Raw genomic sequence first — 133,786 nt, 5'->3', positions numbered from 1 at the left:
TTTTAGACGTGAATTGTATAAATTAGCATTTCTCAGTGGATTAAGCAGCAGGAATTGTGTAAAATTAAATGGCAATGAATTGCATTAAAGTCCCCCGTTTTCTGGCACAAACAGCGCCTCGAGCCGTGCCCAGGCGGCTCATGTGTAGCAGCTCCCGAGCTGCCACCGCCATGGCTCCAGACAGGAGTGCCACTAACCTGTGGTGCATCTGCACCTCAGAGACACAGACCTGGGGACACACACGCATGGTGCCCAAGCTGTGAGCACGGGTACTCTGGACAGACTGAACCCCTGGCTCAGGCGATGGACTGGGGCTGCAGGACATGGGTCCATAGAGCCTGGTGGCCCAAATGAGCAAGGCTAGGCTCTGACGAGCAGCTCGCAGGTATGGGATTGGCAATGGATGCTCCAGACTCTCCTGGGTACCAACACCGCCAGCCCCAAACCACCCACCATTACCACAGCGATGCCACCTTCCAGCGGGGATGATGCTGTGTTGGGACCCGTACTGCGCCGCCTGGACACAGACCCCCTCTGTGCTCCATCCAGGGCAGGTCCTGCAATACCTGAAGACTAATGAGCAGATGAGAGGTCCCTGGTGAGCCCCCAACACTCCGGAGCATGCTCAGCCCCCCACAGGGGGAGAGGGGAAACAGGGTGGGGGCTGAAGAGGCATCAGGCAGGTGAGGATCAATGAGTCCAGCTCTTTTACTCAACGTCAAAATGGGCTGAAAATGTGACATTTATTAAGCACCGTTCTGGTGGAAAGGTCAGAGAGAGTCCCCGCGTCGGGACCAGTGTTAGTCGCAAGGGGGGACAGTGGCAGAGCCTTACTGAGAAGAGGCAGGAGTGACAGCCTGCTGCCCCCTTCCCACACCGCAGCCAGGACCATCTTGGGGTGCAGCTGAGGATGCTCCCCCTGTTTAGCCATAGGGGCTTCCCCATCCGGGGTCTGCATGGGGTGCTGCCCATGTCCGGGGCAGGCGGGAAGCCCTGCCTGGAAAGCTGGGGCCGGTGCCAGCTGCGAGACGCACTGCCAGCTCTCAGCAACCTCCCTCTCCCCTCAGCCTTCAGCCCTGGCAGGACTGGCTTCGGCAGCCGCACATCAGAAACAAAAGGCTTTTGACAAGGGGACGCGGTTTTGAGAAAGGCACCAGGCTCCCGCCCGGCCACGAGCGGAACCTCCTGCCGCAGCCGCTGCCGGAGAGCAGGCGGGATATTGCTGCTAGCCGGGGGGGAACACCTCTACGCACCCCCAGACCCCTGCACACCCCAGCTGCCCGCCCCCCCGAAGTACCGCTGAGAGGGCTCTCCCTTCCCACGGTGTCTCCTGATGTGGCTAGCACCGGCCCCGGGCTGTGGCCACACTGAGTGTCCGGCTTGGGGACGAGGACGGGCACAAACCACCTGCGGTAGCTGAGCCCCAGCCGCGCGGGGCCGCTTCCCAACCGCCTGCTTAATGGCACGTAAAGAGCGCTATTGATTTCCCGCACCGGCGCCGCACGCTCCGCACCCTCGCACCGCAGCTGCTCTCGCTCAGCTCTCAGGGCTCGCTCTCACCGCCCTCAGCGAGGCACCAGGCAGTGTGCCGGCGGGCGCTGGGCAGCAGCAGGGGCAGCCCAGCCCTGCCACCCCGTGCAGGGGTCTGAAGGGGCTCCAGCATGGCTCTCCGGCAGCTGACGCAGGGGGGGACATCTTTCAGCGGAGCTGCAGGGGAGCCTTGCTGCGGCTCGGGGCTGTCCCTGCCGCCTGGGGAGATTTACAGCCCAGCCAGGCCTTATTACACGGAAGATGCTTATGCTGGGCATTCCCCCCCCAATAGTTTCTTAACTTGCTATCCCATAAAGAATGTAGATTTGTGACGTTGAATAGGGGAAGATCATTTACCACTCGTAGCTCTTATTTAAAGGATCCGTACGAGTTATTTATTGTGTAAGCATAGACTGCAAGCTCTAGCGCAAGGGGACATGCTCCAGCCTCTGTGCTGCTCCTGCTCCTGAACAGGAATCCAGCCGGTAGTGGCCCCACGGCTTGGCTACCCTCGTGCTATAATACTTCCAGCCTCTGAATGAAGTCCACCTTGTGCCCAAAGGGAAGGAAAGATTCCAGCACTCCTGCAAGCACGGCTGCAGGAAAAGCTCCTTCCATTCTCCGGCATCCCTGGGGATGCAACCTCTCCTCCAGGGGCTGCAGCAATGGGCTGAGCATCCTGAGACCCCAGGCCATTTACCCCACTGGGATGTACTGCAGTCTGGGAGCCCTCCATCACTGCTGGGACATGCTGTTACTCACATATCCACCCACGGCAGTGGGTCTACAAGAGATTTCTGAACATAAAGGCACATATGGGGACCCAGGACTGGGATTAATGAAGCCTGGAGCTCCCTGCCACACACCGGCTGGGTGCAGGGCAGCCTGGGTGTCGCTTCACTTGGGACACAGCTGGGAGGCACAGGAGTACCCAAGCCCACACATCACAGCTGGGACTCACCCCGCCTGCCAAGCAGCTCACGCTGTGTTTCAGTCATTCCCAGGAGGCACAAGAGACCAAGCCGGCTCAGGGAACAAGAGTAGGAGGCTCCAGCTGCAAACGGTGTGATGCCGCGACAGGTTCCACTGGAAAGGCTTTGGGACATGGAATGTGGCAGAGGGAAGTCACATCTTCCTTCATCCTTCCACAGGTCCATGCCCTGCAGCCTTTCGTGCCCCGGGTTCACCCCTTTGCTTCAGGCAAGCGAGAGGTGACAGGGATGCCCCTTTCTGCTGACAGCCCTTGGTGTCTCAAAGGCTGGGTTGGGGGGCTGAGCAGGGGACAGGGAGGTGAAGGCTATGGGAGCCCTGGGCTTCCCTTCTTTGGGCCATGAGCCATGGATCAGCTGGTACTAACTGTCCTTATGCCTAAAACATGCTTTAGTGCAGGGTGCTGGCACACCAGAGCTCAGACCTGTGCGCAGCTGAGGCAGGCAGGCCAGCTGGTCCTGCATGGTCACCTGCTGAGGAACCAGGTCCTGGTGACTGTCCCAATGGTCACCCTCTGCTGCCACACAGCACAGCGCACACCACACACCGTGTCCACGCTGTGGGAAGCTTGTACCCAGCCCCCCGAGCCTGATCTCTGCCCTGCCAGCCTCACAAACACAGCTCAGCACTCACCAAATCCCATTGCCACGCCGTGCCGCTGCCTGGCACAAGGCTGAGCTCGCTGCTTCCCCCGCAAGGCAAAGCAAGCAGGATTCCCCAGGAGAACGCCAGGGCTGGAGCCAGCGTGGCCGAGCCACGTGCAGGACTGTCCAGCACCAGAGCTCCCTGCTCCCAGCCCTGATGAACCACACTTCTCCCTGGTGAACTCCAGCAGCTGGCACAGAGCAGGCACACAGCCCAGAAAAGCCCTGCGTGGAGCAGGGCTGTCCCCTCGCTGCTTCCCAATCCACTGCAGTGCCCCATGCCACCACCTCGCACAGGGCAGTCCCCCCGAAACGGTGCTTTCCCAGGGACAGCATCACCCTGTGCAGTGAGCAGGCATTGTACAACACCGATGGGCACGAAGTGAAACAAAACACGCTGCTTCAGCCATTTCCAGCCCCACGGAGCCTTCTCTTCCCCCACATCATCCCGCACAGCCCATGGCATCACATCCCCTTCCCCGGCACAAAGCAGGCTCCGGTTGGCAGCACTGCTCCTGGGAGCACAGCAAGCCAGCTGAGCAGTAGCCCCTGGCAGCCGTAGGAGAGAGGCGGCTCATTTCCAGAGTCATTACAGTCTGAAAAGGGTCCCATCAGGTATTCCGCCCGTTCAGCACATTTATTTCCCTAAACCACAGCGGGGATTTGTGATTCCAGGCTCAATATTAGTGGGATCTGCACGTTGGCAGTGCCCAGCCAGGAGCTGTCTGCCTGGGCAGGCAGGGCACTGCTGGGACAAGGCCCTGCCAGCAAGACTTGGACTGTGGGTGGGCAGCCCCAGGCAGCCCCTCACTCACCCGCGCTCTTGTGCCTCTGGAGTGGGTCCGCTCAGCATGTGTATGTACACGTGTGCAATTCTGGCAGCCTCCAGATTCACACCCATCCCAGCACCAGCCCTCTCCAATGCAGGAAAGCTCCCTGATGTGCAATGGGATGTCACCTGAGCCCCCCAGCCACTCTCCCTGTGCAAGGCATCTTGCAACAGAGCACCTCAGCCCAGAGGGAAGCACAGGCTGGAGCAGAGCGCTACATCACAGCTTTCCCACTGCAGCTTTCCCACTGAATACCCACCCTGGGGACTGCTGAGCCCCGCTGCCCCCCGCTGAACCTCCTGCCTGACAGCCCTCTGGCACAGACCTGCTGACAGCCCAGTTCTGTGGCACAGAGCCCCTACCAAGAGCTCCCACGGAGCAGCCTTTCCCTCTCTCCATGTGAAACTTGGAGGGAAACTCAGAGAGATGCAAACTTGAGCAGCCTTGCTCCAGCGAGGCGCATCCGGGTGCATGCCCCCTGCACCGGCAGGGACCCCAGTGAAGCTGAGCCAGTTGTGCACTCACCACAGTGAAATCACGCGATGAGCAGTTCTCGCCACTGAAGTTGCAGCTCTTGAGCATATCGTCGAGCTGGTGGCCAGTGCGGTTGACAATGTCAGCCATGTCGGGGTCAGGGTAGAGCAGGTCTGTGGCCTTGTGGCCATCCCGGTCCTTGGGGGGCAGCCCGGTCATGTTGGCCAAGTGGAAGATGTCAGCATCGGTGAGCGCTGAGTGCCGGTAGCGATTGATGTTGCAGATGGTGATGGCCGGGAAGACCATCTCACGCGTGGCCTCCTCATCCAGGGCCATGACGTGGGGGTGCTCCAGGTAGAGCAGCGCTGACTTGGTCGCCTGGTAGAGGAAGAAGGCGAGCGAGGCGAGGAAGGCGAGCGCCCAGAGGGTCTGGCGCACGCCCAGCCGCCCTGACCGGCAGATGTGTCCCAGGCCGTGCAGCGTGCTGGTGCTGGCGAAGGCGGCCAGGTCCCGAGAGCGGGGCCGGGCAGGCTCCTCGATCAGGCTCTCCTTATCCCCTTCTTCTTTCTCCTTCTGCTTCTCATCCTCCTCGGCAAATTTGATTTTACACACGATCTCAATCGGCATCTGCCCCTCGCTGCCGGCGTGCCCAGCCAGCGAGCTGCCCCCCGGCACGGGCACTGTCCGAGAGCCCGGCCAGGCGCTGGGAGGGGGCTCGGGTCCCCCCCAAGCCCCGGCACGGCGCCGGGAGGGCCGAGCCGTCTCGGGAGGGAAGCGCAGCCCCTCTCAGCAGCTCTGAGCCGCCGCTTCCCTCTTGTCTCACTAGTCGATCGTCTCCTTGTGCCTTCGCTTATCAGCACAAATACAGCTGTCAAAAACCCCTCTCTCTCCTCTCCCTCGCTCTGTCTCTCTGCCTCTCTCCTTCGCTCCTCTCTGGTTAAGACCCCAGCAGATACAGGCAGCATTTAGGCATCATGTGCTAATAAAATCCAGGGAATACTTAATAATTCAAGACATGTCAACATTATTTCATCGTCAAATAAAGAGCGAGCAGCAGAGAAAAGAGGCAGTGTGAGGGGCCCGGCGCCTCCGGGGCAGGGAGCCGCGCTGCACCCTCTCCCCAGCCCCAGCTATGAAGTGCGGCCGGAGCCACTTGTTTGAATGGCTCGGGAGCTGCTGGAGCCGTGCCGTGCCGTGCTGACCCGTGCGAAGCCGAGCCGAACCGAGCCGCGTCGTGCGGAATCGAGCCGTGCCGCGCCGCTTTGTGCGATGCCGAGCCGTGCCGCGTCGTGCGATGCCGAGCCGTGCCGAGCCGTGCCGAGCCGAGGCGGGCGGGGCACGGAGCCTGCCCCCTCCGCCGCCGCCAACGCTGCTCTTGCCGCCTCTCCCCGCTGTGCCCCGCCGGCCCGAGCGCCCCGGGGCAGAGCGCGGCGCGGCTCGGCAGGGGCGGGCAGCCTGCGGGCACCTCGCCCGGCGGCCCCCTCCTGCTCTCCCGCCTGCGGACTCCTCCTGCCTCAGCGGCTCCCTGGCCGTTAACCGCCTCCCTGCCACGGCCCGCCGCGCCCCGAGCCGGGGAGCGCCGGGACCCGTCGGTCCTGGTCCCGGCCCCGCCGAGAACCGGCCGCCAAGCCACCGCCTGAGCGAGGCTGGAGACGGGGCGCCGGGGGTGCACCCCCACCCACACTGCGTGCTCCCCGGTGTCCCAGAGCCACGAGGGTGGCAGCACCAGCGCGCACACCCCGTGACCACCGCTCCCCTCCCCGCTGCGCTTGCTGTGCTCCCGGGCTGGGTTCCCCCAGCTCCATTCCTGCCCCCCGGCCCCCGTGTGCCGCACGCTGAGCTCCGCGGTTCCCCAGGGCAGACCGCAGGAAACGGGGTCACTTCAGGCAGTGACCGGCTCTGGAAGAAAGGCTGAGCCGGGGTCCCCCTCACCTCCTCCTGCCCTGCTGAGACCCTGCCCCTCCTCGGGTTTTGCTCTGCTCTCTCCAGGCACACTCGCCTCCATCTGTCCCTGTGCGTAGCCTCACTCAGGACCCAGGGTGTCCTTCTGCACCTTCCTGCCTACAGAAATGAGGCTCTGCCTGCATCGTTCAGTGGGGTCAGAGCAGTGAAGAGGTTAAGGGGTTCACCCTGTGGTACCAACTACAGAGCCACTCGGTGCCTGGATTAGGTGGCTCCACACGCACACTTTCTGCCAGCAAGTCGTGATCTCTCCAAGCTTCCTGCCTCAGTTTCCCCAGCTGATGACAGAGGATTAGCTCTGCTAGAAGAGTTGAGCCGGACCCCTCACCCACAAGCCAAGCAACCCTCTGCAACATTGCCTAGTGACCCAGTGGTGGGGGAAACATCAGCTCCCCACCTCCGGAACAAGCCCAGCACTGGGTACCCTCCCCCAGAAGGCATGGCTCTGCTGGGGAGGAGCATGCCTGGCTGGGAAGCTGGGGTCCCTGGAGGACAATGACGAGACAGCCCCTCATGAGCTCAGCCACAGGCCTCGCCTCTCCCTGGGGACTGCGCCGCAGGTCAGTGTGACCTTCACTGTGCTGCCGATGCCAACGGCAGAGCTTTCCCCAGTCGTCCGGCAAGCACACACACATCTTCAATCTTCCCATCGATCTGTGCATGGCACACATGTTCCTGCCTTTGTGCAGGTCAATACAGCATGATAGGCTGCCTCCGGCAGTGAGCACGCACAGCTCCAGCCGCCCGCTTCGCCCTGCCCGGCGGATGCAGTGTGCACGTGCCAGCCCCGCATCCCCAGCTCGGAGAGGCATGGAGGGGAGTGGGCTGGGCGGGTGCCCAAACACCACCACCACCACCACGGGTGGCCACGGACACACAGACACAAGTCATGAGCTGCTTCCGCATGGCTTAGCCCCCAGGGATGCTTGGTGCTCCAAGGACTGGACAGCAAGGGACTGATCCTGTGACAAAGATGGTCCTTGGTACAAGGCAATGGGTGTTTGGTTTGCAGTGCCTGGTGCAGAGTCCCTCCCTGCATCTCTCCGTGCTGTGGTGGTGAGGGGTGCAAGGGCATGGGGGATCTGACATGCAGGTCCACCCTGTAAACGCAGATCCTGAGGCACAGGGCAAGATGATCTGTGTGAGTGTGAGGTTGGCAGGAGCTATGGCATGGACATGGCATGGGAGCAGGACTGTGTGTCTCCCAGCTGCCTACACAGCCCTTGCCCCCACATCACAGGGACCACAGACCCCACCTCTCTCTGGACATCTTCTGCTCCATTAGCAACTGCCACCTTGGCTGGGGACACCTCTCAGCATCGTCCCCTCCTGTGTGACCAAAAAGATATGTCTTCTCCTGCCCTTCTTCCTCTGCTGTGCCCTGCTTCTGCCTGGCCATCTTCTTTCAGGATGACCCAAGGCACAGCACTGGGCTGGGATCAAGCTGCCCAAGTGAGTGGTACCCAAGGGAAAAGCCCCAGCCCCACCTGTGGTTGCAGGCCTCCTGCATGCCAAAGAATGGGGAAGGCTTCACTACCAGGGAGCACCGGGGGAGGGGGTGTGCTGGGAGAGACACTGGGCTGGAGAGGCAGGGAGCAGAGCAGTAGCATGGCTGGAAGGGGAGGCAGCAGGGCTCAAGGACCACTTTATCCTGGGAGCAGCCAAGGCAACCAGCACAGCACCAGTTGGGAATGGCCACTCAGCAGCATGTCTACAGCCCACAGTTCTGCATTGGAGCCTCCCACCTGTAGCTGAATACTGCACGCCTGTGCATGGGGGGTATAAGGCCACAAGGAGAGACTCTGTGGCATGCAGTGGGGCTGCATGTGGGTGCTGACTTCACTACCTACTCTGCAAGTGAGCTGACAAAACAGGGAAACCAACCAAGGGCTCGCAATTGGATCAGGAGAGGGGGGTCCCTCTGCTTGCTCCCAAGCCCCCCATCCCAAGAGACTGCTGAGCAGCAGGGGCTTGGCGCAGAGCCCACACACTACACTCAGATGATGGGGGGAAGCTGTAAGTGCTGGGGAAGACAGGACTGGAATATGAAATGATGTTGACAAATCGGAGAAATGGCCTGAAAACAATCAGATACAATTCAAAAGGACAAGTGCCAAGAGCTGAGCTGGGGCGGGAAGCAAATCTGCCCAGAGAGTGGAGGGCAAGCAGCCAGAGGGCAGGGCTGCCAAGCAGGCAGGCGGCAGGGCAGAGCCCTCATCGGCAGTGGGCAGCACCATTGGCATGTCCGAGTTTAGCACCGACACCAGATGGATAAACAAGGCATGCAGAGGGTCAGACCCCACCAGGAAGGACATGCCGCACAGGTGCCATTATTTGTGCATGCAGAAGCTGAATTTCCAGATGCCCAGCAGCCAGGCAGCTGGCTTGGAAAAGCAGGTGGGAGCTAGGGAAAATCAAGGGAAGCCTCCTTCGTTTGGGATATGGGATCCGCCAGTTTAATATATAGGATATCTAGCTGCCCTGCTCGATGGATAACTAGATAGATATCTAGATGCCCTGCACTAAGCTCGATGGAAAGCAGGACATTGCTCAGGGCTGTGTGAGAAGGAGCGTTATTTGCAAGGACTCTGAAACACTGCTGTTGGCGAGGCCTCGGTGGGAGCTCTGTGCCTGGTCCTGGACCACATGTCAGGAAAAATCCAAACTAATTGGAAAGAGTAGAGAGGATGGCAATAACGGAGAACAGTGCTGGAGACTGGCTGGAGGCACTGGGAGCTTGGGCGAGAGCAGAGGAGGCCAAGAGGCTGCATCTGTAGACAAAATTACAGAGCACAGAGGAGGGGCTTTCTGGAGCATCAGGTCCCTGACACACTGTGGAAGGCAGAGGGAGTTAGGTGGGGTCTCTCCATGGGAGAAACTGGCCCACAGCCTGGAGGGGTGCCTGGTGGGACTTATCCTGCTGTGGTGCACCCCAGCACCCTCATGATAATTCATCCCCTCAAGACTTAGATGCTGTCATTTCTATTCTTAGGCTGATCCAGACGAGGGTTTGGTTGGGCTTTCCCTATCTTGCCATGAGTCAATGGATCAACTCCTTGCTGCACCAGCACTCAGCCAGCCTCCTGCCATGCTCTGGCACTGGTGCTGTGCTGCTGCGGTGAGCTCACCCTCCCAGCCACCCTGCGGGGCTGTGGCTCTTCACTGGGGGAACAGGGGATCGACCCCAGGGGCCAAAGGGTGCCATGGCTGGGCAGTGCGGGAGGGTGGGGGACACAGGTGGTGGGACAGTTACAGCCACAGGCTGCCCAAGGGGAGGCCCCCAGGAGGCAGCACCCACTTGATGCTGTGCTTGTCCGAGCTGGGCGGGACATGGGTCCTGCTTTCTGCGTACTTCTGCCGCCAGCTCAAGCCCATGAGCCGGCTGCCGCATCTTCCTTGCCAGCTCCACACACTTCAGAGCCAGTGCTGGCCGCAGCCCCGTGCCTGGAGGGAAGTGGATCTAGGGCGATCATTAATTTTGATCTAATTGAAGGAAATGTTGACTGCGGAGCCCAGCTGGCCGCAGCACTCAGCTCTGCCTCACACCAGTTGGATCCTCCGAGACCCTTTGAAACACGTCGGCTTAACAAGCACAGCCTTTCCAGCACAGCATGCTGATGGTGCTCACCCAGCAGGTCAGGGTCCACGGTGATGGCAGTGAACACCTCATCTGTGGGGAGATCTGGGATGACAAGACGTCCACTCTAATTACAGGAGAACAGGGCTGGCAATGGTGTGAAAAGCATGCTGGGCGTCACCATCCACCGTGGAGCTGGCTGTGGGGTGGCCACGGGAGCAGTAATGCTGCCTGCACCCCACTCGCCGAAACCTCTGGCTGTCTTGTGCCCATGATGAGCGGCAGGGCTGGGAATGGTGGGAGGGAGTCATACGCACCAGAGCAGGGAGCAGAGACATCACTGTGAAAACTGTGACCAGCCACGCAGTGCTGGGATGGGGAGGAAGGCAGCTCTGCCATCGGAGACCAGCCTTTCTGGCGGCCCTGGTCCTGTGGGCAGGCTATGTCTGAGCTGGGCTCTCTCATGTGCAGGGACCTGATGCTCAGTTCAGCCCACAGTGACAGATTACACGTCCGCCAGGGCTGGCAGATGCATTGGTGGTGTAGCACCCCATTAACGCACTGATCCCATTTACATAAACTATCCCCATTAAAAACAATACCTTATTAAATGCTTTACCCCAATTAAGTGCAACACCTTAATTAATGCAACACCCCAATTAAGGACAACACTCCCGTTCAATTTACTCCTTCATTAAGCGCAAAACCTCAATTACAAAGTCTCTTTTGTAAGCTGCGTGCACAAGCTCACACAAGATAGCCTGGACACCTTTCGCTGTTGCCAGAAAAACAACACTGGGTTTATGTGGCTTTTGAGGTCCTGCCTCCAAGGTTTTAAGGAGTGGGTTGCAGTAGGGTCTGGGTGTAGAACTCCACCATGGCAGTGAGGACAATGCCTGCCCATGTCAGAGCCAGGTTAAATCCCATAGACTCTTGATGGGATAATGGGTTCAAAAGTGAGCCCGGTTCATAGGAGAGGAGGGTCTGTGCTGGGCCCAGGCTGATTCCATGGTATTTAACCCTGGGGAGCAGGTTGCCCTTTTGAGGTGAGCAGCTGTGCCCCCATCCCAGGCAGCCCCTGTCCCCATGCACAGGGAGTGCCAGCAGGCAGTGGCTGCTGTGGGCTGCCCAGCCATGCACGGCAGCCCCTGCTTGCTTCTGGTCTTCATCTGACTTGCCATGGACCTGCTGCAAGAGGAGCAGCAGTGACCAGCATCCGTGATCCATGTCCTGCTCTGACCCTGACAGTACAAACCACCCCCAAACTGAGCCAGCCACTTGATCACATCAGTCAAGCATCCTCACGGAGACAAATCACAGCTATAAGCCTCCCGAATCCATAGAGAAGATCTCCCTTCCCAGCACGATGGGCACAGGTGTTCAGCATCCCCAGGAGGATGCTCAGCCCAGCACCCGTCTCCAGGCTCTGTCCGGGGGTGCCCGCTGGCTCGTGGACAGCAGGAGGTCAGGCTTGGCTAATGCTGCCCTCCAGGCCTGAGCGGGAGCAGTGGAGGAAATGGCCTCACTGCCCTCAGAGCATCCCCCGTGGCTGGAGAGGCCATCGCAGACGTGACCAGAAAGGGGTTGCGAGGAGCAGCAGGAGCCTTGCTCCTGAGCACTGGGTGCTGGGGTGAGCGTGGTCCCTCCTGCTCTTGGGAAGGGGAAGACATCCTGGGAACCACCGCTGCAGTGCACAGAGATACTCATTTGGTTTTATAGGCTCTTATTTCTGCAGCTGCTTGATCCCCCTTGGTCTTTGCCATCTTGAGGAGGGAGCCGGGCAGGCTTGCACGTGGCTGCACTGAGCAGCTCGGCAGCAGGGCACGTGCGTGGGGTGCTGCTGGGCTTGCATCACAAGTGAAAGCACCAGCATGGCAGGGAAACTTTGCTCAGCACCCTGCTGGGACAGTCCCCAGCACTATCCTTGCACAGCCCCTCTGCCCATCTCCACCACTTGTCACCTGCCTAGTGGTTTATAAAACTTTAAAGCTAATGGTGTAATAAACTCCAATAATGATATTGCAGCTGTACCGGGTCACCCTGGGAGGAATACATTATGGGAGCTGCAGCAGTCAGGCAGGGAGGTCAGCAATGGGGCTGCGAGATGCTCCAGCCAGCACTGTGGGAGATGGTCAAGCCTCTCTTGGCCCTGCTGTGAACAGGACACTCCCCCGTTTCTCTCCTTCCCAAGTGTCAATGAAGCAAAAAGTGACTGGAGGGCAGGCAGCCCACCTTGGCCATTGTCCCCCTTATCATAAACCAGGCCAAGAGACCACCAGGGAAAAAGGAGTTGGTGCAAGCAGCCAAGGGACTCACCCTAAGGCAGCCCACCTGCAGTTTTTGACTCATGGGCAGGGGATGCTCAGATGGAAGAACTGAGATGGGTCTGGGGGACCACCCTGCTTCCAGCAGTGGGAGGACCCCACAGCACTGGGGTCCCTGCTGGGGTGAGCCCCAGCCACAGTGTGTGGTCCCTGAACACCAGCTGGACATCCCTGTCCTGTCCTGCCCTGACAGTGCCAGCCCCAGTGCACACCACAGGGCTGGCATGCATGCATGCACAGCTGCATGCCTGAGCAGGGGTGTTGCTGAACACAGCTGTACAGGCACAGCTCGCACAGCTGGGAGGGAATCTCATAGCCAAGGGGACATGTCCAGAGCTGTGCCATGCCAATGGGGCAGGGTGCGGATGGATGCAGCTGGTGTGCCAGGAGGATGAGAGCCCCATCCCACTCTGAACAGCTCTGTTTCTGTGTCAGTGAGCAGGTCTCTCTAGCACTGTCATGGGAGCAGAAGGGTGATCAGTGCCAAGGGCCCAGCACAGCAGTGACAGGGATCCCATCACCAGGCTCTCTAGGCACCTCTGGAGAGGTGCAATCTGGAAGTAGCCTGGGTGCAGGGCACAGGTAATGCTGGCACTCCAGCATCACTTGCACAGGCAGCTCCCACCCACTGCTGCTCTGCCGTCTCAGCCCTGGCCCAGAGGGATGTGAGGGGCTGGATGGGAGCATGCCCAGCCAGCGAAGCATGTGGATCTGTTCTTCATGCTCCGAGACACATCACCCAGCTGTTCCCTATGCTGGGGTGTGCCTGCAGGCCCTGTCCTGCCCTATCCCCTGCAGCCACCAGCACCCAGGCATTGCCCTGCAGCTCCTCCCGGCCCTGGCCCCCTCCTGTTGCCCCATCAACAGCACTTTGCCCATGAGGCTCCTGCCTCCCGATTGCCTTTCCTAAAACCAACAGAGCCATAAACCGCCAGCAGAGCTGCCTCAGCTGAGGTTTTAAATGCGCCCAAGTCAGGAGATGGGAAGTTATGGTTCCCCGAGCAGCCGTAGCTCAGCTGCATGGTGCCCATGATGGCCCTGTGCACGCAGAGCCGCAGCGCCGCGGGCAAAGGGGCAGAGTTAGCGTTACCATGGGAACCATCGCTCCCCATTTCCTGACATCTGTGTGATCAAACCTCAACACCACAGCCCCACCAAAGGCAAGTGCAGCAGGGGCACCCTGCGTGCACTCACCAGGCTTCTGGGTGAAGGGGCTGGGGGACAAGGCAGGACTGTGCCTCAGTGGCTGGCAGAGAAGCGGAGGCCAGACTGGATCTGCAGAGGGGAGCAGGAATTCAGAGGAGGCTGCAGGGAGTCTTGATGCAAGTTCCACAGGCCAGGTCCTGGGGCTGGGATCCAGCCTGGCATCAGGCCATGGGGCTGTGTGCACCGTGGGCACAATGCACAGCTGGCTGCCAAGCACACCGTATCAGTCAGCCCCAGCATGGGCCACCAGCGCTGATGGCATGGAGGGTACCACCTGCTGCAGAGTACATGGGTAATGTGCTGCTTGTGCCATGTCAGGCACTCAGTAACTGGGCACCTTCAGAAACCCATGTGCTGCCAGCTCCAGGCATGCTGCTGGCACCAAGTGTGAAGCACACTGCAAACAACAAACACCTTGCTGGGCTTCATCCTGATCATGCCTATGAATATGGAAAGCATCTGATTGATGAGCATCCTGAAAGCATCAACCCCAAATGTGACCTTCAGGCACCAAGTGTCAGCTCCCTTCAAACAGGAAGCTCATGCCAAGCACTGAGGGCACTGCCAGTGCCGTGTGTGCCACAGGCAGTGAAAACTGTGCTTTGAACATGGGATGTACAGCAGGCTGTGAATGCTGGGTGTGGTGCAGAGTGAGACTCGCAGGGAAAACACTGACTGACAACACTGCTAATGTGAGAGCCGGTGCTAGCAGTGCGCACAGAGCACGGTGCCGCTCCAAAGAGGGCTGGGATCTGGCACCAAGCACAAGCTAACTAGCAGAAACACCACTAATGCTGTGCAGCAAGATCTGTAAATAGCAAAAGCATCAGGAAGCTTGTACCGACTACACCATGGGCTGCGATTGCAAAGCACACACCAAGCAAGTAACGTGCCCGGTGCTGGGGGCACGCAGCAAGCACACACACCTGCAGGAGCAAGCAGAGAGCATGTGGGCAGCAGGAGCTGAGCCCACTGCGAGCACTGCACACAGCACTGGCACTGAGCACCGACCACAGTGCCAGAAGTCTGCTGTGAACACTGATCACGCCATGGGAGCCAAAACACCGGGCACACGGCAGAGAGCAGGCTGGTATGAACACTGACTGTGCTGCAAATGCCAAATCTAACAGGTACTGAGCACACCTTGAATGTGAAACACTGCCTGGAGAGATTGTTCAGCACTTGGCAAACATGAAACCACAGATGACACCAAGGGCTGAAGGTGCTGGAGACATCAGCAGTGGCAAGTCCCACAGCCCAAGCATACCCGTGTGTACTGAGCACTGCTGACACTGAGTGGGAGCACTGTGCAAATAACAACGATGCCACAGGTATTAAGTGCTGAGCACTCTGCAATTATCAAGCAAACCGTGGGCATCAAGTGCTGCACACACCACGACGGCAAACGCACTGCAGGCACTAATTTGACAAATGCACTCCTGATAACGAGCACATGGCTGGTGCTGAGCACACTGAAAAGAGTGTGGAGTATAGGTACAAAGGGCTCTAGGACATTGCATACACAAAACCTGGAGCAGGCACTGGGGGTGCTGCATCCATCAGCCTGGGCATTGTGTGCATTGCAAACACCCAACATAGCATGGGCGCTGAGTGCCAAGCAACTGCTCCTCTGACTCCTTGTTGTGTGCTGCGCTATAGATACAAAACGTGCCAAGGCAGCACCCTCTCAATGCATTGCAAACACCAAACAGACACAGACACCGGGACCCCCTGTCCTGACAACTGAGAGATGGGCACACTGCAACCTCTTCCAATGCTATCCTCAAAGCACAGCTCCCTCCAGGCAGCCCTGGGGTACTCTGCTAACACCTGGCCCAGTGGCGGCACCAAACACTGGCACACCACACGTCACAAACCTGCCCCGGGTGTGCCACAGCATCTGAGAGCTCTGCCAGGGGTGTGAAGGCAGCCCTGCCCGCAGGCTGCCAGCCCCACTGTTCCCCCACCCCAGGGTGCGTGGGGTCCTGCCTGTCTCTTAGGGAGAGACAGCCATGCCCAGAAAGGCCAGTGGTGCGGTGCGTGCCGGTGTGCTCAGGGCCTGTTATTTCATTTTCACTTGTCCCATCCCATTAGCACAGCTGTCTGCCACCAGAGAAGGGAAAATTGATGCTAAACGGGATATCAATTTATCATGGAGTGTGTCACCCGCCGCACGGCTCTGCCAGCCGAGCAGCAGAGACACGCTGCACCAGCCAAGCAGCACCTGTAATTAACAGCTCGTCAGCCTCCCCCACGCACTGCAGCCTGGGCACCAGCTGGCTGGGGGGGAGCAGGGAATCCCAGCTGCAGTGACGCTCTCTGTCCCCAGCCAGGACCCCAGTGTCCCTCCTTGGGGACCGCATATATCCCACTTCCAACCCACTGCCGGGGATGGAGGCAGCTGGTGGGGTGAATGTGGATGCGTCAGAGCGGACAGCCCATAGGAAGCTTGGAGAGAGATTTGTCCCCTGTCCTCATCTGTGTCTCCCCCCATCCTGATCTCTCACTGCTGAGATGTCCCAACACAAGGCAAAGCTGTATCTCAAGGGGTGACGGTGCCCGGTGAGAAACGAGCTGGGAGCCTGGCTGCCGGGCATGAGTTATGGCTGCTGCCTGCTCTCAGTGAGACATCAATCCCAGCAGGTGGCAAGGATAGAAATGTAGCGTTCAGTGTGCTGGGAAGAGGCTGCAGGATGCGCCATCAGTCCTAGGTGGGATGTCATCATGGGCAAGGAGCAGGCACAGGTGGAGGACAGCCACTTGGGGACACCCCTGCCTGTGTCCCCATGTCCAGCCCCATGTCCCCAGGCCCAGAGTGAATGCAAGCTGTAGTGCCTGGCCTGCACTGGCACATTCCTGCCCACAGCAGGAGAGATGTGTCAGATGTGGCTTCTCACAGCCCTGGGGATGCCCGTGGCTGTTTTCTGGAATAGGTGGGAGAAGGAAAGGGAGAAAGTGCTCTGGCAGGAGCAGGACCAAACCCTCACCCTGCCACGGCCAGCCACTGGCACCCCATTGCCTGCAACCTGGCATGCCTGGGCTGTGTGTCAGGGGCTCGGTGGGCGGCTGGCAGGAGGGAATGGGCAAGCAGGGCATCCAGCAGAGCCAGAGCTGTTTGTTGCTTTGATGTTAAACACCCGGAGATGAAATGTGTACCCCGGGGCTGGGTCCCTTGCAGCCAGCCGGCCGGCCAGCCTCTGGCTGCGGAGCCGTGCCAGCGCTGGGGCCGATAATTGGATGCATGTTTCTTCCAATGAGTTTGTATCATTTTTATGTAAATTTGACATTTTCCTGATGTTCTGTAATGTGCACAAAGCAAGTGCTGCTCCTGCCGTCGGCAAAGCCTATTTCCTTCCTGTCTGAAGTGCTGTGTTGATTTAAGGGCCTGCTAATACTCACAGCCAGGCTCCCCCCGTGTACATGCACGTGCCCACATGTGGCTCGCCAGCTCCGATCCCTCTCCATCAGCTCCTGGGTGCCCAAACCCATGTCCAACCGAGGTCTGGGCCATCCTGCACCAGTGCAGCACGGAGTTGGGCTTCCTGAGACAGTAAAACACCTTCCTCCACCTCACGTGCCAGTAAATCCCTGCTGGCACCACCAATGCCGCTCAGATGTTTGGCTTATCCTGGTGGAGGTGAAGAGGTGCCTCTGTACCCAGCAGCTCCCACAGGGCTCTTTCATCTCCTAGAGGAAGGCAGGAGGAGATCGGAGCCCAAAAGCCAGAGGGAGAGGAAAGCAGACTGCAGCCACGAGGCACCTTTCTGGCAGTGTGGAAAGGTGCTGCTCATTAACCACAGGCCCAGCGGCTGCAGGGGACTGTGCAGGGGGAGCTTTGCACTCTGCTGCTCTGGGAGCTGGCAGAAGGGGCTGAATGGATCTGCCAAGGCATCCTGGACCACTCCTGGGTAGGGATCCACATGTCCTGGCCGCAGCACAGCCTACCCATGGGCAGCAGCGGCACTTGGGGGGCCCTTCCCTGGGACAAGGGCACCCTGATCCCATGTCCTTTGGCTTCTTGCACCACACAATTTTCTTGGGCTCCGTCTGTGGCACAGGCAAGCGGGTTTCAAAGGCAGCGCTGCTATTTAAAGCGCTTATTGTTCGTGTCCTTGACACCAGCAGCTACATCCTGCTGTCGTTCGATGCAAGCGCATCCTGGCCCGGGCAGCCAGAGGAAGGCAGCTAATGAAGAGCAAGTGCAAAGACGCCTCTTCTTTGTCCTTATCACAAAGCAGCTTCCCAAACAGTCCCCCTCCACCCTGCGCTGGGTGACTATTTATAGCTCCCCTTCCCCAGGGCACGCCGGGAATTTCCTGCAGACAGCAATGCCCTGGGATCCCTCCAATGGGCTGCAGGGATGAAGGCTCTCCAGCCCGCAGCACTGGGAGCTGCTCGCCAAGATGCTCCATCCCTGCGTGCTCCCGGTGCAGGAGCAGCTCTGAGGGCAGCCAGGTCAGCCAGGGCCAGGGAGAGGGTGGGCTCCTCCTGGGTCAGCTCCCTGCCCAGCCCAGGAAGCCGGTGGCCCTGGGGAATCTTCTCCATCTGGGCAGCACCGCTGCTTCTCTCCTCTTCCTCCCCACGGGCAGGCACACATCTGCTGCCATTGCTCCCCTGCTCACCTCACTCACAAGGCTGCACAGTGGAAGGCTGGGCGCCCCAGATGAGCCCCCTGTGCCCTGATCACAGCGGGCATCTGCTGCACGCCTGAGCCAGGCACTGCTCTCTCTCTAGCGAGAGGCTTTGACAGGAAATTAAAGATTAATGTTCCCTGCGGCACCCACTGTGTCGGGGGCGTGCCTGGCAGAGAGACCCAGGCCGGGGGTCTGGGGTAGGGGTGCACGGGGCATATGGGCAGGGAGCAGGGGGCTGTGTGTGAGGCAGAGGGAAGGGATGTGGGGAGCCCCGAGCCACCGTCACTGCACCAGGCACCCAGAGGCAGGCAGGCAGGGAAATGCCACCCCACGGGTAGGGCAGCGCCGGCGCCGAAGGGTCTGGAGAGGGGGCTGCGGAGGGTCTCAGCCCCTTCCCTGCCTCCGCCGGCATGTGGGTGTCCTGGCCGGGGAGCCACCATCCGCTCGCGGGGGTCACCCCGCGGCAGGGCAGGGGACACCATGGCCAGCTGACCGGCCGGCTGGCACCGCACGCAGAGCCGTGCAGCTGAGCAGGCAGCGTGATGCCAGCAGCGCTTCCTCCCTCCCCGCAGGAGGGGATTAAGCTCATCCCGGCTCTGGCTGGCAGCAGCCATGCCAGCACGGCTGCACCCGCGGCTGCAGCTGCTGCCTCGGCTCCCGGCGCAGCTGGGCGCTCCATGCCTGCTGTACCTACCTCCCGCTCCAGGGGCACCCACACAGCTCTTCCATGGCACAGGGCTGTGCCAGACCCCCTTGTGCCTTGCACACGCTGAGCCCCATGAAGGCGGTGGGACCCGCTGCCCCACTGCCTGCCCTGGGTACGCACCCACAGTCACCGTGGGTCTCTCCCGGGAAGCACCGTGTGCCTTGGTCTGCAGGGCTGTGGTTTTGTGAAATATGGCCCTTATAAATCCCGCTGGGTGCGAGCCATAATTCTCAATATATTTTCAAATATAGTTCAATTATTTTTCCCATATATCATGGGGAAATTGCATTGGCGAGTGGCGGCGCTAAGCAGGGAGCGCGTGGCAGGGCGGCGTTAATAGGATTGTGCATGGTATTATGCATGAGGTCGTTCAGGACACAGTGGGGAACCTCGCGTGCTCCGGAGAGATGGGAAGAAATAAATCAGGCTATTAGCCCAGCACCTTGCTCAGGTCTGCAGGGGATTAATCTCTGCAGCGTGCAGGGATCCCAGCTGTGTTGCCTCCCCAGGCTCCTCCCAGGAGCTCTGTCCCGCTCCCTGCACACGTCTGCCCAAAGCACTGCAGAGCAGAGGCAGTGCTGAACAAGCCAGGGTCACCAAAGCGGCTGTGACACATCACCAGGTAGTGGGCATCCCATGACTGTGCTCAGGGTAGGCTGCAAGTCCATTGGCAAGGCTGCTGGGACACCTTGGAAAGCCCTGAGACTCGAGACCTTCTCTGGAAAAGCCTCATTCTCGGCTTGAGCTTGAAGCCCCTGTTGCATCCTTGTGTGGGGTCCCAGCTGCTTTGTGTCCACGCCACACTGCAGGTGGACAGCACGGGGTGCCCTTGCCGGCTCTTGCTGTGAGGCAGGTGCTTAGCCGGCTGTACCTGGAGAGCAGCCGCAGCCTTCAGGACAGGCACATAAAATGAGCTGGGACAGTCACATTTCCTTTGGTTTGCCATGAATATTTATGCAATTTAAGTAGAGCTGCTAGAGCCAGGCTGCTGAGCCAGAGGGGAGGTGGCAGCCTGGCCCCCTGGCTCTCCCCAGGTCTCATGAGACCTCCCTGGGGCTCAGCCCTCCTGCTGCACAAACCTCCACACTGCAGGCAGTGAGATGGGAAGAGAGGGTCCTGGGAGCAATGACGTTGGGGTTGGATGCAAGGCAGGACAGAGAGTCTGAGATGGGGCTGGGCACTGTTGTGCTGGGTTTGCAGTGGGAACATCTGCAACAGCCATAAACCATGCAAATAGCACCAAAATTCGGTCCCAGATGCTGGTTCATGGACTGCTGGCTGTGCTGGAGGCTTCCTGCACACTGCTTGTCCACCTGGGAGAGCCCAGCAGCCTCGGCACTGACAGCACTGGTGCCAGCAGAGACAGAGCCCATATTGCAAGCAGCAGGGCTTGGTTGTACTTGTCCAGCGTAGCTCTATCTGGAGGCAATTGGAATTACTCCAGGACCCACTGCAATGGACCCGAACACCCAGGGCTGCCCCATCACCAGGAGCAGGCAGGATGCTTGCTCCCCTCACACAAAGCTTGGCCCGTAAAGATGTTCCTGGTGCTTGGCAGATGCTTCTTTCCCCTGGCTGGGTCGCTGGGGGCTGCCTGGCCCTGCAGCAGGTGACCCACAGCAGGCAGGGAGGTGATGGACCTACTGCATGAAAGCATGGGTGCTTCCCAGCAGCAATGGAGCTGGTGGTGCCAGAACAAGCAGCGAGTGCAGGTGAGGTTTACAGTAAAGGGAAAAACAAATTATTAATCATGAGAGCAGCCCCAGCCAGGCTGTCAGGGCCGCATGAGCTCATGAATATTCAGCATCGGGCTGAGCACTAAATCTCATTTAAATGTCAGGGACCATTAGGCAGACAGGGAGGGGGATGGCAGCTCCCCGCTCCGTGCCAAGCCCCACACCAGCCGGACGGGCCAGGACCTGGGTGCTGACACCCCCTTGGCAATGATGGGCAGGGGTCACACTGGTGCTCTGTGTGTCCCCAGACCAGTGCCTGGGTGCTCCCTGGGGGTATCTGAGACCCCCTGGCACCTCTGCCAACCCTGAACATCTTCTGGTTACTGGTGGGTGCTAAAACCCACATATGTCCAGATACCACCAGCCATGTGCCCTCTCCCCCTGGCCAGGAGAACAAATCCTTCTGGATCATCCATCCAGGCAGGTTCAGCTTGGGAGGACACCGTCCCAGGGACCCCAGGATCCCAGCCAAGCCTCCTTATTCCTCAAGGCACACACAGCAGCATACACGTCCTGCCTTGGGCGCAGAGCTGGTGGGTGCCAGAGGAGTGCCCAGGATGACTGAGGCCACGGTGGGGAGGTGTGGGCAGCACACCCAGGGCTCCACATGCTTGGCATCCTCCTTCAGAGACCACTGTGAGGCTCATTCCCTGGCAGTGACTGGGCACAATCCCTTCGCATGCCAAGCACCCTCTCCTCTTAAGCCACCTGCCCGCACCCACCATCCATGCTCAGGGTGGTGGCTCCCAGCAGGGCCTGCAGTGGTGGCAATGGCAGGCAGCAGGAGGGAGCGAGGCTTGCCTGGGCACTGCCTTCCTGTGCTGGCACTAACACTCTCCAGCTCAGCAGGGGCCTGGCAATTACATGGATACGTTTAAGCTCTTAATCCTACTGAAGATTATTCCAAGGTCGGGGCTCGATGCAGGTCCCCACACGCTGCCAGGCTGCGACGCATCCTTGCTGCCATCTGCCGGGACAGGCATCTGAGGGGATGCCAGCACCCTGAAGCACAGCAGTACCAACCCTGGCTTTCCCACCTCCCAGGCCCATCAGCTCCCATTGTTGCCCCACACTGCACCATGGGAAGCATGGTGGGTGGCATGACTGAGAGCTTTGAAGAGGAGATCAGTCCAACATGGCATGGGGAACATTTTGGACTTGCCATGGATGTGGCTGGGGGTCCAAGGCTCCTGTGTGCCCGCCCAGGAGGGCAGGCACCGAAGCTCAGAGCTGCAGAGGACTGTCCTAGCCTGGGTCTTAGCAGCCCTGGTGACCAAAGAGATGGTTCACAAGCTCTCAAATCTTTTATAGTCACCAGCACTGGCAGGTGATAGTCTAAGAGCAACAAGTGGCTCAAAGATGGTGCAATGCAACCCAGTGGCAGGTCTGAAACCTGATAAAGAGCAGGACCATTAGCCACAATGGCTTATCCCCTGGGCCATGCTGGGGTCTCCCCCTGGCACCTCCAGACAATCATGGAGATGCTTTAATGCCATTTCCCCTGCTTAAGGCTGGTTGTGTGGTGGTAACTAAAAGGAGGGAAAGGTGCCGAAGAGAAGGAAGAACCTGGGGTTCCTGCTCCTCATCAGAAATGGCACCCGCTCACCAGCATGGCTGTAGTCCTGTCCTGCTTGCTGCCGACAGCTGCTGGAGCCCAGCAGGACCTGGCATTTCCTCCCTGGGAAGATGTGTAAATACTGCAATCCATCACTGCCCTGTCTCCTGAGGCAGGCCAGCCGGGCTGGGGGGACAGGGCTCTGCAGGGAGGTCTCGTGTTACCAGCCGGGGGCAGCAGGACGTCTTGGGGCTGGTCCTAGGGGACGGTGAGAGGATGATGCATGCTTCACCCTTGGTGCTGTGTGTGACCATGCTGCACCATCTGACCCCAGGACCAGCACCTGGCTCACCTTGCTGGGCAGGGGCAGAGCCCAGGGCAGCACCACACCTGCTTTTCACTGCTAGAGTTCCTACATCCCACAATCCCCTTAGAAAGATGATTCTTGCAGCCTGGCACATGCTCCCTCCTGCTGCAGGTTGTGCTGGGGACCAGCACTGTGTTTTCCTGCTTTCCTATCACCCAGCTTTCCAGCAGCACAGCCATCCTGCACACCAGCATGCAGACACCTCAGCCTCCACACACCATCACAATAGCTTCCTGTACACCCCTCTTCTCACAGCCCCCAAACCCCATGGCGCTGCCCACACCCCAAACCGCTGCATCTCCTCCTGCTGCTGGTTGGGAAGATAAAAAAAAACCCTAATGATTATTAGGAAGAGCTAAAGTGGAATTGCAAATGTTATTTCTCCAGTAGATGGATGATAGCGGGGTGGATGATAGATAGCTGAATGGATGGATCTCTCTCCCTCCAAGCTGTAACCCCCTTGCAATCGCTCCCTCCGGAGCACTGCTGTCACCTTGTCTCTGCTCAGAAGGGCTTTTACTGGCTCACTGGGGGATGCACGAGAACGGGTTATTAATACATGGAGAGGGGGATGGAATCCATTTGACTTGAAAATAGCTGAGAAACTGAACTGCACTTTTAAAATCTGCTTTTAATCAGAAGGAAAAGAAGAGAAGTTTGAACAATTAGGGAGTAATGAAGAGCTCTGGAAAAAAAAAAAAAGGCTCTCTGAAGATTAGCTAAGATTTTTACAGCACTTGGAGAATTTAAAGAGCTATGCTGGTATTGAGCAAAATGATACAAATACTCCCAGTGAAAATCACAGCCCGTGGGACCGACAGCGAGTGCCGTAGCCTGGGTGTCCACAGGCAGGCACAGCGCTGGCTTGCTGCGTGCAGGGATGCTGTGCTACCTGTGTGCCAGGGCAGGCAAGGAGCTGGCAGCAGCAGGGCTCCCCCCTGCCCACAAGAGGTAACGGGAGCGTGACCAGGAGGGACCCTCAGCTCAGCCATGGATGGAGAGCCACGGTGGAGATTCACACTGGGAGTGCAGTGGCCATGGTGAGACTGGACCCATCCCAGACACTCCAAGCACTCAGCAGGGGGAGCAGGGGTGATCCCCCATGGATTTGGGTTTTGAGGGCCAGGGATGCCCAGTGGATGGGCATGGGCAAGGACCGCTGACAACACATTCCCAGAGGAGAGCTTGTGGAAAAGCATCCCTCAGGTACTCCCATGACGCACACATGGGGCAGGCAGCCCCGAAGCCTGAGCTGATCCCAGCCCCTGCCACGCGGGGAAGCCCACAAGTCATCCTGTCTGTCCCTGGCGTGCTGGTGACTGCTCCCCACTGGTACCTGCCAAGGGCCCATCACAGGGAGGTGAGCGCGGGGGCTGCACAGCCGCACACAGCAGCAGCTGGGTAATTTTCATGCTAAGTGAAAAGTAAAGTGCACAGACTCTTTATTAGAGCGAGCACGGTGCGGGGAACAATGAAGGCAGTGATGATCGTTAACTTTCTAATCGGAGGAGAAAAGTCCTCAATGCAATTTTTATGGTAATAACATCGACACTAAAGATAATTGCTCCCCGCGTCGCGTTTAGAGCCAGGAAACTGTTTGGGAAAAAAAACATTAATTTGCAGGAACTGAGCCAAAGTTTCCTTAAGGCAGCTGTTCCCTGTGCCACCCTACCCCCAGCCCATGCTGGCACTGCCCTGTGGCCGACCCTCTGCCCGTGCCCCCCTGCACACACCAGCACCCCTTGTCCTCGCACTGGCCAGGCTGGGTTTACACCACACTGGTGCTGGCCGGTGGCACAGGGCTCTCCCAGCATCAGCGGGAGATGCTGGAGGAGGTGCAGCCCACCTCTGCGGTGCTGGAAGAGGGCCAGGGAGATTTTGGGTGACATGATGGAGCAGCGCTTGTGCTGCAGCAAAGGGGACGGGCAGGGCTGCCCCACGTGCCAGGACGCTGCTGGCAGGGAGAGATGGGAGCTTGTGCTGCCTGGGGAATAATAAGTGCAGGAGGAATTACAGCCAGGTGACATTTTAACGAGGTGACTTCCTGTGTGGCATTAATATTCCAGGGGCTGCAATTCCCTGGTGGGCGTTTGAGAGATGGGGGAAAAAAAAATAATGAAAAAAATCCCATCCCAGTAAAATCAAATAAATAAATCTCTGCCTGAGCGTGGCGTCTCCCCCACCCCCGGCACGGGGCGGGTGGCACACTGTGTGATTTCCCCTGTGATCCCCTGCCGCTGAGCGAGCAATCGGCTCATCGCTGAGCGTGGCGGCAGGATGATTTATCCCAGCTCCTGGCGCCCCAGCTGGGGCAGGAGTGCGGGCTGGGGATGATGCATTGGGCAGGAGCAGAGGTGGCGGTGGGGGAGAGGCGGGAGAGCAGGGCGCGCACACAGGCCACCACTCAACCCTAAATTAATATTGGACAAATCAAATCTACTTAGGTGAGCCATGGGCCGTGCGAGAGGGATTTATGTGGGCCTGGGGCTGTCAGCTGCACATGTAGCCTATGTTTGCCACTGCCCACTGGGGCCCCGGCACTCACAGCATCATTATTCCCCCCTCCCTGGGAGCGGGAATACAGGCAGCATGTCCAAGTGGCATGACAGCAGATAAATGCCCTGGCCTCTAAGTCCTGGGTTATTAGGCTGACAGGAGTGACGAGCCCTTTGCCTGTCCCAGCTCTGAGCCCTCTGGCAATGCTTTTAGACAGGGCATGTCACTGGACACAGCAGGAGGTGGTACCCAATTCCCAGGATGGCCCTGGGTTCCAGGTGTTCCATGCCAGGGAAAAGCAGCCAGTTAGTTCCAGCATGACTGGGACTGCTCCCCCCTATGAGGGGATGGAGCAGTTCCCCATGGGTTGGGGGCAATTATAAACCTGTGGGCTGAGTTGCTGCACTGGGAGCTGGTGCTGGTGTGAGGGGTGCACAGAGTTGTTCTTTGCAGGGTCATTTCAGTCCCAGCTCCATCACCAGCCCGCAGATTCATGGGCCCCGGGAGGTGACAGGAAACCTGATAGGTTTTAAGACAGCAACATGCCCTGAATCTGCAAGATGCCTGAGCAGGCAAGCCAGGGAATCCAAAATGTTTACAGCCTAGGGGGACACGGTGACTGTGGAGCAGGGAAGGCAGGCTAGGCTGCCTGGGATGAGCTGGCCACACAGGGGAGAGACTGCTGGCATCCCTGGCACCAGCATCTCCCCAGCAACACTGCAGAACTGGCAGGGGGGACTGAGGGCAGCCCAGTGCCCTCATGCTGAACCTGCTCCTGTGGCAAAGCCCTGGCATGGGGGGTTCCCAGGGCTGCAGAAGTCTCTTGCAGTGATGCCAGAGAGGGACCTTTGGTGCTTTCTGCCACGGTGCCCCTCACTCCTGCCCATGGGTAAGGATCAGCCTTTACTTGTTTCTTCTTGCTGATTCCTTCCTTTGGCACAGCAGGTTCCCCATGCCCACGGGCCCAGGCAGGGACACTGGGGCTGCCCTCAGCCAGCCCTTGCCTGGATGGTGCTACTGCAGAGACACACCACTGGGTTCTGTGCTGGAGACAAGCCCCACATCTGGCTGCAGCCTCAAGCTGGGTGTCTCAAAGGACCTACATCACGCCCCTGTCTTGAGGGACCTACAGCACCTGGTTCGTGGCAGGGCAGGCAGCCTTTCTAACTTGTCTGGAACAGTTTTGGAACTGTTTCCAACAGTTTGCTTCTGCTGTGGATGGGGCAGCCATGGGGCTGGAGCTGGGTTGGACAGAGCTGCCAGGAACCATGTGCAGCTCTTGGGGACGAAGCTGTGCTGCCTGCCCTGCCTGTTTCCCCCCCAACTCCCCCTCTGCCAATGGCAGAGCCTTCCACCTGCCCTAAGTGTGCCAGAAAACAGCCAAGGGCCACAGGAGGGAAGTGAGATATGGGAGGCATAGCCTGTCCACAGGGATGACACGCATGCCTACACCCAGCAGTTCATACAGTATAAAACAGAGACCTCGGAGGTCTCAGAGGACTTTAAGAAATGTCTACAAGCTGCCTGGCCCAGCAGAGACCAGCTGTGAGAGGTGACAGTTATAAGGAGAAGGAAGTTTCCAGTCCCTACCTGCCCCCGTGCTTGGCCAGATTCATGGCCACATGCATCCCAGCGTGTCCCTCAGAGTGGGATGCAGCAGGGTGGACGGAGGGCTGTGCCACAGCTTCATCCCCAAGAACATGCACATGGTTCCTGGCAGCTCTGTCCAACCCAGCTCCCTGTGTCTGCCCCATCCACAGCAGAAGCAAACTGCCCCAGCCCTGACAATACATGATCCACAGGAAGGTGGGGTGACCAGCTTGTAGGCTCTGTGTTATGGCTCCAGCTCTCAGCAGAAGCGTATGCTCTCGTAAAGCATCTATGTTTGGATGCAGAGATTTCCAGGGATCGGAGGACGCTGCACTGATAATTAAACATCTGCTCTGCATGTGTCTGTCTTGCTGCCGCGACGTGGCTCAGCCCTCGCTCTCCCGTCTGTCCTCTGACAAGCACTCCAGACCGCGATGGCTTCACATCCCCTGCTCACCGCTCTGCCCCAGCCCAGAGGAACAGCATCCCAGGCCGTGGGTGCTGGGAGAAAGAGGGCAGGTCTGATCACCCTTCGGACCAAACAGCAGCTTCTCCGACAGCACCTGCAGCCTTGATGGGGCTGCAAAGCCAACAGCCTCCGCTGTGGCTCATACCAGACCAAATGGTTTTGCTGAGCCCCAACAACAAACAGTTGTGCATTGCCAGCCAGTGCTTGCCCGTGCATTGTCCCCTGGGCTGAGCAGGCAGCTGCCACCGCCATTCCACAACCAGGAGAGCATCAAAACAACCTCCAAATTGATCTGTGAGACTCTTCTGCAAGCCCCAGTCACGTCCTGCTAGGAACAAGTGTCCGCTCTAGTTACTGTCTCCTAGGAGAGCACCAAAGGTTTCAGGCTGTCACAGGAGGAGCAGACCCAAACATGACATCTCCATGGAGCCCGGGGAATGGCAGGCAGGGCCACAGCACTGCCAAGATTATGGCACAAGGGCCTGGATCGATGGGACCTGGCTGGGACCTGTAATGACTCCAGCAGGTTGTACAGGGCTGGGCTGGCGGGGGGATGACCGGGGACAGGGGTGCATCCCTTCAGGTCCCTTCCCCAGCTGTGGCTCCCCCAGCCAATGGGGAGCTGGGGATGGGCACAAGGGGGGGGGCTCTGCGGGGTGCACTGCAGAGCCCCAGGTGCAGCACCCCAGCATGGCCCAGCCGTCCAGCCCCCTTCACCAGCGCCGTCTTCAGTACCAGCAGGGCAGCACCATCCCTTGTCCTCTGTCTGCTCCCTGCTCTCCTCCTGCCTCCTCCTGGCCCCCGCGCTGTTTGTCACACCTGTCACCATGGCAAGGGAGAGATTAGCCACAGACCCTCCACTCCCGCCCCGAGCCACTGATTCATATTCATGAGACTTCAAAGCATCTTGCCTGGCTCTCCTGCACCAAACCTAATCCTCTGCTGCAGCACCCTGCCAACAGCCCCCACTCAGCGCGGGGCGGCAGCTGGCAGCCCCAGAGCCCTCCTGCCTGGGCCATCAGCAGCCACACACCCATTTGCTCCCGCTCCCGCATGTAAAGTCTAGCCCACAACCATGGGGGGATGCTCTGCACCATGTGGGGTACTGCCACAGAAGCCACAAGTAAGGGGTTAGCAGCACAGAGGCAATGGCTTTTGTGTCTTCACCTGCCTAATCCCAACAGCCCTCCAGAGGAGAGGGCTGTGCCTGCAGCACCTTGCCTGGACGGCCAGCCCAGCAGCATTGCTGTATGGATCGCAGTGATGCTACCAACATCCCCTTGTATGGGCTAAACAGTGCCAGGGCATCACAGAGCCCTGCATCCCCAGCACAGTCAGCAGCCAGCAGGCATCAGGCAGGGGCTAGTCAGGAGTTGCTGTGTGTGCAGGGAATGGCCTCGCCAGGCAGCATGCCTGCTACTGGTAGGGATGGATCCTGCAGCATAGCACCAGCAGCAAAGGGGCAGGGAGTACTCTGGAGGCCATGGAATTTGGGGGCACAGGCAGGACCAAAGTGAATACCTACCCCCCATGTTGCCCCTGTGGAGTAGCGGGGCACCCAGGAGTGCCCTCCCATCACCCCATTGCGGCACGAGTCCAGGCAGGGCTGCAGACCCCCACAGGCACTAGTGTAAGCTGGGCCACCTCCACATCCAGCCCATCTGCTCTGTGGCAGGATCACATCATGGTCAAACACAGCCAGCCCTGCACTGGGAGCCAGCAGCATCATGCCACCCGCTGGTGCTGGTGCTGGCTCAGCACACAGGTCCTGGCAGCGGGTGGGCAGGCGGGTGGCAGGTCCCCCATGGAGCCATCTCCTCCAGATGGCGAAGACCATTAGAGCCGCTCTCGCGTGCATGGAGCCATAAAGTTTATGGACCTCATCATTTCGCTGTAATGGAAATAGTTAAATCTGTCTCTGTTTAAGCAAACTCTGCCCTCTCGGGAGCATTTGACGAGGGCAGGGGGAGACTCCTGTGGGCAGTGGGCGTCTCTGCTCGCCATCTGCCACGGCAGCAGCTGAGGCACCCAGCCCTGGCACTGCTAGGAGGTCCCCATCATGCCAGGATGTGGACAGGCAGGTGACACCAGCGTGGGGGCTCTCCCTGCACTGCCAGCTCTGGTGCCTGCAGGGAAGGTGAGAGCCACATCTGGGGCTACCAGGCAGGATTTGGGACTATGCAGACTCCCTGCCAGCAGGAGCCGAGAGGTGATGTGCAGGCGGGTGGGTTGAAAGTGCAGGCAGGACAATGCCCACCTGCTTCAGGCAGGCGACCCTCACCTATGCAGGAGTGAGACTGGGATTCCAAAACTGCTGACCTGCCCTGCACAGGCATGTGCTTTGGCCCAGCAGTCCCAGGTAGGACCCAGCCTGGACCCTGCCAGAGCCCACTGCATGGGACAGAAGAGGACATGATGCCATCAAAGACAGTTTTCATCCTTCACCAGGCATTCCCCAGGGACTGGGCAGGGGAATATGATTCCAGCACAACCCAGGGTGCCCCCAGCTCTTGAAGCAGGACCACAACAGGGAACAGGGTGAAAGCAGCACCCCTCTGTCCCTCACAGCATCCTCAGCCCTGGCCTGGGGTCAGGAGGTTGGACCCATGGCTGGGAACCTGCCAGTGTGTTTATTATGGTGGGCCAGGTCTGCCCCACGGTCACATGAGGCGGGTGGGGGTGCTGGCCCCAACACAGTAGGGCAGCATTGCATGTGTGGGGTCTCACTCAGCACCTCCCTCCAGCCCCACATCTCTCCTGGGATAGGGTGAGACCCAGGGCTACCCCAGCCACAGGAGCAGATCTTCCCACCCATACTTAGCCATGGTGGCAGTGGTAGCTACCCCCTCCCCAGCATGCAAAGCATGATTAATTACAGAGTAAGTCATTAATATTCACAGCTAATTAAAGATCCTTATCATGAATAATGGAGCTCACTCTCCAAATCATAGGACAAGGATGGAGGAGGGGGAAAAAAAGCCCTGTGGGGAGATGGGCCTGCAGAGGGGCAAAGCCCTGTGGCAAGGGTACAAGGGGAAGTGGTGGTACCCTCCTTGTAGGGTACCTGGGCCTGGCAGTGCCCTGGTTGAGGATGCAGTGATGGGTAGAAGCTGGGGCAAGCAAGGGATCCAGGCACCCTGTAGCAGGGGCTGGAATCACCGGGGGCTCCAGACATTCCTGCCCATGGATCTCTAGCCTGCCACCCCGGTGTGTTGGAGACTCCTTCATCTTGCACAACTCCCCATGGAGCAGGGACCACTGTCCTCACCTGGTGACGCATAGCCCCCAGATCAGCTAATGCCCCCAAGATGGGGCTACCTGGTTCCTGGGGAGCAAGGGGAAGGAGTGGGGAGGGGGACGACCGGCATTTTGCCTGAGCTCCTGTTATACAAATGAAAGGTTTTTAGTGGGAAAGACTCCGGGAGAGTAATACATCTCCTATATTGATCGCAGGCCAGGGACCAAGGCACGGCTTAAACAGTAATTGATTTCTAGCCGCCGAGATGTGTTGGGGAGCATTGATTTAACAGCACTGCAGACACACTGCTACTAATCTGATTAAAGTATTTAGCAGAAATGTTATTCTTTAAAAAAACAGAAACCAACAGAGGGAGGTGTGGGTGCTGCTGGGGGCCAGGGGACGAGGCAGGGCTATGGAGCAGGGTCAGCCTAGCACCCCACCGGCAGGGGCCTGGGACAGCTCTGCACCCACAGCGGACACATCTCCATCCAGCTGTGCTCGCAGCCGTTCCTGCCAGAGATGCCAAAGACACGTGTGAGCCCAGCAGGACGCAGGCGAAGCAGGACCAAGGACACGTGCTGGGAGGACGAGTGACACGTGGAGCCAGCCAGCAGCCCTGCTGGGTGCTCTGGGCAGAGAGCAGGTGGAAGAGTGGAGATGGAGGTGGTCCTGGTTGAAGGCACACTCATTGCTGAGCACGCCTGTTGCCCTCACTGGTGCCACAGCAGCCAGGGAGCACCAAGCCAAGCACCAAGCTCCTTCAACCTCACAGGGCAGTGAGAGGATGCTGCACCAGGGCACTGTGCACACTACTGGTCCTCTGGCCACACAGTGTCTCCGTGCCTCATGCCCTGCTGCGGAGCCTTCACATGCTGTCCCCTCCTATCCCACTACTAAGAGCGGAGATGGATGCTGTGCTGGTGGTGATGGGACTCCACCATGTTATTCCCAGCCCCAGCAGAGAGGCACCTCCTGAGCAGGTGGAGGGGTTCCTGCAGCTCCCCATCACACACATCAGCCCAGTTAATTAACAGGCGATATCAAACAAATAAATTATTCCTGCTTCCTATTGATTCTAATTTACTGGCCCCTGGAGAGCCTGAGCTCATTTATCCCACCTGTCACCCTTGCTTAGCAGCTGCACTAACATCTACCCTACTCCCTTCACCTCTCCCACTCCTCTGTCTTTGGAGCAGGGCTGGGCACAGCCATGGAGCTGATACTGCCCCATGCTGCTGCCTGTCATCACCTGGGATGCAGCTGCAGCCCTGACTGCTTCTTCTCCTGGTGATGACAGATACCCCAGTGGTGGCAGCACAGAGAGGGAGACCGGCTGCCCATCCTCTTGGCACCCCTTGCTCCTTGGGGATCAGCTTCATCCAGGGGTGCCCTAGCTCCTGCCAGCCCTTTCCCCTCCCCAGTGCCACCAGAAAGGGTGGTGGTGCCAGTTATGGCTGCCCAAGCCCAGCCCCAATCTCTCTGCAGGCCCAGCCCAGGCCATGTCCAGCAGGACAACAGGCAGATTTACCCGCTGTCCCGGAGAGAGGCCACTGCTGCCCACACTCCAGCCTTTGACGTCTGCCTCCTCTGCAGGAGGCTGATCAAAGCTGGAGCCCCTCCCAGCTCCCTCCCCTATGGATGCTGGATCAATAAATCAATCCCAGCTCAGCTGCTGACTGTACAGCCTTTTGCTCCCAAGCAGGCCTGGCTGGGAGATCCCAAGGAATCACTGGGCCTCAGCATCCATCCCTCTCTGCTCTGGGGGCTAACTGGCCACCAATGCTACACTGGTCTACTAAGACATCACCTGTGCCATCCCAGGCTGCTGGGCATGATGGTGGCAGCTGCCAGCCCTTAGCAGCCAGGACTGCCATCTGCCTGGGTCCAGGCAGTGCCCAGTGATGGGTCCTGGTTCTCCCCTGGACCACAGTGCTGCCTGCACAGGGCTGGGCTTTGCCTGGCAGGACAAGCAGCAGTGTGTGTGACCTCCTCAGGGCACAGGGATGTTGGCTGTCTCAGCTGGAGGATGCTCCGGGCAGAAGCCTGCCGGCACAGAGACAGCTATGAGCTGGACACAGCCAGAGCAGCCCTGTCCTCACCTCGTCTGGTGAACAACCAGCCCATGCCCTACCAGGGCAGCTGGAGGCTGACCAGGGCTGTGGGATTGGGTCAGGAGTGCAGCCTGCGGCCTCCCTGCTGCTCCAGGCATTGGTGCTTTCCAGAACTGACTGAGCTGGATTTCCTCGGGTAGGACAGATCAAATATAACCTGGCCAGAGGCCAGAAGCAGGCTACTTGCCACGTGCCCATGGTCTGAGCCTGCCTGGAGCATTAGGTGCCCAGACGGGGGTCAGCCAGGATCTGGCTTGGGGAAGGACATACAGAGCACTGAAGTGACTCCTGGGGACTCTGCCCCCAAGTCCTCGGTGTTTTCTGTCTTTCCCCAAGCCCTTGGATGTCCCTCATGCTGCTCTTCCCTAGCAGAAAGTGGAGCAATGACAGCTTCACAGCTGTGCCAAGGGGTGGATGAGGAGGAGCTGCGGATGCTGCTGCGAGCCTTGCTGTCAAGGTGGCTGTGGCCAGGGGGGCTGGCAAGTGACTCACCCGGTGATTCATCCCAGGAGGCTGCAGGAGCAGCCAGGGCAGCTTCAGCTGGGCTGGGATGCCTCACCCATCTCCAGCCCTCGGCTGAACTGGTGCCCCTGCTCCCACCAAGGCACTCCTCATAGATGCCGCTGCCACCACTGACCCACCACTGCCCTGCGGAGGCCATGGGGTGCCCGGTGGGGTGGGAGGCTGAAGCTCCCACACTCTTGGCACGGTCCCCCGGTGGGGCGTGAGTAGGAGGAGCGGCTGACAGAGCCGCAGCCGGGAGATAAGCTCCCCTCTCATCCTCATCGCGTGTGACGGGAGGGAGATTTATGGCTCTGAGATGCGATTTGTGCACGGCTCCAGCACAAGGTATTGATCACTCCTGGTTGCTCCTGCTGCTCCCTCACCTCCCAGCCCCTCCTGCCTGGTGAGGCCAGGAAGCTGGCCTTGCCAGTTAACTCTTCCAGACCTGGGGACCCCCAGGGCCGAGCACCCCTTCTGTGCTGTAGCAGTCGGGGCAACAAGGAGCTCCCTAGGTCCAGGCTGGCTGGGATGTCAGGGCCCCTTGCTGGGGACAATAGCAAGGTTTTCCCAGCTGGGGCTCAGAGCAGAGCAGGCAGGGATACTTTGGCAGTGCAGAGCACCCCTTGGCAAGGAGAGGGGCCAAGGGCACAAGAGGGGACTGTAGGAGCCAAGGGGACAGGGATGTTAGGCAGTGATAAGGGGACAGAGCGGCGGGGATAGGCATGGCGCCAGGGATTAGCACTGAGTGTAGGAGAATAGCTGGTGGTGACAAAAGGACAGTGCTCAGGGGACAGGGTGTGATGAATGGCCACGGGCAGTGCCAAGGGCACATGGACGGCAGCGTGCACCGAGCAGTCCCAGGGACTGCTGCAGGGCTGATGCCCAGGGGATGGGGACGGGGACAGCCGATGGGGACGGGGATGGGACTGTGGGCGGCTCTGCAGCAGCAGCAGGAAACGATGTGTGAAATGAAGAGTTCCTGCCCAGTGCCCAGAGGGAGCGTGCAGCATACTGAGCAGGGCTGGGGCCGGGGAGGGGGCTGCAGGGGGGCGCACGGCCGAGGGGGTCCCCAGCACCGCATGGGGACCCTTGCTGGGCGCGCCTCCGCAGCATGGGGCTGTGTGTCTTCTGCAGGGAGGCGGGAGGCGGCGCTGGGCATTGGAGCGGTGGGTGGCTGCCGTGGGGCTAGAGGCTGTGGGGGCACATTCCTGCTAGATCGAGCCCTCTCTGCCTCCCTCTCCGAGATGCCCCAGCCCCGTGCACCCGCCACCCCCTCCCTGCTCGCTGGCTGGTCCCCCGCTGCTCCGCAGAGATAATTAGATCCGCTATTTCGGCAGGTTCCGCATCCCTGCCAGGCGGATCCGCAATCAGCCTTAAGAGGGCCCGGGGCTCCCACACCTGCGCACCCCCTCCCCTCCACCGCATCACCCCCGTGCCGGGGCACCTTGCCTGACCCTGCTGCCTCTGGCTGCCTCAGGTCCCTGCCTGCCCGTGTCCTGCAACCTCCACCCCTGGAGACAATCCTGGGTGCCCACAAGAGGGGCTGCACACTCCTCTCCTGTGCCGCTCGTGTCTCCACCGCAAGCTCCAGGGTCACAGCCTCATACCAGCTCCTGTAGAGGGCTCAGCTCCGTCCCCAAAGCAACCTGGCTGCATGTGGACCTGTGCAGGGGGTGGCACCGACTCCAAGTGCAAGCAGGAGCGGCTCCTCACGAGCTGCCCTGCATCCCCAGCTCCCATCCATCCCTGGTTCCAACGTTACCGTCTCCCCGCGGCAGCCGGGGAAGGTTTAAATAATTCACGGAGGTGAGCTGGAGCACAGATGCTCCCGCAGGCAGCAGCGGCTGGGCGGCAGAGATAGCGGTACCGTCCCCACCGGCTGCCCAGGGCCTGCTGGCACCTACCAGCTGAGAAGGAAAGGCTGGGACTCAGCTTTCACTGAGGAAAAGCACTGAGAGCACCATCCTGACATGGATCAGCAGAAGTGGGAAGTGAGCAGTGTTCCTGGGGAGCCCCACACCGGGGGAGCCCCACACACTCCCCCCACCATCGCCTCTGCCCCATATCTCCTGTGCAGGATTCAGATAGATTCCTGAGAAAACCTGTAGTTAAACTGGCAGCTCCAGCTGTAAATTCAGATCAGTAATTTAAGGGGATAAAACTATTAATAGAACGCAAAAACATCCACTGATGTCTGAGGCACAAACCTGGGAGTGAAGGTGAGGGTGCCTGGATGACTTGCACAGCCACCTCCTGGTCCTGCTCAAAGCCCTGGCACTACCGGTGCTGGCATGGTGGGAAGAATGGCAAGAATTGCTGTAACTAATTGCTAGCTGTTCCAGGAGAGGGGAGATCAGCATCCTTCAGGAATGGGGTTCTGATGGACTCCAAGATTGCTATTACCTGCCAGCTCTGCTATTGCACACTCCATCACTCAGCATGGCTGTGGCCACCATGCTAGCCCCTCGGCTTGGAAAACCACTGAAAACAGGTATCATTACACTGATAATGCTTACTAGGGGTGTTTCCACTGCAGTCCCACTACCTGTGCTGCTAGATATGCATTGCACTGATGCTGTTCAATGCTGCCCACGTTATCCTCAAAGTCCCATGTCACTACAGAGCTGGCCTTCCTAACCCACAGGTGATGCTCTCAGGAGCAGCCACACTGTGATACTGAGATCCCATTGCAACCCAGCTCATTTCGGGAGGATTAGTCTGTGATCCCCTACTGCCCAGCCCCAAGAAGGGCAGCTCTAGGAAGGAAGGAAGGTGAATTTCAGGGAGATTAACCCAGCAGGATGGGAAATGGAGGTATATCTGCTCATCCAAATGGAAGGAACATCTGCCTCGTGGGGGAGTGGATAAAAATAGGCTGACATTTACCTGCCAGCCCTGAGCAGGGCAGGTGGAGGGCATCACAGCCAGGCCATTTCCACAGAGGGGTACAGGCTTCCACTCAAGTGGCAGGCATTTATTGCCTGCTGTCCTGCTCAGGCTATAGGGGCAGCATTCAGGAGCGTGGCTATGTGCCTGCAGGGCAGTGTCCTGGGGCAGCCCCAGTGATGGGGTGTCCCACTGAGGCAGGGCCATGTGCAGGGCACACACAGGCTTCAATGCTGGAGCAGTAGCGCAGCCAAGCATGCCTGCTGGGGCTGTGGCATGCTCAGAGCTCCCTGTGGATGGAGGTGGGCAGCAAGGTGGCTGACAGTGAGGTGTGCAGCTGAGTCATGGGCTGTGGTTTAGCTCAGGGCAGGGCTGGTGCCTGAGATCAGAGCCTGCTGAGGAATTCACTCCTCCCAGGAGGATGGTAGTGAAGCGAAAAGGCAGGGCTGGGAGCGTCGGTAGAAGTTCCCTGAGAAATGCCCAAGGAAGGTGAAGGAAACCTGCCTGGGCACCCTCTCCTGCAACCAGTGGAAAAAGGCCTCTTAGCCTGTCCAAATCCCTGTAGCCTGGGCTGCCAGGAAGGGCTGGCAGTCCAATCTGCCCTGCTCGGGAGCCAGGTGATGCCACAGTGGCTGCTCCCACCTCTCCACCCGCCCTGTCTTCCCATACACCACAGACTAGAACTGAGCATCCTTCTGCAATTGCATTAACATTTCCCATCAGTGCTGGCAGCTCCTCCTGAGGATGACACTTCAATCTTCACAGCCATCTCTGAGCAGCACAGACCAGCCACCTCACAGCCACAGAGGGCAGGATGCCTCCTCTGGCATCACTGCCGTGGTATCCCACCACAGAGCCGACATTGATGGTTACGTGCCCAAGGGCTCAGGGTGCCTGCCTAACCTGAGACACAAGCAGCCTGCCCCACAGCCAGTCACCCATGTCCCCAGGGCTGCAGTAGACCTGAGAGCCGCTGGCACTCCTGACCCTTGGCCACAGCAGCACCCAGCCCTTTCCTGGCCCAGCACCAGCCCCGCCCCAGCAAGCCCAAGCCCTGGCAGCCAAAAAGTCAGCGCATGGCTGTGGATGGGAAGGGTTAACAGCTGTGAGAGCAGAGCCTCCCCTTCCTCCCCCTGCTGCTGTGTTTTACAGGCTGGAGCTATTACCAGGAAATGTTTCCATCAGCACCATTGATCCCCTTGTTTACAGCCCTGTAATCCTCAGCTTTTGACTCGGGAGCAAAGATGAGGAGGTGGCTTTCTCCTGGGCATCACCTCTGCCCTGCCTGCATCCCTGAGCAATGCCTGCCTGGTTCCAGTGCTGGGGTGACATGCACCAAACCCTGCGGCGCCTGGCTGGGAACTGGGGTCTCTGCAGCCCATGGGGAGACTCTGGAGGGTGGCATGGGGGAAGGTGTCTGTGGCAGTGGCCACAGCCCTGCTCGAGCTGGGCTGTGCAGGGAGCCACTGGTTCCCCTTGTCTCCCGGTCCCAGCACACGGCCGTGCATCCACCAGCTGCCTGACACCTGGTCACAGGGCCCCATGCGGCAGCCCTGCTTTGTTCTCATTAGTGCCATGAGCGGAGCCGTCACGCTAAATTAGGGACCCTCCCGACACCGACACGCAGCACTGCATCTGCCATGCCAGCAGTGGCTGACGGCTGGGAGAACCTAGCACAGCGGCAGCGCGCACCCTCAGAGGCTGCAGGCAAGGCAGGGCTGGGGTACCAGCTCCTGATGTGGGGCACTGGGCTTGCACAGCCCTCCCTACCCCTGCACCTGTGTGTCAGCTCTCCCCACCCCAGCAGGGCTTGAGTGGTGCCCTAGACCCCGATGTCGGGGTTGTGGCTCTCCCTCACCCTTGACGGATCTGGGATGAGGCTCTCCATCACCTTTGACAGAGCTGGAATCCTGCAAACCTGTGCTGATCGTCTCTCAGATGCTTGCAGGGTTTCCATCACTGAGACTTTCATGAGCTTTTGTAATCCTTCTGGCTCTGAGGACACTAGAGCTTTGCCACCTCCCAGTGTTCCCAGGCATATCCCTGGATTGTGCCTCCCTCTGCTCACTTGCTACTTCCTGGATGCAGCACATCCCCTGGCCCCTGCTCTCCTAGGATGCATATGCTTTGCTCCCATCCAAAGCTCTCAGGGAAGGGGTTTACCTTCCTTCCCTTGGGGGCCTACAGGAGGGGTAAGGAATCAGGCTTTCCAGTCGGGCTGGAGCAAGGTCATAGTCTGCCTCTGCTGGGGCTGATCCAGGCTCGGCAAGTTCCAGGGTTGGGCTTCCCATTCCACCCATTCTCTGTGCCTCTCAAGCCCGGCTTCGCAGCACAAACCCTGCCAAAACATCACCAGTTCAGTTCATTCCCCTGCTCTGCTCAGGGCTCTGCCCCAGCCCCAACAAACCCCATGTCAAACCAGTTAGCCTCACAGCTGTCAAAAACAGTCCCCTGGCAGCTTTCCCCTTCCCTGATCCCCAGTCACCAGGGGCTAGGATCTTTTTGTCAGCACCCCAGCAGTGCCCCATTCTGCAAGTGCCAGCAGATGGGTCGTGCCCAGCCCTCCCTTTCCCCTGTGATGTCCTCCCATGGGGCACTCACTGTTTGGAAGTCACTGCCGTTGCACTCCTCATCACCGAACATGCAGTGGACAAGCATCTCGCCCAGGTCCAGCTGGTGGCCCACGCGCCCATAAAACTCTTCCAGGTCAAAGGGGCGGCTCTTCTCCTCCTCATTCATGTCCAGTGTCCCTCGCAGAGCCTCCAGCCTGCTCCTCTCTGTGCTCTCTGGCAGCAGGGGCTGGCCAGCCCCGTCCAGGAGACCCAGCATCTCCCCTGCCCAGTACAGGTCATGGCCGGAGAGCTGTGAGAAACGGGCAGGGTTGAGGTTGCAGATGGTGATGGCAGGGAAGGTCTTGTTGCGTGCTGTCACCTCCTCCAGTTGGGTGCTGTGGGGGTACTGGAAGTACAAGCCCACACACTTGGCGTAGGTGTGGATGAGGAGGCCCAGCGAGCCCAGGAAGGCCAGCAGCCACAGCAGGTTGCGGGCGGTGTAGCGCCCTTGCCGGAAGATGTGCTGGATGCCGTGGAGGGTCGAGCGGCTGGCAAACTCCTCCAGGCTGCAGGAGCGCTGCTGCGGGGCTGGGTGCACAGCAGGACAGTGCCCCTTGGGAAGGGCTGCTGAGGGCTCGGGGGGATCCCAGGGGCGTGGGGGGAGCCTCCGGGCTTCCTCCAGCCACATGCTGCCGCCCGGCTCTGGCGCTCCCCAAGGCGCTGGAGGAGGTTTGAGGAGCCGATGATGGGCACAGCGGGCTGGGGCTGTGCGACAGGCAGCGTGCGCTAGTGCCGGGGAGGGACCGGCACGGCGTGGCGCTGCCCGCACCCTGCCCCGGGCAGGAAGCTCGCTGAGTGCCGAGACCACAGACCACTTAGCGTTCGCCGCATCCCGGTGTGCAGGAACCAGAGCCAAAGGCTGAAACTTCCTGGAAAGCTCAGGGTACGCTCCCTGCCTGTCCCCTGGGGATGCGGGCAATTAGCTGGAGTCCTGCTCTCTTCCAGCATCTGCGTGCACTTAGCTTGGGCTCTCCAGAGAAGGAGAAGTGGCAAACTCCTCACATCCCCCAGTCACAGCAGAGGAGCTACCTAGGCAGGGCTGCGTGCCGCTAGGCACAGGAGAGGTGCATAAGCATGACTCAGGGGGCAATGGCTCTTTGGCTACAGGGATGTTGGGGTATCCCAAGGTCTGCACCAGCCTCGCAGGAGCATAGCTGCAAGGCATCAGACTGGTCAAGGAGCTGAGGTGCTGAGTATCACAGCTTCTGCACTCTTGGGCTCCAGCACCCCCAGAAGGTGCAAGGGGTCAGGTTCTCATGAGCACAGGGCAGGGCACTTGGGCGGCAGTGACGCAGACCCAAGGTGAGTGCCAGTGCTGGTACCACCTGCATGCCACCATGGGGATGTTTCCAGGCTCTCCAGCATGGTGCTACCTTGAGGCTGGGAGCTCTTGTTCAGTGCTGGGATTGGCACAGCTCAGCATCCCTTGCCCTCGAGGTGTATAGAAGAGGCAAGTCTTTTATGAGGCCAGCAATATAGCTGAGGAAAAAAGTTGCTTGTGAGCATTAAGAAATGCCCATGTACACAAAATCTTATTTCCTTTTCTGAACCATCTCTGTTGGTCTAGTAAAAGATGCTGCCTTTGCCTACCAGGCTCACTACGCATGTATGCACTTGGGCAGACCCAGCACTGTTTCCCTGGCAGTGAGAGCAGAGCAGAGACACAGAGCAGAGACACATCCATAGGGCCAGGGAGGACAGGTCAGGACTGGGGAGGATGCCCAAGCTGGGAGGGTGGGCTGCGTTCCCCCACCCTGTTTCTGCTTCACACACCAGTACCAGTGCAGGAGCTTGCTGAGAGGGATGATGAGTAAATCAGAAGTGAGGATGCTGGGGCACAGGGAGGACGGCAGAGCCCAGGCCCAGCAGGTCTGGATGTGGACAGGATTGGTCTCTCTCCTGCCCAGTCTCTGTCAGCCCTTGTTGGGCACCCAGCAGGTATGGAGCGAAAGGCACTGCAAAGCCCCACTGTGTCTGCAGCCATGGGATGGCAATGCTGGCCCTGCCCAGCTGCACTCCCCTGGCCTGTGCTCCCCAGCACAGCTCTAAATCCATTAGTTTTGCATAATTAGATTTTTCTCAATTACCAGATTATGATAATTAACAGCTCATTTGTAGGAGGCAGTGCCTAATCCCAGCATCACGCTTGGCTCCACGCCAGCCTGGCTCCCGCGGCTGCCGGCTCTGGGATGGCAGGCAACAGAGCAAACACCAGTACAGTGAGCCCTGACAGGCAGCCTCAGGGATGCACCCACTACCCCCAAAAGCTCTCCACCACTGATGACCCAGATTTTGCCTGCACTGCCTGGCCTACGCAGCCTGCCTGGGGGCATCAGACCCCCAAACCAGGGGCAGCATCCAATGGCAAGGGGAGCCAGCAGGGTTTAGAAGTGGCTCAGGCATCCGCACAGCCCCAGAGATGAAAACATTGTTCCTACAGTGTCTCTTCGTGCAAACTGGCACCAAAGGAAACCACTGGAGAGGTTAGCATCATGGCTGGCACAGCTACAGACATTAAGAGGCTTGTTAATGAACTTTTCTAGTCAATAACGTTGCTGAGGAAGGACAGAAGAGCAGGGTGGTGGGAAGCAGCCACCAGTAATGTACCAATCTTCATCATGGGAAGGCAGGGCAGTCCAGGCAATTACTGCCCATTAGCAGAGCTTCATCCCTAGTGAAATAATAGAACAAAAGAGAAAAATGCTTCTGAGGACCTCAAGAGCAGAGGAACGAGGAGCAATAAAGATTTGCTTGGAGCTCACACAGAATAAATCTGCCCAGTCTGACTTGATTGTCTTTTTTGGGGGGTAAAATTGCTAAATGAATTGATGGAGAGGACACAAGAGGTGTGATATATCAGGCTTTTATTAAAGCATTTGATAGAGCATCTCAGGGAATTAATTCTGTTTAGCAGAGACAGCCGACCCCTGCCTGGGCCGGTTGCAGCCGAGGAAGTGAGTGTGATGGGGTGGCCTTGAGGTGCATGGGGAGCATGGTGGCACCCTGTGACCCCAATGTATCCCACCTCCCACCCCAGGTGAACGTGCTGCAGCTCCCACTCCATGTCCTGGCTCCCAGGACAGCTGTGCCAGCAGCACCAGGGTTGTATCCGGAAAAGCTGGATGCAGCCCCATGGGGGCAATGCTTGTCGCCAGCCCAGTGGCCTCCCTTCACCCGCTGGGGGACACCATCTCTGCATGCCCAGGGCCATCCTGCAGCTTCAGGGCTCTTCTGCTCCTGCCACAGGCTCTGCCTGCAGAGCTCTGGCTGGGAAGCGGCATGGAGCATGGGCAGCGGCCGTGCCAGGCCAGGCACAGCTGGCTGGGATGTCTCAAGCCATTCCTGTGTGTCTCCTTTGCCTGGCATTTCTGAACTTCTGCCATGAGCATCTCCAGGCAGGGGATCTGGTCCTGCCTCTCTGCCCAGCATGGGTGGCAATTGCAGCTCGCACAGGCAGTAAATCAGGCTGCTTGCCGGGAGGTGACAGCACAGCCCTTGCTGCTGCAGCTCCAATTCCCCAGTATCTGATTTCCGTGGGCTGCCTGAGAGCCAGCTGTGTTTGTGCTGCTTGGCCCAACTCCCCCTGCTCTGCCTCTGTCACCAGGTTTTGCCAAAGGCCCTCGAGTGTCTGTGTCCAGGAGCAGCCCTGTGTGCCACAGCCCGGCCCTGATGAGGAGCAGAGCTGCCCCAGATCCATTGCTTGATGCCCATGGAGCTAGATGAGCCTCAGCAAGGCAGCTTGACACAACCCCAATGACATTTGCTCCTCAGAAGGATCAGTGCAGGGTCAGAGGTCCCAGGGCAAATTCCAACATGCCTTTCTCAGCAGCGGAGTAACCCATAGTGTGGCTCTTGCTGGAAGCCACCTGAAGCATTTCTCCTTGAAAACAGTTTCTCCTGACTTTGATGGGTCTTTTGATGCTCACACTGAGCATCACACACAGCAGTTCCCATTCTGGCTGGAGCCTCCTTTCCCCTCATCAAGGAGTTCCTCTTGCTGTCCCCTTCAGCTTCAACAGTCCCTTTCCAGGTCCTAGCAGTTGGGGACTGGAGGTGCCAGAGGTGACAGCAGGGTCTCTTATGGAAGCAGCCCTGATGTGGGGCAGCAAGGGAGAGTGTCCTGCTGGCACAGCCCACAGAGTGATGAGGTCCCCAGAAGCCATGAGATACTGGGGGAAACTGGTGGGGAAAGGGCTCATGAAGGCACAGCTTACCCCCATGCCTGGCCAGCCAAACTGCTCCATAAGAAAGGCACTAAATATCCATGAGACCATCCAGACATGGCAAGTCGGTATGAAGAGCAAAGCACTAGCAGTTCAGGAGCCAAGCAGAGAGAAAAGGTATGTGGTTTTGAGGCACCAGCAGATTCCATCATGCCCCACACCTCTCAGGTAACAGAAGAAGCTATCAAATGAGGCGCATCTGCAGTGGTCCCACCAGCAGCTTCTCCCCTTCCAGCAACCTCCTCTCTCCCTGCAGCACAGCTCCTTCCCCCACCAGCCTCTTCCCAGCTCCTCGAGCTGGTGCTAATCCCCTAATCTGTGCAAAGCAACAATTTTCTGCATGGCACAGTGGCTGGTTTGAGATCTGTATCCCTCCTCCCCCAAAAGCCAGCTCTGTAGCAGCAGCAGCAGGTATCTGGTGTGACAGGCACCATCTACCTCTGATAAAACTATGGTTTATGTGGCCCTATTTCCATTTATCTCGGAGCTGATAATTATCCCTCATCTTGCAACGTGTTGTGCTGCCATGTGTGCTGAGGGAGAGGAGAGGATGCATGCTTTGCAGGGCACTCCTGAACCACAGCCTCCTGCCAGCAGGGTTTGAGGAGCCGGTGGGGCGATGCTCAGGGATGAATCCTGCCCACCACGCTGTCTGCTGAGCCGTCCCTCCCCTCTCCGCACCCAGGCTGCGTTCCCTTTAATCTCACACAGCAGCGGAGATGGATTTTTTCCCTGTGAGCCAGATGTGTTGCACGGAGCATAAACACCCGCGACAGTTGTTGTGCTCCTCGGTGCGAAGGCATCAGATGTCTGCATTAAAACAAAGCTCTCCACTTAATTACTCAGGCTGATAATTCAGCTCATGGAGGCGGCTCTGGTTGAGAGCAGAGGACTGGATCACAGCTGGGACTGGAGAGCCTTAGAGTGCACATTAATCCCATCTCTCCCAGCCCCGATTAACGGTGCTGGAAACCTGTCCACCCTCCTCATTCCCAGGGGATGGGTCTGTCCAGGTACCCACTCGTTGCCCTGCCAGAGGTGCCCAGGCTGATGCCTGAGGGGCTCTGCTGACCCCTTGCTGCACCAAAGCACCCTCTTCCCAGCATATTCAAGGTGGGGTTCAGGACATGGGGAACCATTACTTGGAGAGTGCTGTGTTGCCCTGGGAACACCCATCCACTGAGTCTGAAGCCCGGGAGAGCTGCACACGGAATGAGGAGGGCAGGGTCCCAGGGTCACCCTGTGTGGGGACTTGCTGCCACGGTGCGGCTGGCAGGAGCTGGGGCCAGCAGCACAGCCAGGCTCAGAGCAGGACCGGCAGATGACCAAAGGCTGTCTCCTGATCCTGCTGACTTGCATTTCCCCTTCCACAGACCAGCAAATGCCTCCTGCAAATTCACCATGTTCCCCTCAGTCGGCACCAGGGCCCAGGGTTCTATCCTGGGGAACCCGGCACCATCAGGGTAGGCGTGTGCCTCCAGCCTGTGAATGACTACCCTGCTCTGCCTGTCCTCTGGAATGGGATGCTCACACAGGGCTGCTCCCTCAGACCCATCTCCCCTGCCCTCTCCCTTCACCTTGATCCCCCAACTGATCCCCTACCCCCTTCCTTCTCCCCATCCCTCCTGACCCCAGTGCCTGGACATTCCTGGACCTGGAGCATCCCTCTCTCAGCAGAGCCCAGTTCCCTGGGCAGCCTGAGGGCTGGCAGTGCTGCAGATCCGCCTGTGGGGTCCTGTCTGTCCAGGGAGACAGATTTCCTCCAGTTCTGCTGCTGCCCTCTTTATCTCTCCTCCCCAGAATGCATGCATTGCACCTTGGCCAGGGTGAGCAGGAGCGATAGACCCCATCCTGCCCAGGCTGAGCATCCAGGCTGGTGCTGGACATACAGAGCAGCCATGACTGATGCAGGCAGTCAGGGAGCTGTGGACAGCACCATCCCGGCAGGGATCCAAGGGTTAAATTGTCATGTATTCAGGGCCATACACTGGCCAGGAATTACACTTTTATCGGCACACGGTGCTGCTGCCACTTGAATTGGGATTGGGAACTCTATTTCCAAGCTCACCCAAATTATTCTTGAAGAGATAAAGCGCGGTGCAGAGCAGCGCCGGCGCTTCATTAACATTCCCCAGCCCATTCAGCTTTAAACGAAGATTGCCTGCCTTGGAAAATGATAAAATTGAACATGTGAAGCAGGGCATTATGTTCCATCAGCCGATATTATTTCCCACGCAGGGGCCAAGCAGAGACACAAACAGCTATTTATGCAGCGCCTGGCCAAGCCAGGGTGGCTTGCGGGGTGGGGGGAGCAGGTGGAGGGGGGTATGGGGTGGGTGGCGAGTGCCCCTCTCACATCCCTGGGCATGCAAGGGGCTGCCTGCACGCTACCAGGGCTGCTCTGTCCTCCTGGGGACTCCCGAGCTTTTGCCCAGGGTGCAGGATGGATCTGGGGACCACAGACCTGCTCTGTGCATCAGAAAGGGGCTCAGGGGTGTGAGGGGTCCCCCAGCCCCAGCTGCGGCATCTCCACCTGCTGGCCTGCCCCGGGGTGTGCATATTCCTTGCTAGGGCTGAGCAAGTGGAGTGCTGGCTCCATGTGCAGGATGGGGTCACACATCCTGGAGCTGGCAGGTGCTGGGGAGCACACGCAATTGGGGAGCCTCTCTGGAGGCAGGCAGCAGAGAGCTGAGCGGCAGAGAAGGGCTGAGTGTGCAGGCCCCCAGGGCTGTGATTGGATTTTCCTTGGCCATGCTGAGCCTATTGATCCAGCTGTAATTAAAGTCTCTCCAAAACCTGACTCATATTCAAACTTGGGAGGAAGAAGCTTCTCTGAGAAAAACCCTTTGCTCTCCATGCGCTGGCACAGCCTGGAGCTCAGCCATGCTGGGGTGCTGCCAGCATTTCCCAGCTCTCTGCCAGGCACCGTCCCTAAGGGCGACCCTGCCTTGGGACTGCCTGGGGCAGCAGCACCCCATCAAGGCAGTGTCCCACAGTGACCCTGATGAGGTTCAGTCCTTGTGGGGTCCATGCTGCCTGGACCCTATAGCCCAGGATGACCACAGGCTATTTGCTCACCAAGTACCTCAGACGCCTGAGATGTGGGGGTGCTCCGCCATGCTCCTTGCTTGTCACTGCCTTAGGCTCTGTGCGGTACTGGCATGGGGAGAAGAGCCTGCTGAACCCACACAGCAGCAGACAGACACCGGGGTGCTGGGGGGACCCTCGGTGTGCAAAATCCCTTCTCCAGGTCAGAGGCAGGCAGGGAGGTGTGAAGGCAGGTGAGGGGCCTATGAGCATTTGTAAGTGTGTGTGTGTGTGCAGGGGCTTGCAGGCCCAGCCCTGCCGCCAGCCCCGATGCTATTCCCGGTATTCGCAGCAGGTCGGGACAGGCACCAAGGAGGGGGAGCTGCCGTCTCACCAGGGCCCCCCGCAACCCCGCCTGGAGCCCCCGCCAGAACGCGGAGCCAGCAGGAGCTGGGGACTGCGCCGGGAACGGCGGGGCGCGGAGCCCCCCTGGCAGTGCCGGGCAGGGCCAGGGCGTTGAGGCAGGGAGGTGGCTCCATCTGCAGGACATGGCCCGGCCGGGAGCCCCAGTGCTGGAGGTCCCCGCCACCACACGCAGCCGCTCTGTCTGCGGGGCATAGCGGACAAGGACACCGGCTCCTCCGGCTCTCGTGAAGCGGTGCCAGGAGCCAGCCCCCTCCAACACCTCTGCCCGCCCCAGCGCATCCCGCGCCCGATGCTTCCTGCACCCCTAGAGCACCCCTCACCAGCAGCACTTGCATCCCTCAAGTGCTCTCTTCAGGTACCACTACCCCGGTACCAAAGCAACCCATCCCCAAAAGCGACCCAACCTAGCACCCCCATTGTGCCTGCAGCCAGCACTATCACCCTGTACCCCAGGGCTCCGGGGAAATCTCCCTACATCGGGAGCCGTCGGGCCGGCGGTTCTCGCCCCAGTGGCGGATGGAGGCGGGGCAGGAACGGGCTCCACCCCAGCCCCCGGCCCACATAGGCAGGCCAGGAGGGCCCCTTACTCTCGGAGCTTGCGCTTTGCTGGGGGCCACACAGCGGATCCCGGCGACGAGTGCTGGGGGCAGAGCTGTGGGAGGGACTGTTCCGCTTGGCTGTGGGTCTCTCTCCCCGTCCCAGGACGGCGGGATGCTGCTGCAGCGCTGGGGGTGGCTCCTGGCCCGGCTCCTTGCCCGGCTGGAGCGGGTGCTGCCGTTGCTGGAGCTCAGCGGTAGCGTAGAAGAAGGTGGGTGCGTGCAGCCTCCCAGCCTTAGGCCCTGCGGGACCTCTGGCTGTGCTGGGAGAGCTGAGGGCTGGCGGCCCATCCCGCCTGGCCACCCGTTTGTGTTGCCCCCAGACTACATCCAGATCGCTCGGCACTTGGAGGCAACGCGCCAGAGATGCTGCCGCCTGGAGCAGGACGGGCGTCGGGCCCGCGAGCAGCTGGCTCGTGTGGAGGCCGAGCGGGCAGCGCTGGAGGTGAAGCTCAAGCACGCCCGCAACCAGGTGGAAGTGGAGATGAAGAAGCGGTTCCGGGCAGAGGCTGAGCTGGAGAAGCAGGTCGGGGGGATTGGGCGCAGGGGTACCCCGTGGGGCTGGCTGCAGGCACCCCAGCCTGTTCATCAGCGCCCCCTTTTGCTTGCAGGAGCGCAGACTTCAGCTGGTCTTCGAGTCCCTGATGGGGGAGCTGGGGGACAACAAGGTGCTGAGCTTGGAGCAGTGCTCTGTTCTCACTGCCCTGGCTGGCTGGCGCCTCGGGGCCACCCTGGCACCGGGCAGGAGGTGAGCAGGGCTACTAGTCCTTGCCCCAGCCTCTCGGGCATCCCTGGGCTTGGCTGTGCCCCCTCCCCTTCTGCTGGGCTCCAGGGGCTGGCTGGGCATTAGGGTGCTGGGGCTCTGCAGGGGCATCAGCCATGGGTTCCCAGGAGTGGCTGTATGAATAGGTGCTTGCTGGGGGGGACCATGAGGGTTACCCTGGCCTGGCTGATCACCAGCTCACTCCGTAGGTCATCTGCAGTGGATGAATCGTGCCAGTCCCTCTTGTCCCACTCAGATATCAGTTATGACCGTACGGAGGATGATGTGGTAAGGAATGACCCCCTGAAAGTCCTGGGGTTCAGCTTCTCCCCAGCAGTGAGCGGGTGGTTTTGCCCCACTCCTGCAGTGGGGCAGCCCCCCTTGCATTGCCATGGGTAGGGGTGGGCTGCCCCAGGTGGCTGTTGGAGCCACGGATGGATGTTGGGTGGTTTTCTGGCCCTGTGCAGCCCTGACACCCCCAGCCTTCCCTCTGCCTTTCAGGACGTTGATATGACGACAGTGGTGAGGACCCTGAAGCGCAAATCCCAGGAGAGGCAGGTAGGAGGGAAATGCTAAGATGTGGCAGCCCCCAGGGACTGGTGCCCCTCTATTAGTGAGGATCCCCTAGGTCTGCTCTGCTCTCTTGCACTGTGCTTGTGGGACTCGCTGCCCATGTGGCCCAGGCTGAATCGCTCACCCTGGGCCATATGGGGTTAGGGCACCCAGATACTTCTCCATCCCAGCAAAGGAGACTACAAGGAGCCTGGCAGGGGGTTTAATTTATTGATGCTGGGCTGGGAGCATTTGCTGGTTTCTCAGCAAACCTCCCGCAATCAATAGAAACTCTATTACCTTCCACTGTGGCCCAGCTGGGCTCCTCAATAATTCATCCTCATGTGCAGGCATCCTGCACCTCACTCTGCTCACACCTCTGCATTGCAGGCCTGGCCTGGCTTCCCCCAGCCTCAGGGCTGGTGCTGACCCAGGCAGGGGGCCTAGATCCCCATGGTGCCTGGTATGGGGCAGGCAATGCCGGGCAACATAGGGAGATCAGAACCTTTTTTGGGGCTCAGACCAATTGGCTTTGGAGCGGGGAGGGGGGCGGGGGGCAGATTGCCTGCCTTCCCTTCATGCAGTTTTCTCTGTCCCCAGCGTGTATCCCTGGCCCCTCAGGTTGGCCCTGTGGTGATGGTGAAGCGGCGCCGTTCTTCTGTGGCACCCCTCAATGCTGTGAGTAGGGATGCCAGTATGACCTGGGCAGGGCTGGGTTACATGGGCTGCCCTGGTGCCAGAAAGCAATGCTGCAACCTTCAGTCTTACAGGTCTGCAGGTGCTCAGCTGTCTCCTCTGGGTGCCTGTGCCCTTCACTGTGGTCACAGTGGGGACAGCATCCCTGGCTGTGGGGGACTGTGGGGATGGGAAGCAGGTGGAGCAGAGCTGATGGGGAGACGCTGGAGCACTGTGGGCTGCATCTGGGCATGTTCTCACTAACCCTCATCTCTGCAGGCGAGTGTACCCCCTGGTCCCCCTGCTTCCGAGGTCCCACAGCCTGCTGGCAGCCTCCCACCTGCAGTTCTGCTGCCGCGCCGCCGCTCTCACCAGCGACATCGTGCCTCCATGCGTGCAGGTCATGGGAAGGGCTGAGGAGGGGACTTGGTGGTGGTGTGGAACCAGCCTCAGGGTGCTGCTGTCACAGGGCAGGGAGGGGATCTGCTGGGGGATGCTTGTCCGCACCATGGGGGTACTGGGGTCCTCGGGACATGCCAAATGCAGCTGTCCCAGGGCAGCTGTGATCTGTAGGGGTTCCTTGGGAGGTGGGACACCTCCCCACATCCCAGCTGGTAGTTGGGGCACTGTGATCCTCAGGGTCTTCTCCACTGCATCTTCTCTTTGCAGAGCCAATCACGGTGTGGGGCACCAGTGAGGATCCGGGCTGCCATGCTGCAGTGCAGGAGAGCCACACAGAGAGCAGCTCCACGGGGCAGCCAGCACCAGCCCACTTCTCACCTCCACCAGGCCTTCCACCCCTCCAGCACCAGTTCAGTTCCAAAATGGTGTGTGTCCCAGCCTCCTTCCCTTCTCTTGGCTGCTATGGAGAAAGGAGCCAGGCAGTGGGAGCAGCTTTCCTCCACCCCAACTCTGCCTGCACATGGGCTGGATGGAGGCAGTGGGGGCTGGTTTGGGGGGATGAAGGAGTGGTACTGGGTTATCTGCAAGAAGGAGGGCCCTGACCCTGTTCCCCCATCCAGGTGATCCGCCCTGAGTCATGCTGTGTGTGCGGCTCCCGCATCCGCTTCGGGAAGGCTGCCATCAAGTGCCACCAGTGCCAGCTGCTGCTGCACCCCAAGTGCCAGGAGCAGTGCCCCAGCCCCTGTGTGCCCCGGCCTCGCCACCATGCTTGGCCCCGCGAGGTAAGGGGGGTACAGCAGTGCTGGGGGGCTGCCCTGTCCCTGTGGGGCTTCCAGCAGTTGACACTGGGGCTCTGCCTGTCCTGGCTGTTGCTGGGTGGCGGATGCAGAGTCAGGTCACTGTTATCCTCTCCAGGGTGTGGTGGCAGACTTTGCCCCCAGCACACCGCCCCTGGTGCCAGCGCTGGTGGTACAGTGTGTGACCGAGGTGGAGACACGAGGCTTGACGGAGGTAGGGCCCAGTGCGGTGGTGGGGGTGATGTTGTGGTCCCCACATGGCTGAGCCCCTCTCCCTGCACCCTAGATAGGGCTATACCGTGTGCCAGGCACAGAGCAGCTGGTGCGGGAGTGGAAGCAGAAGCTGCTGCGAGCTGGGGGCACGCTGCCCGCTCTCAGCAGCGTGGCTGACATCCACGTGGTGTGTGGGGTGCTCAAGGACTTCCTACGGGGACTCAAGGAGCCACTAGTCACCTTCAGCCTCCACCCTGCCTTCCTGGAGGCTGCGGGTAAGCAGGGGTCCTGAGATGGGGGGGAAAGGAGCTGTTCCTCTGCTAACACTGCTCCGTGGTGCTACCACAGACATCCCAGATGACGCTGCCTGCAGCACAGCTCTGTGCCATGTGGTGAGCAAGCTGCCCCGTGCCAACAGGGACACCCTGGCCTTCCTCATGCTGCATCTGCTCAGGTGAGTGGCTCATCCTGGCATGGGATCTATCCCTGCATCCACACCCCAGAGCAGGGAAGTTGGGCTGAGGGGCCTCTTGGTCAGGCAGCGCTGTCTGTTCTAACTGTGTCCCCCCTCACAGGGTGTCGCGCAGCCCCGACTGCAAGATGGATGTGCTCAATCTCTCCCGGGTGTTTGGCCCTACACTGGTGGGACACAGCTCAGCCAACCCCACACCGCTTACCATACTGGAGGATGCACCGCGGCAGTGCAAGGTGAGAGGGTCCCTGAGGCTGGTGTGTACCCTGGGTGTTGCTACTATCCTCATCCTACATTCCTCTCCACCCAGGTGGTGGCCCGGCTCCTCTCGCTGCCACCGGACTTCTGGACGGGCTTCATGGGGACAGAGGAGGGGAACCTGGTGCCAGCGTCAGCCTCGAGGGATGAACACGGTGAGACACTGTCCCCTCCCTGCCCTGTGGCTGCTGCTGCAGGCTGCTGGGTGCCTGCATCTGAGCTGAGGTGCGATACCCACCCCCTTCTCTTGTCCTGCAGTGCCATTCTTCCGCCCCATCACCTCCCTGGAGCCCAAGCCAGACCAGCTGAGCCCCCCGAGTTCCTGCTGCTTCCCCAGCAGCCTGCGGAGCTGTGTGGGCACGGGAGCTCAGTCCTTGTGAGTGCTATGGGGATAGGTGTCGGGGGAGCAGGGGCGCAGAGCTTGCTGTGCACCCCTGACTCATTTCTCCCCACGCAGGCAACAGCTGGCCCCAGGGAAGGTGGGCAAGTTCTTTCCTCCTGTGTAGCCTCCTGCGGCAGGGGCTCCCAGGGGGCATGGAGCTGGCACTGGAGGCATGGAGCCTGCAGGACCAGGCAGCCCCTGCTTCCTTGTGTGGGAAGGGGGGAACATGGCTGACTCTGCCTACCTGCAGTGGGGGGAAATTTGGGGTATGATTTGTATTAAATGTTTGCAACAAAACAAGCCTGGCTGCTGTTGCTGTCTACCCCTCCCTGCTGGTGCCAGGGTTTTGGGGGTCACTAGCATGATGGAGCCAGGCTGGGCAGCAAACAGCTGTACTGACAGCAAAGGGGAGCAGTACCCCCCCCCGGATCCCTGCTTTTGCTGGGTGAGGAGGGCTGGCAGAGCCTCCTCCTACCGTAGCTGAAGCCCTCCTCTCCCTGCCCTGGAGCTCAGGATATGGGAGGCCCCTCTTCCAGCCCAGATCTTGGCCTCAAGTAATCAGAGCTGCTGCTCTCAGGGCAGGCCAACCTTAAAGTGTTTCCAGACTTCCTGGCACCTCAGCTGAGGCCCCTTTAACTCCTTCGTCCCCTCCACCGCTGGAGCTGCAAGGCTCAGATGCAGCTCTCTCCCTCCAGGAGGTGGAAGCTGGATGAGGCTGTAATAAAGCAAGGGCCCGGGAAAGGCTTGTTGCCAGATAACTGCACAAAGGGACAGCCACTGCAAGGGGCACTTGGGCAAAAGGAGCATTACACAACAGGGCTGAGAGGTGCCTTGGGCAAACCTTTTTTCTAAAAGCCAGGCCTGATCTAGGATATGGAAGAAAATTCATGTACAATCCTGAAAGCAAGTACTTTGGCTCCGTTTCCTACAGCCCAGTGTTCAGCAATGGGCAAGGAAATGAGCACAGCCAAGGCAGAGACAAAACTGAAGGAGTTTAATGTGCTTAAAGCCAAGGAACAGCTAATCTCCGCCCAGGACCACAGGAGAACTGGCACAGGAAGGCACAGAGCTGGGAGCAAGGATTTACTGCAAATCCGTCAAGCTGGGGTGGTACGGGATGGATGAGAATCTCTAATGCAGTACCTTGCTGAAGGCAAGAGGTGTGATGGGGGCCCTCTGTGAAGTAAAGGGCTTTAGCACAGAGCTCCAAAACCAGAGCCAAAGATGGGAGATGTAGAAAGGGCAGTGCTGGTTACCATTGACAGTCTGTGCCTTCAATAAATGGTTTCTTGAGACAGCAAGGCAGTAGACCTCTACACGTACGTAAGTTGATTGCTCTGCTGCCCTGTGGCTGGTGCAAGGGGAGACATGCAGCAAGCCCCACAGGCTGTAACCGTACTGGAGCAGAGGAGGCTGTTGGCCCACCAAGGTGGCAGGTGCCTGCTGCCATCACCCTGAACCTGCACAGCTCTCAGTCTGATGGGAGGAGGCAGGGCAGGGCTGGCAGCTCTCCTGGCTCATCCTGAGCCCTTGGGGATGGAGGTGGTGCTGGGGAAGGGGTGCTTTTGCAGCTCCCTCCAGGACCAGCAGCCTGCCAACCCAGCCCTCCTCCTGTGCCAGTGCCCTTAGGACAAGCCTAGTGCTGCTTTTGTTTTCCCAGCAGTAGGCAGGACCCCAGCTCAGGCTGTTGCAATCCCATTGCTGAAATCAGGATCCTTATGCCTGGTTCCAGCAGGCTGAGCTGCCTATACAGGACAGGAAGACTGAAAGCTCCCCAGCCTCAGAGATGGGCAAAGTCCTTCCAGGGGGTTGCAGACAGCAACTGATGTAGGGTGAGGAGTGTCCAGACAGTGCTGGTCGTGCCCTTTGGTGGAGAAACACCCAAAGTTGGACCCAAAACGCTGCAGGCAGCAAGTGATTCCTCACCAGCCTTAGCCCAGGGCTCCCTGCATAGGCACACAGCCTGGTGTGTAGGTTACATGCTGTCCCTGAAGCCTTCACCCTGCTGGTCCCTGGGCTGCAAGAGAAGCAGCATGCAAGGCTGATGGTCACCAGCTTTAATGTCTGACTGGAGTAGGAGTCAGGCACTTGTAGGGCTCCTGGCCTGTACCTACCCCGCTGGGGGTGCTGGGAACCTCCCAGGAGGTGAAGCCTCAGCACAGGCTCTTGCTGTGGGGCAGACAGGGGGTGGGGGGCTGGCACTCCCCCCCCCACCCACCCAGCAAGCTGCTGACTCACAGGATAATCTGGTTTTTGTAGCTGCGGCTCAGCTCCTTGTGAGGAAGGACGATGGAGTTAAGAATAACAACCTCAGCAGGGATGGTGACACTGCAGCCTGCAGAGAGAGCGTGAGGAGTTAGCCCCAGGGGAGCCTCACGGTGTGGGGCTGGGTGCAGGTGGGACATACCCAGGATGGTGATGGATGGTGTGAGGCGCCCGTCCCGGAAAAGGGTCTCACTGTCGATCTTGGCATAGGGATCGTTGGGGTTGGGGTCACTGGGTGTTCCTTCAACCCGGGCCCAGCGCCCAATGGTGCTGTCCCAGCCCACGATGGTATTGAGGACACAGGTGTGGTCCTGGGTCACAGGGGAGGAGGATGAAGGGTGCTGCTGCCTCCCTGCAAGGGGAGGGGAATTGACACCTGTACCCTCAGGCAATCCCTACTTACGTGGAGTGAGGCACCATGCAGGACTATGGATTCTCGCACACGCACACCAGCTCCCACTGTCACCCCCTCCCCAATGGAGACATTGGGGCCCAGCTGTGAGGACAGAGGGAAGTAATGAGGTCAAGGACAACGGAGCCCTCAGCATCCCTGAGCATCGCCCTGCCGCAGGGTGCCCCGGGCCTGCACTCACCACTGCAGTGCTGTCGATGGAGGCCGTTGGGTGGATGTACACGTTCCCTGCAACACAAGGCAGCTGCGTCAGGGAGGCAGCTCACAGGAGCACCCACCTCTCAGATCAGGGGAGGTCCTGCCCAATGGGCCCCACTGGCAGCCCCCAAGGTGGTGGAAGGTGTCAGAGAGATACCTCGGATGATGGGGCCTCCAGGTTTGTTCTGGGCCAGCCTCTCTGGGTGGCTTTTGCTGTACTGGTTCAGGTAAAGGCGACTGGCATAAATAGCAGAGCTGGGGTAGGGAAAACATAAGATTGTTATTGCATCTCCAGCACTAATCACAGCACTCACACCCACCCCCAGGACAATGCCTGATCGCCCTCTTCTCCCATCCCTCAACCAGGTCACTTGATGCTCCTGCTGCACCAACTCTAGCCACAGCCCTTACCCAGCTGACTTGATCTGGCTCCAGAAGCCATCAGTTTTGTAGACATACAGCTTGCCCCTCCCAGCCAGTGCTGTGAACACGTCCTGCTCTAGCCGGATCACTTCTGCACGCTGCCAGCCATTGGAGCTCTCCTCTCTGCAAATAAGAGGCCTGTTAGACACCCACCCACGGCCTCAGCCCGGGACCCCAACAGATACACTCCCCAAATTCAAGAGCTTCGCTGATCCTAGCCTCCTACCTAGCCATGTACTTCTCCCCAGAGGTGGGGACAGCCCCGGCCATCAGGCTAGGCTTGTCCAGCCCCACTGAGCTGTAGAGCAGCAGAGGGACCAGGCTCTGACAGCTAAAATAAGCTCCGAGCCAGAAGTTGATGGTGCAAGAGCTCCCACCCAGCCCAGGCGAGTGTTTGAGCAACGGATCCTGCCCCCGCTCCAGAGCCCTGCTCAGCTGGATTGTTGCTTGGGTGGTGGCAGAGAAGTCAGGTGACAATCTGGCTGGTGCAAGGAGCTGGATGGGGGAGCAGAGCATTCCCAGGTGAAAGGCTTGCTGTGCCCCTTGTCCGGAGCTGAATGAGGATGGGGTGGGAGGCAAGGGAGGGAAAGGGGCAGTCTCAAGCTAGCCAGGAGGGGAGCAGAGGCAAAAGCAGCTTTGCAGAGCAGGCTGGAGCAGGGAGGAAAGCATGCGGTACTGCCAGGGACAATCCAGCCCTGAAAGCAGCCGGTGCAGACACAGAGGGAGACTTACCCACGGTAAGGATAGCTGGTGCAGGACCAGGAAACAAGTGAGTGATGGCAGAGGAGGAGAGAAGATAGAGAAAGAATGGAAGATGAGTGTGCTGCTGCAGCCCTGGGAAGCAGTGGGGTGGGAGGGACAAGGGGCACAGAGAGGCACTCACAACACTAGCTCTTGCTGGTTCCTCTGGAAGACCTCACCGATGTGCTGGAAGATGGCAGGTGTGAACAGGTAGATGCCGCAGTTAATGATCTCACTGACAAACGTGCTGGGCTTCTCCACATAGTGCTGGACCTGCAGGTGAGGAAAGAGACGTCAGTCCCAGGGTGCAGCCCTCATCCCTGGTGTCACTCCTCTGTGGCACACTGGCAACATGCCCATGCAGGCAGTGCAGCACCTGCTGCCCACACTGCATCTGGCTTCTCAGGGCTCTCCAGTACCTCCTGAGTGTCTGCATTTGCCACGATACAGCCATAATTCAGTGCCTGCGTCCTGTTGGCCTGCAGAGCGAGGACATGTTAGCAGTGGTGGAGCAGCAGGCATGCAGAGATGAGACCCATGCAGGCACCCATTCACCGCCAGAGCCGCTGGCTCCTAGACAAGCCAGTGGCAAAGCTCCACTGCTCCCCAGCACTGCCACTCACTGTGGTACCCAGAATGACAAAGCTGTGCACGTCCCCATGCTGCTGCCAGAACTCCAGCATCTCCTGCAAGGGGAACTCTGAGCACACGTCTGCGTTGAGGACAAAGAAGGCCTCAGCACCACCTGACAGGATCTGGTCTCGGAAGTGATAGATGCCACCACCCGTGCCCAGCGCCGCATACTCCTGGAGATACCTGCGAGCCAAGCAGGAAGAAGCAAGGGCTTATGGAAGCGGGTGTCTGGTGGCACAAACCAGCAACAGGACAGGGAAGGACTGTCAGGGGCCGGAGGCATATAATCTTGCTATGTGGTGATGGGGCTCATGTGGATGTGGGCACAGGGGAAGGAGACCGAAGGAGGGGAAGATGGCTTGGAACTGGGCTGGGGAGGTATCCTTGCAGCCAGAACCAGCCAGGGCAGGAAAACTGGTCAGAGCTAACACAGGAGTGGTAGCTATGCTCATCCATGGGGGGACAGGGCCCATCTGTCCAGTGCCTGGGTGCTGGCTGGGGTTTGCCAGCCTGGGGATGTGGGTGTGCTGCCACGGACACCCCGGGGGTTCAAGGGCTCCTGCCCACCTGATGGGGATCTTGAACTCCTGCTGTGCCGACACCAGAAAGCGGCTGAGGGCCTCATGGGGCTGGTAGAAGCCCATCAGCAGGATCTCCTTCATGCCAGGCACCTGGGAAGGGCAGAGGTAACGGGTGGGAAGGGTGCCCCTGGTCTCCCATCCCCTTCGGCCCCCATCCCCACCGTACCTTGGCGCAGGCCTCGATGTGGTGCTGCACCATGGGCACGCCGGCCACCGGGAACAGCGGCTTGGGCACCTCGAAGGACAGCGGCCGGAACCGGGTCCCTGCGGAGCACAGCGGGTTCGGCAGAGCCTGGCGCCGGCGGGGGACCCCGCGGGCCCAGCGCACTCACCTTTCTGCGGGCCCCCGATGAGGATCACCGCCTTCAGCGGCATAGCGCCCACTCCCCGCCGCCGCCGCGCCCGCCCGCTTCCGCACACGTGGCTGCCGTACGTCAGCGCGCCGGGCTCGCTCCCTCTCGCTACGTCACCGCGCCGCTGGCCGTGCTTGCCGGAGTCGAGCCGCCAGGGGGCGCCGCAGTGGCGAGAGAGGTGGGGCGGGCGCACCGCAGGCGGAAGCGGGGACCGGTGGAGGGGGACACGGGACACGGGACACGGGACCCGGCCGGTCTGTAACCGGAGCAGCCACCGCGGCCGCCCGGCCTCATATGGGCAGCGTGTATTTATAGCCAGGTACCGCTCGCCTGCACCGGCTGAGTCCCGGCCTGAGACAGACCCCGGTGCCGCCGCCATGCGCTCCTGCACCCGGTATTTTCACCCCATGACACCCCATGAGCCAGCCTCCCACTCTGCCGGGCGCCACCTGGATGCCCTCTTGGCTGTATGTCCCTGGATTTTGGGATAAGGTCTTCCCGAGAGTGCTCTGCTCGCCCCCCAAGTGAGGCACGGAGACATGACCGGCTGCTCAGGGTCTTTATTGCTGCTCTGGCGCGTCGCTTGCTCCAAACCACGCAGATGTCGGCAAGTCCGGAGAAGGGGATAGGGATGGGGATGGGGTCGGGCAGGCGCCTTCTCCCCGAAGTCAATAAATAAAGCCCTATTGCTACAGCAGCATCTGGAAGGTGGGTGCCCAGCCGCTGCCCTGTCCCCAGCCCAGGGCACCCCGGAGCATCCTGCTGCCAGCCGGGGAAAGGGGCACGAGGCTGTGCCGTGGCACCGGGGTTTGGGGTGAGGGTTGGTGATGGGGATGTGTGACGAGGCCTGGGGAGGTGGGCTGGTGGTGGGGCACAGGGCAAGGGCAAGGGCAAGGGCCAGAGCCAGGCATGCAGAGCACGAGCAGCCTGGGCCTGAGCAGGCGCAGGGGGTGTGCGTGGCACGTGGTGTCCCCCTGCGAAGAGGGGTGCCAGCCAGCCACCCTGCCCCAATACAGGGTGCAACCGACAGCCCCAGAAAAGGCACCGGCGTTGGTCCTGGGGCCAGAAACCCGCCTCCAGGACCGCGGCTGGGAGGAGTGGAAGGCAGGGGGCTGGCAGCCTCCGCTCCCAGCCATGAGGACCGGGGCTGTGCCGGCTGGTGAGAACCAGGGCAGCAGGTGTGAGCAGGACCCTCGCTGCAGGAACCACTGGAGCAGCCTCAGTCCTTGGGCACTGGCGTGCAAACCGGGGGGAGCACAGGGAGCCCCACACCGTGGCCAGGGGCAGCTGCAGGCTGCGGCTTAAGGCACACGGCTGGCAAGACCTGCGTGGCCAGGGCTGGCTGGCATGCTGGCGTCTCTCCTGCTCCTGCCTGGGGCTTCCCTTCCCCTCCTGTCCCCATCTCCTTCTTCCAACCCTCTGCCACATTCTCTGTTCCTCACACCAAGGCTTCCTGCCGCTTGCCCTCTGCCAGACTCCACTGCAGGCCTGGCTGGGGCAGCACTTCCCCTTTCCATCGGCACCACCAAAATTATGCTGGCCACCAGCGTTCCTGGTGGCAGTGTGAGGTCCATGGGCTCATCCCAGCAAGTCCTGGCTCCTCCTCAGCCGCCCTGTCCCACGGCCCCTGGAATGTTCCTCTGGCTCCTCGGCCCCTCACGGCCGTGGCCGAGGCTCTGGCTACTGTGGCCCCGGCGGCTGGCCGCCCTGGTAGGAGCGGAGTAAGACCTTGTGCTTGGTGACGGCTTCGCTGCGGCGCCGCTGGTGCTCCACCAGGAACTCCTTGAGGCGGTTGGTGGTGAAGGTCAGGGTCTGGCGGCGCAGCTTCATCAGATAGGCATCCTGGAGCCACGTGTTGGCAAAGCAGTCCTTCACTGTGGGGCGGCTCCTGGGGCAGGGGCAGCTCAGTGTCAGGGGCAGCAGGGTGCCTGCTGCCAGTGCACCCCCAAAACCCAGCCACCACTGCCCTGCAAGACCCGGGGGGTCCCAGCCCTCTCCAGGAGCAGGGTTGGATCCCAGGGCCCTGGGCTCAGGAGACCACAGCCCTCACCCAGGAGCACAGATGGATCCTAGATGGACACTGATGATGTCTGGAGGGGCTCCCCTCCAGGAGCTTCATCTGAGAGCAGGGAGCTGCCCAGCTGGCCCAGTTGCAGGCATCATCCAGAGGCCCGTGTCCTAAGGGCCAGGCACTTACCAGGGGTGGACAGCGAGGACCTTGCGGATGAAGAGGGCAGCACTCTGCGAGACGTTGGGGTACAGCTTGAAGGCATCAAAGCGCCCCGCCAGGATGCGGTTCTCTGTCTCAATGGGGTCCAGTTCAAAGAATGGTGACCGCCCACTGAGCCTGTCAGGGTGGGGGGGATGGCACAAGCTGGGGGCAGTGGTGGGAGGGCACCTGCCCCCCCCATCCCTGGTTTCGGACAGCCACAACTGCCCAGGTCATCTCAATCCCCATGTCCAGCTGGGAAAGGTCTGCAGGGCTATAGCATCCCCCAGCCCACCATCCTCCAGGTGTTCCCTGTGGCACTGAGCCCTGGGCAGGGCTGATGACACCTCGGGTACTCATCCCCCCCGCCCCGAGCCCCTTCTCTTACATGATGTAGGTGAGGACACCAACACCCCAAACATCAGCTGCAGAGCCCACTGGATCTCCCTTCACCACCTCTGGCGCTGCAGGTAGAAAAGCAGGTCTGTCATATGCACCAGGGGGCCCAGCCCCAGCACCTGCAGCACCTCCAGAACCCGCAGTATCCTCAGCATCCAGAGCACCCACAGCATCCCCAGCATCCACAGAACCCATAGCATCGCCCGCATCCCCAGCACCCACAGCACACCACCACTGCAACCCCCCGCACCCCTCCCTAATACCCTGACAGAGCCCAGTACCTGCAAGGATTCCCCAGCTGCCCTCCTGCACACAAACTCTCCCACCAAGCCCAGCAACGACATCCCCAGCACCACAACAAGCTCCTGCTCCCCCAAGGACACCTCAGCTCCTCCCCATTCCCAAGCCCCCCAGTGCACAGGCACACTTGGGCACCAGCATGCCCGTATCTGCCCCATCCCTCTCCCCATGCACCACACCCGGTGGTGTGCCCCACTCACACATGTACTCCAGGGTGCCAACACGCCGCCCCAGCTGCCGCAGCACGAGGGGGTTGTAGGTCTGGGCACTGCCAAAATCGATGATTTTGAGCGAATTCATGCCTGAGATGACGATGTTGTCCGGCTTGATGTCGAGGTGCACAATGCGGCGGCTGTGCAGGTACTCGAGGCCCTGCAGCAGCTGTAGCACGTAGCTCACCACATCATCCTCTGAGTAGCGAAACCTGGGGTGGGGATGGCAAGTGGCATCAGCCCCGTGCTGGCAGCCATCCCCCACGGCCCTGCACCCACCTGTACCTGTCCACAATGCTGTAGAGGATCTCCTTGCCAGCACAGTTCTCACAGATGAGCACCAGGTAGCGGGGGGTGATGTACGCCTCATGCAGGGCCATGATGCGCTCGTGGTGCAGTGCCTTGAGGATCTCATACTCCTGCAGCACACTCTGCTTCCGCTCGGCCTCATAGGGCACAATCTTGGCCATGAAGAGCTTGCCCGTGGCGTTCTCCTTGCACAGCCGGATCACACCAAAACGGCCCCTGTGGCACAGGGTGGCACTCAGCATCCCTGGGGAAAGGTGCTGGTGGGGGGGACACCCCTGGCAGAGCATCCCATCCCACTGCTCCTCACCTCGCCTTCTCATCCAAGAACGTGTATGGCTTCTGGGGGACACCCTGCCGCAGCACAGTGCTGTCTTTTGCTCCTGGGACCCCACTCTCAGCTGGAGGCTCCTTGGAGGCTGGAGGCTCCTTGGAGGATGGGGGGGGGGTGCTGGTCTCCTGCATAGGGGGCGATGTGGGGGGCATGGAGACAAAGGAGGTGACCATGTAGGGGGGCATCTTCCGTGTGGGCACAGCATTGGGGGTGGGAGACACCGTGGGGGCTGAGCTGGGGGTGGTCGACACGGGGGAAGCAGGGGATAACTTGGACGGAGATGGAGCCTTGGGTGTCGGGGATGTGTCCGTGGGGGGTGTGGGGGAGCCCTGGGTGGGGGTCTCTGTGTGGGGTGAGGTGACAGTCCGAGGGGGGGTGAACATCAGCTCGGGGGGCACACAGACAGTGATGTTGGGTGGGAGCTCAGGGTCTGGCTGTGGCCCCTCTTCACAGGGTGCAGGGGGCTGGAGGACCACTGGGGGGGCACCCTCCTGCTCTGCCCCATCTGCCTTCTGCACTGCTCCCTTGTGCTTGCGGGGCGGCGTGGTGGGAGGGGGCCGCACGGCTGGCGGCTCCAGCTGCCCCATGGGTGTCTGGGTTGATCGGCTGGAAGCCACCTTCTCTGGGACGGGGACAGCAATGTCCTTGGCTGGGGCAGCTCGGGCATCTGTGGGGAGCAAAGGGAGGAATGAGCCAGTTGGGCGTAAGCCAGGAGCGGGGTGCAAGTGGGGCCTTGTTCCCCAAAGCCCTGGGGGGAAGAACCCCCAGAGCACCTCAGAGGCCGCAGCCCCACAGCCAACCCCATGGCAGCCTCACAGCTTGCGGGAAGGGGCTCGCTCACCTTCTGCCTCAAGGTGCACCTTTGCTGACAGGGCGCTGTAGGGCCCCTGCCCAGCCTTGTTGACACAGGCCACTCGGAACCTGGCGGTGCTCCCGGGGGGCAGCTCTGTCACATTGAAGTAGCAGTCAATGATGCCAGTGCTGATGATCTTCCACTCGTGCTCTCCTGTGGGCACAGGGGCATGGTGAGCTGAGGGCAGAGCAGGGGCAGCCCCCCTGCCTCCCACCCCTGCCCCAGGACCCCACCAATCCCCAGGCAGAAAGGGCACTTTTGTCATGGCTTGGTGTCCTGCTGTGAGCCCATTTTCCAGCTGCAGCTTCCAAGGGGATGGGCCCCACATACCCTCCACTCTGCGCTCCAGTGTGTAGGTGCAGGGGGCTTTGCTCTCTGCAGGCTTCCACAGCACCAGCACCGTGTTCTTGTACTTCTGGGGGATCTCCGGGGTGCCCGGCCGCCCAGGGAGCCCTGCGAGGGGATACACAGGGTGGGCTGGGTACCCGGCCAGGGGCAGGGCAGAGCTGCTGCAGTGCAAGGTCAGCACAACACGTGGGCTCAGAGGTGCTAGAAGTGCCCGTGCAAAACCAGCCTGTCCCAGCTCAAGAGTCCCAGTCACTTGCAGACGTGAAGAGCAGAGTTCAAGTGACCTGCTCTGCCCATTCCCCAGCCCCCAGGGTGCACGCTTAGCACATGCCCTCTCCCCATGGGCCAGTACCTCTGTCCCAGAGGTCCCTCCCGCCTCCTTACGTGCCACAGCCAGGGTGCAGGAGCTGATGGCTGTGCCCAGGGTGTTGGCAGCTGCACACTCATACAGCCCCGCATCCTTCCTGGAGACCTTGGCGATGGTGAGCATCTGCCGGCCATCCTTGCAGGAGATGACGTTCAGCATGTTGTCTGCCTGCAAGGACCTCTTGTCTGTGGAGGAGAAGCAACGGCGAGGGATGCTGGAGTGTCTGACCGGCACCCACCTACCGAGGCAGCGCAGGCAGCCCCCCACCTTTCATCCAGAGGATCCTGGGGGTAGGGCTGCCTGCTGGCAGGCAGCAGAGGGTCAGCGCCTCGCCCTCCAGCAGCACCTGGTCCTTCAGCTTGATGTGGAAAATGGGTGGGAAATCTGGAAAGCAGAAGGGGGTCAGGCTGGGGCAGCAATGCGCACCCGCCACCCATCCCGGGGCTGCACCTACCAGAGTCACTGGGCAGGGGTGGCCGGCCGGCGGCAGGTCCCTCCTCCCGCAGCAGGCTGGAGGGGATGCTGGGCTGCGAGGACACCTTCTCCTTGCTCCGTGAGAGCCCCCAGCGCTCCCAGCGGGACCGCTTCTGGCTCTCACCCCCACCTGTGGGAACCCAGCGTCCTGAGAGAGCGGCCAAACTGCGGCAGCTGTGGCCGGAATGGCTGGGCTATGGGGTGCCATTGCGACATCCCCCTTCCCACTCACCTTTGGCAGAGCTGGTGCTGCCTTCCGAGCGCAGGGACTCAGAGGAGGGTGCAGGTGCCGGGGCAGGGCCCGGCCGCAGGCTTTCCCCCTCAGAGCTGGTGCGGCGGAGCTCAGCAGGCCCCTCGCCCTCCTGCCGCTCATCCGACACGCTGCGCAGACGCGCGGACACCCGCTCCATCGTGGCGCTGATCTTCCTCCGCACGGCCACCACCGGTGACTCGCTCTCCCCGCCACCCCCCAGCTCTGACTTGAGGCTCTCTGAGTCCCTCCGCTCCTTGGAGCTGCCCAAGGCCAGGTTCCAGGACAAGCGGCGCCGGCCGGATGGGGTCTCGCTGCCTCCATCCTCTCCTCTGCTCTTCTTCCTCTCTGCAGGGGGGGTCCGCTTGAGGAGCACAGACATCCTCCGGATGAAGCCCCTATCCTTCTCCACCTCGTGCAGGTCCTGCACAGACTTGGACTTGGCCACCAGCCCGGAGGGCCGGTCCCTGCGCATCTCCAGGGGCACTCCGGCTGGCATGGGGCGGTAGATGCCATCATCTGCGGGGCCAGCCAGGTGCCGGTCCTCAGACCGGGAGCGGGTGAGGAGCTTCAGCCCCCTGCTGAGCGATGACTCCCGGCCCCGCTTGAACTTGGCCTCAAAGACCTCCTCTGAGTCGATGTCCTGGATGAGCAGGGAGCTGGAGGAGCCAGAAGGCTTCGCCTCCCTCCCTGATTCTGGTGCTGGTGTTGGCACGGAGTGTTCAGCAGGGGTGGCCAGAGGGGGCTGGGAGACTTGCTCTGTGGCTGGCTCCCCACCTTGTGTGGCTCCCATATCTTGCATGACCTTGGCGTAGGAAGATGCTTGGGGGCCTTGGGTGCCTGGGGCCACCGGCAGTGATGCAGAGGGTGTTCCTATCCTGGCAGCTCCCTCCCCACTGGCTCCAGCACCCTTGGTGGGTGTCTTCTCCTCTTGACCCCTAGCCATAGGCTTCTTTCCTGTGGTGGTGGCAGTGGCACTGGCCCGGGGCTGGCTGCGCTCCTCAGGGATCTGCCTCCTCCCCAAGGCAGCCTTGGCAGTGGGGGCCTGGGGGACGGCCACCTCTACTGCAGCAGGTGTCTGTGGGCCAGGGGCATCCATTGGCACTGAGGGCCGGGCGTCAGAGAGAGCTGAGAGCGAGGGGGACTCCTTGAGCCGCTGGGCCTCCATGTGTGCCACCGGGATCTCCAGGGGCGCGCCGGAGCGGCGGTGCCGGACAACAGGCTCGGCATCCCCGTGGCTGAAGGAGCTGCTCTTCTGCAGCCGGCGCTCGGTGGGGAGGAGGCGCGGCGAGGTGGCCTCGCTGGACGCTGCCCGCACCAGCCGTGGCACCGCTGGCTCCAAGCGGGCCGGCCTCGGGACCGCCTTTTCAGGGCCGACCCCCAGGGTCTCCAGGAGGGGGCCCCGCAGGCCGCTGACCTTGCCGTCCCCGGGGCCGCTCCGCAGCAGCCGCTGGCGCATCAGCTGCAGGCGCTGGGCGTGATCCTCCTCCGCAAAGGTCCCCTTCCGCCGCGGCAGCTCCATGGAGGCCGCCTTGGCCAGGGGCCGGCGCGGCTCCCGGCCCGCCTCGGCCCTCTCCGTGGTCCCCGGCAGCAGGGCGCTGTCGGCCGAGCCGCCCCTCTTCAGCTCTCCCCGGCGGCTGCTCCCCGGGGACTCCAGGCTGGAGCCTTTCCTCATGGCTTTGCGGGGGTACTCGGGCCGTTTCTGGGCTTCGGGGGCTTCTTCGTCAGAGGAGCCGGGCGCCTCCGCTTCCGCGCTTGGCCGCCGTGGCGCAGTGCCCCTTCGCTTCCCCAGGCCCACCGCAGGCTTCCCCGTGCCCTGGCTCTGCCACTCCATTGCAGAGGTGTCCCCCGGAGCTACCCCCTCCTGCCATGTCCCTTCAGATGTCCCGATGGCCTCGTCGTCCGTGGGGATCTCATTGAGCGACATGCGGGAGCCAGAGAACTCCACCTGGTGTGGCATGGGGATGAAGGGCAGCTCATCCAGGTCATCCGAGTCTGAGGAGGATGACAGTGCTGGTGACTCTTTGAGGTGCCGGGGCACAGCGATGGAGAGGTGGTTGGACGTGTCCTCCAGCAGCTCCGGGATGGGCCGCAGCACCATGTTGCACTTGTAGCTGATCTGAGAGCGCTGCAGGGGAGAGAGCGGGATCAGGTGCAGGCAGGTGGCATGGCATCGTTGTACCCAGTGCATATCACCCCCTCCTGCCCAGCACACAGCCCTGCCTACCCCCTCCCTCCCCAGCTCCGGCCTTCACCTGCCATTTCCTGCGGGAGAGGAAGAGCTTTAGGTGATCGGTGCTGATGACCTTCCCCTTGGCCAGCGTCTGTGGGGCGAGGGGACAGCGGTGTCCCACAGAGCCTGCAGCAGGCCCTGGGGAACCTCGCTGGGACCCTGCCTGCCCAGGCTCACCTTGAACCAGGGATGCTCCAGGGTCTGCTCCGCATTGGGCCTCCTGTGGATCGACACCACTGGGTGAGGACTCACTGTGCTGGAGGGCTTTGGCCAACCAGGGTCTGGCTGCCCATGCTGCACCCCATCAAGGGCTGTGCAGCCAGCCTGCCCTCAGGCCCCCCCGATGCACAGGGGTCCCAGAGGGGCCGGGCCCTGGGACACTGCATTACTCACAGCCTGTCATTGACCAGCACTTTGATGACAAATCCCTTTGCTTCCCGGGTGAGCCCCTGGAACATCCTCTCCTCAAAGGCCACGTTGTAGTTGCGGATGTTCATCAGTGTTGTCTTATCGTTCTCCCCCACGAAGGGGGAGATTCCCGTTAGGCTGCCAAGGAGAGGACACTGCCTTTAGCCCATGAGGACACAGGGAACAGGATGGCAAGTACAGAGGACTGAGGATGGAACCCTGGACCCCAGCCCTGGTGCCATGCAGAGGGCAGAGGCAGGAACAAGGGATAGAAGGCAGAGTCTGCAAGGAGCAGTGTGCATGGCTGCAGCCCCAGCACTGCAACCAGCAAGGGGGTGGTAAGGTGTCTCTCCCATGGTGGCCCACCAGGAACTTACCAGAGGTAGGCGATGACCCCCACGGGCCTGCGGAGAGAAGAGCATGGTTACAGCACAGCACAAACCCTCTGGGGCACTCGGTCTCAGCACAGTGGGGAGCTTGTTGTCCACCCTGGGGCCACCCTTACCAGACGTCAGTGACGCTGGAGACAGGGCTCTGGTTGACAATCTCAGGGCCCACGAACTCGGGGGTGCCGTATTTGCAGTACTGTGGCTCCTTGGGTGTCAGCTCCTGCGCGTTGCCAAAGTCACAGATCCGGACCTGCTCGCTGCTCGAATCCGCCATCAGGAGGTTTTCTGGCTACAGGACAGTGCAGGGCAGAGAGGACCTTGGCAGGAGGCAGGGGCTCCCCCCAGGGAAGGGATATTCCCCATCAGCAGGCCTGAGCCCCTTGCAGCGCAGCAGGAGCCAGTGCCTGCGGGCACAGGGCTGGAGAGCCCTGCACTCACTTTGATGTCCAGGTGCAGGACCATGTGCTGGTGCAGGTAGCAGAGCCCCTCCAGGATCTGCCGCATGTAGGACCGGACCTGCAAGAGGAGGAGTGCAGAGGGTGCCCACCCTCTGAGCATGGCTCAGCCCCACACTGGCCTTGTGCAGCCCCCTTTGCAGCCTGATATAATGAGCATTCCACGTCCCTCGGTTGGGACAAGCCCTGGTATCCCCAGGCTCCGTCCTTCCCCTATCACTTTGGCCCCAGAGGGTTCACGCACCTCAGATTCACACACTGAGGGCTTCCTCGCCATCCTGTCCAGCAGCTCCTCCTCAGCACAACTGGGCCTCAGTCAAGGAGCACAGAAATTCACTGCCCTGCTGTGCCCTGCACCCTCCCAGCACCCAGCTCCTCTGCGCTGGCTTTGCCCACCAGCTCCCACCAAAAGCCTCCCCTCATCCCCTGTGCCACATGTTCCCAGAGCAGCACCCAGAGGATACAGCTCCATGACCATGATGACAGCGCTCTTCTTCTCAAAGGCATCGTGGAAGAAGACGATGTGCTCGTGATCCAGCTGCGAGAGGATGTGCAGCTCCCGCCGTGCTGACTGCTTGGCTTTGGTCCTCCCAGGGACAAACTTGGCGGCAAAGTCCAGATGGCTGCTCTTCTCTGTCACCCTCCGCAGGTAGGAGAAGGCCCCCCTAAAATGCAGTGATGGGGGCAAGGGCAGATAAGTAGAAACCCCTCTTTCCCTGCCTGCAGCTCCAGCAGCTCTCCAAGACTATCCAGGCCTGGTTTTGCTCCAGCTGCACTGACTTCCCACCCGCAGCTGGTACCAGAGCACCCATTGACATGGAGAGCATCCCCACTATAGCAGGATTTGATGTACCATGGAGCTCAGACCCTAGGGCCAGCTTGGCTCCATCACCCCTGTCCCTGCACTGCCCTGTGCCCACCGTACAGCAGCCCTGTACCTCCCGATCTCCTCATGCACATCATAGTAGTCGGTCAGGCGTCGGGCCTTGTGCAGCGCCTCCTCCTCCATGCTGGCATCAGCAGCGGGCTGGGCTGCAGGAAGGAAAGGCGCTGGCGGGGGGCAAGCCAGGCACCCAGGCTTTGCCCCACCCCGGTGGTGGCCATCCAGCCGTACCTGCCTGCACCACCAGCTCCGCCTTGCAGGACACCTCCCCAGCCAGGTTCTTGGCCGTGCAGGTGTAGACCCCGCTGTCGGGCTCGGCAGCGCCCAGCACCACCAAGGAGCACTCGTTGTCCTCGTACACGAAGCTCAGGTGGCTGCTCTCCTGCAGCAGCTCCCCATCCTGGGGGTGGCAGGGGCATCAGGAGGGTCCTGTCCCTTCCCCACCACCCTTTCCCCGTGGATGGGACATGGGGCGCATCCTGCGTCACGCGGGACGATCCCAACCCCAAACCCTGATGCAGTAGCCCAAGGTGAGGCAGTGGAGGGTGTCAGTCTGGGGGTCTGTAGGTCAGGAAGGGGGTGGGGGGGTTCCAGCCCACCTTGTACCACATGATGTCTGGCAGTGGTTTCCCCTCCACCACCACGGCAAAGCGCGGTGTCTCCCCTTCCTGGGCATCGATGTCCTCCATGATGGACTCAAAGCGGGGTGCCTCTGCCAAAAGATGGGGCATGTGGCACCACAGTGCAGTGCCACCCCTCTGCCACTCTGCATTAAGGCACTGCAAGAGGCACTGCAAGGAAGTAGCAGCCTCTAGTGGCATGGAGTGCTGTGGGGCAGTGCCACCCCAAAGCGCATGGGAGTGGAACACTATGGGGTGGGACAGCAATGGCATCTGCCTGCAGCACCATGGAGCAGCTCCCCATTGGTGTGAGGCACCATGGGGCAGTGCCACTCATGGAACATTGGCATGGGGCACTTGTGGTGCTGCATTTATCATTACATATGGATGTGGGGTACAGGTGGGGCAGTGCCACCCATGACACCTCTGTGGGGCACTGTGGAGGTATCCCCTATGGCTCTTGGCTGTAAGGCACCAGGTGGCATTGCTACCCCATTATACACAGGTATGGGACACCCTGCAGAAGTGTCACCTCATGCACACAGTCATGGGTCACACGGGACACTTCTACCCAAGTCAGATATGGGTACAGGACACCAGGCAGCAGTATGAATGCATGCATGGTTCATGGGGTTTCTGCCCCATTGCCACCCTACAGAGCAGCATACTCCACGCCATAAGGGTAAGGAGCACTGAGGAGCAGCGCCATGCTATGCACATGGCACATGGGCATGGGGCACCATAGGGCAGCATCACCCTCCACCTCGTGGAGCACCAAAGGGCAATGCCGCCCGTGGTGCAGGGCACCTACCTGCGAGGCGGAGCTGCAGGGTACAGCGGGCAGTGCCATGGCGGTTGCTCACCTCGCAGGTCAGTGGCCCCGCAGCCCCTTGGCCCACGCACAGCAGCCGCAGGCAGTGCTGGTCGTCGTCTGGCATCGTCACCTCGCACATGCCCTCCAGCTCCCCCAGCACCTGCCCACCCCTGCGGGCACAGCAGCTGCCCCATTACAGCCCCACAGGTAGTCCCAGACCCCCTACCCCATCCATAGTTCACACCCCACAGCCCCATGGCCACCTTCTGACCCACAGACAGCCCCCGCTCCCACCCTGCAGCCCCACAAACAGCTTAGCTCCTATTGCTGGCTCTGCCCTTTGAATGGCTCTTGACCCTTAGCACCACACAGACAGCACCCCCCCAACACCCCATCCTCCCCCCCGTGCAGTTCTGGACATCACCCTTGGGTGCAGGTCCAGCCCAGCCCCAGGGAATGACCCACCACCCACCACAGGCTGCACAGGAAGCTGAGGCAGGAGCCCCTATGTGCATCCCATGGGGTGATGCTGGGCATGGGGCAGACAACATGTGCAGTGCCACGTCCTACCTCTTCCAGGTGACAGTGGCCTCCACGTGGTTGATGGTGATGGTGATGGAGGCTGGCTGGCCTTCCACCACGTACACCACATCTGGCTTGTCCAGGATGACCGGGGCCTCCTCCAGGTAGGGACCTGCCACACACATCATCACCACTTCCTCTGGACCCCACATCACCCAGCCCAGGGCAAGCTCACCACCCCACTGTGGACAGAGACCCCTCTACCCCTGCCACCCATCGCCTCCCCCCTGCCCCTCTCACCCCGGTCCAGGAGCTGCACAGGCCCTACAGGTGGGGACGGCTTGCTGTTGGTCTTGGGGGTGGCAGTGATGACACGGAAGAGGTACTGGGCACCCTTGGTCAGCCCATGCACCATGTAGGTCGTGCCTTGCACACCGGCCACCAGCACCAGCCACTGCGTCGTGCCCAGCACTTGCATTTGCACCGTGTAGGTCACTGACTTGGGGTCTGCAGGGGAAGAGGGTCAGTGCAGAGCCCCCAGCATTGGGCTGGCCCATGCGTCCCACCATGGCACTGCCCACCCCTTGCCCATTCCCAGCCCACTCACCTATGGCAGTGTCCAGCCACTTGGGCTTGTTCCAGGTCAGCGTGATGGCTCTGCCGGTCACCGAGGCCACATTGGGGGGGCCATCCGGAGGGGTTGGCACCACATCTGTGGTGGGGGACAGGCAGGGATGTGAGTATGGCCACTGCCACAGCTCCTCAGGGAGAGGGCTGGAGGGGATGGATGGGGCCAGCAGTCCGCACCGGTTCCCCAGGAGGGGCGCAGCCTTGCAGCCCCTGTGGGGCCAATGATGCCAGCAAGTCCCACATGGGACCCAGGGATGGATCCTGACCCTGCAAGGTGAGGATTGCACCTTTTCCCTGCTTTTGGGTTAGATCAGAGACCTCCTGAGGTTCCCTCCAACCTGAACTACCCTGTGATCCTACCACCGTAACACCTCGCTATAGGGTCACTGACCCCAGCCCTGGGGCACAGCCTGGCAGGGTGGCAGTGGGCAGCCACACATCCCCGCTGGTGCCCGCTGCTGCTCACCAGTGACATAGAGGTGTGCGTAGCACGTGGCCTTCCCCACTTTGTTGGCAATGACGCTTTTATAGACACCTGCATGCGCGTGGCTGACGGATGTGAACACCAGGCGATGGATATCCTTATCTGGGGGGACAGGAGATGCTGGTAAGACTGACAGCCAAGCAGTGCAGAGCTCCCCTCCCTGCCTCACATGGCATGAAGGGCTGGGGGGAATGATGCCTCCTCTCAGAGTGTCCCCCTTCTTCCACTCTGGTTGGAGGGATCCCAAGGAGATGGAAAGCACGGTAAGGAGCCTTACACTGCATCATCTTGCGGTCGTCAGTGCTGTCAATGCGGGAGCCATTGTGGAACCAGGTGATGGAGGGGTAAGGTAGCCCGGCCACCTGGCACTCCAGTACAGCCTCTTTGGACTCCACCACATCCAAGTTGTGCAGCGGCTTCAGGAAATCAGGCATGGTGAAGCACTCCGTCTCCATCTCCACCTGCTCTGGCTCCTCCGGGATTGATGGCATTTTCTCCAGCTTGGAGCTGCAAGAGGCCACAAATGCTAGTGGTAGGAGCAGAGTGTCCTCAGCCCAGCCCTGACCCCGGACTTTGCACGTGCCAGTTGTTCCCCAAATCCCAGGGGGGAGCAAGCAGAGGGGATGCAGGTTCCAGGCACCCCTAACTCTTACATCTGGGAGGCAGCAGATGGCCGCGGCTCCTCCACGTAGAGCTCAGCAGAGCACTCCACGTGGCCATGGGCATTCCTGGCAGTCACCACATACTGCCCTTCATCCTCACTGCCCACATGCACGATGACCAGCGAATGCAGCCCTCCATCCCGCTGAATCCGCACATTCTCCCCCTCCTGCACCAGCTGGCCTGCATGGAGACACACACCAGCATCAGCATCAGCACCAGCACCTCTCCCAGCCCCAGCCCTTGGGTGCACCCCCCAAGGAGAGCAGAGAGGTCTTGCTGCAGGGCCCTGGGCGAGCTCTCTGGACTTGGCAGTTACCAAAATGAGTCCAGGTGACTGTCGGGGTAGGAGTCCCACTGATCATGCAGTCAAACCGTGCTGTCCGCCCTTCCACCACGTCCACATCCTCCAGCTTGCGGGTGAAGAGTGGCTGCACAGAGGGCTGCACCGTCAGCCGGGCGCTGCAGGTAAGCTCATCTGCAAGGAGAGTGGGCAGGGGTGAGCCCCACACAGCATGCGTGTGCAGGGCAGGAGGCAGCTAAGACCCCCCTGCTGCAGCCCCAGCAGCCAGCGTGGTTGTAGCTGAGTGTACCCCATGGCCAGTGGGGGCTGATTGCAGGTGTGCTGGGGAGCAGGCTCTGTCCCCACATGGGGCAGAGGGGGTACAAGTGTTTGCAAAGTCCCCATGTGCAGGGCTGGGGCTCTCCTGGCAGCAAGATGCCTCTTTCCCACTCACACAGCAGGGTGGGGTGGGAGAATACCCTGTGCTCCCCGTAAGGCGGGAGGTCACAGCTGGCCTAGCCCAGTGGGGATAGTGGGGTGATGCTTAAGCAGGCAGTGCCAGCACATGCAGCACCCAGGGGCAATGTGGGGATGGGCACAGACTGAATGCTCCAGGTGAGGGGGTTTGCAGCAGGGACTGCTTTGCAATGACGGTGTTGTTGCCCACCTTGGGCAGGGGTGACACCATGCTCAAGCACAGCCTCACCTCCCTGCACCCAAAACTGCTGCTGCCCTCAAACCCCTGCAGGCATACTGCCTTCTCCAAGCACTGGCACCAGCTGAAGGGTGCTGAGAATACACCCGCTGCAGCCTGGGTCACTGCTGAGAGGCTGCCCAGGCCAGCTGAGGAATGGCAAAGGGGCCCTTGTCCCTGCCTTGGTGCAGGGGACGGATGCTGTGGGCAGCATGCATAGGCACAGGGGGTCTTGGAGCCAGAGGCCAGGTCCTGTTGCTCTTCCTCAACGACCACCAGTGATGGCTTGCTGGGAAAGGGTGGGCAGCCCTGAACCCATTGCCCCTGCCACTTCCCAGGCCAGCAGAGACAGGCTGGTACTGGAGCTGTGTGCCCGGAGGCTCTGGAAACAGGGGACAGACAGCTGGGCTCCAGGGCTCCATCCAGCCTCTGCAGCCATAGTGCAAACTCATCTCCCCACGTTTCTGGAAGCTGCATGCATGCTGGCAGAGGAGCTAGATGGGGCAGGACTCAGGACGCTGCAGCAGAAGGACTGATACAGACCAAGTTTCCCAGAGCTGAAAGCTCCCCAACTCCTAGGGCAGCAATTCCTGCCCCCCTTGGCCCCCACGTTCAGCAACCACAGCTACATCCCGGGGGGACCAGAGCCCCGAACCCAGGAGCAGGGTGGACTGCCCGCCTCCAGCACCCCTTTAAGGCCAAGCCCCGAGCAACAACCCCTGGGGAGCTGCGTGACCTCCGCTTACCTTTGGCAGTGCTGAGCTTGCAGGTGTAGATCCCGCTGTCGTCCTCATGCACGGAGGTGAGCAGCAGCTTGCACTTGCGCCCGTCAAAATGCATCTTGCATTTGAGCAGGGCGGGCTGGAGCAGCCGGCCCCGCGACAGCCAGTCCACGTCCATGTCTGGCGGGCCAGCCACCATGCACTCAAAGAGTGCCAGCTCCCCCGCCCCGACCACCAAGTCCTGCAGGGGAACCACGATGGCCAGGGACTGGCACTCGGGGCGAGCTGCCCAGGGAGCGGGGAGAGAGAGAAAGAAAGAGAGACGCATCTCAGCAACTGAAAAGCAACCATGAGAGGTGGCGGGGATGGAGGGGGACAACGTGCGGGGCAGGGGGGACATGCGGGGAGGGGGCCCGGTGCAGTGGGCAGGGAGTGCAGCGGGGAAGGTTGGGAGAGGGGGGGAGATGTGTAAAGCAGAGCTGAGCTGGGGAGGGGGCCGGGGTGAGGGAGGTGTCGGTGCCAGGAACACACCACACAGCGCTTTACCAAACAGAGTTTATTAGAGCTACAAAAAGAAAAGGGTCACGGCCTCGCAGCCCGCCCCCCGCCAAGCCCCGGAGCCCCGGGCTGCTCCGCATGGACCCGGAGCCCTGCGGCTGCCAGGGATGTCTCACGGTGGCCGGGCCGGTGCCTGGGTGGCCGCCACGAAGCCGAAGGGGCCAGTGTGCTCCCTCCCCGCTGCAGTTGGCGCAGGGCGCTCCCCCGCGGGGGTCCCTGGGCTCTCCTCTCCCCACACTCCTGCAGAGCTGCCACTGAGCTGCCGCAACCCCTTCCTTACAGCCGCGAGGGCTCAGCTCCCTGCTCCCCTTCCCTGGGCACCAAGGAGAGGAGCAGCAGGACACACAGACAGGGACAAACGGACGGAGCAAGAGACAAGACAGCATCGTACGGCCGCCCTGGCCCGGCTGGGGGCGTGCCTGGCGCTCCCCCCCACCCCGCCTCGGTTACGCCTGCCCAGGCCATCCGGTGAGCCCCTGCCCGCAGTCGAGGGCCCGCGCGTCCCCGCGGTGCGTCCAGGACGAGGCGGCGGATGGAGCAGAAGGTAATAACACAAGGTGAGGTCCACTGCCTAAGAGGTGTCCAACTAAGAGCCCCGCGGCCGCGGCTCTGAGAGATGCACCCCCTTATCGTACTCCCCCTGCGTACAGACAAAAACCGCAGTCAGCAAGCAGAAGGGTTAGTGCAGCAGCGGCGGGGCCGGCACGAGGGGTGCGAGCGCGCATCAAGGCAGGGAGCCATCCGCAGAGAGGCCGAGGCTGGGTCATGGCCCCTGCGGCCCCGCTCCTACCGGCCGTGGGGCAGGGAGCTGGCTCCCGCTCCCACCCCTGTGCCGTCGCGCTTTGACAAGGGCTGGCAGCGGCGTCCTGGCAGGGTACAAGCAGTGCAGCCAAGGCCAGGGCAGGATGGGCTCAAGCAGCCGTCAGCAGGGAAGGCTGGGGGCGCAGGGTACACACAGCAAAGGGCAAGAGGAGGGAGGTAGTAGCATCACTTCATCCCCGCGGACTCCTTCCCTGACTGCAGATGTCAGGCAGAGCCTGGCTATCAGACCCAAATCCATCTCCCCCGCCCCATTTGCACGTATGTATTGGGGTCCTAAGAGGACCACAGCAAGACTGGGGAGGGGACAGCAAGGGAAAGGGGCGGGACAGCACAGTCCCACATATATGGGGCTATTGCTGGAAACAGGCAAGGGGGGATGCCTCCAAGCTGCCCTGTGCCTGGCACGCAGCTTGCAGGCTGCCTGGGGCAAGGAAGGAGCTGTCAGCACAGCAGGGTGGGGGGACATGTACCCTGCAGGGCCACCAAGGGCAAAAGCCCTCCCTGTGCAACCAGGAACAGCATCCAGCCCCAGCAGTGGGTACACGGGGGGCCGTGGGGTGAAGCCGGGCTGCAGGGAGCAGTGGGTTCTGGGTCAGGCCAGCAGAGGCTCTGGCACAGCTGGGTGGTGGGACCCAGGGCCATGGGGTAGCACATCTGCCTTCTGCTGCAGGGCCAGCCCCTGCAGGCAGCCCCCAGGCACACAGCTCCACTTCCCTGCTCCCCTCTTGCACCTGCCTGCGCTGAAGCAGGGAAGGGCAGGCTGGCTCGGCCCCTTCTCCCAGTACTGCCAAGGAGGGAAGTGTCTGCAGTGGCCCCTTCCCCACACAGCTCATGCAGGGCACTGGATCCAGCTGGCCCCTCAGGGCTGGAGGGACACTGCTGGGGAGCTTTACCTCTGACTTCCAGCTTAGCCTCACACTGCTTGGTGCCATACTCGTTGACGGCCTTGCAGGTGTAGAAGCCGGTGTCACTGTGCTCTGCTGCCAGGATGTGCAGTGTGAAGAGGCCCCGCACCCCCTCCGCCTCCTCCGCATGGTGCCGGCGGCTGTACTTCACTGGCTGCCGGTTCCTCAGCCTGCTCGGGACACGGGCAGAGTGGCATGGTCACACCTAGCCTTGCACACCCAGCCTGGCTGTCCCAAAAGACCCCTCTCCTCCACCCCTAATGCTGCTCAGGATCAGTGGTCTGAGCTGGTCATACCCAAATGGGGAGATCACTGTGCCCATCCCCTCCTTCCCTGCCTGTGACCCAGCGAGCAGCGGGACTCACCAGTAAATGATGGGCTTGGGCTCCCCACGGACGCGGACGCTCATGCTGACATCCTGCCCCTCCAGCACTGACTGGTCCGACAGGGACACCTGGGGAAGCAAGTGTCAGAAAGCAGCAAGCACCCACCTACACCCAGGGCCATGCATCCCCACTGCTGCACCCAGAGCTATGTGTCCCGTGTCACAACAGCAGCCCTGGAGTACTAGGGGAGCTAGTAGGATTGGAGGCTGCCCAAGTGCCAGGAGCCCTCCCCATCAGGGGTTAAGAAGGCCTGACCCAGCAGCGCCTGGCACTGTGGACCACAGGCTGTGGTCACAGGGCACTGCTCCCCCTCCGCCAGATCCCAGGCAGTTGTCAGCTCACCTCAAAGGTGGGTGCAGCCTTGAAAGTGCTCTGTGGGGAGCCATGGGCAGCCCCGTGCTCTGCTCTAGGCTGCAGCTTCATGGCCGGTCGGTGCTGAGGGGTGCTGGACTCAGGGAACTCTTCCAGGGGGCTCAGGTATTCCTCGTCAGAGGTGATGGGGCTGGCCTGGCCGAGGGAGGGAGGCAAGTTCCCATGCCGCTCCACGGCGGGGGCTAGAACAGGAGGGCCTGGATAAGGAGCTGTCAGCAGCCAGAGCCGGGCAGGCAGGTCAGGGCAACCCTCCCCACCACCCTGCACCCCAGGGCTGCCCGGGGAGCCCCATCCCGCGGCACATCGGCAGCAGGCAGCAGCGAAGGGGTGAAGGCACCGCGCAGGGGGAGGGGGTGAGCATGAGCAGCACTCCACGGGACGATAAGGGGACGCGATATCCCGCAAGGCGACAGCAGGGCTCAAGTGGCTCTTACGCAGCAGCCCGCGCTCCCATCCTTAAGCCGCCCGGATTCCCAGGATGGCTGCCCCGGCTCCGACCGGCGAGGGCTGAAGGTGACATTGGCAGCTGCGCTGCCCCAGCAGCCCGCCGGCCGCATGCCGCTGTGCGAGGCCCGGGCCCGCCGGCGTGGGGAGCCCCCCCGGGGCCGCGATGGGGGTGCGAAGAGGGGAGCAGAGAGCGGTGCGGGGCGCTGCCAGAGCACGGCAGCCGCGCTAGGGGTGCCGGCCCCGCGCCTGCCCGGCCCCCGAGAGCACTCACCCCTGCCCGGGGGGAGGCGGGCGAGCTGCCCGCTGCAGGGCGAGGGCTGTGGCTCCCGGCCCCCCGCGGACAGCCCCAGCCCAGAGAGCTGTGGGCACCATCCCGGCTCCCCCCGCCCGCCAGCCCGTACCCACCCCACTCACCGCGGGGCCCCGCCCCGAGCCGGCCCGGGCCGCACCACCGAGCCGCCGCTGCCGCCGCCGGGGCCGAGGCCGGCGCTGCGGTGCCAGGCGCGCTTCCAGCGCTCCCGGCCCACTGAGCCCGCCCCAGCGCCGCCCGGCCCCCGGGGCTGGGCCAGCGGCCCGGGGGAGGGCCCACCGCGGGGCTGGGGGCCCCTGCCCGGCCCCCCGCGCTGTGCCGTGCACGGCAGCTGGTGCCCCTGGGTATACAGCAGCGCAGCACCACAGAGCCTGTGGGGTTTTGGGTGCTGCCACCTTCCAGGGCAGCTCTGAGCTTCTGCACGCTCCCCAGGGACACTGTGGGGATGGGAGCGCCTTGGGGCTGAGTATCCCCACGGCAGAGGGTGGAGGGCAGACAGGCTACCCGCCGGCCAGCGGCTTGGTGGGCAGGCAGAGTATTCCCACAGCTCACAGCTCGTGGGACAGTGATATCCCCAAGGTAGCAGGTTGGAGGCAGGGGTGTTCCCAGTGCGCAGATTGGAGAACAAGCTGAGGTACCCCCATGGCTAGCGGGGCACGGCACAGATGTGTGGGATCCCTGACTACTCAGGGGGATGCTCATAGCCTGACCCACTCTCCCCCCGCCCCGGGAGGATCTCTCTGTGCTTGCCCGGAGCACGTCAGCTGCTTTGGTTCAGACAGAGCCTTGTAGGGTAAGGAAGCCGGTTTCTTCCCAGTGACAGCAGCGGCCGTGCTGGCAGGCAGCCTGCAGCGCTGCCGGCCCTCCCGCCACCGGCCCTCCCGCCACCGGCCGCCCTCCCGGTACCGGCCCTCACCTGGCCGCACGCTGAGGATGGCACTGCAGCAGGTCGCTCCCACCTCGTTGGACGCGGTGACGGTGTAGAGGCCAGCGTCGGCTACCCGGGCGCTTCGGACGAGCAGGGTATGGCGCTCGCCCTCGGCCTTGATAGGACGCGTCGTGGTGCTCCGCAGCGGGACCCCGTCCTTCCTCCAGGACACTGCCGGCAGAGGAGAGAGTCACTCGCGGGCACCGGGGCACCCCTTTGCTTTGGGGGGCGGCCTGGGGTCCCCACGGCCCCTGACGGAGAGCGGGGCTGGCCCCAGTCTGATTCCTGGCGTCCTCCTGCCCTCCAGTGGAGGCTGGGGGAGGGAAGCAAAGCCGCTTCGCTTCTGCCCAGCTCTGTCGGATGGTACCGGGTCTGGCTGCCCAGGCTACGCCATGCCCGAAGCCCATTAGCCCTGAGCAGGGCACTTGGGTGCTGCCTCCGGGAAACCACCTGAGCTGGCCCAACAGCAGCTAAGAGCCATCACCCATCCTGCTCATGTGGTGCTCAGCAGCCCTACTCCTGCTCTCCCAATGACCCAGCACAGCACAGGAGAACCACCGGCACCCTGCCCGCACCCTGCCCTGGCAGGCAGTGCCCAAGCACTTCACTCCTGCCTAGGGGGAGACAGGGCAACAATGGTGCTCCCAGGCCAAGCATATGACAGCCCTCTAGCCTCCAGCTCAGGACTGCATGTCCCACCTCGCACAGCTCATGCGGCCCCAAGGGATGGCTCAGAGGGTGGGATGTGGACATGCAGAGAGCCCCTCCACCACACTCACACCTCCGACATTCCCAGCGCTGCAGTCACTCACCTTCTGGCTGGGGATTGGCAGTAACAATGCACTTGAGTAGCACCTCTGCCCCCACAGTCACCGCCATGTCCTGGATGGGGATCTCAAAGATGGGGGCTTCCAGGGGGTCTTCACCCGCAGAAACGTAGGAGTCATCGGAGGACTCTGCACAGGGAGAAACAGTCCCCACGGCTGTCAGCAGGATGGAGTGAGTGGTCCTGTGCTGCCATGGGCTGCATGCAGGCAGAGCAGGGTCCTCACAACCATTGCTGCCACCATGTGCCTCACACCTTCACTGGGGCATTAGCAAGTCCCTGGCCATGCAGTGGAGGAAAGTGCCACATCAGGGGCCACCATGGCACAATGCCTGCAGCAGGACACAGCAGGGGACCGCAGGGCAGGGAGCGTACAGCCTGCTTTACATGCCCACATAGCATAAAGGATGAGGCGACAATAGGATGTGGAAGGAGGAGCGTTGTACAGCCCACCACAGCCCCCACTCCAAGCTCCCCCTAACCCTCCTCAGGGTGCTGGGTCTTCTGCCCCACTATATCAGCACCAGCCTCCTAGCTCCCTCCCTTTCCATGGCCTCAGCACATGGGCAAAGGTCCTGGGACTGTGCCAGGAGCCTCATGCACGTGGGCCTGGCACTGCTCCAGCCAGAGGAGAGCCTGGAATGAGCTGTGCAGTCTGGTCTCACCCCTGAGTGCTGGGATGGGCAGAGCTCCTCTCCCTCAGCCACGCCACCACTGCATCCCCTGGGGACACTTAGGCTGCACCCCTGCCTCAAGTACCAAGCACAGTCCATCCAGGACAAGCTACAATGGGTGCCCTGTGCCCTGGGGTGGCCAGATGAGCCCAGGGCTGGGTGCCAGAGATCAGCACCCTGCACGCTTCCTATGCCAGACAGGAGGGACAGAGACATCAGCAAGCATCATGACCTCAAGGCCCAGCAAACTGTACCCAGGGTGGTCTGTCTTACGGCACTGTTTGATGCCAACATCCCCAACCTCCAGAGCCATGCCCCCCTGCCCCACTGCTGTGCTCTCCGGCACAGCCTGGGCTCCCCACGCCTCCCTGGGGTAGGCTGAGGGCCCACCACCCTGCTCAGGGGCTGGTCAGGCCAGCTCTGTGCCCAAAGGAGGGCTTAAAGCCATGCCCCTACCTAGCTCCGGAGAGGTGGGCCTGGCTCGGCGCCCCTTCCCCTTGCTCCGCATGCTCCTGCCTTCTTGCGCCATCCGGCCACTCTCTTTCTTCTCCAACACTTTTGCCTGCCTTCTCTCCATCTCTCTGCCCGTGCCGTGCTGCCCTGTCCAGCTCCTCTCCAGGCGAGCCTCCTGTTCCATCCCTGGCTTTGCCCAGGGCAGGAACCGCACCTCCACGGGTGCCTCTGGCCGCCGGTACAGTCCGTGGGGCACAGCCAGCCGGGCAGCCAGGGCTTCACTCACTGCCCCAGGGGCACGGGCTCCACTGGCGGGGCTCCCATCCAGGCACGGTCTGCCTTCAGCGGGACCCGCCTGTGACAGCGACGCCCGTCCCCGTGGGGTGGCTTGTGCTAACAGCCACTGCTCCTTCTTCTTCACTTCCCCAGTGCCTTCTTGCTGCAGACCCTTTCTGGTGCCTGCGTCCTCCACCTCAGCAGGCTGACCGCTCACTGCACCACCCCGTGCTGGGCCTTTCCTCCCACGCTGCCCTCCCGGCTCTGGCTCCCCGTCAGGTCCCACCAGTGCCACACTGGAAAGTGCCAGGTGTTGGATGACGTGTGTGCTCTCCGATGGCGAGGTCTTCGTTGGCAGTGCCTTGCGCCCACCGGCGCCCTGTGAGGAGGGCGTGCGGGGCGCGCGGGGGGCAGCAGGCTCACTGCCCGCTGGGGGTGAGGGTGCCGGAGGCAGCCCGGCCTTGCACAGCTCCTGGGAGCGCCGCAGCTGCTGCTTGGAGACCGTCCGCTTGATGCGGGTCAGCTCCTCCGCAAACTTGTGCTCAATGGCGTAGATGCGGCTGGCAAACTTGCCACGCTCGTCAAAGGATGCGGCTTTCTGCCGGAAGGCCAAACGCCGGCATGCTGCCGTGCTGCCCGGCTCCCAGCGGCTGCCGTCCCGCACGTCCTCCCGCGAGCCACCCAGCGTGCTGGGACGGCGAGAGCTGGGGCCTGGCTGGTCGAAGGAGCGTGTCTTGCGCAAGGGCATGGGGCAGGGGCTCTCCGACCGCTCCAGGCTCCTCTGCCGCTCCTCAAAGTACTGCAGCCTCTCTAAGATCTTGGAGCCAGCCCGCACCAGCTTGGGGGATGCCCGGACGGAGATGCGTCCAGAGGTGTCGCTCATGGGTGTCTGGGGACGGGACTCTTGCGTGCTGCCCTGCGAGTACCCCGAGGACTTGGGCTTCTTGATCTTCTCCTCATACTCCTCAGGGACAGTGTCCTGGTACTCGGCAGGAACCAAGGACTTCTTGCGGGGGGTGACGGGTGTGGAGGAAGGGACGCCAGGGCCACAGGCAGCAGGCTGGGATGTGGCACCAGCGGATGACGGCAGGCACAGACCGCCACGGGGAGATGGCGAGCGGATGATGGGTGGCTTGGCAGTCAGCGGCAGGGCAGCGGGGGACCTTGGGGCTTCAGCACCGGGCCTTGGAGAGACAGAGCCGCCGTGGGGGTCATCTCTTCGGTAGCCCCCCTGGGGGATGCTGCTGCAAGGGGAGACACAGAGGAGTGTGGTTCAGAGCCCACCCTCACCACTTGACTGCAGCCCAGCTCCCAGCCCGCAGCATGGTGCCCAGTGGGGCATGGCAAGGAAGTCCCAGGACCAGGAAGCCTTGAGTAGCCCCAGCGAGGACACCTGGCCACTCCAAGACCACCAGTTGGCTGGGTTGGGTGAGGGTCTTGGGCTGATGTGACACCCCCTTACCCAGGGGTACCCATGCAGGACAGGTGGGCGTGATGCTGGGATACCCAGCAAGTCCTCTCCCCAGGGCTGCCACGCAGACAGGACCCAGGGGTGCCCCAGTTTGCCAGGGTGTCCTGGAGTGCTGAGACAGTGTGGCACAGGCCAGCTCTTCTGCAACATGGAGAGGGTCCCTGAAGCTAGAAGCCCTCTCTCTGTGCACATGCTGCTGCAGCTGCATCCCCCCACCCGCTGCCCCCGGGTAGGCTTGGCAATCACAGTGCAGAAATCATAAGGTGGAGATGAGGTTCTGGTGGAACAAGCAGCCTCAAACAAAAAAACGGGCAGGATGGAGGTCGAAGGAGGGCCTGCAGGAATGGGGACTGAAGGTGGCAGGGAGGGACAAGGGCTCTGAGCACGTCAGCAGGTCATGTTGAAGCAGCAAGTCACTGGCCCCTGCTGCCACCCCTGGGTGGTAGGGACTGTGGGTGGCAGGCACCAGTGGGTGTCCCAGGCATCCCTGGGTCCCCTCCTCCTGCACTGCACAGGGGGCCCAGGGCTGGGCGGGATGGGGGGACACCAACTGCACAGCCTGCGTGTGGGATGCTGTAGCTCACACAGCAGCATAGGGGTTATCCCCAGCCCCAACCTGGCCGCAGCAGAAAGGGACTCCACTCCACATCACCTGCCTCCCATGCAAACCCCATGCCATTCACCCTCCCTCTCTGGTTGGTCCCACGTTCTCACCAGGAACAGGCTGCCTACTGCTCAGAGCCCCCATTCCTCATTCAGGCATGGTGAAGGCAAAGAAAGCCCAGGCAGAGGGGAGGAGATGGCTGAGGAGGCTGGAAGGAGATGGCCCCAGCGTGATGTCCCCTCCGCACGCTTCCCTGCGCTACTTACACGTGGAGCGAGAGCGCCCGTCCTCGGTACAGGCTGAAGGCGCTGCCGTAGGGGTCGCTGGCCACCGAAAGGCTATCCTCCGACCCCCAGCTTGTGCCCAAAAGATTAGCCCGTGATGCCCGCACCAGCGGCTCCACGCCCAGGTGCCGGACCTCTGCGCTGCACGGGGCCAGCGCGTTTGCTTGCCTTGGGGTTCCCTGCGGCTGTGGCCAGGCAGCGGGGCGGAGGTAGGGTCCCCGTGCGGAGAGGCTGGCTTCCGTCTCCTTCTCTAGCACCGTCTGCTGGCTGCCCGACCAGCTCGAGCGCTCCTCTGCCTGCGACAGGGCCAGCACAGAGGTCGGAGTTGTGTTCATGGAGGCGTCCACAAGGGTGTCAGACCCACCTGGAAGGAGAGAGCTGAGCTAACACTGGGTGCCCATGGGGATGAGCCCAGCACCCTGCTCAGGGAGGACTGAGCCACCACAGAGCGTCCCAAGCAGCATCCTGCTGCCCCAGGCCTCCTTCCCTTCCCATGGGTCGGTCACAGCTCCCCCTGTCCCTGCAGACCCACAGAGCTGGGACAGCAGAGCCCTGGTAGGGGGCTACGCACTGCAGCTGGTGCCAGGGCTCAGTGCCAGACGGGCGCTCCCTGCTCACCTGTGGGGGTGCTGAAGGCTGTCTCATCCTGGAGCTCACTGCGCTGCGTCACCTGGGGGTCACTGGGCTCATCCTCGCCTGTCTCCGAGTCTGGGACAAACAGTGGGGAAGGGACGTTAGGGGGTGAGGGGACACAGGGACAGAAGGCCAGGCTGGTGCTGACCCTTGCAGACCCACCAGCTCCAGTGGCAGCAGAGCACTGCCCAGGCAGCTCCCAGAGGAGGTAGCGCTGGGGCAGCCGGCACAACTGCGACCTGCAGGGATGAGCTGCCAGCAGGGAAAGGCAGGACCCAGGGTGGGAATGTCCAGCAGGGCAAGGGCAGGCAAAGCAGGCAGGAGCAGCGTTAGGTGATGGGAGGAAGGGAGATGATGCTGGATGTGGGAATGTTGTTGGTGGAAGCAGTGTGGGGATGGGGAGGCAGGGCAGGGGGATGATGGCGGTGATGGGGCAGGGAGGCAGGCTGGGGCACGGGGCCTGCTCTGCAGATGGGGCTGGCATTGGGCAGGGGTCTTCCTACCGTAGCTTTGTTTCCTGCAGGAGCGGAAAACTTCGCTTCCATAGGGGCAGCAAGAGAGAGAGAGACATCAACACCAGGTTATCGGCCCGGCCTGCGGAGACGCGAGGGCAGCAGGGAGGGACCCTGTCCCCAACATCTCCCCATGCTTCCATGGGGCAGGGACCTGCCAGGGCAGCTCCTGGGTGGACCATGCCAGCTCAGAAAGCATGGCTCCCTGTGCTGGGCTTCTGGGCCAGGATGGGGCCAGGACTGGCCATTAGCACCCTACACCCTGGTCAGCCCCATGGCAGGGGCCTGGTGCCCAGAGGGTGTGGAAACAGGTCTGGCACTCCCAACTTCCCCACCACGTCTCCATTCTGCACCCATGTTCACTGCACACAGCTCCAGTGCTGCACACTAACCCCCCTTGACACACACCATCCTGCCTGTGCAGTGTCTGGCACCATCCCCTCCCCATGCCATGGCCACATCCTGCCAGGCAGGGCAGCCACCTCCTGTCCCCAGAGCTGCCCTATGGGCTGGACTGTAGCCACTGCAGCACCCACACATCCACATACTCTGCAGAGCACTGCAGCCTGGGGCTGGACCACCCAGCCTGTGCCCCAGCTGGGTGCTCCTGGGGATGCTGGGGCACACAGACATGTGCCCTCTGGCACTTAAACATGCATCCTCTGCCACACTAGTGGCAAGCGTTGCATGATATGGCCCTGTCCCATAGCATGGCCCTGGCTAATAAAGCAGGGATGCTCAGGGCAAGGCATTCGTGAGATCTTTCCCACAGGCAGGATGCAGCCACCCTAATGTCTTTCCCAGGAAAGTCAATGCTGTGCAGGGAGGGAGGGCCAGACTTCCCCCCGTGCCACTGCTGGAGCCCTCACAAGGTGCTGCAATAGACCCTGTAGCGATGGATGTGTCCCCTGCCCCATCAACACTCCCCCTCCACTGCACTGCTATTTCTGGTGAGGGGGCACGCTGGTGACCCCCACCCCAGGGCACCCCTCTGCAGCCCAGCACACTGTTGGCTGCCACAGACAGCATCAGCCCCAGCCCAGCTATGAGAGCCTGGCAGCCCCTGAGCAACCAGAGCTGCAGATCCAGGAGCAGCCCAGCCTCGTGAGGCACACCCAGAGCCCCCGCCTAACCAAGACCCCATTTGGGGGCTGGCAAAATGCATCCCCGCCCTGCCCAGCCTCTGCTTGCTGTCCCCCCGCAGCAGGGCAGTGGGGGCAGGCCCCTTCCCGGGTGGCAGGGGGTAACTCAACACACCATGCGTGAAGCGCCCAAAGCGCCGCGTGTGGCCGGTCTTCTGCAAAGGAAAAGAGAAGAGAGGGTTACCCAGGGCACGGCACACACACACACACACACACCCCCCATCACCGCGCATGCAGCACCGCTGACACCCACTGTCGCTCACACACAGGCAGAGCACACGTGGTACCGCTCACACACACACACACACATCCCCCGGCTGCACACCCACAGGTACCCACAGGCACACACCCCCATGCACGCAGACGTGATGGGTGTAGGTGGACACGTGCAGCCATGCACACACACACCTGTGCACACACACACACACGCTCCCCTTGGTAACGGTGGCACCACTGCCCGTGCCAGGGGGTGACACTGTGCACTCCAGCCCTGTGCTGGCAGCCAGTGCCCAGGGAGCAGCAGCCCTGGGCAGCTCAGCTACCCCCTGCAGCAAGGTCTTTGCTTGGGTGGGTGCCCAAATGCTCTGCAGCCCCTTCGAAGTCACCTCCCGCGCCAGCGTGGGGACAGGGCCAGCAAAGTGTCTTCCAGGCACTGGCCCAGACACTGCCTTGGGCACCAGCCCAGCATGGGGACAGCATCCCCATCCCCAGCAGAGGCCGTGCCAGCTGCAAGGGAGGATGCCTGGCACAATGCATGGGACTGGCCCTCCTGTGTGGGGCTGGCAGCGTGGGGCCGCGCTTGCCCGCGACGTCTGGGCAGGCAGGACCTGAGCAGAGCACGGGGCAGAGGCACACAGAGTTCCCTGCCAGTTTGGCTGCCCTCTGCGATGCGGTCCAGGGCCCAGCACCCATTTGCCAAGGGAGGCACCGGCTGAAGGCAGCCTGGCCGCCAGGCCCGGTGTGCACCGACAAAAGCAGAGGAATGGTGTGATCTCCAAGGCAGGCAGGAGTGGGGATGCGGCGTGCAGACAGGCAGGGGTGTGCTGCCAGGACTGAGCATCCTTCCCAGACAGTCTGGGTGACAGGGTCTCCCCAGGACACTGACACCCCATGCTCTGTCTCCCCAGCATGCAACCCAGGCCTGGACATCCAGCTTGCTTGAATCCCTTTGCTCTTCCACCCCTCCTGCCTCCCCCCAGCAACCAAGTAGGGTCACAGACAGCACCAAGGAACGGCCTGCCAAGCATGGCCAGGAGTCAGTTGCCCTTGGAAGGGCAGCAGGCTCATTTTGCATGTTCAAAAGCTCCTGCCATTGCAGTGGCAGCCCCTGATGACGGGCAGCATTTGGGAGCTCCCACCAGCCCCCCGCCTGCATGCAGTGCTGGCCAGAGGGCAGTGGCTGCACGAGACACATTTGTATTCAGGCTGAGCCAGGCTTCACCTCCCCTCCTAGGCTGACTGTGCTGGTTCTGGCTCGCAGCCCGTCTTCCAGGCCAGGGAAAGCTAGATGAGTGATTAACTGCACCATCGGCAGATAATTCCCCCATTAAAAAATGAAAATGCAATTGAATGCCATTATCGGGTGCTCTCGTGGCTTCCCCAGGGACTGGCGCCATCAGCTCTCCATCCAATATGGTGAGTGCACCCACTGGGCCTTGGCTGGGCTTCACTGTCCAGAGCTGGGGGGTGGCTGAGCCCCAATCCCCGCACTCGAACACTTTCCTGTGGGATCAGGGCAGCCCATAGCCTGCACCTGCTTCAGTCACAGCACCCACCCACAGCTTGTCAGGGAGCAAGTGATGGGTGATGCAGGGTCACCCCTGAGCCAGGAGGTCAAAATGGGGCAGGAGCATCTCAGGGCTGGGGTCTGGGCAAAGGGGTCAGCAAAAGAATGAGGGGTGTGAATCCTTGTCTGGGATTTCATTTGCAATCTTGGAGGGAGCCCCAGGACTCCGCTCTGTGCCCACCCAGCCTGGGGTGGGGAGAAACGATGGGATGGGGAGATCAGCACCCAGTTTCACCCCTGCCCACAGGGCAGGTAGGTGAGACCAGCTTCTGCCTCCTTCCTCTGCACCACGCACAGATCCATCCTGCCTGGGCTGGGGGGCCTGACCTGGCCCCAGCATGGGGCATCCTTCACCGTGGCCATGGAGCCAAGGGGAGTCAGGGGGAGAAGGGGCCCTGGGATCGTGGGGCAGCCTGCCACTGCCTGGCATGGGGAGCCCAGCACTGGTGCCATTGGTGTAAGGCAAGCAGACAGGGAGCAGAGACAGAGTGATGGGGGGGGGCGGCGGGGGGAGGAAACCAGTGGGTCACCCGTTGTGGAGGAACAGTGACTGTGGGTGCCCTGATACCCCCTGTGCAGAGCCAGCAATGCAGGACCCTTCCCCACCATGCAGGCTTGCTGCCTCCAAGGGCTGATGGGGCAGCCAGGCAGCGCAATCCACCCTGCTCCATAGGGAATCCCCAGCATCCCTGTGGACCTGTGCCCCCTGGCACATCCCAAACAGCGGGAAGGGGCTGCAGGTGCTGGGCCACCAGGCAGGGTGACAGTGGGGATGCTATGTGCCCATGCGGTGGGGAGCAGTGGGGTGAGCTTGTGGGCCCCAGGGGTGTTTCCTGGAAGGATGCCTCCCATCCTCCTTCCCCCCCGCCGCCCCCACCGAGGCCAAGTGACGTCCTTGTGCCTTGCTCGGCAGGGAGCATGCAGCGGGGCCGCGGAGGAGCCTCGCCTGTGCCAGGCATACTCCTGACGCGGAGGGGATGACGCATGCAAAGCCTCGTCTCCAGATCCGTGACCACCGGCAGCCGGGATCCATGGCTGGAAGGAGCCATGAGGAGGCCTCCATTTGCTGCCCTGGTTCTGGAGAGCACAGAGGGGAGAGGGTGGTGCGGAGGGTCGCAGCCCGGTGCTGGTTCAGGCGGTGCTGAGCACCTGCTCTCTGCCCCTCTTGCCTGGACTGGCGAGGCAGGCAGGCAGCTCTGCAAGCGGGGATGATGCCGGTGATGGGCAAAGCCCTGGGGAGCCTCGGGCGGCAGCGGCAGGGCCGGAGGGACACCCCCATCCCCATCCCCATCCCCATCCCCATCCCGATGCACCCCCGCTCCCAGCACTGCCCCCTCCTCCCGGCAGCCCAGAGCTCTTACCTGGAAACGCTTCTTCACCCAGATCTTCTTCATGCTTCTGCAGAGCGCCGGTGGCCCGGTCACACCGGCTCAGGCCCGGCAGGAAGCCAGCCCGCTCCCGGCAGGGCCCCCGCTGTCAGCACGCCGCGGGGGCAAGCGATGCTCCGAGCATCCTCCACCGCCAGCAGCCGGGGACGGCGGAGGGAGAGAAAGGGGCTCGCCAGGTTGGGCTCTCGGGAGGGCTGGAGCTGTGAGCATGAAGCATCACTGGAGTGCTCCTCCCTCCATCCTTCCCCCGCCTGCCTCCGCCTCCGCCTCCCCGCCAGCCCTGGCAGGCAGTGACAGCGGCGGGGGACGGGCAGGGCACCGGTGCCGGGGTGCGAGGGTAGCCGCTGGGAGGGGACTGCCCCTCACACGTCCTGCCCCCAGCTGGCTTTGGCTGCACGGCCCCCAGGGGTCCGAGCTCCCTGCCCAGCAATGCGTCTGTACCACTGTATCCTGGCATCGGTCGGTGCTGCCACACCACCCGGAGCGGGGGGTGCTCTTCTCTGCCATACGCAGCACCACAGGGCACAGCCACCGCCGCGGGTCCCACACGCATACAGTGGGGACAAGACTAACACAACACACCACGCCATCACTACACAACTGCCCTGCACACACTGTCTCCAAAGTGCCCCCAAGACGGGCAGCCCTACTGGCACAGCTGCCACAGCCCCGCACATAGCCGCAGTGTGCCATGGCACTGCACAGCCATGATCCAGGCTCACCAGCACTCTTCCAGCCTCTGCTCAGCACCCATCTTCAACCACTGGCGATGCAGAAAGATCCCTTTGCCAAGACATGGGTGTGGGCCCCAGCACTACTGGCCCATGGGCACACGAATGGGTGCTAATATGGGAACAGTCCTTCACCCAATGCCCCTGGCCCAGCACTGCCCATGCCATGGCATGACCCCTTTGCAAACCACACAGCCTCCAGCCACAGGCACCCAGTGCTCTAGGGCAGACCTTGCACCTGACCCACACGGGATGGCAGGGCTGGACTGCTCATCACTGCTTTTGGCTGGTGGGGATGCAAACTTGACTTGAGAAAGGTAGGCCGTTGTCCCTGTCTATGTTGCATGACACACATGAGGCCTCCCCCCATGCTGGGGTGATGACCCATAGCACAGGTCAGGGCAGGACTGAGTGCCCAGGACTGAACTGCAATGGGGCTCCCAGGGTGTGGGTTCCAAGTGATGCTGGTCAGGACCATTAAGACCTCTTAGTGTTTCTGGGGCACTGGCAGAACCCGAGCATGCCTTTCCCAGCCAAGCATCCCCAGCCCCACGGGCCTGTCTCTGTTCTCTGGGTGATGCTGTAAATAAGCTTGAGGGGCACTCCCAGCCTCACAGCCTCACCGAGGCCTTTCCTGCCTGCCATGCCCCCCATAGCTCTTGGTGCCCCACAGCTCTCAATGCCTTGCATCCCGAACTCACCAAGCCATAGAGCCCCACAGCACACATCAGGTCCCTTCCCAGGCTCCTGGAGAGCCAAGGTCCCAGCCCCACCTGATCCCACTGCCGCTTCCCACTGCAGAGCATCCATAGGGATGCAGCTCGAGGCCCACCCACCCAGTGCTTGTCCCCATGCTCTTCACCTATCTCCTGGGGAGCTAGCCACCCCATGCAGGGATGCACACATCATGCTCCCCATGACGCTTGGCAGCTCCAGCAGCTTTTCTCCACTTCTCCTCCCAGCCCATGACTCCCAACGTGAGGCTTTTTGTGGCTCCATAATAACTTGCAAATTACCCAGTACAAAAGGAGCTGTTTATACAACATTTCTGACAGTCCTACAATCCGAGTGATGCTGTGGGGTTTCCGTGGAGACCCCGTACGTCAGGCGAGTCACACAAATGCCAGAGCTGGCACTAAAGGAATCTCCTGTCAGAGCAAGAGGCTCCTCAGCCCTGAGTGAGGACAGAGATGGGTACCACTGAGGGTACCCAGAGGGGCTCATGTTTGCCAGGGTCCCTGCGCCCATCGTCTCCCTGTCAGGTTCTGTCATCCAGGCTGTGCATGCCTGTGATCCTGCCACAGACCCGGGCACCACTCAAATGGAATAACAGCCTCGTCAGGGGTGCCAGGAAGGAGCCCAATGCTTGGGATCCACACAGTGCTGCTGGGGCAAGCACCTGCAGGGACAGCCCTGGGGCTGTCCCACAAGCATCCTGCCAAAACACAGACATCTGGGTATCCTCTGGCTGCCACAACAGCCACAGCTCCTGCTAGCTGCGCACACAGCCCTTCCCTGCGACTGCGGCTCTGCTACTCATCCATCCCCAGCAAAAGCCCAGGGGCGGCTCTGGGCTGCCCCAGAGATGCTGCACCCCTGGGAGAAGCTGGGTCACCTCCAAGGGGCTGTGCCTGCTGCGGGACCCAAAAGTCCTTTCCAGAGGCAGCAGGACCGGGTAATCCCCTGCAAGGGCAAAGCTGGAGTCCCAGCAGAAGGTGTTGGTGGGAGGTGACAGCAGCCGGGTCACCAGGGCAGCCCCTCTGCCCTGCCCGAGCCTGGGAGCAGCTCTGGCACTGCCCTGCTCCTCTGCAGGATGGGGACACAGGGCAGGTGACAGGGGCCAGCACAGCAGAGGCATGGAGCCGGGGCAGAGCTGGAGCAAGAAGCCCCATTGTGACCCGGATCCAGCTTCTCCTGCTGGACTCACACCGGCCCCAAGCTTAAAACACAGCATTAATTACACTGCTCGGAGAGCCATGGCTCCCCATGCCTTGCTGGGCCCCCCAGCAGCTCTGCCTGTATCCTGCCCTGCACCCCTGCATCAGCCCCCTTGTCTCAGTGCGCAAATAATTGATGGCAGCGGGTGCATACAGTCATCTTGGGTAGGAGGAGGTCTGGGCATGAATCTTTCATGTGTCTGTGCCTCCTGGAACTGCTGGAGGTGGGAATATGGTTGGAGACTGGGGAGAGGAGAACAATCCCCAGGCCTGTCCCCAGGGAGAAATAACTGCAGTGGATGGCCCTCCTCATGGGGCAGAGCAGCACCACAGCAGCCTTCTGGCCCTGGGGAACAGTGATGCTCTGCTGTGACCCCTCTCCTGAGGACTGGGGACACCTCAGGTGCCCTCCCCAGCATCACCTCCCCTTGCTGCTACCAGAAAGATGCCCCAGCTCACGGTGCCTGCTGTAGGCAGATGACACAGGACACAGGACTGCAATGTGACCTTGGCCCCGAGTGCCAGGGCACAGAGCAGGATGGCAGGAGGCATTCTGTCCCTGCTCTGCCAGTCCCGCTCCCAGCATCCCCACTGTCTCAGGCTGAAGGGCTGCACGCAGAGGGCAGGGCAGTTTAGAACCCGCTAGCCCCTTGTGCCAGCAACCTGGTCAGAAGGGCAGTGAGCACTGGGAGGAGGAAGAGGCCATCACCCATCACGCAGCCCTGAGCGGTGGTGCTATATTTGCCCGACCACAGGCCCAGGTCTCGGCCCCTTGCCTGTAACACAAGCCCTGCAGGCTGCCAGAATCTGAGGGGATGGCACATTCCTCAGCAAAAATAACCCGCCGGCAGCAGGCAGGAGGGCAGGGGTGGAGGTGACTGACTGGACAGCTGCACCCGCTGCGACCCTTGCGGGGAGCAGCCCTCCTGCTCCTCAGCACCCCGCGATGGGGACCCGGCACACGCGGCCACTGCACCAGCACCCTGCCCACTAGACCTGTCCCTGTGCCAGCCAAGACCAGCACCTGCGGTGGCACTGGCCATAGCAGCTCCCCAAAGGCAGCCCCCGTGCTGTCATGGTGCACACCCCACAGCAGTCCACAGCATCCTGGGCTCCTCCGAGAGTCCGCTGTGCCCTAAAGCTTCAGGGACAGCAAGGGGAAACTGAGGCAGCCCCAAGAGTCCCACGGGAGGGGGGAGATGGCAAAAGGAGGTGTTAGGTCCCGTTCAGTCCCTGAGGAGGGCTGGCAGGGGCTCCAGAGGGAAGGGGCAGTTGGCAATAAACATGGGCACGTTGCTGCGAAGTAAGGAACTAAAATTAGGCGCTGAGATAAATGGCGAGAGGTGCTTAGCCACCAGGGACACTGTCAGCTCAGCCGTCTCCACCAGGCTGCTATTGCCATCGCCATGCACCACCCGCTGCAAAATCATGCCCCCGGTGTAACTCTGGGCTGGATGGGAAGGGTCCATGCAAGGCCTCTGCACACAGGCAGCTCCTGCCCCTTCCCTACCCCCAAATCCAGGCCTTTGCAGGCTGTTCCCTGGGCAGAGGAAAGGTTCCAAGGTGGTTTGATTGCTGAGTGCAGGTGGAGGCGAGCAGAGCAAGACCCTGTACTGGGAGCCCAAGACGGACACATCCAACCTTGAAACAGGAGGCAGTCCCTGGAGGGAGGAGGATCAGGCAGTGCTGGAACAGCGAGGGAGAGCTGGGCCCTAAAAGCAGATTAGCTCAGGTTCTTAAGAGGTGATTTAATTCAGTTTACAGGGAAAAAAGGTCAGGAGATGGAGCTGAGAGGGGATAAAGGCTTTAGCGAGCCTGGGGGCAGTGGAGTTGCAATGGAGACCAGGGCTGGCTGGACGGGTCCAGAGGGTCCCTTGATGGGCCTGGGAAGCCCCCAGACCAGCCTGGTGCTGGTGTGAGAAGGGCAAATGCATCCCACCTGCACCCATGGAGCTGGGGCATGAGGGAGAACCTACAGCAGGCACAGAGAGTGTGGTGGGACACGGCATGGACAGTGTGGCCCTGGCAGCCCCTGCACCCGGCAGCCCCACGCATGCGCTCCCTGATCCCCACACAGGCACTGACGCACTCAGGGCACCTGGGAGAAGAGCAGGAGAAAATCATTAGTGGGGTGGAGCGACAGATTCAGGGCAAGGGATTAGAGGAGCTAAATCGGGCTTGTGCAAGCAAGGGGGAATGCTGAGCTGGTACCGGAGGAGCTGCTGGGGCTGAGCACGGAGCTGGGCAGCAGAGAGGCCCCCAGCCCACTAGCAGTGACCTGAGCCACCTTGGGGAGAGCTGCAATGAGCTGCAGCCTGGCTTGCATGCTGGGAGAGAAGGAGGGCTCTGTGCCCACCAGGAACTGCAACACGGTAGAGGCGAACTGAGCAAGGGCATCCCAATACCTTTAGATATGGACCCTGAGCCGTAGATAAAGACTTGGGGACCTTACACACCTCCCCCTTGCTCTATAAGTGGCTGATGACCCAGCTCACAGGGCTCCCAGTGAACAAGGATGGGGCATCCTTGCCCTGCACAGGGATGGCACAGCCACCAGTGGGACGTCCACAGTCCCCAGAGAGCTAGGTCTTGGCAGGGAGTGTGACGAGCCTCCAAGCAGCTGGGGCCCCCATGCTGGAGGCCGGTGAGCCATGGGACACATCCTTGTGTGGTGTCAGGGCAGGCGGGTGCAGAGCGGTGGCACAGCTCCTCCAGTTCACACAATGACCTGTCTCACTGCTTGGCTGGCAGCATGGAGAAAACGGCCTCTGGGGATCAACATGCTGAGTGCCAGCACCCTGCAGAAGGACCTGCTGATACAGCTGGACCCCCACCACGTCCCATTGCCTCCACAGTAGCATCCTTCTCCAGCACCTAGCAGGACATGGTGCTCCCTGGGCACTGCTGTGGCACATCAGAGACTGTTTTGCCCCAGTGCAAGGACAAAGCCACACCATGGGCTGCTGCGCTCCTTGCCAGCCTGGTGTCCCGGGACCAGCGTGGCTCCAGAGACACCTCTGCCCTGGAGCTGTCGTTTTGGGTGGCTGTTTGCTCAATGGCAGTGCACCCACAGCCAAGCGCCCGCTGTCACCCAGGGCAGGGTGACATTCACCCCGCGATTAGGCAATCCTGGCTGCTCCATCCTTCCCTCGGCTGCTCCAGAAAGGTGGCAGTGAGGGCTGACGGCTGGGAATTGGGAGCAGGGACAAGTGCGTCAGCACGACGGGAATGGGCACCTGGGGAAATCAGGTGGTGCCGTGGAGGGGTGCAGCTGCACACTGGAGTGACTGCCCCTTATACTGCTCCCAGAACAGCCTGCTGCTGCCCCATGGGACGCTGCCGGTCTCCCACTTTGCACACACAGCGCCGTGTGTCCAGCTGCACAGTGTCACTGTCCCCAAAGGTGCAATGAGCAGTGACCCTGCACAGATCCACTGCAGGGCAGGATCCGTCATACACATCTCTGCTTCCCGTCCCCCTGCCAGGCCCACGAGCAGCGCATACACCTTCTTCCATCCTCCAAAGGATGGCTCCTCCAGCCTCCCTGCTCACACACAGCAACTCCTCCTCTTCCTCCATTGCTCCCTTTCAGCACTGCAAAGGTTCCTTCTGCTCTCCCACAGCCACCCAGTCCCCTCCACAAGGTCCACCATCTCCAGCACTCCTCCTGTGCTGCAAAGGCCTGGGTGCAGCTGCTTCCCCAGAGCCTCAGGCCTCAGCACTGCCTGCCTTGCTCCCTGCCCTCGCTGTTCCCATGCAGTCAGCTCAGTATGTCAAAGGAGTGCCACCAGCCAGTACTGTCTGTAAAACCCAAGGGAGGTGGCATCCATCCTGGAGCAGAGGGGCTGAGCCCCAAGTTTGCCTGGCCCCCATGTAGGATGAGACCCACCCACGCAAGCGCCCACAGCAGTTCCACGCACCCCCTGTGTGCCAGAGGAGAGCGAGGGATGCTGCACCCGGGGATGAGAGCAGAGGAGCTGCCATCGGCTTCCACCCCTGCTCATTAACCACCAGGCCCCGCCTCCTGCAGTGTCAGGCTCCTCCCCCGTCCCCGTGCTAGAGCATCCCAGCTCTCCCAGTACAGTCCCAGGGCCCAGTACACTGCGCGGTGTTGCCATGGGCAGCTCTGCCCTCGGGCAGCTGCTGCATGGGGTAGCTTGTGCAGGGCCACCATGGTGTCCAAGGGACCATGTCGGTGGCTGCAAAGGGTTGCAGCTCCAGTGCCATGCACCCTGATCTCTCTCTCTCTCCTCCTGCCCTGAGCAGGCTTGGCATCACATGCTCCCAACACCTCCATGCCCAGCCTTGGCACCCTGCCTGCCCTGGCAGCAGGTACTGCAGCCACATGCTCGCTGCAGGCCAGAGAGACACTCCGGTGCTGCCAGCACTGGGCATGCCAGCCTGCAGCAGGGTTGGCACAGCAAAACCCAGCTCTGGCTGTCCATAGCCATGCATTGTAGTGGGAGCTTGCAAAACACCGCTGCCACCTTCAGCAAATGCGAGCCCGTGGCTGTGCCAGCACAGCCATGCCAACAGCCATGCTGCCCTTACCTTCCATGTCAATGATGGCGAGCACAGCGCTGGTCATAGCCTCTCCTCGCTCGTTCTTGGCAATGCAGGTGTACACACCAGCATCCTCCTTCTTGCTGTCCCGGATCCAAAGGGTTCCATACTCCTCCTCGCTTGGGGCCAAAACCTCCTCGTTCCGGTACCAGCGGAGGCTGGGCCGGGGGTTGCCCACCACCACCACCCGCAGTCGGATGTCGCAGCCGGTGCCAATGGCCGCGTTCTTCAGCTTCCGCACGAAACATGGTGCCGCCAGGCGAGCCGGGCCCTCCTCAGCTGCCCCCACCTCTGCCGTGACCTTGGCGCGCTTCGGGGGGATGCCGGGGCTCGGCGGGGCCGCCCGGGGGTCCCCACTGGCCCTACTGGTGCCACCACGTCCCTGTGCTCGGTGCATGGTCTGCAGCTCCCCTGCCCTCACCCGCCGCCCCTGCTGCCCTGAGCCGGCAGCACCGTGCCCCTCTTCTTGCCCTGTCTGCAGCCCAGGGGTGCTGGGTGCGTGCCAGGGGTGCCTGGGCGCAGGCAGCCCCCCAGTGCAGGTGCCGTCCGGTTCACTGCCTCCACCCCACCGGTTGCAGCCCCGAAGGTCGCAACGTCGTGGGCAAGCAAGGAGCTATTTTTAGATGGGGCTCTGGTTGCTGGTGGCTGAGCCGCCGCTCACCAAGCGCCCGGTGCTGTGCGGCACCCACACCCCATGCTCCACTGCGAACCCCAGCTTGCCCGGCCCCTCGGCACCTGCTCCTCCACTGGCCTGGGTGTGAGTCCCGCAGGTGCCGGCTGCTCGCTGAGCCGTCCCAGCACTGGGGCCCTGGCGTCCCCCCTCCTCGCCCGTCCCGTCCCGTCCCGTTCTGCAGAGCCCTCGGCGAGCTGCACTGCCTCTGCCCCCTCTTCGAAGTGACAGCTGCCTCTGATATGTCACATTCCTTGGCCAGGCTCCCCCTCTCCGCACCCGCCGTCCCGGCCTTGCAGCCTAGCTCCTCTTGCAAAGATAGAAATGGGCCAGCGCCTTTCCATATTAGCAGTGAGGCTGAGGGGGACCCAGCCTTCCTCCCCCCCCCCCTTCTTCTTCTCCAGCAGTGTCACCGGATCAGGACAGAGAGACCCTGGTGGCATGTGGAGGGAAAGGACACCGTCATGCTTCCTGCAACGAGACCCTGCGCAAGAGCCAGCCCAGCGGGGCCCCTTTGCCCCATCCCCAGCAGGCAGCGGAGGAGTGGATCCTTGCATCCATCCTCACCCCAAAACCACCCTGCTGGAAGGATGCAAACACAGCAAAACCCCATTTCTCTCACTGAGAGCCTGCCTCACTGCCCTGGGCAGTGTGAGTTCTGTCCTGCCTCCTCATGCAAGCCCTGCTTAGAGCAGGAACACTGCTGTTTGGGTTTGGGGTGCCCCATGAGAGCTCCTACGAGCTGTGTTCCAGGCAGTGAGTGACCAGGGACTGCCTATGTCAGGCGCTGCCTCACCACCCCCGGCCAGGCAGGGCTTCCCCAGCTCCTGGAGCAACGCACACATCTCGGCACCTGGCCCTGGCCGCCCTCGCCGGGGCTGTAAATCTGGGCGAGCAGGACACGAGCGACACGGCACGCTGCTTCCCAGCTACGCACCAGCCTTGGCACAGCCCGTTGCCACCAGGCGGAGGGTGCCAGCATCAGCGGAGCATCACCCGCGAGCAGGAGATCCCAGGATCCCCACAGCTTGGGGTGATTGGTGCACACCGGAGCAGGATGCCCAGCTAGACCCACGGCCTGGCTGCAGAGGGGCTGAGCGAGCCCCAGCCGGGGGCTCTGAAGGCTGGAGGAGAAGTCTGTGAGAGGCATCGGGGGCTCTTCCCTGCGGGCAAAGGGCTGCTCCGTCCCCTGCCGTCCCCGCTCTGCCGCAGGGGCAGCGCTCTGGCCCAGCCAGCCTGGCCCCGCCAGGGAGCGAGGTGTCGTTCCTCCCAGGCAGCCCTGGGATCCGTCCTCGGTGTCACAGGGCCACCTGCTGGAGACAGCCCTTGGGAGACGACACCCCCTGACCCAGGCCTGCCCGCACCCGAAACTGAGGCTCTCCACGCCGGCCTTTTCACCAGGGACCCCAGTGCCGTCCCCACTGCTGGCAGCAGCACCTGCCTTGGCCCTAAAACGCCACACCCGGCCAAGCCCACCGCCCTCCCGGGGGGGGGGGTACAGACCCTCCAGCACCCTGAATTTCTTTTACCTGGAGGATGCCCGACCCCAGGTTCCCCTGCTGCAACCCCCCATCACTGGGGTGAAGGAGGCGAACTCAAGACATGCCCCACACCGTAACAACAGTCAGGAGGGCTTGTGTGCTGGGGGGAGAGGGCATAGGGGTCAGGATTAAGCTGGAGGTTGAAGCTGGAGGCTCAGCCTGGGGTGGGGGCAGGTGTGGGATGCTGGGGAGTGATGGAGGAGGAGTAGATTTGGGATGAGGGGGGTTCTGCTTGCAGACTGTGGGAAAGAGGGCTCTTGGAGGAGTCTCAGGCAGGTGTGGGTTAGGACAGGGCTGGACAGGATGGGGAAAGAAAGGAGGTGGCCGTGGGGCTGAGGGCCACAGGGCTATGGTGGAGGTCCTGGGTATGTGAGGGGACAGGAGAGAGTCACCCAGCGCCCCTCCAAATCTGCTCAGGGCTCGGCTGCTACCACTGCCGCCAGTCCCAGCAGAGCTCCCCCGCCCGGCACATCTGGGAAACCCACCGCCACAGGCAGCAAACCGCTCTGGGCACCTTCAGTGCGAGGGACACACGCGTTTTGAGGGGAACAGCCCAGGGGAATGCTGCCCCCTCTATCCACCAGCCCATCCCTGATGGGATGCACACCCCCCAGTGCTGCCTCCCCACCACCCCGCCCCATCCCTGCTCCAGAGATGCGCTGGGAGGATGGATTGATGCTCCGCTGTTTATTTCAGCCGCCCGAAGAGTCAGGTAGACGTGGTGGGGTGCGGGTGCAGTGGGGCGAGGGTTGGAGGCACTTGCCCTGGCCCCCGGGCCTCTCTCAGGCTCCTCTCCTTCTCTCCCCCCTCTTTCCCACTCACTCACTCCTCCTCTCTCCCGTGTCCACCTACATGTACCCTCTCGGCTCGTGAGCCTGGACCCGCGCAGCTTCCTGCTGCTGGGGTCCCCGCGATGGTGAGGGAAGGGCGCTGCCCTCCTCTGCCCCATGGGGCTGCCTCTCTGGTGGGGGGGACGGGGCAGGGCCCCATCACCCCGGGGCCAGGAGGAGGATGCAGGTCGGGAGCACCCTGGCTCCGAGCCGAGCAGACAACGGGGTCTCAGCTTGGAACCTGCTTCTCCCTATCCTGTCATCACCGCCATGCACCCAGAGAAGTGCCAGCTCCGGGGGTCCGGCGGTGCCGGTGCAGGGGGATGGGATGGGACGGACCCCAAGCCCCTGCCAGGCGTGGGGAGGGGGCTGTGGGGGGATCCAGAACCCGCTGCTGGGACCGTCCGGCTCTCTGAGGAGCTGGCCCAGGCCACCACCTGCTCCCCCCCCGACCCCTCCTGCCTGTCCCCTCCCTCCTGCCTTCCTGCCGTCCCCTGGCCTGGGCCTGATCCTGACGCTGGCGTTGCCGCTGCGAAGCTGTGAAAGCAGAGTGAGCCTTTTGAAGCCGGAGGAGAGAGCCCGGGGGTGCGGGGGCCAGGAGGCGGCTGCCAAGGGGGACCCCTTGGGCAGTGCCGAGGGGCGAAGTGGGGGCAGGGGGAGGGCTTGGCGGCGGGACGGAGGCAAGGACAGAAGGTGCCAGTGGGCTGCCGGCGCTGCTTCCTCTACAGCACCTCGTGCTGCTGCTGGGTCGCCTCACTCACCACCTGCAGGAGAGAGGCACCGTGAAAGGCCACGTCGTGTCTGCACCAGAGCCCCCAGCACCAGGATAGGGTCCGTGTCCCCCCCCCCCGCCTCTCTGCCACCGGCTGTGCTCACCTCCCCATCACGGGTTTCGATGGTTTTGATCATCACGGTCTTTTTGGTGTGCACCTCGGAGGCACGCTGCTCTGGGCTGGTCTCTGCGGATGGGAGGACACAGGGGATGAGACCGCAGGGACATGTGGCATGGGGTCACAGCCATAGGGCTGGGGTGGCCACATGCTTCAGGAGCCCTGGATTAACCCCCCGTCAGTTTATGGCAACAGCCAGCCCAGTGCCTCCACACCAGGAGCTCAATGTGGCACCCCTCGGTCCGCATCTGCCAGCCGTGCTGCAGCCCTCCAGGAGGGAGATTACCCCACAAACTGGGGACCCCTGGGGACTCAGTGCGGGTCCCCCTCTTCACAGAGCAATGCTCACCTCGGAAATTGAGTGCAGAAGCAAAGGTCTGGTGCATGGGGATACTGATCCTGTGGGGACAAAAAGGGGAGAGCTCAGCACCAGCCAGCTCCCACCCTTGGGTGGCTGCTCATGGGGTGAGAGCTCACAAACCATCTGACCCTGCTGGTCCTCCCACTTTGTCCTGCCCTCCCGCCACTCACCGGCTCTCCTCGCCTTCCAGCAGCTTGCGGTATGTGGCAATCTCCACGTCCAGGGCCATCTTGACATTGAGCAGGTCCTGGTACTCACGCAGGTGCCGGGCCATCTCATCCTTCAGGTGCCGGATCTCCTCCTCCAGCCGGGCAATGGTGTCCTGGTACCCACCAGCCTCCCCCGCAAAGCGTTCCTCCATCTCCCGCATTTGGCGCATCAGCGAGTCATTCTGAGGAGACAGCGGGGCTCAGTGAGGAGGGGGGATCTGAAGGGGTCAGGGGTCAGCTGGGGTGGGAGCTGGGGATGCTGGGGGGTCCCTAGGATAGAGACAAAGACTTAGGGAGACCTGTGGCAAACCCTTGGGGGGGTCCAGCAGACACAGGACAATAATGGGTGGCTGTCACCCTCTATCTGTCCAGCTCTGAGCAGCAGGTTCTGGTAGGGACAAGATGGGGATGTGCTGGGTAACCCCAGCACCCTGTGCCCTGGCACCCAGGCCCCCCAGCAAAGCCATCCTACACCATGCAGAGGGGCATGGAGAGGTGCAGGAGCACCAAACAGCTGCCCGCAGATGGCACTGCCACACTGGTGGCTGCTGGCTGGCTCCTGTGACCATGAGGGTGCCAAGGGACTGTTGTGCCTTGTTTGTTTGCAACCACCTTCCCAGCCTGCAACCAGACACCCTGAGCACTGTGCCGCCTGCCTGGAGCCTCCCAGGCTGGGCACCTTTTGCAGTCCATGCCTTGACCTCAGGGCTCTGCCAAAACACCTCACAGAGGCCCTGACTGCCACTGCGGGAGGTGCAGCCCAAATCTGCAGTGTAAGTCCCCCCCATGGCAGCACCATAGAGAGCTGGGAAGAGCCCCGCACCCCAGAGATGTCCAGAGGTCCCCTGGAGCAGTAAGTCCAACACTGCCCACAGCTTACCGTGCCCTTGAGGGCATCAATCTCGCAGGTGTAGGACTGGATCTGGTGCCGGTACTCCAGCATCTCCTGTTTCGCCTGCCGCAGTGCATCGTTGTTCTTGTTGGCCGCTTGTGTCAAGTCATTCACCTGGGGAGAGACCAGGGTCAGCTCGCAAGGGCACTGGCACTGCCAAGACCTACCCCCCTGGGTCCAGACAGGAGCCCACCGCATCCCGCACCTTGGACTTGTACCACTCCTCAGCCTCCGCGATGTTCTTGGCAGCGATGCTCTCATACTGAGCACGGATGTCCCGCAGCGCAGCCGTCAGGTCAGGCTTGGAGATGTCCATCTCCACCTGGATGTGCTGCTCCTGCAGCTGAGCCTGCAGCTCCCGGATTTCCTGGGGGAACAAAGCGACGCCTCAGGGCGCCCATTCCATCACCCAGACCCATGGGTGCCTGTGGGAAAGGGGGCACTGCTGACCTACCTCTTCGTGCACCTTCTTGAGGAAGGCGATCTCCTCTTGCAGGGACTCAATGCGTCTCTCCAGGTCAATACGTGCCAAGGTGGCTGCGTCTACATCCTGGAGGAACACAGAGAGGGGCAATGTGTTTGGGAGGTGTGCAGAGAGAGGACCAGGGTTGGAAGGTGCAGGGCTGTGCCCAGGGCCATGCCCTGGAGTTGGGGCCAAGCTCCTGGGGGCACATAGGGATGGGAAGGGAGGTGAGGGTCCCATGCCACACAAGGGGGACAGGTACTCACGGCTCTGAAAGCAGCCAGGTTGTTCTCAGCCTCCTCCTTCAGCTGGATCTCCTCTTGAAGTCTATAGGCAGAGAGGGAAGGTTAGGGGGGGCAGAGGAAGCCCAATCCCACAGCAGCAATGTACCCCCAAGCTGTCCCTTAGCTCAGCATGTCCCGGTGGGAAGACAGTGGATTGTCATGTATTCCCGGCAGGCATCGGGAGGGCTGGCAGAGGGCCAGGGGCTCTTCCTCCCATTCCCTATTATAGTCAACGCCGGAGAGAGCACAAAGGCATGAGGTCAGCTCGGTGCCACGCGCACTGCCCCGGCCCTTATAGGGGAGAGTGGTCAGCAGCTGGGGGGACGGGGTGCAGGATCCAGCACGGGGGGCCCAAGGGGTGGCCACCGGCTGAGACATCCCTGGGAGAGCAGGACAGGGAGGTCTCAGCGATGCTGTGGGACAGGGAGCAGGGACTGCTGTAGTGTGAGGCCAAGGTCAGGGCTGGCTGTGCCAGGGGAGGGGGCAGTGCCGCTGCTGCCGGTCAGGGGGAAGCGGTGGGAGGGAGAGGGAGGTGCGCGGGTGGTGCTGGCACTCAGGGTGGCAGGAACCCGACACCCGTTTGTTGTGTGCCTTCTTCCTCCCCTGACATTGCAGGGCCCTCCATGCTGCCCCCCCCCAGCTTCCCAGCATCGGAAGCTCTGCCTCACCTAGCATAGGGTCCTACCCCAGCACTGACTGGCTGGGACAGGGGCTGGGGCTGGGGGGGAGGCAGCAGGCTGTGTTACCCCCAGGAGATGGGGACTTGGTGTCCCCTCAGTGTAGGGGCCAGGAGAGAAGGTTTAGACCAGCACCAGAACAAGCAGCTCCCCCTGCGCATCCATCCCTGCTGCCAGGTGCCCCGAACTGGTCAGTCCCTGGGGTTCGTTCAGCCTGGCCACCTTTGGCTATTCCCTCCTGGCCCCAGTTCCGTCCTTGGCACCAGCCAGGACCACAGCATCCTCGGGGGGTTCCTGCTGCTCCCAGAGCACCATGGACACCCACACAGGCCTGGAGCATCCCTGCGGAAGTGCAGCTGCTTCCTCCCCCCCCCCCTTCTTTGCATCCGGAGCTGGCGAAGTATGCCCCCCCTCTCGCCGGGTCATCCTCCCCCTTGCTTCTGCCTGCCTGGAGGTTCCATCCGTCCGCCTGTCTGTCCCACAGGGCTCAGCTCACTGATGGGCTCTCCAGCCCTCTCTGGTGTGAGCAGGGTTGGGGGGCACACTGATCCCCCAGCTCTGGGGATTCCATGGCACCAGAACCTGACCTCAGCCCTGCCGCAAGGGAGGGCATGGGAGGACACCTTTGCTGCTGGATCTGCCCTGCCCACTGGGTGCTACCTGGGTGCCTGGTGAGGGCTGGCAACAGCCATCAGAGTACCCTGCTGAGCTGCCCAGGCTGTGGGCACCTACCTCACCTTGCCCCGTACACCCCTGGGACAGCTTACCCCTGCCTGCTCCACTCTGTGGGTCAGGGAGCACCCAGCACTGGCATAGCAGGTTGCCGGTGCCTTTCTCCCTCCCAAAACTCACAGCCACCATGCCAGGAGCTGGCACCCTGCAAAGTGCCCTGAAGGTAAGAGGCACAACCAGGTGCTCTCCCACCCCAGGGATGTGGCAGAGGGGAGAGAGTAGTGGGGCTGATGGGCTCTCAGCGTGGGGCACAAGGATGGCACTGAACATGCCAGGAGGTGCCAGAGTAAGCTGTGCCACCATCCTTCCCTAGGGATGGAGGTATACGCATGGATGCCCACAAGAACATGCCGAGGCCCCCACTCACTTCTGCTTGAGCTTCTGCAGGTCATCGAGCAGGTTGTCGCGCTCCACCTCGACACGAGCCCGCTGGTTGGTGAGCAGGTCCACCTGGCGCCGGAGCTCCCGCAGCTCCTCCTCGTACATCTCGGCCACCCGGGTGGGCTCCTTGCCCCGCAGGCGGTTCACTTCGGCCACCATGAGGGCGTTCTGCTGCTCCAAGAAGCGCACCTTCTCGATGTAGTTGGCGAAGCGGTCGTTGAGCTCCTGCAGCTCCACCTTCTCGTTGGTGCGGGTCTGGAGAAACTCCTGGTTCATGGCATCAGCCAGGCTGAAGTCCAGCAGCTCGCCGGCACCTTGGTAGGCGCTTTGGTAGGAGCGCAGGGGCGTCACGCGGGTGGTGCGGAAGCTGGACAGGCTGGGCACGGCTGAGGTGCGGGACACCTGGTAGACGCGAGAGGTGACGGAGCTGCCGCTGCTGCCCTTGCCCCCGAAGGAGGCACGGGAGAAGACCGGGGAGGCACCGCCAAAGGTGCGGCGGTAGGAAGAGACCCGCTGGCTGGAGGAGTAGGACTGGCTCATGGTGGCGGTGTGGGGCGGCGAGGCCGGAGCAGGGAGCAGGCGCTGGGGCTGGCGAGCGGCCGGCGGCTCTGTGAGGCGTCGGGAGGGGACCCGCGACGCCGCTATTTGTATCCTGCTGACATCATTCGCCCCTCCTGCTGCCGCCGGGCAGCTGGGGATGCTGCTGCGGGGGGACTGCTGCCAGCCCCCGCCTACCGCCCCTTACCTGCCTGCACCCTGGGCCGTGGGCCCCCCCGCAAACAGCAACCGGCACCCCCAGACCCTGCCGGGGTATCAGCCTCCCTCCTGGCCCCCACTGCACTGCCCTGTCCCTGACCCATGGATGGGGCAGGCTGGTGGTGAGCCCCCCAGCGCTGCCCAGAGCCCTGTCAGGGCATATTGCCATCCCACCCATGGCGGGGGCAGACAGACAGATGTCCTAGGCTGATGCCAGAGGAGGAAGAAGGGGACTCAGCACTTCGCACCACCACTGGGCCCCTTAAGCCAGACCCCATGCATGGTAGCTATGGTCCGCAGATCTGCCTTGAGCACCCCAAAATGCTGATGATGCCCTGACCCACCCAATGGCTCAGATCTCCATGTGGGGCCAGACTCCAGCCTCCCCCCCCCCCCCACCCAGGGAAGGGCAATAGAGGCATTTAGGTGGGTTGTGATGTGGGGAGACCCCCACCCTGAGTGTCCTTGTGCTGAGCCACCACCCAACACCCCTTTCCGACAGAGGGGCCTGAATGCCAGCCCAAGGCTGGGCACTTTCGAGGTGCTGCTGAGTGACCCCGAGCAGGTGCTGGGTCCAAGCCTTCCCGGTGACGTCAGCCCCTCAGGTCCTCACTGTGGCACATTCCCGAAGCAGCAGGCACCCAACCAAAATAGCCTCCAAGCTCATATGCGTGGGACACAGTGGTATTTATAGCCACGGGAAGCACCCTCTTAACCCTTCCTGTGCCAGGTGTGTGGAGAGGACCCTGCCCGGAGCAGCCCCAGCCCCCCTCTGGTCCCTGTCACCCTGAGAGAAGGATAAGGTCCTCAGGTCATCCAAGGGTGCTGCAGATTCTGCTGTCCCCTCAGCCGTCCCCTTGGCCTGGCAGTACTTAGGGGATCAGAAAGCCCAGCCCAGCTCCCCAAATCCTCCCAGACTGGGAAATACTCCAGTTCACCCCACTGCAGCATCACACCTCCTGGACAGGCATTGGGCAAGGGCAGGGACCCCTGGAGCTCTCCAGAAACCAGTGCCAGCTAACGAGGACATCCTAAGGGAGAGGGACTGTGCTGGGGAAGCCCCTCGGGGGGTTGCCCCTTGCCTGGGCAGCATCCCATCCTCCCCAGGCCCTCTGACTCCCCCCACCTGGTGACCCCCAGCTCTGCCCAAGCTGGCCTCTTTTGGCTGACATCAGCTGGCAAAGCCCCAGCGCCTCTGTCCCTGGGTGCTGGCAGAGGGGACCAATGTGCCAGCGGGCACCGAGTGACTCAGCAGCAGGAGCCGTGCTCAGTCCTGCCTGGCCTGCGCCCCTCAGCCCTCCATCCCGGATACAAGGCTGATGCTGAGCAGTGCCAGGGCTTGTCAGTGGCAGCATCAGCAGGGATGCCTCAGCTTGAGGAGAGCTCCTGCTTGCCTACTCCCTGCCACCCGGGGGGGGGCCAGCAAAGGCCTGGGCTCCACAGCCATGCAGGTGGGAGGGGGCTTGGTGCCCCATATCCCTTCTGTCCCCTCAAGCCCCCCATCCCCAGAGCCCCCCCCAGCCACCTATTTGCAGCTTAATGCAGCAGCTACCCGCAGGGTGCCCGCTGCCTGGCGGAGCCTGCCTTTAAAAGGGAAGGTATTTCCAGATGGGGTTGTTTCATCCCAGCGCAAGGGGGAGGATGGGAGGAAGGGAGGGGGGGGAGAAGATGGAAAAACAGGCAGCACCCTTCCTCCTCCTGGCCTTGCTCCGAGCACATCCCTGAGCTCCTTACGTGTGCCTTGCCTGACCCTTGAGTGCCGTCAGGGTGGCGTGCCAGGCCTTGGCTGGGGTGCAGAGGAGCAGGTGGGAGCCCACAGCAGTACAGGGGTCCCCATGGGTCTGGTCCAGCACAATTCCAGCTGTACTGTTTAGCCATCCCTTCCGGTGAGCCCACCCCACTTCACCACGGTGTGGGGCGATGGGGAGCATGGGTTCCCAGGGATGCGTTGTCCAGGGTGCTTAGCACCCTGCCATAGTGCTTCAGGTAGGCCTGGAGCCCTCATCCCACAGAGCAGGGGGGTGCAATTTTGGGGTGCCCTAGGGAAGGGAAACACTGCTGCTAGGAGGGGAGGCAGCTCAGAGGGGTTAATCAGGAGCATCCTCCTGATCCCACTCTAGGACAAACTGAAGTGGCTTTTCCTCAGCTGCTGTGACAGCCTTCCGGGATGGCTCTGTGCAGGCAGGGGCCCCATGGCTGGCAGAGGGTGACAGATGCCTTGGACTTTCCACAGCCTCTTAGGAAAGCCCCATTTGCCTTCAGGACTCAGCAGCACAGGAAGCAGGGGGCAAAGAACAGGACCTGGGAACCCCTGCCAGAGTCCCATTCAGGGCCACAGCACTGGGGGCTGCAAAACGTAAGGAGGCTGCAGAGAACAGCCATGCAGAGGTGCCTCCTGTCCTGTCCTGTCCAGCCCCGTTCATCCTCCCCATGGCTCCATCCCAGGCCAGCCTGACCCAGACCGACAGAGCCTGGGAAGCAGCTTCCAAGCCCCTGCACTGGCTTGGCCCCAGCTCCCAGGCTTGGGACGAGGCTGCTGCCGGGAAGGCATCGGGAGCTGGAATGTCAAACAACTCCCTCCCGTTGTGACATGCCCGTGAGTGAATCCAGCTGCATCCTGCTGCCGCCCCTCCTCCCCGGCCCTCCCTCCCTGCTGCTCCCCCAGGATTTAAGCCGCTCGGGGAGCCAGGAACAGCATCCCTGGGGTTGAGATCTTGGGGCTTGGAGATGGGCAGGATGAAGGGACAGCGTGCCAGCCCCTCCTCATCCCCATTCTCAGACACTGGGGCTCCTGTACCCCTGTTAGGCCTGGCCCTGGCTCAGGGGTGAGTGGAGGGATGAGAATGAAGCAGCCAGGGTGTCCATCCCCCTCCCTCCTGGCCCCTAGCCTTCTCCCTGCATCCCACTCCTTTTAGAGCCATGAGTCTCCCAGGCGCCTTTACCCTAAGAGGGAAGGACTGTGTGGTCCATTCCCTGGCGCTGACGGACCCAGGGCGCATGCTATTGTCTAAATAGGAGATAGTTCTTCCCTCCCTGGAAGGACTGCCGGGGTCCTGGGTGCCCCACAGACTGTAGCCCCCAACCTGCTGCTCACCCCAGCTGTCCCCATGCCTTCACCCCCACCTGAGGACTTGGAGCCATCACTGTGGCTGTCTGGTTGCCCCTGGCCCCAATCCCTGTGTCCCCAGCTGATAGGGATGTTGGGGGTGATAGCCTGTCTCCGAGTGGCACAGGGATGCAGGAGGGTGCCTGGCTGCCCTGCAGCATGTATGGATGCTGGGTGTATCCATCTAGCCTCCATAACCTGTATGGATACTGGAGAGTGTTTGCTTGCCCTCCTGGGTCTTTGTAGGTCCTTAGGGTGAGTTGTTGCCCCAGTGGTCCATGAGGATGCTGGGGTGACCCATTGCCCCAGGACCACATAGATGCTGGATGAGACCAGCTACCTCTGTGTCCATGCAGAAGCTCGAGTCATATACCTGCCCCTATCACTCATCCCAGCTAGCCCTGCAATCCATGCAGATGCTGGGGATGTTTACCCATCCCCACAGCCCAGGAACTGGCTGAGGGTGCTCACCCGCTCTCATGGTCCGTGGGGTTATTCACCTGCCCCAGTGGCCATGAGGGTGCTGGGGGTGCCCAGCTGCCCTCACAATCCCTGTGGATGTAGGGATGACTGGCCACCCTCGTGGTCCCTGATGGTGCTGCGGTGTCTGTCTGCCTTCCCGATAGCGTCACCCATGCCAGTGAGATGAGGTAGCATCACTGCCCACTGCATCACTGCTGTCTCATGAGGCACGGTGGCCATTCGCTCAGCCTCCAGCAATGCCCGGGCAGTGATTTCACTTTCCCATGCCCAGACACGTGGGCCGGGAAGGGGGGGGACCGCCTCGATTGGTGCCATCCCTTCACCCATCCTGGCAGGGGGGGGTCCAGGCAGCCTGGCAGGCAGCGGGAGAAGGGGGCGGCACTTCCTGGCGCTCGGGCTGTGTTTACAGGCTCTGTCCTGGGCCATCTCCCCATTAACCCCTTCCACTGTGCCTCAGATCCGGCTGCCTGCCTCCAGGGAAGACCGCTTCTAGGAGCTCGGCCCCCCCACCCTGAGCTGCCAGGGGATGCAGGAAAGGGCACGGTGCTCTCTCCCCTGGTCCGGCCCTTGACAGGCACCCCATGGCACACACGAGCCCCCGAGGAGGAGCTGGTTATAGCTGCCAGGGCTCCCTGCTGCAGCAGTGGGTTCCGTGGGGCAGAGAGGGATGGCACAGGAGCAGTGCCTTCCCAGGAGGGCGGTGTTGGGGTGGAGGCAGCAGCAGCAGGTGCTGTGCAGCCCCTGGCACCCAGCCAGGCTGAGTCAGAGCCCACCCGGGTATAGCCAGCGGGAGCTTTTTCTGGAAGCCCCTGTTGTTCCAGGAATAGCTGCGGCATGCCAAGACCCTGCCCTTTTGCTCGGCTCGTGGGGCTGGGCCTGCCACTCACCCCCTGCTCCAGCCACCCAGGAACTGACCCTGGTACCCCCTGCTCCTGCACCCATACCCCTGAGACCCATCTGCCCTCAGCACCAGCATCTGCTGGGTACCCACCCTGGACAGCCACTGGCTGGGGTGGCCATGGGCTCAAGATGTCCCCAGGTGTCCCCCCAGCATGGCCTGCGGAACACCCCGCAGTGGATGGCACTGATCTGGGTGCTGCAGCAGCAAGGGGTGATGCTAGCAGGAGCAGGGGAGCTGCAAGGCACCCATGTACCTTGGGCAGGAGGGTGCAGGGCAGGGGCGCATACAGCCCAGCTCTGGGCTGGGTGCTGGGTTCCTGCTCCAAGCTTGGTCCTGTCCCAGGAGGTGCTGTGACCGTGTTTTGCTGTGGTTGACATGGAGACCCCACAGCTGCCTGGTTGGGGTTGCCGGCTCCCTTTGCAGGGGGAGAGGCAGGTGCTGCAGGCTGGGAGCATTAATCCAGAGCTGTCATGAGTTCCTAGCACAGCAGGTCCCAGGGTCAGCAGCAGCAGGAGCGCCAGTTTCCAGTCCCCAGGACACGGACAGGGTCTCACAGTAACAGTGCCCACGCTGGTGACTCAGGAGCTGGAAATCTGGCTGGCACCAAGCACCTGGGCCCCATGGAGTGCTCGCAGGCTGCCATGTCCCTCCCATAGCTAGGAAGACACATCCTGCTGGGAAATGATGCACAAGCACTGATGGAAACCCAAAACCCCACTGCCACACCCGTCCCATGCAGGGGACTGAGCCAAGGGCAGGAGCCACCCCAATCCATGTGAGGCCCAGGGGACCTGTCCCCTATATGTGCCCAGGCTGTTTCCCTGCTGGGGCTGGTAGGCAGCTGGGGTGCTATCTGCCACTGTGCCAACTTCCAGCACCCCTGTGCACCACTGTCACTCAGGGATACTGGTTCCCAGCATGGCACCAAGGGCTTGTGCTTTGTTTTCTGTAAGTGCTGGGCACTGCCAAGGCAGGAAAACAGCAATAGTGGAGGGCTGCAGCTTGGCTCATCCCAATGACAGCCACCCTGGGCATTAGCACCCCTGGGCAGTGCAGGGACAGCTGCAGGTGAGCCAAGCCCCATTTTGGGGTGACCCTTACGCACCCAGTGCCCAGAATTGGGAACCACTGTTTGACCATCCCTAGGGAGCCCATCCCTGCCCCTTGTCTCCCACCGACCCATCCCTCAGCTCTGCCCTGGCTTTGGCAGGCACCAGGTTTGTCTGCCCAAGGCCAGAGTGCAGGGTGTGGGGTGCAGGGTGCAAAGTACATGGTACGTTTAGGTTTCTCACTAAAAGCAAGACACTGAGATGCTGGAGCGTGCCCAGTAAAGGCCAATGAAGCTGGTGAAGGGTCTGGAGCACAAGTGTATGAGGAGTGGCTGAGGGACCCAGGGGTGTTTAATCAGGAGAAGAGCAGGCTCAGCAGGGACCTTTTAGCTCTCTGCAACCACTTGGAAGGAGGATGGAGATAGGAGGTGGCTGGTCTCTCCTCAAGTAACAAGCGACAGGGCAAGAGGGAACTGCCTCAAGCTTCTCCAGGGATGGTTTAGATTGGATATTAGGAGAAATTTCTTCACAGAGAGGGTGCTCAGGCACTGGAACAGGGGAAGTGGTGGAGTCACCATTCCTGTGCAGATGAGGCCCTCAGTGACATGGTTTAGTGGTGGCCTTGTCAGTCCTGGGGTAATGTTGGGCTTGATGATCTTAAAGGTCTTTTCCAACCTATTTGTTTCTGCGGTTCCTCGCTATAGACTGAATGAAGAGCGAGGCGCAAGGTGCAAGGTGTGCTCGGAGGGTGCGCACTCTCGGGCCGCCTGGGCGCATTCCTCCGCGCCAGCAGGGGGCGCGCGGTGCGGGGCGGGGCGTGGCGGCGGCCATGCAGGTACCGGGAGCGGGAGCGGGCGCTGGGAGAGCTGTCCCAGGGGCCGGTTGGGAGGGGGGTCCCCGGGCTCTCAGGGTGTCTCTGCCCGGGGTGGGGGGGTGCTGGTGCTGCCGCTGACGGTGGTGCCCGCAGGGCTCGAAGCAGGCCGCGCAGGCGGCGGCGCAGGAGCTGGTGAAGTTCGTGAACCGGAGCCCCTCGCCCTACCACGGTAAGGAGCGCGCCCGGCCCCGCTTCCTCTTCCTTCCCCTCCCGTCGGCGGGGCCCCTGACGCCTCTTTCCCCCGTAGTTGTGGCCGAGTGCCGCAGCCGGCTGCTGCAGGCCGGCTTCCAGGAGCTGAAGGAGACGGAGCACTGGGAGGTGCGACCGGCGCAGAAGGTGAGCCCGGCTGGGGCGGGGAAGCGGCGGGGCCTGGGGGCGGCCGGGGCTCACCCCTTCTCCTCTGCCCGCAGTACTTCGTCACCAGGAACTACTCCACTCTCATCGCCTTTGCCGTCGGCGGCCAGTTCCAGCCCGGGAATGGGTTCAGCTTGCTGGGGGCGCACACCGACAGCCCCTGCCTGAGGGTAAGGCTGACCAGCTGGCTGCCTGCCCCCTGCACTGGAGCCTTTCTGGTGCTTTGCAGCTTCAATCCACAAGAAAAACGACTCCGACTCCCCCAGTGCCACATAGCACCAGTGCTAGCTCCCTACACACATGGCCACTCAGAGCAGGCCATGCTGACCCCTGCGTTGCTCCACCTGCTGCCATCGCCTCAGTGTCCTGTCCCACAAAGCCCATCACAGCACTCAGCAATGGCCATATTAGCCATGAGATTCTGGGTGTGCTCTTCCTGGTCCCAACCAGTTACCCAGCCCTGGGGCTTTGCAGTGCCAGTGTGACCCCTCTGCTGTCATCCAGGTGAAGCGGCGCTCGAAGCGGGGGCAGGTGGGCATGGTGCAGGTTGGTGTGGAGACCTATGGAGGGGGCATCTGGAACACGTGGTTTGACCGTGACCTCACCGTGGCCGGGAGGGTGATCATAAAGGTGAGCTGATTTGGGGCAGGCGCAGTGGACTAGCTGTGGGTCTGTGACTCCCACCCAGAGTGAGACCTACTGCAACCTCAGCCACCCCTCCTTGTGTTTCAGGACCCGGTCACAGGGCGCCTGGAGCACCGCCTGGTACGTGTGGAGCGGCCTGTCCTCCGCATTCCTCACCTGGCCATCCATCTGCAGCGCAACATCAATGAGAGCTTCGGGCCCAACACTGAACACCACCTGTAAGGCCTGCCTGGGCCCCGATCCTTGGCTAGCCCATGGGAAGGCTGAGACCCAGCTGGGGCAGTGCCCAGCCTCAGCTCTTTCCCTTTGGCAGCTGCTTGTCACAGTGGGGAGGTCTGCAATGGCTTTTCTTAGCCCCGTAGAGTTCTCCCGGGAGATGCTTCCAAGCTTGGGACTTGGGAAAGGACCCTGGGGTGTCCTAAGGTGGCACAATAGATACGTGCCTGAAATGCTGTGTCCTTGCTCCATTTGGTGTGGCAGTCGCCCCCTGGAGGAGCAAGGCAAGCACCACCGGAATGGTTGGTTGTGTGTGACCCAACACGTGAGCAAAGCCCTGGGAGCTAACAGCACGTCTCCCCACAGGGTTCCCATTCTGGCTACTGCTGTGCAGGAGGAGCTGGAAAAGGAGGTCCTCATGGAGGCCACACCTTGCGATGCTGCGTCCCAGGTGAGTCGGGTGTGAAGGACTAGCAAGGGTGCTTGCTAGGACCTCACACTTGACACCTTTCATTTCTAGCCCTCAGGGACCTAACAGCAGGTTCCCCTTCTCCCCATGGACTGCTGGTATACTTCCACTCTGCCCCAGCGCTGGGTACTTCACTTGTCTGCTCAGCCATCAATCCCTTCCCACCCTGGCTTGCAGCCATCCTACAGAAGAGGGTGCAGCCCCCATAAAGCTGCCACAGACACCCTGGGCAGGGCAGGGAAGGGTGCAGAGAGCCCCTGTTTGTGCACTGCCATTGGCCCTGGTGTCCTGTGTGGTGTGGCAGCTTGACCGTGGGACATATTAGTATGAGGGAGGACCAGGCCAACCTGAGTGCGGTGTGGGACAGCTCTGCCAGGGGAAGCAGGGGGTTTCCCTGCCATCCACTGCCTGCCCAACGTGAGCTCTGCTTTCTTCCCAGGCAGAACGGCACAGCCCTGTCTTGCTGTCCCTGCTCTGCCCCCAGCTGGGGGTGAAACCAGAGCAGATTGTGGAGCTGGAACTATGCCTGGCGGATACGCAGCCAGCGGTGAGTAAGGGCAGGAGCTTCCCTCTGCCTGCATGTAGCCTGCAGGCTGGCACTGCACAGGTTTTACCTGGCACGCTTCCTTTGCCTGGGGCATTCCAGGGCTGGGAGCTGAGCACAATGAGTGGAGCCAGCTCCTGGGGGGCAGAGAAGAGGGGCTGGAATGGGGACCCAGTGGCAGGTACTGTTTGGTGACCCAGCCCTGCTCCTCCTGGGTCTCTGCCTGCAGACACTGGGTGGTGCTTTTGAGGAGTTCATCTTCTCCCCGCGCTTGGACAACCTGCACAGCTGCTACTGCGCCCTGCAGGTGAGCATGAGGGGAGAGGATGCTGGAGGCCACAGCATGGCCCCTGTGCACCCTGGCTTGCCTTACTGGAGCCACAAGCCAGCCTGGGGCTCTGCAGTGAGGTGTGTTCCTGTGGCATGGGTCTGGCCTGCTGAAGGATCTGGGGTGGGATGGGGGCTGCCTGCTTTTCTGGGTGTGTGGGGTTCCCAGCAGTACCCAGTGGAGAGTCCTGCTCTCACTGGGCAATGTGCGTGTCCAGAGTTCCATTCCTTGGTGCTTTGTGCACTGCTGGGGAACTTTCTACTGCCTCACTGATAAGCTTCCAGGGTTGAGGTGGCTCTCAGGCTGGTGTCCTTTCTCCTGTACCCCTGCAGGCCTTGATTGACTCATGTGCAGCACCCTCCTCCCTCTCCCAGGAGCCCAACGTGCGTCTCATTGCACTCTATGACAACGAGGAGGTGAGTGAGGAGTACAGCAGTGGATGGCTGGCATGGGGAGGGGCTCCATGTTCTTTGCTCCTCCCTAATCATGCCTAGCATGAGATAGATCCCAGTGGGGCCAGGGTGGGGGTTTTCTTACACCCCCTGTGGAGCATGGCCTAGGCAGGGTGTGGGAAGCACTGGGTATGGTTGGAGGCTCCTCTGCTGGCTTTGGGGACCCCCATGTGACTCAGCTGATCCTGGGCTGCTGCAGGATTGTGCTGTTCTGATGGTGGTCCCTGGCAGGTAGGGTCAGAGAGCGCACAGGGCGCGGAGTCCCTGCTGACGGAGCTGGTGCTGCGCCGGATCTCAGCATCACCGCAGAACCTGACAGCCTTTGAGGAGGCTGTGGCCAAGTCCTACATGATCAGTGCTGATATGGCCCACGCTGTGCACCCTAACTACGTGTGAGTACTGAGCAATGCGGTGAGCCATGGCAGCCTCCCCTGCCAGCTGGGGGGGGCCTGTCCCGTCATTCCCCAGGGATACAGACAGGAGTCCTTTTTGCAGCAGGGAGGGAGATGTGTAGCGTGGAACTCCTGCTTCTCTTTTGCAGGGACAAGCATGAGGAGAATCATCGTCCAGCTTTCCACAAGGTGAAGGCAAACCTCTGCTTTGGGTTGGGCTGGGAGCTGTCTGTCTGTCCTGCAGTGCTGTGAAACGTTCAGCCACTCCCTGGAGCACAGCCCTGGGGTGCAACTCAGTGGCACTCAGATGGGAAATGTTTGTTCTACCGCACAATTTGGCCATGCTGCATGTTAATCACATGGGACCATAGCCCTGACCCTGGAGCCCTTCCCTGCTCTGAGCTAGTCCCTGTCCCCATGGATCACCAAGGGAGGGGAGAACAAGCTGCTGGATGGGGGCTGGACAGCACTGCTTGGGCACAGACAGGTGTTTCCAGAGCCACTGCTTATCCCCAGTGCCAATCATGGGCCTGTGGTGCCTTCCCTTGTGCAGGGCCCCGTCATCAAAGTGAACAGCAATCAGCGCTACGCCTCCACTGCTGTCACCGAAGCCATCATCAGGGACATTGCCGCCCGTGTGGGTGTCCCTCTGCAGGTGAGTGGGGCTGGGCAAGCCCTCCATGGATGTTAACTACTTGGGCCACAGCCCTGCCCCTGGGTGCAGTTACTTTGTCCGTCCACACTTTTCTGGGGCTCCAGGCCTGTCTCGGGGAGCATGTCCCATCTCTGGGGCATTTTGCACCTGGTTTGGGGATGGTGCTGCTTTCCCGTCCCAGGTTGCCTTCCTTCAGGCCTGGGGGAGGCTGTGGGCAGCCTGGGGAGCTGCTGAGGCCATGTCCCCATACAGGAGTTCATGGTGCGCAATGACACGCCCTGCGGCACCACCATTGGCCCCATCTTGGCCTCCCGCCTGGGGCTGCGTGTGCTGGACATCGGCTGCCCGCAGCTGGCCATGCACTCCATCCGGGAGATGTGCTGCACCTCGGGCGTGCTCCAGAGCATCACTCTCTTCAAGGTGAGCCCCAGCTTCCCTGTCCTGCACTGAAGCCTCCTCCCTGCTGCTCTACACCTTTTGCATCCCCATGTCCTCATCCAGCCCCCGCCTTGGGGCTGAGCCCAGCCATCTCAGCCCTCCCTGATGGCTGCCGTCCCCAAATGGTTCCTATGGCAACCAGCACTAGCCTTGAGTCAGTGATGGGTTTCTATGGCGACGCGGTCCTGCTCTCTGCCTGTTGTGATGCCTTGCGTGTGTGTAACCCGGCAGAGAGCCACAGCCTGTCCCCCAACCCCATGCTGCCCTGCCCAGCACACCCTGACAGCTTGTCTCCTTCCAGGGCTTCTTCGAGCTCCTGCCGGCAGTCAGCAGCAGCCTCGTGGTCGACTGAGCACAGCAGGGAGGGAGGGAGTGGCTGGGGCTCAGCCCTGGGGCCATTAAAGCTTCTCTGCCTCACCAGCGAGTGATCTCTTGAGTGCAGCTGGGGCTGGGGGTGATGCATGTGGGGGGAACACCCACAGCTCCCATTTCTGCCCTCCCCAGCACCGTGTTGGGTGGAGGGTACCAGGTGTCCTTTCAAGCAGGCAGAACACAGCCTGCCTTCCTCCGGGAGAGGCAGGGGGAGGATGGTCCGTGCCTCCTGCAGTGCTGGGGCTGCCTCCATGCCCAGGGGAGTAGTGGGGGACTGAGCCTGCCCTGCCATGGCCAGGAGTGTGGAGGGGATCCCTGCCTGGTGCTGTCAGCCCCAAACCTGCAGCTGCCTGCTTCTGCCAGGGCCCTGCCCAAACCCTCCCAGTGCCTTGGGTCTGCTGCTCCCCTTCTGCTTGCACTAGGTCCGTGCTGCTGGGTGGGGGTGTGAGGGTGTGGCCCATTGCTAGCTGTTCATTGGTGTCTTCTCAAGGGCGTGGCCTGCACAGGAGCCAATGGGACCGCAAGACTGGGAAAAGGCAGGCGGTGATTGGTGGGGGCGGTGACTGGCAGAGGCGCTGCCGGCGCGGAGGCGCACCCCCGGGGGGCGTGGCTCGCCTCCAGGGAAGGTTGCGATTGGCGCAGTCCTCGGACGTCTCCCCCCGGGGCGCGACATCATTGGCCTCGCTCGATAACGGGGGGCGTGAGCCCGAAGTGGGGGGAAAGAAACTCAGCTCTCTGATTGGTTTCGGTCAGAGGGGCGTGTCGCGGCGGCAGTGGGCCGTGTCCCATTGGCGGAGAGGCGGCGGTGGGCGGGGCGCACGGCGCGGCGGGGCGCGGGTTGGCGGCGGCGGCGGGGGCGCGGCCGGCGGGTGCGCCATGGTGCGGCCGTGAGCGGAGCATGGGGCGGCGGCTCCTCCGAGCGCTCTTCTGCCTTCTCCTCCTGGCCGGCCGAGGGCTACTGTGGGACGGCGGCGCCTCCGCTACCGCCACCGCCGCTCACGGTGAGACCGGGGCCCCGGGCAGGGCGATGTCCCGAAGGGTGGGGGCGTTTTCCCGGAGCGGCTGCAGGGCAGGGGGTTCCGCGGCCGGTGCTGTTACCGCTGCCCTGGGTGCTGATACGGCCGCAGCGTCAGGCCTGGCCCAGGTGTAGAGGGGGAGAAGGCATCTTGGTACCAGCACGGCGGATGCGGGACTGGCACCGGGGGGCGCCTCTCTCCCGGGTCTGCTGATGTTGCTACTGGCCCCGAGGCACCTCGGCGGCTGCGGACTTGCTGACGCCACCGGGGCCGGTGGGACGGAATAGGACCAGGGCGGTTCTCGCTCAGACACCCTGCCCGGAGCAAAGCCGGTGTCTGGGGCAGCCGCAGGAATGGAGAACCGCAGGTAGAGGCCCCGGGCGGCGGCTTCCTCCGGGACCCCGGCGCTCTTTAGCCGCCCTCCGCCGGCAAGCACGGCCCGGTCCGGGACGCGAGGGCGGGCTGGGGCACCTGCTCTCCTCCAGGTCGGCCCGTGCGGTCTCTCCCCGGGGCTCTCGGTTATCCGGGTGCCACGACTGGTAGCAAGGCTGCAGCCCCCCCGCACGGCACGGCCCCGGTGGCTGCCGCTGACTCACTACCGGGCGCCCGAGACTGCTGCGTCCCCTCATCCTCCGGCGGGCCCAGGAGCGCTGGGACGGGTTCGGCCGCACTGCAGAGCCCCGCCGCCTCCGAGAGCAGGCAGGAACGGCGCCGGATCGGCTGCGGCCGAGCTCCGTCCTGCCCGGGGAAGCCTCCCGGGATCGGGATCGGTGCCGCCTCTCCCGGCGGAGCTGAGCGGAGCGTCCCGGCGGGAGGCTGCTGCGTCTCTTCAGCACCGCGGACAGCGCCCGCCCTGCCCCGCCGGCCCGGCCCCCACCCGCCCCTCCCGTCGGCGCCCGGGTGTCCCTTCTCGGTAGCGGGGTCCTGTACCCGAACCTGCACCGGCCCCTGCCCCGGGGGACTGGCCCCTGGGTGGCCGGGTCTCAGGGACCTCCTTCCTCACTTGCCCCCTTCCCCCGCGGCGGGCTTCGGGCCCCTCCCTCCCCTCCCCCCGGTTGTTTTCTCGTTCCTTCCTTGCCATCCGGGGCTGAGTCATCGCCTGCTGCCGTCTCGCTGCTGACGGTCTTGGACCGAGACGGGGGGGGAGAGAGGAAGGGGGAAGCCGCCCCCTGCCCAGGTGCTGCCCCCCGAAGGGGATGGAGAAGCAACCCCCTCCCGCTGCATGCCTGCCTTGGGGCCCCCCTCGCAGGGAGGGTGGATCCCCGGTGTCACAAGGTGCGGGGCTGTGTCCCTGCCTCGTAGTGCCTCATGTAGGGGGGCAACAGACACGATCTTGTGGTACTCTGCCCCCTCAGCCTTCCCTTCCTAAGTGCTGGCACCCCAAAAAACTCCAGGCCTCCTCCTGTCCTTAGAGTTAGACAGGTTCTGCATGAAGCCCCCATCTTGGGTATGAGTGGGAGAGGCTGGCACTGAGGCCCTGCCTGTGGCTACCAGGCTGTGGCCCCCCATCACTACATTGCACCCCCTTGGCACTTCCCTGGGGGAGTGGGGGTCCCCAAGCAGCTGGTGATGAGAAAACTCCACTGTAGACCCCGTTGGGCACAGTGCTGACTGGCCTGTGTGTCTGTCTGTCCGTCCCAGGCTGCCTGTTTGACCGGAGGCTGTGCTCCCCCCAGGAGGTGTGCGTGCAGGGTAGGTGTGCAGGGATCCCTTCTTCCTTCCCAAGGGGATGGGGGATGGTGCAGGGCTGCCTTACAGGTGAATTGGGGTTCAATGTGGGGGGGCCATGGCAGGGAAGAGTTGGGACCGTGTCCAGAGACTCCCACCCCAGGGGTGTTCATCCATCCAGCTCCACTGCCTCCCTCTCTTGCAGATGGGCTGTTTGGGCAGTGCCAGGTGGGCTCTGTGCAGGACAGACCCTACTTCCAGGTCACCTCTCCTGTGCTCCAGCGCCTTCAGGATGTCTTGCGGCATCTCATGGCACAAGGTGAAAAGGGGGAGTGCGGTGGGAAGGGGGTGTCAGGCAGCATTGCTGGGCGGCACTGCTGGGGTCCTACTGCCCCAGGGGCCAGGCTGGGCTCAACTGGGGTCCAGCTGATTCTAGCAGGAGCAGTGACAAACCCAGGCAATGGGACACAGGGTCAGGACATGATGGTGGCCTCCCACGTGCTCACCCCATGGTCCCCAGGCCTCCTCTGTGTCTCACAGCCTCCTCCCATGGCAGGGCTCTCCTGGCAGGATGGCATCACCCAGTACGTGATCTCGCAGGAGATGGAACGCATTCCCCGCATCCGCCTGCCTCCCTCACTGGAGCCAGGGGCCAGGGACAGGTAGGGCAGTGCCAGCCGCTGGCCTACGAGCAGAGCAGCGCAGGACAGTGAGGGCTTTGCCCTTCAAATGGGGTTTGGAGGGGGGACTTCCCCATACCCAGGGGAGTCACCCTGGTACTGTTTGCATCCCAGGCTCCTGCCCCTCCGTGGCTCCCCCCGGCGAGCTCAGCTCCCCACGGACCCAGGCCTGCCCACAGCTCAGCATCTGGGGCACCCCCCGCCGCTGCTGCCATCCCCTCTGCTGCAGCGGTACCTGGAGCACCTCCTGCTGCCCTCCCTGCCCCAGCTGGGATATGAGGAGGCTCTGCTCAACCCCTACTCCTACCACAAGGTAAGCTGGGGGGCAAGTGTCCTTCTCCTAGCTGGAAAGGTAGAGACGGGCAAGGGGCTGCTGCACTCCCCACATCCTCCTTCTGCCGGTGCTGGGGTAAGCCCCACCTCTGGGGTGCCATGCCGTGGGGTGGCAGGGCCCCTGTGCCGTTTGACCTTGGTGGCTCTGTGTTTCAGCTGCAGTTCGGCTATCAGGACAGCGCTCACCAGCTCCCTGGCGCCTCGGCCAGGCAGAGCCCTGAGACCTCCTCGCTGCTGGGCCGGGTCCCTGCCCAGGCTCTTTTTGGGGCCGGCCCTGCACCATCCTATGGTGGGCAGCCAGGAATGGATGGGGGGCATCTCTTCCAGGACTTGGGTATGCTTTCCCTGCCCAGAGAGAAAGCGGGCCGCCCCGACCCTCCCAGCACCAGGCTCCAGCACAGCTTGCGGCTCACCAGTGACTACAGGGACGTGGAGGAGAAGGAGCAGCCAGCGCCCCTGGCTTCCCAGCCACCCCCTGCACAGACAGGTACCGTGCTCTCCAGCCTTCATCCCCATCCTGTCCCCACAGCCGTCTTCCTTGTAGTGCAGACTCTCCCTTTCTTTGGCTTCATGCCCATGAGTGATGTATTCCCTTAACCACACCTGCCCCAGCTGATGCATCCCCAGCCCATGGTCACTGTGCAGGTGCACAGCATCCAGCCTGATGCTGTGTTGTGTTACAGATGCTGCCCTGAAGAGACTGGCCTCTCTCCTGGCCAGCTACGGCCTGGGGCTGCCAGAGCTGAGCCCTCAGCAGCTGAGCAGCCTCTCCACCCTCCTCCAGCTGCTCCAGAGCTCTGGTGAGTGGCTCACAGGGACTGGCAGTGGTGGGTGCCCGCACGCCCTGTTCCAGGGTAGGGAGTGCTGCCCTTCGGGGTGCACGGTGCAGGACCTCTGTCTCTCTCCTTCCCAGGTCTCGCTGGCCCTGAAATGCCCACAGTGAAACGGGTGGGTTTGCAGCAGGGTGGTGCTGGAGGAGGTGCCACAACACAGGTGGGATGTGGGGAGGGGGTGGGGGGGCAGCCCCCTAGGGCTCTCCTCAGAAGTCCCAGTTCCTCCCTTTCTCTCCCTGCAGGTGATGGAGAGGGGCATGCAGCACGGAGAGCAGCCAGTGCCCCCCTCCTCCACAGTGCCAGCCCCCAAAATGCCAACCAGCAGCACCCCAGGGGATGGGCTGAGGGACAGGGACAGAGCAGTGTCCTCGCCAGCCCCTCAGGCTGAGCCACAGCAGGGACCCAGCGAGCAGGTGCTTAGCCCCGGGAAGCCAATTGTGGTGGAGAAGAAGAGCTACACGGAGGCGAAGGATGGTGGGGTGCAGCGGGGTACACGACCACCGGATGAGTATGGCTACATCATCACAGACCAGAAGTGAGAGCTGGGGGTCAGGAGAGGGGTGTGTGTGTGTGTGTGTGTGTGTGCAGGGTCTGTATCCCCTCCATGCTGGCTGTCATGGCTCCACATGCTTGGCTGAGCCTGTGTGGGTCTGTGGTAGGGTCAGCTCCCCAGCCCCTCTCTACCCATCATCCTTATCCGACCCCAAAACCTCCCTCACCTAAAGCCCAAGCCAAGGCCAGACCTCGCTGCTGCAGGACGGGATGCTGGGGTGGGCTCAGCCACATCTGTGCACCGCTGCCTCTGTGCAAGGGGGAGGTATCAGCTTACCCCCATCACCACACATCCCCATGCTCTTACCTCCTGCCACCCTGACAGCCCGGCAGCCAGCACAGCCCTTGCTGCATGCGCAGGACTCCCTGAGCTTGCTTGTCCCCCTTCCTTGGCCATGAGGAGCATGGGCTCTCCCCTTGCGCCCAGCTCCTCACCCTGCCACTGTCCCCACAGGCCCCTGGGGCTGGCTGCAGGCGTGCGGCTGCTGGAGCTCCTGGCCAAGCACCTTCACCTCTCCACGGCCAGCTTCATCAACATCAGGTGAGGGCAGTGGGGCCGTGGGGTCCGTGCACAGCCAGGAGGGAGCACACTGTGGTGGGGTGGGGATGGGGGCTGTGCTTCTCGCTCTCATGCTGTGTCCCCCCCTTCCCTGGCAGTGTTGTGGGTCCCGCTCTCACCTTCCGCATCCGGCAGAACCCCCAGAACCTCTCCCTGTCAGATGTGGCCAGGCAGGCTGGTGAGTCGGGCAGGGATCGCCTGGTCCACTCCTCCCCTCCTTGAGGGGTGCCCGGGAAGTGGGGGTTCCCACCATAGATCCCACTGCCCTTGGCTGAACTGGAGAGCTGGTGTGCAGTGGGCACCGCAGGGAGTACCCCTTGGCTCTGTCTCTGGCGGGGGTCTCTTGGGTGGGGGCAAGTACCCCTCTGAGCATCTCCTCTCTGTTCACAGAGCAAGTGAAGGCAGAGCTGGAGGCTGAGCTGGGCCTGAAGGTGGTGCAAACAGGAGTGGGAGAGGTAGGAACGACTGTGCCCATCCCTTGGGGCTGGGGACAGGGCTGGGACAGAGCAGCAAGTGCACTGTGCCCAGCCCTGGGGTGCGGGGGTCTTCATGAGCAAGCCTACCCCGTGGGTCTGTGGGGCAGTGAGGAGCAGAGGGCTGTGTTTGGGCTGCTGTGCTGGAGGCACAGGGGTTGAGCAGGACAGCTCCAGCTGCCCCTTCCACCCAGCACGGTGATGCTGCCTGCGCTCACAGAGCACTCTGCTCTTCCCAAACAGCTCCATAGGGTTTGAAGGCGGTTTGGAAGAGCCTCCCCGAGGTTTCCACCACCTCCATCCGTGATCTGGGGCTGCGCTCTGCAGGGCTCGTCCTCACCCTCACCTCCCTCCAACCGGGCACCCCAGTGCCAGGCTGTGCCAGGGAACCCTAGAGACCATGGCTAGGCAAGCAAAATGCTATCATGCCCCCAGAGAACAGCAAAGCAGCTGAAGACAGGGATGGAGCAGGAGCCATCTGCTTGGAGAGGGGCACCCCCTCCCCATGCTCCTCTGGGGACCCCAGGAACAGTCTCTTGGGAGAAGGAGTGGGGCTGCAGATGGGAAACTGAGCATGGCTCCTGTGTTTGCAGTGTGGGGAAGGGAAGTAGTGGAGCTCATCCCCAACGGGGGGGGTCCCCATTTCCCACCCTCCTGCCTTGTGACCGTAGCTGTGGGCAGGGAGGAAGGAAATTGGGACCTTGGAGGAGGAGGACGCCGTGGAGAAGGGGTGGCCTGGCTAAGGAGGCAACCTGTCATCATCAGCAACATGTGGAGCGTTGCTATGGCAATGGCTTTTGATGTGGCAGGAGCCGGGAGAGATGGCAGAGATAACAGGAGCTGGAGCTCAGAGAAGGCTGAGGCAGCTTTGTGAGCCCTCTTCTGCATGGACCTCCCCAGTCTAGACCAGCTTGTGCTTTACCCCCGCCCTCCCCTTCCCAGGCTCGGAATTCAGTGGCACTGGTGGAAAACCTGGGGAAGAAGGGATGTAGAGAAGCAGGGGGAGAGCAGGACCCAGGCAGGCCTGTAAGGGAGGTCCCTTCTGCCCCCAACCATCCTGACCTCCTCAGACCTGCTGACACCTTCAGGGCTGCAGGGTTCATCCGGCTTGGGGAGTCAGGAGGTGCTAGCACTGATGGATACCCCTGGCTGCAGGGCAGGCTGGGGCTGGGAGCAGGCAGCAGAAGGGACCCCAGTGGTGGGGGCATCCCCAGGTGAGGATGATGATGATGACGTAGGTGATGACGATGCAGTGTTCCCCCGGTAACCTCATCGGGCTTGTAGCCAATAGAAGGCCACGGCAGTGAGGTAATGCTCGGCTCTGGCACCTCATTGGGCACAGCATATTTGGTGGTGGTGATGCCCCAGCATCCCTGTGCTGCCCTAGGACCCGGCTTGAGGGTTGACAGCATCCTGACCACCAGCGACTCTGGGACAAGGCCTTAGGAGGGGGTCCCATCCAGCAAATGCTCAGCATCATCCTGTCCTAGCATGGGACTGGCACAGGTTGGGTGTCCCTCACAGCCACCCTGAGGGCACTGCCTGTAAGGTGGTAGGGGCTGCTCTGTGTCCCAGATGGGGAGAGTGACTGGGAGGACCTGTCTCCCAGTCACCAGGATGGCACCAGCCCTCTGGCAGCACCAGCAAATCCCACTGTGTCCTTCCTTGGAGCCTTGGCTGCAGGGAAGAGCCAGCCCAGGTTAGGGAAGGTCCCTGGGAGCTGTGACCACTGCCCTGGACCCAGCGCTACAGTGGTCCATCATCTGCCATAAATCCCCCGGGCTGAATCTGGCCCTCATTGACTTCCAGCTGGGCATGATGCCACTTAACCTGAGCAACATGGGGCTACTGCCTGCCCTGGAGGGGACAGCTCAGGCTGGACCTCACATGGGGAGCAGCCCTGCTTTCTAGGAGCAGGGGGAGCAGCAGGTTTCTGTTGCTTGGCCTTAGCCAGGCTCAACCCAGCACCAAGGATTGTGAGCAACATCACATGCAGCATGCAGGTGGGTGCGCTGTGTCACCCCAGTGACACCCAGCACTCCAGTGACACCAGCTCTGCACCCACTGAGGATGCTGGGGCAATCAGTGCCGCACCGAATGCCCTTGCTCTGCTTCAGTATCCCAAAACTCCAAGTGTGACGCAGAATGGGATGCCTTCCACTAACCCTTGCTTGGCTCTGCCCCCAGCGCAACGAGGCCGCTGCCTACTCACGCCCATCCCGCTTCGGGGACGGCTTCCATACGGTGCTGCTGACCTTCATTGTGCTGGCCTGCGTGGCAGGCATCGCCATCGCAGCCTCCGCAGCCTTCTGCCTCCGGCGCCACGCCAAGCAGCGGGAGAAGGAGCGCCTGGCCGCCCTGGGGCCTGAGGGGGCTGCCGACACCACCTTGGAATACCAGGTAGGACCCCATGGGATGCAGGACCCTGCAGGATGCAGCACCGCTGCATCAGCATCACTTGGGGCTGCCCTAGGGCAGTGCCGTGGCCAAGGGACAGGGCTCTTATTGGGGTCCCCCCAGGAGCTGTGCCGCCAGCACATGGCTGCCAAGTCTCTCTTTGGCCGTGCCGAGGCGTCAGCAGCACCAGCGGAGACCTCGCGGGTCAGCAGTGTCTCATCCCAGTTCAGTGATGCCCCGCAGCCCAGCCCCAGCTCCCACAGCAGCACACCCTCTTGGTGCGAGGAGCCCGTCCAGTCCAACATGGACATCTCCACTGGACACATGATCCTGGTGAGCCGGCTTGCTGGGGTGGCAGGTTCTCTCCCCAGCCCCCCAGGTACCCTGCTGGCTGCCGGGGTGACCCCTGCCCTTCTGCCCCAGGCATACATGGAGGACCATCTCCGCAACCGGGACCGGCTGGCCAAGGAGTGGCAGGCTCTCTGTGCCTACCAGGCTGAGCCCAGCATCTGCTCCATTGCCCAGAGTGAAGCCAACCTGAAGAAGAACCGCAACCCTGACTACGTGCCCTGTGAGCATCCTCAGTGGCCAGGGACCAGCTTCCAGGGCCCTGGCAGGAGGGTGCTGCAGGGCATGGGGATGCCTTGCTCCCCCAGGCACTCACCACAGCTCCTGGTCTCCATTTCCCCAGATGACCATGTGCGGATCAAGCTGAAAGCTGAAAGCAACCCATCCCGCAGTGACTTCATCAATGCCAGTCCGATTGTGAGTAACCACCTGGGGCTCCTGCCCTGCCACCCTGCTCTGTGATGTGCTCTGTGCACAGGCAAGGCTCCCACTCTGGGGTGGAGCTGGACTGAGCTCATGTATCTGGGGGCTACATTGCTTGCCCTGCTGCTCAGATGTGGTTAAAACCCATTTCCCTCATGGCTCTGGCACCTGAACCTCCCTCCCCAGCCCACCCATCACCCCTGGGGTATTCCCCAGCTCCCCCTGGTGTCACCCACCCCTGCCTGTAGAGCATGCAGTCTGACACCCCCTTCCCCACTCCAGATCGAGCACGACCCACGGATGCCAGCATACATCGCTACACAGGGGCCACTGTCCCACACTATTGCTGACTTCTGGCAGGTGAGTGTCACCCAGCAGTGCCAGCCCACCGGGGTCCTTCTGTGTGCTGCCCACCAGATGGGTCACAGTGGCTCGGCCCCCCTCCTGCCCTGCACCGTCACCCTGTGGTGACATCCACCGTGCCTTGCCGGCAGATGGTGTGGGAACACGGCTGCACCGTCATTGTCATGCTGAGCCCGCTGGCCGAGGACAGTGTCAAGCAGTGTGACCGCTACTGGCCAGACGAAGGCTCCTCTCTCTACCACATCTACGAGGCAAGCGTGGCCAGTAGCCTGGGGCAAGAGCATCCTCCGGCCCCCTGTCCCTTGAGTGCTGATAGCCACGGGCTGCCTCTCTCGGGCAGGTGAACCTGGTGTCGGAGCACATCTGGTGCGAGGACTTCCTGGTGCGCAGCTTCTACCTGAAGAACGTGCAGTCGCAGGAGACCCGCACCCTCACGCAGTTCCACTTCCTCAGCTGGCCGGCCGAGGGCATCCCCGCCACCACCCGGCCCCTCCTGGACTTCCGCAGGTGAGCGCCCCCGTGTCCCGGGGAGCCAGCGGGGCTCCCAGCCGGGGGGGGGGCCCATGGGCGAGGGCAGCGTTGCCGCTGTGGTCGGGGTCGGGGCTGCGGCATGGACCGGCGGGGGGGGCAGGAGGCTGCCGTGCATCGGGAGGAGCAGAACCACCCGGTTGCAGGCAGCTCGGGATAAGGCTCAGCAGAGCTTGGTGGGCAAGAAACCTCCAGCTGGCGTGGGGGACAGCCAGCCTGGCACCTTCCGCAGCCATGGGTGCAAGAAGAAACCTCTGGAGCCTGCCTTGAGCAGCTGTGTCCCATCGCTCCCCATGCCCTAGAGCCAGCAGCAGGTCTCCAGCTAGGGGAGGGGGCAGCGGGGCTGGGACTGCTCCCAGGGGGTGTTACAGGCAGTGCCTACTTGGGTCTCCGGGTCCCTGGGTGGCGGTGGGCTGGGGGCTGGCCAGGGCCCCTTAGGGCAGCGTGGGTTCCCCCAGCACGTCGCCCTCCTCTCCGCCCTGCTCACGCTCTCTCTGTCTCTCTGTCTGTCCCTGTCTCTCTCTCGCAGCTGCCGGCGTCATTTTTGTGATTTGCAGCTAGTAATCTGGCTCCAGTTGCATAGTCACAAAAGTGATCGTTGGCAGCCGTGCCTGCTGCATGGAGCATGCTGGGAGCCCCACCGGCGCCTGGCCCTCCGCTTCGCACCCCACCGGACCACAGCTGCTCCCCTGGGGTCATGCCACTGCTCCCCTGCCCACGCTGGGCACCTCAGGAGCTGGGCTCTTTTCCTTCCCCAGCCCCATTCCACTCATGGGCCCCATCCCATGCCCAGTGCCGCTGGGGAGGCAGGAGGAGCCATGTGCTGGACCCCCAGGGCCACATCATGGGGCGCCCACTGCCCCCTTCACCCCAGCTCGGCACAGCGAGGGGCTCGTAGCACAGCCTTGTCTCTGGCGTGGCAGGGCACTGACCTGCTCCCTCTTGTCCTTGCAGGAAGGTGAACAAGTGCTACCGGGGTCGTTCCTGCCCTATTATTGTGCATTGCAGGTACCTCTGGGGCTGGCTTGGGGGTGCAGCCTGGGGGTGGCTGCAAGACTGGGACCTGCTGGCCAGGACCAGTCCCTGGAGCTGGTCCCCCTGGTCCAAGTGTCTGTGTCTTGCAGTGATGGTGCAGGCAGGACTGGAACGTACATCCTCGTTGACATGGTCCTAAACCGAATGGCCAAAGGTAGGTGCAGGGCAGCACTGCTTCCCCCCTCTTCTGGGGGGTGGCAGGGCCATGTGCGCCGCCTGTGACCCCCCCTCCTAGCACCTTTCTCACCCTCTGCCCCAGGGGTGAAGGAGATAGACATAGCTGCTACGCTGGAGCACATCCGAGACCAGCGGCCTGGCATGGTGCAGACCAAGGTACCCCCAAACTGGTGCTCCCCTCCCTCCCTCAGTACACCCCCCATTGCTGGGCTGACACGGATCCTCATGCCCCCTCCAGGACCAGTTTGAGTTCGCACTGACGGCTGTGGCTGAGGAAGTGAATGCCATCCTGAAGGCACTGCCGCAGTGAGGGCGAGGAGCCCTTCCCTCTTGTCTTCCCCCCTGGCCCCCCCAGCTTTGCGTGCTCTCCTTGCCCTGCCTGTGGTGCCCCTCTCTCCCTGTAAAGTGCTGTCTGTGCTGCTGGCTCTGTTTACCCCCCCAGACCCTCCCTTCCCGTCTCCCCGGGCATACATGGCTCAGCCCCTCTGTGCACAGGGCACCAAAACCATCACATCTACTGCCACCGCTGAGGGGACAGGGTTTGTGTCCCCTAGTCCCTGCACAGGAGAGGTCCAGCTGATGGTGCCGGGAGCTGGCTGTATGCCCCCAAGTTGCTCTCCTATCCCCCAGTCTTGCAGTCCTGTGTCAGCTCCCTGTCTGTGCCTGTGGAGTGGGCAGGGGTCCCCAACGGCTGGGGGCTACTGGGTGCAGGAGGGCCTGTCCCAGCCCCTGGTCCTCTCTGTGTGCTCCCACCTCGTCACTCAAGCAGAAGAGAAATTTCTAGAGAAATATAATTTTGTATCTTGGTGTGAATAAAGTTCTTGTGTCACGTTTGTGCAGCTGCAGCCAGGCCTGGCCTCTGCCTTTGTGTGTATGGGGGGCGCGGGGAGTCATTGGTCACACTCCCGCAGGACCACATCCCACACCCCACAACCACCAGACAAGCTCAGCAGGGACCCTCTGCCTGTGAAGGATGCGGGAAGGACCCCAGAGCCCCCAGCCCAGAGCCACCCCCAGGCAGCAGCTCCTGCAAACAGGTTTATTGACAGCTGTCAGCAGAAAGGAGCAGGGAGGGGGGGGCTACAGTGAGGAGGGGGGCAGAGCCCAGCCCCACTGGCTGAGCACAGCCATGCTGCCCCTCGCTGCCTGCCACCAGCACCCCCCCAGCAGCCTAATCTACAGCCCACCACCACCCTCCCCACCACCTTGTGGTGCCTGGGGCATCTCTCCCCAGCCCCAGGTATTGCTCAGCCATAAGCACTGTGGTGCTCCCCCCCACCGTGTCCCACGGAGCCAGAGGGTGCTGGGGAAAGGGGTGGCAGGGAGTGGCCGTGCAGGGACAAAGCGGAGTCCTGGCTGGGAGAGCCTCCATGGGTGAGCAGGCGTGCGCGGTCCCTGGGCGCAGCAGCCTCAGAACACACCTGGGGAGACAAGCGGAGGGGGGGACACAACGGCACCTGTGAAACCCTCCTTGGCCGGGGCTGCAGAGGGGCAGGGAGGGAGCGAGGAAGGTCCCAGGAGGAGGAGGAGAAGAGAGCCAAGGCAGGACTACAGCTGGAAACGCCGAGGGTGGGAATGCCTGTGAGCATCACTGAGGGTCACTGCTGCTGCTGGAAGCAGGGAGGCACAGTGCCCCCAGGCCAAGGTAGAGGGGTGACAGTGCCCTGCAAGGTGTGCAAGGCATAGGGCAGGGGCGACCAGGCAGGGTCTGCAGTGGGAGGAACAGAGGAGGAGGGAGTACAGGCAGGAGTGACAGCATCCAGAGGAGAGACAGACACAAGGCACAAAGCAGAGCTCACACACACACATCCCTCCTTGCAAGGAGGAAGAGCTCAACCCAGTACTTTCAGCACGGGCAGGGGCAGGCAGCAGCCAGGGAGGCAGTGCCTGGCAGCCCCTGTGTGTCTGCAAGGCAGGCAGGGAGAGAGGAGCAGGCAGAGCCAGGGCACACCTGCTCACAGGCATCCTGCGCTTCCAGAACCCCACCAGCGCCCCTCTTCCAGCCACCACCCCCGACTCTGGCAGCCCCCCCGCCCCAGGGTGCCACCAGCTGCCCACCCACCTCAGCGGCAGAAAGGAGGCAGGGCAGCAGAGCCCCCAACCTTGCTGGGGGAGGCAGGAGCCGAGCCCCACACAGCAACACCCCCGTTTTCTCTCCTTGCCCCACGGTAGGGGCACAGCCTCAGCCCCATGCTCAGAGGAGGGGGCAGTGCCACTGCTTCGCTTTGGGGGCAGCAGGTTCATGCCCCTCTGTGGCGGGGCTGCTGGCCCCTGCCACCTCCCGCTCCGGCCCTCCCCGGGTGCCGCAGGCTCTGCGGGAGGAGGATGGGGTGCCGGGGCCGTGCCCACCTGCTCGGTGGTGCCCCGCAGCCTCCATCTCTGAGAGGCTGTAGGCCATGGCCAGCTGCAAGTCCTCATCCTCGTCCTCGCTGTCCGTGTAGAGGCAGACGGGCGAGGAGCTCGTGGGCTGGCGCGGGGCGGGCGGCGAGGCGGGCTGTGCGCTGGGGAAGGCTTGCTGCTCGCGCCGGCTCAGCTCCAGCCCCAGCGCCATGTCGTCGGGGACACCTACAGTAACAGGGGCAGGGTATGGGGGTCCCAGCTGCTCCAGCTGCTCAGAGCTGGAGCAGGGCCCCATCAACTCTTGCCCACCCACTCTACGGCAGAGCCCCAAACAGGGCTCAGCCCAAAACCAAGCCTGGATGCAGCATCCCCCAGCCATCCCAAAGGAGAAAGGGCACTTGGGAAGTGTCACTGCCAGATCCCAACAGGTTGGTCTCCAGCGCTGCTTCTCACCATCGATGTGGATCGACTTCAGCTCCCCATCCTCCTCCACTTCCACCCGCTCCCGCCCGTTCTCGATAATCCTGCAGGCACACAGACAGAGAGTCAAGGGCCAGGCTACCAGAGCACGGCAGCAGCAAGGGGCAGGCTCCAAGGCCCACTGATGGGGAAGGCCGGGAGTGCCCTCACCGCTTGGTGGTGATGCGCTTGCCATTAACGAAGGTGGTGGAGGTGGAGACGGAGCGGAAGCCCAGCCCTCTGTTGCCACCAGAGCTAAAGGACGAGGAGAAGAAATCTGGAACAGGGAGTGACAAGGTCAGTGCCACAGTAAGGAGCACAAGGGAAGCAGGTGATGGACCCTGCCCAGGAACATGCCATGTTCTGGGACCCCCCCCAGGCCAGCTAGGGGCTGGCAGCGTCTCCCACCTGAGGATCCCGGGAAGGTGGAAAAGAAGTGACCTCCTCCGTGGTGCCGTGGGCCAGGTCCTCGCAGCTCAGAGAAGGGCAGCATCTCATCTGGAAGGCAGGGATCCTCCCCATCAATACCACCCCCATGGCTTGGCGAGCCAGGAGCAGGGCCATGTGGAGCCCCCACTGGGGCCAGCCATGTGCTCTGCGCCCAAGCCCAGTTAGAGGGTTATCCCAGAACCTGCCCTGGCCCCCCTGGCCTGCACACACCAAAGAAGTCAGCAAAGGGGTCTCGCCCGCCAAAGAACTCCCGGAATACATCGTGAGCGCTGCGGAAGGTGAAGGTGAATTCGGGAGCCCCAGCACTGGCCCCAGAGCCTCCTGGTCCTGCTGGAGGGAGAAAGCTCAGAGTTAAGGGGAGTCCTGGGGTGGGAAACCCCAAGGGGTACAGACCCACACCACATCTTCAGATGGGGCCATACCCAGCGCTGCACTGACCCCATGGCTCTGCTCACTCACTCACCTGCCCCCATGAGTCCGTCCTTGCCATAACGGTCATAGATATCGCGCTTCTGTTCTGGAAGGTGAAGGAAAGGGGCTGCGGGGAGCTTGCTGCCAGGCACAGGCAGGAGCACCAATGATGCCCCAGCCAAGGGAAGTACAGAACGGCAAAAGGAGGGGAGTGGCACGAGCCCCTGCTGCACCCGCACTGCTCCCAAACCCAAGTTGAGACATTGGGTGAGGAGGCGTGAGCCTCAGAACCACTGGGGAGACCTCATCCTGGAGGCCAGCGTGCCAGCATCTTCCAAAGATTGTTTCGAGGGATATGTAGGGAGGTAACCAAACCCCACAGGCCAGGCAGTAAGACTGGAGGGACCCACTGCATCTAGGGATGTCTATGGATGCCACCTGGGTGAGCCCAGCAGCAGGACACCCCAGAATGAGAAGCCCCAAGGGTAAGGGGACACACAGGACAGCACCACGGCCTCTTACTGTCCGACAGCACTTCGTACGCCTCGGCAATCTCCTTGAACCTCTGCTCAGCATACTCCTTGTTGTCTGGGTTTTTATCCGGGTGCCATTTCAGCGCGGCCTTCCTGTACCTGCACAGAGGGGCAGCAGTGGGCACACAGCAGCCCTCGGGCAGCGGGGCTCCCAGCAACCCTGCTCTGAGTCCACACCACTGAATCTGTGGGCACAAGCACTCAACAAGCCTGCTTCATGCAAGACCCTACAGCCTCTGACATCAAAGAGCAGCTTTCTGGGCTGGTCCTGCCTCCAGAACAAACATTTATGGCATGACCCTGTGCCTGCCTCAGCTCTGCATGGTGCTCACAGGTTTGCTCCAGAGCCTTCCTGGGCTCCACCATGGGCATGAATGGACCGGGGACTGCTGCAAGCTCCCAGTGATAAGCATCCCTTTCCTCTTGCCTGTATTTACCTGGGGTTAACCCAGCTGCACAACTTTTCTCACCCATTCTTAGGAAGCCACCCCCAGCATGGACCTCTGTTCCCCCAGGCAAGCTACCAGTCTGCACCTACTGTCCTCAGGTGATGCCTCACCCCGTTGAGAGCAGCAGGACCTCAGCAGGGTGCCAGGCAGGAGCTGCAGAGGGCTCTGGCCACCCCCCAGGGCTCCCCCACAGTGCCTGGGACACAGCATGCTCCTGCCAGCAGGGCCCATGTCCCTGCCAGGGCACACGCTGCTCCTTACCCTGTGAACTCCAGCCCCCCAACCCCGACACCAGCAGAGCCCCCACACCCCAGCCCTCTGTCATCCCCTCCAGCAGAGAAAGGACACCTCCAAACACCAGTGGGACCCACCTCCTACCTCCATCCCCAGCCCTGGCCTGAGAGCAGGGACAAAGGGACCAAACCCCACCAAGAGATGCCTTTGTGTGGCAGAAAAGCCCAACCCTGCTCTGGCCTCCGCACAAAGGAAACAAATGCCGGATTGTCCCCTCTGGAGCTGGGCCTTGTCGCCACCGGCCCCAAAGGAGCCGCTGCCTTGCTGGCACCGGGAGGAAGGGAGGACCTGTGGCTCAGGCTGCTGTGCCCGGTGGGCAGGGTCATGCCTGTCACCCACTTACGCCTTCTTGATGTCCTCAGCGGTGGCACTACGGCTCACCCCCAGCGCTTCGTAGTAGTCCACCATGACGTGTGGCTGTCCCGCACAGTTACTGCAGGGGGAAAGGCAATGTCAGGGGGTCTGCAGGCACAGCCTGACAGCACCAGGCATGAGAGAGCAAGAGCAGGCCCCCGCCCTCCCCAGGTACTCCAGTCACATCACAGGTCCCCCAGCGGCTCAGTACACATCCTACACACACCTCCCCAGCACCCTGCCTGCACCTTGGCCACGCACAGCCCCAGCCAAGACCCCTGGCTGCTGTCGCAGCGCTGTCCCACCTGGATCACCCCAACTTGCCCGAGCAAAGGGACACGGATCCTCGCTGTCAACCCCGCTCCTCCCCGCTGCCCCAGCTCCCCTCTCACCTTTACCCCTACCCCCACCCCCGAGGCTCTGTCCTTAGCAGCCCGCTAAGGTGCTTAGGGACTCGAGCGGATTAAGGGCTCAGCGGGGACCCCCCCCGTCCCCGGGCACGCCGGCGCACTTCAACAGCACGCCCCGTTCCGGACCGGGGACGGGATTGCGCTGCTCCAGCCCCGCTCCCCATAACCCCGGGGTGCCGCGCCCCCAGCCCTTACTCGCCCCCCGCCCGCGCTGACCGCGCGCATCAACTGACGGGGAGGGCGGCGCTGGCCCCTGCACTAGTACGGCACCAGTACGGCACCGGGAGCGCGACGGGGCGGTGCCGCCAGGGCCCGCCCCCCTGCCCCGGCCGTAAACACGGCCTCCCGGCCCGGCGCTGCTGCTGGAAGTTTCCGCTCCCACCCCTCCTTTCCCCCTCCAAGTCCTCCTCCGCCGCCACCAGCGGCCAGCGGCTCTGGGACACCGGGAGCGGCAGCACGGGAGGACGCCTCACCGGGCCGGCCCCGCTCCCCGGAGCAACGCTTGCGCCCCTCTCCCGCTCCCCCAGCCGCTCGGTGCCCACCTGCGTGCCGCAACCGACGCCTCCCCGCCCGCCCCAGGCCGCCCGCGGCCGGCGTCGCGCTTCCCCCCCCCTTCCCGAGCCGCCGCGGGGGCTGGAGGCGGGTTCCGTTGCCCGACGGGCGGCGGCTGCAGCCAACCGCATCCCGCCGCCGTGTGACGTCATGCGCTCGCCTGTCATGAGGGTGAGGTCATCGGGAGGCGCGCTCCAGCCGCCGGTCCCCGTCCGGTGCCCACCCCCCCCACCTCCGTTCCCCGCCCGCCGCTGCGCAGCGATCCGCTCCGGCCTTCCCCGCTCCCACGGCTGTGCCCGGGGCAGCACCGGCCCGGCGGGATGCGATGGGGTGGGCACTGACCTCGCTCGCTGTCCCCAGCAGTGCGGGTACCGCTGCGAGCACGCCGGCAACGGCCCTCCCCGCGGGGCAGTCCCCGGGCTCCGCTCGCCGTTGGCCTCCCGCCGAGTCAGCTGCGTGGCCGGGCACGGCCAGCGGGAGGCGGCAGCAGGAGGGGACAGCGGGAGTGACTCAGCGCTTTGCCCAGGCCGTCCCGTCGGGGCGGGGACGGGACACATGGAAGGGTGCAGCCTGCCGGGCTGGCCGGCACAGGTCCCTCCTTGCCAGGCTGCCTGGCTTCGCTATGGCCCCTGCAGAGCAGCCACCGGCAGCCCCATGCACTCCCCAGCTCCACGCAGGCAGGGTGAGCCCACCCGAGCACCACGGTGCCCAAGGGCGCGCAGCACCGGGGATGGGCACGCTCCGGGAGCTTTGATGTGGACTTTTCCTCTGCATGGCCTCCCGCAGAAAGGCTGTTCTTGCCAGACCTCGGGGTCGTGGGCAGGCTCACCAGCACCCATAAACGTGTTCTGGCCACAGAGGTCATATTGTTCCCGTTTGTTATCTGGATGGGAGAAGGAGAGAGCCTCCTCTCTGCAGGCACTTTTGGACCCCTCTCCACCCCTGCATTGCAGCTGGGATATCTCCCTCAGCTCCTGGCAAACTTCCCTAGTGCTGCTGTTCCTGGCAGGCTGGGGAGACCTGGGTGTTGAGACAGGCCATTCCTAGTGCTCCTCAGGGACCAGTTTCAGGACCCGCAAAGAGCCTCCCACCAACCACAAGCGGTGGGCCTGGGTGTGCACTGGGATGGGTGCAATGCCACAAGCATCTCCTGTACCAAGGAGCATCTCCTCTCCAAGAGATGGGTGATCTGTCCCCTGCTGTCAGACAGCACTTGATGAGTTCTTTGAATAACTACTTGCAGTAGTCCCTGTTCTTCGGGATTATTTTTTCCTGGATCTCATTGCGATGCTGCCCTTCTGTACCTGCCTGCCCAGGAGCAGCGAGGGGGTTCCCTCGGGTGGCTGCCTCTGGCCAGGGTGCTGTGATGTGGCCCATCTGCCCAGCAATGGGTGCAGGGCTGGCATGGGCACTAGATGGAGCCACAAGCTGCTTCGCAGGGACCACATCCTGCTGGCTGGGAAGCTGAGGAGGCGCCACCAGCACCTACCCG

At 62.0% G+C, this 133,786-nt stretch overlaps 9 protein-coding genes across 18 annotated transcripts; 3 read left to right on the top strand and 6 right to left on the bottom strand.

Moving 5' to 3' along the window:
- Window positions 1-1,560: 1,560 nt before the first annotated feature.
- On the bottom strand, window positions 1,561-5,815 carry LOC133221248 (acid-sensing ion channel 4-A-like; the record flags this gene model as incomplete). Its single annotated transcript, XM_061369961.1, has 2 exons — window positions 4,357-5,815; window positions 1,561-1,749 (listed from the first exon to the last, which is right to left on the bottom strand). Coding segments are annotated over exons 1-2 (928 nt in total), but the record flags the coding sequence as incomplete, so codon positions are not given.
- Window positions 5,816-38,337: 32,522 nt separating this feature from the next.
- LOC133221246 (acid-sensing ion channel 2-like) lies at window positions 38,338-39,072 on the bottom strand. The gene has a single exon (XM_061369960.1). It carries the CDS (start codon window positions 39,070-39,072, stop codon window positions 38,338-38,340), a length of 735 nt encoding a protein of 244 aa, XP_061225944.1.
- Window positions 39,073-46,792: 7,720 nt separating this feature from the next.
- LOC133221258 (rac GTPase-activating protein 1-like) lies at window positions 46,793-51,243 on the top strand. The gene is made up of 15 exons (XM_061369968.1): window positions 46,793-46,928; window positions 47,040-47,242; window positions 47,328-47,464; window positions 47,689-47,767; window positions 47,981-48,037; window positions 48,632-48,709; window positions 48,986-49,106; window positions 49,376-49,533; window positions 49,729-49,890; window positions 50,024-50,119; window positions 50,192-50,393; window positions 50,467-50,572; window positions 50,694-50,826; window positions 50,901-51,003; window positions 51,107-51,243. Exons 1-15 carry the CDS (start codon window positions 46,832-46,834, stop codon window positions 51,226-51,228), a joined length of 1,854 nt encoding a protein of 617 aa, XP_061225952.1. The 5' UTR covers window positions 46,793-46,831; the 3' UTR covers window positions 51,229-51,243.
- A 959-nt stretch (window positions 51,244-52,202) lies between these two features.
- GMPPA (GDP-mannose pyrophosphorylase A) lies at window positions 52,203-56,892 on the bottom strand. Of its 2 annotated transcripts, none has more exons than XM_061370268.1 (12): window positions 56,816-56,892; window positions 56,650-56,747; window positions 56,470-56,573; window positions 55,893-56,085; window positions 55,689-55,748; window positions 55,412-55,542; window positions 54,517-54,666; window positions 54,263-54,360; window positions 54,089-54,135; window positions 53,899-53,991; window positions 53,638-53,806; window positions 52,203-53,565 (listed from the first exon to the last, which is right to left on the bottom strand). In XM_061370268.1, exons 1-12 carry the CDS (start codon window positions 56,856-56,858, stop codon window positions 53,465-53,467), a joined length of 1,287 nt encoding a protein of 428 aa, XP_061226252.1. In that variant the 5' UTR covers window positions 56,859-56,892; the 3' UTR covers window positions 52,203-53,464. The 2 variants fall into 2 exon arrangements, with proteins under 2 accessions (XP_061226252.1, XP_061226253.1); XM_061370269.1 differs by having other exon boundaries at window positions 54,517-54,651.
- A 489-nt stretch (window positions 56,893-57,381) lies between these two features.
- On the bottom strand, window positions 57,382-95,600 carry SPEG (striated muscle enriched protein kinase). Of its 4 annotated transcripts, XM_061370267.1 has the most exons (43): window positions 87,436-87,737; window positions 84,404-84,443; window positions 83,138-83,167; window positions 82,620-82,709; window positions 81,984-82,365; window positions 79,370-80,886; window positions 78,226-78,369; window positions 77,402-77,584; window positions 75,699-75,910; window positions 75,336-75,424; window positions 74,959-75,140; window positions 72,710-72,970; window positions 71,306-71,464; window positions 70,980-71,169; window positions 70,604-70,833; window positions 70,309-70,428; window positions 69,820-69,924; window positions 69,513-69,719; window positions 69,261-69,384; window positions 68,688-68,860; window positions 67,856-67,968; window positions 67,488-67,656; window positions 67,312-67,405; window positions 66,838-67,038; window positions 66,618-66,678; window positions 66,357-66,434; window positions 66,035-66,207; window positions 65,907-65,933; window positions 65,515-65,667; window positions 65,299-65,341; window positions 65,144-65,212; window positions 62,871-65,016; window positions 62,619-62,768; window positions 62,432-62,548; window positions 62,182-62,349; window positions 61,780-61,902; window positions 61,438-61,602; window positions 60,573-61,263; window positions 60,242-60,481; window positions 59,945-60,168; window positions 59,434-59,509; window positions 59,034-59,183; window positions 57,382-58,724 (listed from the first exon to the last, which is right to left on the bottom strand). In XM_061370267.1, exons 1-43 carry the CDS (start codon window positions 87,466-87,468, stop codon window positions 58,517-58,519), a joined length of 10,110 nt encoding a protein of 3,369 aa, XP_061226251.1. In that variant the 5' UTR covers window positions 87,469-87,737; the 3' UTR covers window positions 57,382-58,516. The 4 variants fall into 4 exon arrangements, with proteins under 4 accessions (XP_061226251.1, XP_061226247.1, XP_061226248.1 ...); XM_061370263.1 differs by lacking the exons at window positions 83,138-83,167; window positions 84,404-84,443; window positions 87,436-87,737 and adding an exon at window positions 94,682-95,600; XM_061370264.1 differs by lacking the exons at window positions 83,138-83,167; window positions 84,404-84,443; window positions 87,436-87,737 and adding an exon at window positions 94,682-95,600 and having other exon boundaries at window positions 79,370-80,883.
- A 1,976-nt stretch (window positions 95,601-97,576) lies between these two features.
- On the bottom strand, window positions 97,577-103,259 carry DES (desmin). Its single transcript, XM_061370262.1, has 9 exons — window positions 102,610-103,259; window positions 100,816-100,876; window positions 100,541-100,636; window positions 100,292-100,453; window positions 100,075-100,200; window positions 99,156-99,376; window positions 98,974-99,023; window positions 98,611-98,693; window positions 97,577-98,498 (listed from the first exon to the last, which is right to left on the bottom strand). The coding sequence occupies exons 1-9, from the start codon at window positions 103,161-103,163 to the stop codon at window positions 98,457-98,459; spliced, it is 1,395 nt and encodes a 464-aa protein (XP_061226246.1). The 5' UTR covers window positions 103,164-103,259; the 3' UTR covers window positions 97,577-98,456.
- Window positions 103,260-109,684: 6,425 nt separating this feature from the next.
- On the top strand, window positions 109,685-114,702 carry DNPEP (aspartyl aminopeptidase). Of its 3 annotated transcripts, none has more exons than XM_061370259.1 (15): window positions 109,685-109,753; window positions 109,886-109,961; window positions 110,040-110,128; window positions 110,203-110,316; window positions 110,651-110,776; window positions 110,879-111,009; window positions 111,374-111,458; window positions 111,916-112,023; window positions 112,250-112,327; window positions 112,681-112,764; window positions 113,032-113,192; window positions 113,342-113,381; window positions 113,746-113,847; window positions 114,100-114,267; window positions 114,587-114,702. In XM_061370259.1, exons 1-15 carry the CDS (start codon window positions 109,748-109,750, stop codon window positions 114,635-114,637), a joined length of 1,419 nt encoding a protein of 472 aa, XP_061226243.1. In that variant the 5' UTR covers window positions 109,685-109,747; the 3' UTR covers window positions 114,638-114,702. The 3 variants fall into 3 exon arrangements, with proteins under 3 accessions (XP_061226243.1, XP_061226244.1, XP_061226245.1); XM_061370260.1 differs by lacking the exon at window positions 114,587-114,702 and adding an exon at window positions 114,434-114,454; XM_061370261.1 differs by lacking the exon at window positions 112,250-112,327.
- Window positions 114,703-115,488: 786 nt separating this feature from the next.
- Window positions 115,489-126,887, top strand: PTPRN (protein tyrosine phosphatase receptor type N). The gene is made up of 23 exons (XM_061370258.1): window positions 115,489-115,658; window positions 117,315-117,365; window positions 117,547-117,660; window positions 117,898-118,003; window positions 118,136-118,334; window positions 118,517-118,841; window positions 119,038-119,154; window positions 119,268-119,347; window positions 119,430-119,722; window positions 120,194-120,280; window positions 120,397-120,476; window positions 120,689-120,753; window positions 122,959-123,171; window positions 123,292-123,501; window positions 123,592-123,739; window positions 123,860-123,933; window positions 124,222-124,299; window positions 124,434-124,553; window positions 124,643-124,809; window positions 125,785-125,838; window positions 125,955-126,019; window positions 126,125-126,198; window positions 126,281-126,887. Exons 1-23 carry the CDS (start codon window positions 115,556-115,558, stop codon window positions 126,350-126,352), a joined length of 2,895 nt encoding a protein of 964 aa, XP_061226242.1. The 5' UTR covers window positions 115,489-115,555; the 3' UTR covers window positions 126,353-126,887.
- A 180-nt stretch (window positions 126,888-127,067) lies between these two features.
- Window positions 127,068-132,824, bottom strand: DNAJB2 (DnaJ heat shock protein family (Hsp40) member B2). Of its 4 annotated transcripts, none has more exons than XM_061370255.1 (10): window positions 132,637-132,818; window positions 131,322-131,411; window positions 130,225-130,334; window positions 129,755-129,808; window positions 129,502-129,621; window positions 129,250-129,339; window positions 129,013-129,118; window positions 128,836-128,906; window positions 128,392-128,607; window positions 127,068-127,463 (listed from the first exon to the last, which is right to left on the bottom strand). In XM_061370255.1, exons 2-10 carry the CDS (start codon window positions 131,384-131,386, stop codon window positions 127,453-127,455), a joined length of 843 nt encoding a protein of 280 aa, XP_061226239.1. In that variant the 5' UTR covers window positions 131,387-131,411; window positions 132,637-132,818; the 3' UTR covers window positions 127,068-127,452. The 4 variants fall into 4 exon arrangements, with proteins under 4 accessions (XP_061226239.1, XP_061226240.1, XP_061226238.1 ...); XM_061370256.1 differs by having other exon boundaries at window positions 129,502-129,618; XM_061370254.1 differs by lacking the exon at window positions 127,068-127,463 and having other exon boundaries at window positions 127,470-128,607; window positions 132,637-132,824.
- Window positions 132,825-133,786: the final 962 nt, after the last annotated feature.

The sequence above is a fragment of the Neopsephotus bourkii genome, unplaced genomic scaffold, assembly GCF_033783945.1.
Source record: "Neopsephotus bourkii isolate Nb327-2 ecotype Australia unplaced genomic scaffold, CSIRO-AGI_Nbou_v1 NB_1526, whole genome shotgun sequence".
NCBI classification, from domain to species: Eukaryota; Metazoa; Chordata; class Aves; order Psittaciformes; family Psittacidae; genus Neopsephotus; species Neopsephotus bourkii.
This window is presented reverse-complemented; position numbering and strand designations above follow the sequence as displayed.

What these genes read in the sequence shown, in the direction of transcription:
- SPEG (XM_061370263.1), bottom strand. Translation starts at nt 95,090, where the DNA reads ATGCACCGAGCACAGGGACGTGGTGGCACCAGTAGGGCCAGTGGGGAC. An exon ending in GGAGCTGGTGGTGCAGGCAG is followed by an intron (nt 67,406 to 67,487) that starts GTACGGCTGGAT and finishes TCCTTCCTGCAG; the next exon opens with CCCAGCCCGCTGCTGATGCC. An exon ending in GGGGTCATCGCCTACCTCTG is followed by an intron (nt 65,668 to 65,906) that starts GTAAGTTCCTGG and finishes TCTCCTTGGCAG; the next exon opens with CCTAACGGGAATCTCCCCCT.
- LOC133221246 (XM_061369960.1), bottom strand. Translation starts at nt 39,072, where the DNA reads ATGTGGCTGGAGGAAGCCCGGAGGCTCCCCCCACGCCCCTGGGATCCC.
- LOC133221258 (XM_061369968.1), top strand. Translation starts at nt 46,832, where the DNA reads ATGCTGCTGCAGCGCTGGGGGTGGCTCCTGGCCCGGCTCCTTGCCCGG. An exon ending in AGACACGAGGCTTGACGGAG is followed by an intron (nt 50,120 to 50,191) that starts GTAGGGCCCAGT and finishes CCTGCACCCTAG; the next exon opens with ATAGGGCTATACCGTGTGCC. An exon ending in TGCCTTCCTGGAGGCTGCGG is followed by an intron (nt 50,394 to 50,466) that starts GTAAGCAGGGGT and finishes GTGCTACCACAG; the next exon opens with ACATCCCAGATGACGCTGCC.
- PTPRN (XM_061370258.1), top strand. Translation starts at nt 115,556, where the DNA reads ATGGGGCGGCGGCTCCTCCGAGCGCTCTTCTGCCTTCTCCTCCTGGCC. An exon ending in GCCAGCTTCATCAACATCAG is followed by an intron (nt 120,281 to 120,396) that starts GTGAGGGCAGTG and finishes CTTCCCTGGCAG; the next exon opens with TGTTGTGGGTCCCGCTCTCA. An exon ending in TGCAAACAGGAGTGGGAGAG is followed by an intron (nt 120,754 to 122,958) that starts GTAGGAACGACT and finishes CTCTGCCCCCAG; the next exon opens with CGCAACGAGGCCGCTGCCTA.
- DES (XM_061370262.1), bottom strand. Translation starts at nt 103,163, where the DNA reads ATGAGCCAGTCCTACTCCTCCAGCCAGCGGGTCTCTTCCTACCGCCGC. An exon ending in ACCTGGCTGCTTTCAGAGCC is followed by an intron (nt 100,637 to 100,815) that starts GTGAGTACCTGT and finishes GTGTTCCTCCAG; the next exon opens with GATGTAGACGCAGCCACCTT. An exon ending in AGGAGTGGTACAAGTCCAAG is followed by an intron (nt 100,201 to 100,291) that starts GTGCGGGATGCG and finishes GTCTCTCCCCAG; the next exon opens with GTGAATGACTTGACACAAGC.
- DNAJB2 (XM_061370254.1), bottom strand. Translation starts at nt 131,386, where the DNA reads ATGGTGGACTACTACGAAGCGCTGGGGGTGAGCCGTAGTGCCACCGCT. An exon ending in GCTGAGGACATCAAGAAGGC is followed by an intron (nt 130,335 to 131,321) that starts GTAAGTGGGTGA and finishes CCCTCTGTGCAG; the next exon opens with GTACAGGAAGGCCGCGCTGA. An exon ending in CACCTTCCCGGGATCCTCAG is followed by an intron (nt 129,119 to 129,249) that starts GTGGGAGACGCT and finishes TCCCTGTTCCAG; the next exon opens with ATTTCTTCTCCTCGTCCTTT.
- DNPEP (XM_061370259.1), top strand. An exon ending in GAGCCCCTCGCCCTACCACG is followed by an intron (nt 109,962 to 110,039) that starts GTAAGGAGCGCG and finishes TTTCCCCCGTAG; the next exon opens with TTGTGGCCGAGTGCCGCAGC. An exon ending in CTTGCGATGCTGCGTCCCAG is followed by an intron (nt 111,459 to 111,915) that starts GTGAGTCGGGTG and finishes CTTTCTTCCCAG; the next exon opens with GCAGAACGGCACAGCCCTGT.
- GMPPA (XM_061370268.1), bottom strand. Translation starts at nt 56,858, where the DNA reads ATGCCGCTGAAGGCGGTGATCCTCATCGGGGGCCCGCAGAAAG. An exon ending in CAAATGCAGACACTCAGGAG is followed by an intron (nt 55,543 to 55,688) that starts GTACTGGAGAGC and finishes CCTCACCTGCAG; the next exon opens with GTCCAGCACTATGTGGAGAA. An exon ending in ACCATCCATCACCATCCTGG is followed by an intron (nt 53,566 to 53,637) that starts GTATGTCCCACC and finishes CTCTCTCTGCAG; the next exon opens with GCTGCAGTGTCACCATCCCT.